The following is a 144,179-nucleotide window of genomic DNA, read 5'->3' as shown; positions in this document are numbered from 1 at the left end:
AGCAGGTGGACACTGAGTAGCTGCCCTCTACCTCAAAGATCTGTTTCATTCCAGAATGTGGCCAGTCCACATCAACTTCATCCCAGGGACAAAACATGCACCCTCTGCCCAGGCTCCCTCCTGAGGGGGAAGGTCTAACCCATTGCACCCCAAACTTTCTCTGTCAGTTTCTTAGAAGTGATCAAAAGAGCCTGGTTGAGCCAATATTGCTAGATATTCAGGGAGAAATTACCTGACAGATTTTTCATTCAAAAAACTTTATAAATTTTTAAATCTCACTCTTTCAAAATGAGCCATAAATGGGTCAAATGATACAGAACAGTAAAATGGATGTGATATGAATTCTTTATAATTATGGAAATGATGCCTTCCTTATTGGTCACATGAGTCATGTAACATGTAATTTCTTGTCTTGAGTTATTAATAATGGATACAGAGTTATCAAATTGTTCTAATGAACACTTCTAAAATACTTTCTGTCACTGGAAGCAAATATTTTAGTGCAGACAGATATGCTTGCAAGACTGAATTGGAATATCCCATCATCGCTACTTCTTATTTAGGGTAAATGCTGTCAAAACGTGACAAAGAGCAATAAAGCTAACTACCAAAGAGTGTGTATATGCTCACATGTGGAATTACACACAAGAGTGTTATTTTTACTATCTCCAAAATGAACACTCCTTTGTGATCTCTACACAGTCCACTGTACACAAACAGGAAGTTTGGGATCGTGTCTCTGAAGAAGAGTGCCCAAGTGTTGGGCACAGAATGTCAAGTTGGCCAACTCCGTAGAAAATGTAACTTTCTTGCTCAAAAGGCAAGGTTTCACTCTCAGCTGTTGCATTACATTCCTTGACTTACTAAACTCAATAGGAATAAATAAGAGAAGCCAGTATTACTATTGCAAAATAAACAGTTTTGAACATTTCAGAAAGAGGCGCATATTGAAAAGAGTTAAGAACATTGAGAGATCAAACCATCTGGTCTTGCAATCCTTGGGACTGGACTTGATATCTGGTGTGAACATACTGCTGGAGTCAGGAGTACCTCCCAATGCCAGAGAGAAACACCTGAGCCAGGATTCCCACCTGCCAAGAGGAGGGAATCTTCGAGGCTCCCACCATTGGCTCTGCTTTTGATGGATATATGGAGAAATAGCTGGGAATTGTGCCCCCAACCACCCCTGGGGAAAGAAAGATCTAAAATTTTGTTTTGTTTTGTTTTTACCACCGAAGCCCCATGTGAGCAACAAAAATATCATACCAGAACACCTGCTTGCTGAAACAAAGGCTCAAATTGCCCAGCAGAAGTACTATCTGCTTCCACCATCCAGCTGGGCTAGAGGACTGTCCTGGCAGCTCTACAGAGAAACAAAGGAACATCACACCAGCACCAAGTGGTGACTTCTGCCTCTGGCACAGTCATAACTGAGACAGTTAGGGGACCTGTCTCAGAATTGGAGTCAGAGAGCAGAATCCACGTTTTACTTTACACCATCTATCTAAGTGACTTGTGTCCCCTCAGACGGCCCTCCCAGGAGAACCATTCACCCCATTCCTCTTAGAGCCTTATACAGCCTTCTGTTAGTGCGCTGTGACCCCACCCAGTCACAAGCTGATTCAGGATTGGGCACGTTCTCTGCACTGGGCAAATAAGAGTCCTTCCTTGATATCTTGAATCTGGAACTGAGAGAGATAAGGCTGTTTTTCATGATATGGCCAAAATTGAGACTATGTACACTCGGAAAGTGTTGACAACGCATAGGTAATTTTTTCTTGAACCTAGAAAGTAGTCAGAGAAGATAACAAAACAGATGTTGTGGTATAAATGTGAATCCAAGAGAAAGGTCTGATAGTGATTTGAGTCCTTGGATCCAGGTGTTCTATGGGCCCCAATCCCATTCATAAGGCATCCCAGGGTCCTTATAATAAACTCCTTATTTTGCTTGAAAATCTTGTAACATGTAACCCAAGAGACATGAATAAATGGTCAGGAAAAGGAGGGCCTCATTCTACAGCTGTGCCAATAAGAAATTTTAACCACAAAGCATTTGTAAGAATTGCAAACTGCTTACCAAGCTAGAAGATCCAATGTGAGCCTACAATAATTTCTCTCCCATCCTTTCTCACCCCATCCCACCTGGGCCACATACTAGGGCTTCCTACATCTCTTTTCTTTGGAACTGAATAAATTATATGTGAAAGGCTTTCGAAGGGATAAGTATAAACAAATCAACCTGAATTCTATGAAAACATAGGAAAGGCTCCAAATGTTCTTAATCTAGAGTTGGAAGAAGAGGCATGGAGAAGTGGTTCACTTTGTGTCCACATCACTTTGGATGCTCCCAGATCATAGATCACTGGCTTCCTCTGTCAGTGAGTGACAGTTCTGTATAGCATGGTTCATCAGCCAAGGCCCACCGTTCTAAAGATTTTCTGAGTCATTCACATCTGGATTTGTAAGAGACTCTTGTCCAAAAAGCTGGCTGTGTACCTAAATATGCTCTAAACTAAAGCCTTTCCAAACTTTATCTGTTTTCTTTCTATTACACCCTCTCAAGTGGGAAATATCCACTCTCTAGGATTCGCCAATCTAAAATCTAGTAAGTTTTAAAACCCAGTATGGAATTAAACCCATTAGGTATTTAATGGGGATTATATTAACATTTATTTAGTTCATTTAACCTCAGTTAACACAAAAACTTCCAGTCTAGATCCAGAAGATTGTCAGAAAAAAAAAAATCTCTTTTAATTAAATTTATGCCCAGAGTCACAGTATACTTTGGATGTGCTAAGTGCACATCCAAAGTCAATAGTGACAATTTGGTTGAAGGTTTTTCTGGGGTTTTGATCATTTCTTTGTTTGAAATTGGCATTTTATTCATTTATCATGGAATTGCCTGACTTTCAACCAACAGATCTGCCATGTTGTAGCTCCTGGCTGCATCATGGACTTATTTTACAAGACTAACATTGAAGGGGTCTGTAATATCTTCCTCAATGATGAAGTCTAACCACTATGACTCAAGTGACTGCAGCGGCTACTGGCCGTGAGGTTCCCATGGGATCCTACAGGCAGAGCATAGAATCGGGTGGGATTACCAAAACCCAAGGTCTGATAGAGTCAAAGCTCCCAAGTGTCGGCCCAACAGTGGTCAAAGCCAGGTCAAAGCCTCTGACAGAGCTGAACAAGCATGGCTGCTGGGGACCTCACCCAGAAGCACAGGAGCAATAGGACCCTACTAGCAAGAAAAATCCAGTCCTAGCATATTCCAACATGTCGTCCAGAGGAAAGAGCATCTATGAGATCCACATTAGTCATGATGCCCCTCCAAATCAGCTACACATCTGCCCCTACATTCATGTCTGTTTGAGATGGGGACCAGCTGTGCTTGCAGACCTCCTCTGCAGCTCACATCAATGTAGGTTTAAACAACAAATTCTCTTCTCAGAGACAGCCTGGAGAAGGCAGTCAGGGAGGGTACCCTAAGGCTTAGGCTAGGTCTTGGCTACACTTGTCAAAGCCTCAGATTTTTATTAAAGCAAATGATTACTTTAATGGCACATTCTACATTTAGAGCAGAACACTTCTAAGGACCACAAGAACAAATAAAACCAAATGACTTGGATAAGGGCTAGCAAAATGGTTCAGTGGTTAGAAGCGCCTGTTTCACTAACCTGAACACCTCAGTTTGATCCCCAGAACTCCAGTAGGAAGGAGAGAACCAACCCCTAGAAGTTGTCCTCTGACCTCCACACATATACTGTGGCATGTAAATACACACACACACACACACACACACACACACACATATTAAGTTACATTATTCTGCTCAAGTTGAATATTGAGAAGACTGCTTGCTTATCTTTTAAAATATATCAAAAGCAAAACAGGACAAAAATAATTCTAGTACAATTTCTATTTCCTACATTTGTGTAATACTATGTGTTATTTTAACTAAGCATCTGGTCTTTGTCCCTCATGTAAAAAAATCTTGAGTCTTTGGCAAGAGGTACCAAAACCCCATGCCAAGCCAGTAAAAATCACACATTCTTCCCAAGAGGAAAAAAAATGTCAATAAAAGGAAGCATTGGAAATATGTAAAAGCTCAAGTAAAGGAGCTATAATAACAATGTCCTAATCAGCCTTGCAAATTGTTTTACATTTTTTAAATTCCACTACTTGGAAGATCTAATACTGGAGGTTTATTCAATATATTGCTCTTTAAAAAAAAAAAAAAACCTCCTTCCAACATGAGGATTCACTCTCCTAGAATAAATCTTATGAATTAATTTTTATAAATATTTAATGTCTATTCTTGCATTGTACAAATTGATTCTTTAGGTTACTTCCACTAGAATTGAATTTCCACATCTCTCCCTGCACGGAGAAATCACCTTTGTCTCACATTTGCTTCAGCACCTTCCCAGACCTAGCTCTGTCAACTGTCATGGAGAAAGCTGAGACGTAAACACAGTCTTACAATCAAATGTGACAAGTTCGTTATAACAAGAAACTCATAACTCTTGAAGCAAAGGAACTATCGTTACATTTTTTAAACAATAATTTTATACAGTTTGTATATGGTGCTTTTACTTGGAACAAAGACAGGTCTCTCTGCCATACATAATAGTGCAATTAATTATACCATAATACCACCTCCTATCCCACTCTAAAAGGGCCAAAAGTTAACAGATGGTTTCAAAATACTTTGGAAACATAAAGCACGAAGTAAGCGTCTAATGCCCATTAAATTCTTCCGTGTAACTCAGCAATTGGATTGCGCTTAGGTGAGAAGAAGATTGGAAAAGGCAAATGGCCCAGAACTAAATGGCTGGTTTGGGAGTTAGAAACAGGGCTCCATAACCAAGGATCCTTTGGACATTAAAATTGGCCACCCTAGTAGACCTCTCCCATAGCTTCAGTGAGCATGCATCCATGAGCTAAGTGAGATACCCCCTCGACATAGGGTTTGAAAACATATGCAGTCCCTGGTACACAAACAATCTCATAGTTTAAGTACTTTGCCAGATAGATCAGCTCCTTTGAACTTGGGTCCCTACCATTCCTCATTGGTAGAAATGATTTGTTCCCCATGATTATTATTTGCCAGAGAGCAGAAAGTATCTAGTAGGCATAGAAAGATAACAAACAAAGAGCCTTGCACCCAAGTCTGCTGCTCTGAGGGAGAGACTATGGCACTGTCAGGAAGCCCTCCCTGGGGCTGGGCAGTGCCCTTTTGTTTGAACACAAGAGATTCCTGTCAACTCAGCAAGATCCATTGGAGCCCACTGATCTTCTGCAGGTGTGATTAACTGCAACAGAGCAGGGGCTGGAGTATAGATAGCTAAGTGGCAGAGTGTTTGCCTAGAATGAATAAAGCATTGGATTCAGCGCTCCCCAGTGCTGAAAAGAAAATCTATCATATACCTGATCTCATACCTGATTGAAGGGAAGAATCTCCTACGAGATAAGCCTCAGTCTGAGAGTCTTACTGTCCGACATGGAGACTATTAACACTTTCCAATTTCGAGAAAAGTCACACTAGAGCTTTAGTAAAGAACTTCCTCTTTCGTAGTCAAGAAGAAATTCCGAACAAACAGCAAAAGCTGGAAGGCAGACCACTCCAGTTTTAACACCTACTTTCAATACTAATGAAAAATTATTCATTCGTTTTGAACTAAAATGTTCCTGAGTATCGTTGCAATAGACCATATGCTCTGATCCACACTGGTATGGTCCTACCATGCTATCTGAGTCTACAGAACATTGGGGGGTGGAGGGAATTGTGGCAAGACAGACTGGTAAGGGCAGAGGTAAGTGGATGCAAACAAGCTGTCACTTGAAACTGCACACAAAGAGCGACGTTTCACAGCGTTTGACACCTCCACTGAGACCCAACACTTACTATGCGTAAGAAAGAGACAGACAAGTAGACAGAAACTCTGTCCTCCAGCATGTCATGGACACTGGGGGGGGGGGGGGGGCGGGGCAAGAGAAAGTACAACCATTTGGAGGAAAGGGTTCTTATGAAGCAGAGACAGGGGAAGAGTTAAGCCAGAGAAAGAAACAGAAGACAGGTTGGAACGGGTAGGCTTTCTTGGTGATTCTGAGGTAAGTGGGAAGCCATTGGAGGGCATTAGGAAGGTCATAAATGATTGCATTGTGGAAAAGTATCAAAGAAGAAAAAAGGGAGGGGCTGCAGAGAAGACTCGGTGATTAAGAGCACTGGCTGCTCTAGCAGAGGTTCGGTTCCTAAGACCTCCACGGTAGCGCACAACTGTCTTTAACTCCAGTTCCAGAGGATCTGATAGTTCCTCTGGCCTCTGTTGTCACCAGCACATACTTGCATGTAAAGTAAGTAAATGTTCTAGGCAAGAGGACATAATGACTGCAAAGGAGATGGAGAAAAACTAGCAAACTTAAAAACTGCTTAGACATTAGAAGAGACCAGACCTCACTAGAATAATCAGTAAGAGTCCACACCTGAGTTCCAATCCTGGTTCTGAAACCTACACAAATAACTCAGTTTCCTTTCTGAAGCTTAGTTGTTATTCACACAAAATAGAATACACATAGTTTGTGCTGGTGAAATTATTGAGAAAGTAAATTCACAAAGTACTTAGAACAGTTCTTGGTATGTGATGAGTGTTTTAAAACATTGCCTACTATTGAGTATCATGTTCAAATCTAGAAACAACATAATGAGCTTTAGAGTGGGATGTGGGGCCAAATGGAAGATTCTGGCTTGGATAACTAGATGGATGGTAGTGATGGTACAAGTTACTGATTGTGCCTCAGCTCCAAATCTACCTTTCAGCACAGGATGTAAGGCCACGAAGCTGGCCTGGTAAGCCTCTCTCTTTTGAAGGAGGCACCTTGTGCTAGAGAAGCCTCTGGCTTCAGGGTCACTGCTTCCTTGTTCTCTCATCCATAGCTGCCATTGGTGCATGTGAGGAATACTATGGTACTCACCTCATCAAATCCCAGGGGGAAATTCCCAGAGTGTCACAGATATCCCAGCTTCTCACCCATAATCAGACTAGTCTCACACTTGTGGTGTGGATAACCCTGACCTGGAGACAGTGGCAAATGTCTCTGTCATCCATATCTTCTCCAATATGATCTGAATCCTGGACAGTTTGCTTTCTCCCTAGACATTCTACTTCATCTCTAGTGTGTGCCCTTTCCCCTCTAAAATTAATCCTCAGGGGTGGGGAAATGGGTCAGTGGGTACAGCACTGGCCACCAAGTCTGACAACCTGAGTTAATTCCCCGGGACCTAGACGGGAGAAGGGAAGGACTGACTTCAGCCAAGCTGTCCTCTGACTTCCACACATGCACCATGGCATGAGCACACACACGATGTATTTTTCATCTTTAAACAGTACTTAAAAGTAAAGCATGCACATGAATAGCACAAGCCAGCAAGAAACATAAATAAATTGTGTATGTCTGTATATCTCACCAAGAAGTGCCCGACTTCTAAATTCATATGCATATATGTATGCAGTGGCACATTTCACCAAAGATGTGTGGTGGTTTCATGCTGTGTATATCCTACAGTGTGGTTCTCTATTCGTTAAACTTCTCAATGCTAAAACAAAAATATGGTTGAAAACTGTCAATTTCCATTTTAATAGGATTATTATCATTGCATTCTAAACATGGAAACTGAACTTGGTAGAGCAGGAGGGTAGTTAGTCACAGGGGTCCCTCTAGATGTTGACTGTAAAGACCTCTAACTGATGTTTCAATACCATCAGCACCACTGAAACCAGTGACCTGCTTAGAAGCTCCACATTCTTTGAAAAGGATTAGATACCCTGGTTAGGAGCCTCCCACTTTTTCCAGGGTGTGAACTTGGTCAAAAAAAAAAAAAAAGTGTCCTTTGCTTCATCCATGTCTCAAAAGTTTGGATCCACTGACCACAAAAAGGGAAGTTCCATCAGCAGTTTACAAAAGAACAATTTGGAAGAGAAGTATATGAAATCCTAAGGGAAATTAAACCCAAATAATCCACTAACAGCATTACAAAATTAACCCAGGACTATGAATTGAATTAATTGCCTCCTACTGTGGGGATCCTTGGCTACCAAAACAAATGAAGCCTCCAAAGTCAACTGCCTTGAGAGGTCACAGGCCAGTGTGGCAGCAAGGCCATGGGGGGTTACTGCTGCTTTCAACTCTCTGGCTTACTGTGGAGACCTTCAGGATGGAGAAGACTTCACTTCTGCCATCCCACGGCCTCAAGTTATGTATGGGAGAGAGACAGAGAGAGAGAGAGAGAGAGAGAGAGAGAGAGAGAGAGAGAGAGAGAGAGCGAGCAGTGATGGACGTTTCCATCAAGTCGCTCTGAGTCCTCTGGAAGTGGATGGGTCTCCATGTGAGGTATAGTTCTCTAGGAGGACAAGTCTGATGGGACCCATGGTGGCTTCTCTAGAGCAGTGCATCTGATGATAAGGCAAGTCTTTAAGAATACCAGTCAGCTACTCCAAAAGGGACTCATTGTGGCATTTCGGTAAATACACATTTATTTCTATAAATTCTCTTTTAATGCCATGATGTCAGTACGCCTATGGCAAAGTGAGATTACCTAAATAATATGGGCCCTGGGAGCAACAAACTGAGCATGTGTGTGACTAACTCATCCCCTGCTAGATTCCTTAACTTAAGGATTTTGAGCAGGAAGGTAGGATGTAGCATCTTTATAGAAATAAAAATCCTGGTGATTTATACACATTTGCCAAATTATACCCTTAGGGCAGATAACGAAGTGGCTGAATGGCCACCCGGAACGCCTACTGAACATTTTCTCTGCTGCTCATCCTCCACATGACAGCTGACATTTACTCTTGGAGCTTTGTAATAACTGAGCAACATTTTACAAAAATAATTAATTCATGGCATTTTATTGGGGTACTATGTGACTTACAACTTTTCTCATATTCTTAATTTTGTTTGACATTTTGAAAATATTATGCCAAACTCTTTTGTCTGGATTTTTGAAAACACAGCTAGTATGTATTGAATCCTTTTCTTTTTTCTTTTTTCTTTTTACACTTCCCTCAAAAACTAACAAAGGCACCAAAAACAAAAGATTCCTTGTTTAAGCACAGAGAAATAAAACATCCTGTTTGTTTGGAATCCTAATGACTGTTGTCCAATCTTACCTAATTAGGAGAGCCTTCTTAATGAGGAAAATTCTTTTCAAAGTCAATGGATTTGCAAACACAAACATTGCTGTCCCCTCCAGAATGAAATAAGCACATTCCTTACATGCATATTTTAGTTACACACTCTAATTAATATTACTAATTAAAATGTGTGGAATTCATCTGTTACAGTATAAAAACACTGTGAGTTCCCTTCTCACAGGCTTATAGACACCAGGCTGAACATATTAACTCAATTTTGGATTTAGACAAAATGGAAATTATTTCATCAAAACAATTCATTTTGTTGATTTTAGCCACTTCAAGCTTACTAACATCAAACATCTTTTGTTCAGATGAATTAATGATGCCCCATTTTCACAGCAAAGAAAATGATGACAAATATTCCCAGGTAAGTCTTAAAAATCTACCTAATACAATGGACATTCTGTACATACACACTAATATAATTGACATTCTATATGTACACACTAATGTAACTGACATTCTCTACATACACACTAATATAACTGACATTCTATACGTACACACTAATATAACTGACATTCTATATGTACACACTAATGTAACTGACATTCTATATGTACACACTAATGTAACTGACATTCTCTACATACACACTAATATAACTGACATTCTATACATACACACTAATATAACTGACATTCTATATGTACACACTAATGTAACTGATATTCTATACATACACACTAATATAACTGACATTCTATATGTACACACTAATGTACCTGACATTTTGTACATACACACTAATATAACTGACATTCTATATGTACACACTAACATAACTGATATTCTGTACATATGTACACGGACACACTATTTGTCCTAAATCTAATGCTTTTTCAAAGAGTAAGTAATAAATAAGTTTATGATTTGTTTTATTTTTTAATTTTGGTTTTCTGTCACACTTCAGCTTTTCTCTGACAATATATGATATCACTTTGTAAAATTTAGTACAATAGCAATCAACCTGGTCTCTCTAGTGACAAGTGTACTGCCCTTAGTGTGTGATATTTAGCAAGGAAAAGGTGAATTGATATCTATAAATTGACTCAGAGGTGCATGCTTGTAATAAAGAGACATAGAAATAAGATCTGGATGCATTTCAGCCAGAAGCTTGCATGACAAGCACAGAATTTGTATTTTCTCATTGGCAATTGCAAGCTGGTGAGTTTGTGGTATCTTTAAATATAGGTAAACTGTTCATCCCTACATCAGAGAACTGTGAGCTATGTTTATTCTTAGTGTTTACATACTCTGCAACGTTTCTGGTTAGCATTATCACTCGGGTTACAATCAAGAAGAATTATTTAAAAATTTTTAATGGAGTCCAACGTACAAGGTAGAACCAAATCTAACTAAACATTGCCTGCACTTTATGTGGTTCCAATAAGTAGGTTTGCTGGAGGTCCGGTAACTCACAAACAAACTTTGGCTCTTCACTAACAATGTCTTTTGTAGTCTAATTAAAGTGCAACTCACTTTTTGAAATATGGTTTTAGATTGGAGCTTGGACTCTGACAGAAAGAAGCTCGGTGGGACTGCCCAGAACCAACCCTGAGCAGGCTAGACCCAATTCCGTGTGCCGCTTTCCTTTCAAGGGGGGAGGCAAAACACAAGACCTGCAGAGGGAATGGGGATTTCTCTAAAGTCATAATACAAACATATAAAAATATCCCATAAACAATATGAATCAAAGCCTGAAAGAGAATAACTGCAATAAACTTTTGCCTCGTTTCAATACTTCATTATATTCCTGCTGCTTGAACATACTGCTGCACTCACTATATATATTTTTATTAATATTTTATAGTTGTCTTATAATAATCAAGGGACAGAGGAACTAGATTGCTTTAAGAAGCTTAATACAAATTATTTATTTAAAAATTCTGCATATAGGAACACAAACTTTGTTTATAGCTAGAGCAAGCCTGCAGATTAAAGTCTGGATTTAAGTTAATTTAGGGTTTAATCTATGGCTTGTAATAATAATAAATTATTTTAATTGCCGTTTCTAATTATAGCCTAAAGGAACCCCAGAAGTGGAAAAGGAAAGAAGTGTCAGTTTTCAAGAACTAAAAGATTGGGGGGCAAAGAATGTTATTAAGATGAGTCCCGCCCCTGCCAACAAAGTGCCCCACTCAACAGCCAACCTGCCCCTGAGATTCGGGAGGACCACAGAAGAAAGGAGTCCCAGAGCATGGGCCAACATGGAGGCAGGGACCCTGAGCCATGTTCCCAGCCTGCCCCAAAGGTTTGGGAGAACAATAGCCAGAAGCATCCCCAAGACACTGAGTCCTTTGCTACAGAGATCCTTGCACTCACTGGGCGCCAGTGAGCTGCTCTACGCCATGACTTGCCAGCATCAAGAAGTCCAGAGTCATGGAGGGAAGCAACCAAGGTAAGTGTAGGAAAGCTGGTCAGCTACATAGCCAGAGATGCATGTGTGTCCCATACTGTCTAAAGGGACTGCTAAGAAAGCTAGCTTCTCAGAAGGACAAGGACAACATGCCAAGGAAATGAACACCTGTACATCCTGAGCTCTTCAAGGACAGGTGTCATAATGCCAAGCCACATGTGGCCATGAGGCTGACAATTCTGTAAGCCGCACACTAGGTCCATGCAATGACAAGCTTGCAAATTTAAGTTATGACCTCTTGTTCAATCTCTCTAAAATAAAAGTCCCATGTGAGGGAATTGTTTCCCAATCCAGAAGACACCACCATCTCAATCAGATGGCAAATACAGGAATTTTTCCCCCAATAACATTCTTTGGGATGGTGTGGGAGATGGAATTCGGGCCTTATGCATGCTAGGCAGGTGCCCTGCCACCGAGCTGCCACCATTCTTGTCCAGATTTTAATCAAACTTTTCTTCGTTTTCTACATCTTGTTTTATACATGAATCCTCCTACAACTGTTCTTTATATTAACTAACAAACATTTATTGTCCACTACACATAAATCAGAGTGTCAGGTACTAAATAAGATTAGAAAATGTTATTTCTAATAGAGACTATATATATATATTTGGTTTTTCGAGACAGGGTTACTCTGTGTAGCTTTGTGCCTTTTTCCTGGAACTCACTTGGTAGCCCAGGCCGGCCTCGAACTCACAGAGATCCGCCTGGCTCTGCCTCCTGAGTGCTGGGATTAAAGGCATGCACCACCACCGCCAGGCGAGACTATATATATATATATATATATATATATATATATATATATATATATTTGAAAGTCTTTTGATATGGGGTAAAATTCAAGACTTTCACTAAGGGCTGAAGGGGGTGGGATGGCAGACTCTGTCACCTCATCAGGGAAGCTGTCTCAGAACACACCTCGTTTACTGGTTCCAACTTACCCCCTTCTGACTTGTGTGTTTAGGATCAGCTGCCTTTAACAGACTTTCATTTCCAGAATTCCCATCATTTTATCTACTGCCATATTCCTAGGGCCGAGACCTGTGACTGCCCCCTAGTAAGTCCTGGGCGTTCAAGAGAATGAATGAGTGTTATAGGAGAGGTACTATGGAGAGTGCATCTGTGGGCGGGAACCGGTGGTTCCCACTTGAGGGCAGCTGGACTCTGAGCACACAGAGACTGTGGGGAGGAGAGGGGTCACTTCCAGACTAAAGGCTGAGGGTGAGCAAAAGCACTGAAGCTGGGCCAGCTGTGGGGAGCTGGGAACCCTTGTGCAGGACCAGGAGCAAGTTAAGAGGTTGGAACAAGGGCGAAGGGTGAGCAAAATGCAGACATGGGTGGGGGCCTCAGTCATCCAGAGATGGAGGACTGCTGTCATTTTTGCTGAGGCCCTGGGTTATAATACAAGAAAGACTTGAGCAACCAAGTCAATGGTAAGTACCCATCACAAATTCAAAATCCACCAGGATCTCCTTCATTTCAACTGCAGCCCAATACAGCTAAAGTATAACTAAGCAATCACAAGATGATATTTTTTTTTTGAGACATCATCCCACTGTGTAGATTTGACAGGCCTCGAATTGACTATAGACCAAGTTGGGCTTAAACTCACAGAGCTCCTCCTGCCTCTGCCTCCTGACACTAGCGTGGCTCCACACCCAGCATGGGTTGTGTCTTTAGGTACTTTGCCTGCTGGTGTGCTGATAGATGAGAACACTCTGTCCTGTTCCGTTAAAGGAGACAAGCACTCTCGGAAGCAGATGATGCCGACCGGAAACATGAAAAACAGGAAACCTGGATCCTCGAAGATTCTGCGAAGCTGAGACCTGTTGTCTAAGCAGACCTGTGGTGTTGACAAGGAAAAGCACCAGTTTTTCCTGTCACTATAGGCTACGTTGGCGGTTATTAAAGGTCAAGAATACTTGCAAAATTGAAGTAACTTTCATCAAAATAAAACAATGTTGTAAATAAAGAAGCCTCTGTCTAATGAGAGGGAGGGAGGGAGGGAGGGAGGGAGGGAGGGAGGAGGAGGGGAGAAGAGAGGGAGGGGGAGAAGAGAAAGAGGGAGGGAGGGAAGAGAAGAGAATGAGAGAGAGAAAGGGAGAGACGGAAGCTACATGACTACACACTGTAAAATCATGAACATGCCCCCTCCTCCCCAGGCCCCTTCTCCTCCAGGCTCCCTCTTCTCCATTACCTTCCTTCCCAGGCCCCTTCCTCCCATGCCCCGTCCTCCCCAGGCCACTTCCTCCCCAGTACCTACCTCCCCAGGCCCCCTCCTCCCAGGACCCCTCCTCCCCAGACCCCTTTCTCCCATGCCCCCTTCTCCCCAGGCCCCCATCCAGCATTGAGCACTCCCTGCCTCAGTCTCTCTAGGTCTGTGGGAACCTGCTGCGCCCAGCCCAGCATTTACTCTCCAGCACCCACCTCCAGCTCCAGCTCAGTCATCCAGCTGTTGAGAAAATGGGTATGGAGCTGGGGGTTGGGGGACTTTTCTATATTTATCTGAAGAACCCCCCCCCCAAGGGTGCAGAGATACAGTGAGCCTTGGCTCCTAGCCAGCTCCTGTTCTCCCATGAAGCTATGAGGACTGGCTAGGACACACCTGGGCAGAGCCCCTGCCCAGCTCCTTGGGTCTGTTTCTGCATCCCCTCCTTTCAGCATAATTCCCTCAGGTCTGCAGAGCCCCATCAGACCATCTGGTGCCCTCTGAGGTCAGCCCTGGGTTGCATTTCCAGAGATGCAGATGAGAGAAAATTTTATTGTTTAAAAAAAAAAAAAAGAAAGAAAAAAATCACAGAAAGTCTGTATAAAGATATATCTTGGTACTACATGGGGATTCTTCCTGCATGTTACAATGAAATTTCCTAATTAAACACATACACCAAAAAAATAAAAATAAAAAATCATGTGCACAATTACACTTGTTAAAAAATTAAATACAAGGGTCTCCTGACAGACAATTTGGTGCAAGCTGATGATTGACAAGTGAGTGGACCCAGGTAACAAGTCACTTGTGAACATGTTTTAAAATGAGTTCTCTTCTCTGCGTCACTGTTAGTGAATCTGTGACAGACTGGAATTTAAAACCAGACACCTCTCTCTCACAACTTAGAAACGCAGTGGAACTAAACACAAATGCACGGGATCCGACCTTAGTCCGAAGAATATGAAGCCCTTCATCAGCTGTAACAGGCTTCCTGAACAGCCTCGGCTCCACAGGGGACCCACAGGAAATGATTTTCTTTTTTCTCCCATCAGCCTCAGCTGGGCCTTGAGACTCTCCCACTCCTGCTGGGTAGAGATCCATTAACGACACCCTGGGCAGATGCCATAACTTCTTTGGTCACTTCTTGATATTAAAAAACTCTGTCAAGTCTGGGTGCACTCACCAACCTCATATCCAAGGCAAACTGTTGCCTCCCTCAACACTGGCTGGCCTGTGGGCCAGGGAGATGCTCAGGGAGAATGGGACGCCTGCCCTCACCACCTCAGTGGTGGTGTGTGGCCGGAGGGAAAATGGGAATCTCTGTCCCCTTCCCCAGAGTGTCCGAGTGCACAGAGAGTGAAGGGAACTCAGGCTACGGGATGCGTGTACAGTCTGTGTGGAGTTGCCGCCTCTCCGGGTGATTATTCAGACAGCTGCACCAGGCTTTCCCACTGCCTGCCTGGTTGACCTGGGGGCCCAGATGCTGAAGAGATCAAAGGTCACCGTTCTCCTGTCTGCTACACAGCACCACGTGAAATCTGAGAGCCAGATGATCTGAGTTACCTTTTAATCCATTGTGCCAGCTGTTCCCTCCAGACGTGTTCTTTACCTCCTCTTCCTGCGTTTAACGTCTACTCTCCCATATGGCTCAGGACGACTTTACTTGTTTGCCTATCCCACTTCTCAGGGCAGGTCTTAGGGCAGGTCTCCTCGAATTCATTGAGTTTTCCCAATAGCCATGCTCTCATGTGCCCGCACCCCTACAGCGCCATCTTCCTTGAGGCCTCACCAGTACTGAGCAGATTACAGCATTGTGCTCCTGAACCTCCAAAACTGTGGGTTTAATCATCACTTTTTAAAATAAGGCACCTAGTTTGAAGCATTTTGTTATAGCAATAGGAAATGAGACCTGCCCCTTCCAAAGGTCATGACCCCTGTTATCTTCTACAACACTCCAAAACCAGTGCCAAAAATCCAGCCCATAAACAAGCCAAGGCACTTGGCTTCCAGGCAAAGGGAGCTACAGCAGGGGCCCTCCAGGTGCCTCACCTGCTGGCCTTTGTTGCTCACCCCAGAGTGGCTTCCTGGACCTGTGACCTGTGCAGTCTCACGGGGGCCCCAGGCTTGGTGCTAAAGTTTGGAAATGATTTGAACATGACCCTCAAGGGTTCATGTGTTGGAGGCTTGGTCCCCATTGTGAGTGTGTGGAGATGTAAGCCTAGGGGAGGGTCATAGGTCACTGGAGTACCACATTCAAAGAGCATTAGGATTCATGGAACTTCTGGGTGAGTTTTCATGACTGTAGGTCACACAGACCCAAGACTTCTTATTGCCTCTTTGGCTTTCTGCCTCACAAGTCCATCACTCCTGCACTGACAGGCTCTCACCGTTGTATGTCATTATGATTATATATGAAATATGCTCCCAAACTCATGCTTGAGCAGTGACTGGATCCTGGGGGTCCTAATGTCGTCAGTGAATTAATCCATTGTGCTGGATAGTTTTGTGTCAACTTGACACAAGCTAGAGTCGTCTGAGAGGAGGGAGCCTCAGTTAAGAAAATGCCTCCGTAAGATCTGGCATTTTCTTAATTAGTGATTGTTGTGGGACGAGCCAGTCCACGGTGGGTACTGCCACGCCTGGGATTCTGTCACCACCTGATTCTATAAGAAAGCAGGCTGAGCAAGCCTTGAGGAGCAAGCCAGTAAGCAGCACCCCTCCATGGCCTCTGCATCAGCTCCTGCCTCCAGGTTCCTGCCCTGTTTGAGTTCCTGTCCTGACTTCCTTCAGTGATGAACAGTGATATGGAAGTGTAAGTCAAACAAACCTTTTCCTCCCCAACTCGCTTTTTGGTCATGGTGTTTCATCATAGCAACAGTAACCCTCACTAAGACATCCATTAATGGGTTCATAGCCTGGGGGCCATTAGGAAGTGAGGTCCAGTTTATCTTGATGCTGTGTCTTGGAAGGGTGTGTCTTACCTCCAGCCCCTTCCTCTCACTCTGTTTCACAGCCCCCAGGTGGTGGGACTGAAATGAATGGAGCCAGCTCTGAACCAGCTAAACCCTCTGAATCCATAAGCCAAAATAAAGCCTTTCCTCCCTTTACACTGTTACTCCCAAGTAATTCTGTCACGGAGACCGAAGGCTGACTAATGCACATGTTATCCACCACGTGGTCCTCACCAGAGCCGAGCTTACAACAGTTAACCTCCAGAACTGTGGCCACTTCTACTCATGAAGTAGCCAGCCTCGGAGAATCGTTACAGGAAATAGCTTAATACAGAAACTTTGTGCTGAGGAACAGAGTCATTCCTATAACTATACTTGAAAATATGGAGGCAGACTAAGAATCAAAAGCAAGTCAAGGACTCTGTTGAAAAAACTTAACAAACCCTTTCTGTCTCTTTGTGAGGAAGGGATCCATACTCGGTATAACTAGTTTCCAACCATGTCTTACAGTTGGTTACCTGTGTTGGGAATTTTCAACTATTAGATTTTAGTCTTTCAGCAAAGCCTTCGCTTCTGACCTCCTGCAGCATGGAGGGATTTCTCCTAGGAAGGACCACTGGGAGCTGCTGAGTGGGTATTTGCTCTGAAGCCTTAGCCAGGCCGAGAGTTTCCTGGAGAGTTTGGAGTTCTGGGGAAGATTCACAGAGATCTTTTCATTTTAAGCATGAGTGTGTTTTGGTTGTGTGATGTATGTGCGCCATGTGCATCCCTGGTGCCCAGTGGAGGTCAGAGGAACTCAGACCTGCAAGAGGAACTGCTCTTAGCCACTGCACCGTCTCTCCAGCCCTGTCAGGAGAGATTCTGTTACCAAAAAGAATCGTGGAAACAGATTTCTTCTAGCATAATTTTTTTTTCCAGAGCTGAGGACCGAACCCAGGGCCTTGCGCTTGCTAGGCAAGTGCTCTACCACTGAGCTAAATCCCCAACCCTTCTAGCATAATTTTAAGTGAGCATCTGATTCAATTTATAGATGATTGATGTTTGTGAAGACAATTCCTAAAAAACAATAAGAGTCTCTCAAGTGATTCACCCTGGATTTCCTCAAAACATTGGCTTTTTACAGCAGAAAAAAAAAAAAAACATAGAAAGGTCGGTCTCTCTCTCTCTCTCTCTCTCTCTCTCTCTCTCTCTCTCTCTCACTCACACACACACACACACACACACACACACACACACACACACACACACCTCTCCCAGCACTTCCCTTTCCCAGGGAATCTACCTGGATTGGTGCCACCCTACATCCCAGCCAGCCTGGGAAGGGGCAGAGCCTTCAGGGAAAGCTGGGATTAGACCAGTCTGATATAGCAATGATCTTCATGGAAGTGATTTCTACGTGGTCTCAGCACCATGTTCCATACATCATGCTATGACAATGACCTTGGAAAATACACAAAAAAGGAAAAAATGTCCTGACTCCGGGGCAATTTCTCATGAGAGAAATGAAAGGCCAGTGCTCACCTAACTGTAACTGAGGAAATGGAGTAGACCAGAAGGTGGGTGTCTTGTGCTCTTTTTTCCTTGTTAAAGATCTGCTTGGGACATCACATGGTACCCCTCCTTTAGAAGAAAGTTATCACACTGCATAATGAGTGAACCAAGCTGTATGCTGTTTCCTGAAAACCCTGGCTTCTGTACCTGTGTCTACGTACATTTCTTATCAGGAAAACCTGTTTCCTACCAATCAAAATTCCTAAAGACAAGTCAAATTTGGATGCAGGTGCATGCAACAGAAAACCGAAGTAATACTGTTGTGACCAAGAAAGACTTATTTCTCCTCACATAAAAATGTATGAAAAAAAAGGAGTCCTGAGCTGGTGTGAGAACTCCACACGGTCAACAGGGAACCCAACCCCTGGCCATCTTTCCCTCCACTGGGCCTCAGCAAGCTCCTATGCTGCTTTCTGAGGAGCACAAACAGAGCCATGGCAAAGGAATTCTCAATTTCAGAAAGACTTTCTTCAAGCACTACCCAGTGATTTCTTCTTTTGTGCAAACTACAATTCTCACCTGCAAATAGGAATAATGCAGTCTTTCTACTCCGGGATGTGGCCCCAACCATTATTACTGTGAAGCTAAAAGGCCAGAGTGTGGCAACCTCTACAAGCTCACTTCCTTGCTACATAAAACATGTATCACATTTGAATTGTCTCATTCACTAGACAGCAGTGAGCCCCCGAGTCTGGGCTGGGGACTATTTGAGCATCACGGGTTGGTTGGCAGTACCTGTAGTTTCTATCTATAGTGTCACCTGTTACATGCCAATGGGACCACTCTACAACTGCGACAACCCAAAATGTCTCTAGACACTGCCAAATGCTCCCTGGAGGTCCAAATAATCCTTCTTAGGAACCACTTCATTAAATTGTTCCTTCTTAAAACTTGTGACTATTTACTGCTATAGTGATTATGTCAGTACTAACATTTAGTGCTGTTCCGTTAACACTAATGTCTATACATGGAGATGGGCCTTAGAAAGAATTGTCTGACAAAACAGGAGGCAACAAATTGCTTCGACTGATATCAACCTGCCGTAAAGGTCACACTCTTTCCTCCATGCACTGCCCTGTCCACCAGCGTTCCACGGCATGCCCTCCAGCTCTCTAACATATTAAGCATGCAGAAAACATCTGCTGAATTAAGTTCAATGAAAAAATATAGGCACCCAGGACTAAATCCTTAGTCATTTGTTGATGGATTTTTTTAATTAATTAATTTATTACATACAGTGTTCCACCTGCATGTATGTCTGCAGGCCAGAAGAGGGCGCCAGATCTCATTATAGATGGTTGTGAGCCACTATGTGGTTGCTGACAATTGAACCTGGATCCTCTGAAAGCTCAGCTGGTTCTCTTAACTGCTGAGCCATCTCTCCAACCCCATCCTTAGTGTTTTATAACACCACACAGATGTGGAAGGGAGGAAGAGATGGGGGAGAGGAAGGAAGGGAAGGAGCGGAGGAGGAGGGAGGAAGGGAGGGGATGGACTGCAGATTCTGGGAAATCGTTGCTTTATCTCTTCCCTGAGGCATCTAACTGTAGAGCAGGAAAGGAGTACCCCCCTCATCAGGAACAAGAGGCAAGGGGTGCTGAATCACAGAAGCAAGAGGGGACCAGTGTCATCTTAGGCAATCAAGGAGCAACTAATACTTTTTCCTCTCCAGCAGACAAAGTGTGTGGGGGTACATGTCTATCTGTACACAACACACACTCACTCATGTGTGTGCACGTACAGGTATGCATGCATGTGTACATGCACATATACATGTAAAGGCCTTCAGTGCTGTTTTTTGTTTGTTTTTCTTTTCTCTTTTCTTTCTTAAGAAACTCATCAAGTAGGTTAAGCCCCAGTGATCCACCTGCTGCTCCATCCTCAGCACCAAGATGACAAGTGGGCCACCATAAAACTCAAGTCCTGCAAGGCAAGCACTTTACCAACTAAGCTATCTCCCTAGCTCCCAAAGAGTTATTGTTAATAAAGTTCAACTTCCCAGAGAGGTACAGGAAATCTCAGTGATGATTGACAGATGGAACTGGGGAGCAGTGACTGACAGGTGGAATTGGGGAGTGGTGACTGACAGGTGGAACTGGGGAGCAGTGACTGACAGGTGGAATCAGGAAGCAGAGACTGACTGACAGGTGGGATCAGGGAGCAGTGACCAGAGGTGCATTCTTCCTACAGAGATCTCACGCTCCTCGGGTGATTTGCAGTCTGTTACAGATCTTATTCAGGAAATGGAACAAGATTAAAGCAATTCAAATAAACCAGCCATGTGCCCTGACCCACCAGCAGGAAGTGTAGTAGACACCCCCACACTGTCCCATAGAGAGCCGGCTGTAGCTCTATGTTCAGCAGGATTCAGTTAGGAAATATTACCCAGAAAGCATCAGTCCCTCCTCACTATTCCCAGTCTATGTAAACTTCCATTTATTAATGGACTCGGTGTCTGGAATGTTTATCAGATGATAAACAGTCATTCACTGTTGTCTTTTAATTGGGGGCATTTTGCTTACCTTTTGAAATAAATCCATATAACATAATATTTATCATCTTAACCTCCTATAAGTTTACAACTCAACAAATTAAGTACATTTCACTAATCTTTTTCTGGAATCTGATTCTATTCTTTATATGCATGCTGATATAATGTAAGCATATGCAAAAAAAAATCCCATGAAAACAACAAAAATCCCATGAAAACAACAAAGCTGATGGTTTTCAAGAGGCCTGGACTCTATTACCTTACATCATCCAGACATGTTAAAACTTTTCACCTAGATATTTTTCTTCTATACTGTCTTTAAGCATGTCTCAATGGAGGCTACGCTGCCAATCATTGTCTTCTCCCCTTTCATTCACCCATGGCTCTTAACATACTGGGCTGGCCTGGGTCCCAAGTTCACTGATGGCTGGAAATACCTGGGAGAGGACAGCTTTCTGTGAGCAGTCGGATGTGAGGAGACATTTCAGAATGGTTATGAAAATGAGGCGTCAGATTAGTTTACTTCTCTTAAGAAATGAAAAGCCACAATTGCCCGTGTGCTGTTTTGCAACACTGTCCCTTGAACTTGAGAACTCACTCATATTCTTCCCAACAGCTCATTATGTTACTTCCCATCTGTTTTGTATTAAAGTAAATTAAAATGAAACACTTTGCACTTGATGTCTGAGAATCTACATTAGCAACTAGCCCAAAATATGTCCGAAGATAACTAAGGAGAAGGTCCTTATGGAATGCATCATGGCATTTTCCTCTCACAACACAAAATGAATGAGACGCATGTAACCCTAAATGCAGCTAAGGAAATAAGAATTATTACCCATATCCTCATCCTCAATCTAGGAACTAAATTATGAAAGGTGCCAAACAGGAAAATCACTATTAGAATCAGGAATGGAAGTAAATTATAACTAGATTGATGTCAAATTAACATTCTCTTTGTGGAAATAGAAAAATATTATTTTAATCCTGAAGGAAAAATATCACAAAATTGATTTTACTTCTTGCCCAGATTTCTAGGCACTAGTATATTGTGGTTAATAAAGCAGAATTTATTGTTCCTTTTTTGTAAAATATGCAATAAAAGTAATTAGCTATGGCAAAGCATCACATAATTTTCACACTTTCAAAAATAATTGTGTCTTTTCCCTTTGTAATTTAAAACATTAAGTGAAGCCAACATTGCAAAATTACTTTTAACCACTCGGGGGCAGAAAATGTTTCACAGTTGTATGTTACCAACTTTAAATTCTGAAGCTAAAAGGACAGGCCCCACTACAACAACAAAAGGTCTTCAGGTCTTTCTGTGTGCTGTATAACACACTGCACACATAATGCTCAGCTGACAGCCTTAAGGGTTTTTAAACCTAAGTCAGAAGCTCATTTTTTAGTAAAAGGGGGGGACCTGTAGGTCTCTGGCCCCCGTTTTGGGTAACTGTTGCCTTGCTTGCTGACCTTGACCTTGATATCCTCCCTATGCTAATTCCCTTCGAGATTCCACCCTCCTGAATGCTTAAGGGAAGCTCTTTGTCTGTGAATCCAGCTTATTGGGTGTTAACTTCTTAGATGCAAGACTGTAAAACATCAGGAGGGGAGTGGGGGGGTTAGAGGGGGTCAAGAACATGGTGGGGAAACCCACAGAGACAGCTGACCGGTGCTAGTTGGAGATCACTGAATCTAGACTGACAGCTCAGGAACCTGCATGGGACCGAACTAGGCCTGCTGAATGGGGGTGACAGCTATGTGGCTCGATCTGTTTGTGGGGTCCCTGGCAGCAGGACCAGGACTTATCCCAGATACATGAACTGACTTTTGGAGCCCATTCCCTGTGGTGGGATACCTTGCTCAGCCTTGATACAATGGAGAGGGGCTGGGCTCTCCTTCAACTTGGTATGCCAGACTTTGTTGACTACCCTGGGAGGCCTTACCCACTCTGAGGAGTGGATGGGGGCAGAGTGGGAGGGAGGTGAGGAGGCGGGAGAAAGGGAGGGAGGGGGAACTGGGGTTGATATGTAAAATGGAAAAAATTTTAATAAATAAGCATATTTAATAATAATAAAAAACAAACAAAAAAAGAAATGGAAAAAAAAACAGACTAGTAGAAGGTCTCCTCCATTCAACAGTTGAGAGGAGGTAAAAGTAAACATCCCTTTGAGTCTAGCATATCCTCCAGAAAAGCCAGGGTGCTTGAAGCAAGCTAGCACCCCCCTGAGCACAAGCAAGGTTCTTTCTATGTTCAAATAGCAGCAATGTGCTAGACTATGGGAGCCTTTGCTCCCAGCACTCAGGAGGCAGAGGCAGGTGGATCTCTGAGTTCAAGGCCAGCCTGGTCTACAGAGTAAATTCCAGGACAGTCAGGGCTGCAAAGAGAAACCTTGTCACAAAAAAAAAAAAAAAAAAAAAAAAAAAAAAAAAAAAAAAAAAAAATCTGCAATACGAGGTAAAGATGGTATTTATCCTAGACCTGGATTGTCCCTGAATTCAGAGCTATGAATGCTCAGCTGTTGATACTGGAATCATTGTTATATGAACTTTCTTTATCACAAGCTAACAATAGCTCTAATGTGGTAGACACGTTCTTAGTTTCTTCTTAATGTATCTTGGTGAGCTAATTAACATTTGTTTCCCTCCCAATGAAGCCATTTGTGTTTTAGTAACTAAGGTGTTACTTTGATTACCAAGCACGACCTCTTCACGTTCTCTCTCTCCTTAACTAAAACGTGTCATGGTAAATTACCCATTTGAATTTCCGTCTGAGCCAGTAACATTTTAACTACTGGCCCTTTCTCCTCCCTTCCTTGTCAGTCTTGGCCATGTCCTACATCCCCAGGGAAGCGAGAGCGCGATGGTGGCAGGCTGGTGGAGAGATGGGGCTGGCCGGGAATCGGAAACTACCCATCACTGAAGTCGGTGACTTCTCTGATGCGTGAGGTTCTCACTTGCCAGTCAAACCTCATACAGCTTTTACCTTGTGTGGCGCTACTCACCACCCTAAATCACTCCAGTTCTCAAGTGCTGTTTCCTAACTTAAACAATTCTTCTCCCGCCACTTCCCAGGTCTGTGCCCCACACTCACTAATAAACTCAGAGCAGTGGCATGGCAAAGCTCGGAGAGGGACAGGGTGGCAGTCTGCTTCTGAAAGCAGGGCTTTTGGACTAACACGAAGCATAGAAAGGAGGTGCAAGGACATGCTCAGAGTATGTATGCATTTGAAAATGTCATCTTTCAGGCCCACTATTTGTACCGTTAACTTATGCTAATAACAACAAGGAGAGGGCCCGTCAAAATGGCTGGGGGTAAAAGTAGCTACTATCAAGCCTGGCAGCCTGAGTTTGACCCCGGGGAGTCACATAGTGGAAGGAGAGAACCAAGTCCTGTACATTGATCTTTGCCCTCCACATGAACACCGTGACACATATGCATGTGTGTGCACGCACGCACGCACGCACTCACTCACAGGCACACAAGCACACACGCACTCATACACTAAATAAATAAATGTTTTTCAAAAGAAGAGAAAGATAGTATTTTGTATCAGGCTTTTTCTTTTGGACCACCAACCAGCTCCCTAATCATGACACAGAGACTTCTTATTAGTTATGAATGCTCGGCCTGGCTTAGGCTCCTTTCTGGCTAGCTCTTTTAATTTAAATTAACCTGTTTCTCTTTATTTACCTCTTGCCTCGGGGCTTTTAACTTTTTTTTCCTTCTGTGTATCTTACTTTCACTGCTTCTCCTGGCTGCCTGGCCGGTGGCTGCCTGGCTGGAGATTTCTGACTGGAGGCTGCCTGGCTTCTTGCCCCAGGTGTGTCCCTCTTTTTCCCTTGTTCTCTTTGTCTTTTCCTTTGTGAGCTTAGACATCATCTCCTATTTATTCTCTCTGCCCACCAGCCCCGCCCATCCTTTCTCTGCCTAGCTATTGGCCATTCAGTTCTTTATTAGACCAATCAGGTGCCTTAGGCAGGCACAGTGAAACAAATGCAACACATCTTTACATAATTCAACAAATCAAAACAACTCAGAGATACCACCTCACTACTGTTAAGATGGCTTTCACCAAAAAGTGAAAGAGAATACAGGCTGGCAAAGGTGTGGGGAAAAGTGAACATGTGTACGCTATGGGGAGATGTAGAATATCTATATTCCTACGTTCTCTGCATATATCTATATACACAATATACACAGTTGATTAATTTATATTGTTGATATATATATTGTGCGAGTGTGGGATATATATTGTATTGTGCATATAATATAATAAATATATATTAATATAGCATATTAATATATGGTTAATATATATTGTACATGTGCAATGAAATACATATATAATACATATAGCCCACACTCACACACATACCACAAGCTATACATATATTTATATCAGTGAAATAAATTAATCAGTCATGGTATATATATGTGTATATACATATATATAGCAAAAAATTACTCATTCCTAAAAAAGAGAGAGAGAGAGATCTTCTTACAAGCCAAAATATGGATAAGCATCAAAGATACTGTGGTAAATAAAACCAGCCAGACACAGAAAAAAAAAAAATTGCATGATCTCTTACATATGGAATCTAAATTGGGTTCTTTCTATTCTTTAAATATTAGCCAGTCAGCTGGGCATAGTGGCACCCCTTTAATCCCAGCACTCAGAAAGCAGAGGCACGTACATCTCTGTGAATCTGAGGCCAGTCTGCTCTACATGGAGAGCTCCAGGACAGCCAAGACTGCAAAGAGAGACTATGTCTCAAAACTAAATGAACAAATAAACAGAAACTAGCCAGTCTGTTATATTCAGATACAATAACAAAAAAACAGGCTAAGACAAGGACTCGAGAGAAAACAATTATTAAGTCATTCAAAGGGGCCCATGAGGCCACACTGCTCCCCGAGAGACTGCTGGCAGTGGGTGGCTGCTGGGAGAGGGGCTGTCACTTTCTTCAGTGGCCTCGGCACTGACGAGTTGCCCATGTTCCAGTAAATAACCCCCGGGTCTCGATCATGCAGACACCTCTAATTAAACTCAGTGGGCCACACAGAGAAGGAGGATGTGAAAGCAGAAGGAAGGCTTGGTGGGGAGAAGCACGGAGTGGATGAGAGAGGGGAATGGAGGTGAGGATGGCGAAAAGTCAATGAATAGCTGTGGTGGTGTTGGGTTCCCCGAAATATTGTGTGTTCCCCAAAATAAACTTATCTGGGGTCAGAGACAGAACAGCCACAATATTAAACATGAAGATAGGCAGTGGTGGCACACGCCTTTAATCCCAGCACTGGGGAGGCAGAGCCAGGCGGATCTCTGAGTTCAAGGCCACATTGGAAACAGCCAGGCATGGTGACTCACGCCTTTAATCCCAGGGAGTGATGGCAGAAAGAGAAAGATAGATAAGGCGTGGAGACTAGAAACTAGAAGCATTTAGCTGGTTAAGCATTCAGGCTTTGGAGCAACACAGTTCAGATGAGATTCATGTGGATGAAGACTGAGAAGCTTGCAGTCTGAGGAAACAAGACCAGCGGAGGAACTGGCGAGGTGAGGAAACTGTGGCTTGTTCTGCTTCTCTGATCTTCCAGCATTCACCCCAATACCTGGCCTCGGGTTTTATTTTATTAATAAGACCTTCTAACAATTCTGCTACAAATAGCAAATGGAGGGGAAAGTCATTTAACCCGCTGCCAGTGTGATTTTCAAAGCAGAATGTGTGTGCACACTAGTTGTCTTCCTAGTGAATAGATACACACCCTAAGACCAGCGAGGTATAAAATTTCATGTTTTTAAATGTAAATTTTTAAAAAGCACTGACAGGGACTTTCCATCTTCTAGGCAAGGAATAAGATCCAGTTTTTCTTCATTTAAGAAATAGTCTTACCTGCCAAAAAGTTCCCTCAAAAACTTAATTCATTTCTCAAATGCCACTTTGTTAAAGGTCTCTATAAGATTTAAAAGAAAGGTTATAGACTATAATTTAATCTTTAAATTATTATATATGTCCTGCAAATTCTTTAAGTGAAGATAAATGGTCTCATTGTGATCTGAAATTTTTGCCAACCCAGATACAATATTCTAGACTGATTTCTTTTCATTCCTAAATTTTACCTTCCATGTATAAAGAACTGCCAGGATAGGGAAATTAGCAAGGATCAAACTTCCCAATGTAGAAAGGTGATGTGAGGGTGTCAAGGACATACATCCATAAGCAGGTCACCTGTGTTGATGTAGGACACACACACACACACACACACACACACACACACACACACACACTACCTGTTAGCTGAAGCACATGAGTTCAACCCCCAAGTGCTAGGGATCAAGTGTGCTGGTCTAACATGTAGAGTGAATCCTGACATTGTCTGTGAGGGCTTTGCAGAGGAGAGGCATTTCCAAAGAACAGCTGTTTTGAAAAGATAAGACTGTGTTGCTCTCCTCCACATTTTAGCTGAAAAACTCAATGGTAAAAATAATTACACCCTTTACACTCACTTGAATTAAAATAAAATTTAAATACACTACAGCTTGGAGGTTATAGCCATATTGCTAGAGGCCTGACCCTTTAAGACAATGGTTGCTCTTACGAGGACAGATCTCTCAGGTGGGGAGGAAGGGAAATCAGATCATGACCCCCTGCCATTCCAACAGAGAGTGAAGAGCTGTACTGTGTTGCGTTTTTACAGCTCATAATTTATAGTCCTAACCCGTATCTGGCTATCCCGTGCTCACTGTCACATTGTGGTGTTGACCTAAGTCACGTGATATAAAACATCCAGCTTCCCTGACAGGCTGTAGAAGTTGGGTATCTCCTTTGCTGGGGATTTCTCTAGAGACTGCCCTGGCCTGTGCCTGTCCACTCACACCCACACAGTCCTCTTCTGGCTGGTTGCTTTCTTCCCTCCTGCCTTTTGTTCTCACTAATGAAGCTCCCCTCCAACTTTTAAAGTGAAGTTTCCCCTTCCATTTAAGACCCTGATAGATTCTTTCTAAAGTTCTCCCAGCTCGAGACCCCAGCATGGCCTCGAGGCTCTTTTCTCCTAGTGAACCTTCTCCTTCATTCTTGGAAGGCAATGATAGGCCAGCTTCCTTTCTGAACCAACTATGCATTATTTTCCCCTTATAAAATTATATTTGACATACATTCAACCTAGAGTTGCCACAGCCTACCTACTGTTTTCACTGTCCACAGACACGGACCAACGGTGACTCTTCATCAAATGTACCTCACTCAACTATCAGGCTCAGTGTCTTCCCAGGAACACTCAAGCCATGACTAAATGGGACCAAAGCCCAACACAGAGAAGCTTAGTATAGAAAGTACTAGAAGGCTGGTGTTAGGATGTCAGTGTGCAATGACCCCCAACAGGCCATGTTTCTGAATGTTTGATCCTCAGATGGGGGCACTGTTTGGGGACATTCTGTAACCTTTGGGACATGGGGCCTAGCTGGTAAATGCAGACCATCGAGGGCAGGCCTTGCAGGTTGATAACTCAGCCCTGTGCTGGGTCCTGTTCTTTGCTTGCTGATCCAACTGGAGATGTGAACAAGCTGCCCACAAGCTCTCACCACCTCCAACAGAACATCCGGCCACTGTCTTCCCCTGGAGGAAGCGTTCCTCTGAAACCAGCAGGCATTTTGTTACAGCAATGGCGAAGTGTAATCTAGATGGGGACACAGAATGAGCTGGTCAGACAGGGAGTTACATGGGAGGTCCTACACAGAGGAGCTGCAAAATGCCAAAAGATTAGGACGGCCTTCCATCAGAAACTGAAAAATCAAAGCGATGGGGACCTGTCAAAGCCACCTTTCCTTCGCCAGCAGGGTCTAGTCTTCAGGCTCAGGGGTGGTCACACAGTACTGTTCTATTGTTGCGAAGAGACACCGTGACCAAGGCAGCTTAAGAAAGAAAGCATTTGGGGATTTAGCTCAGTGGTAGAGCGCTTGCCTAGCAAGTGCAAGGCCCTGGGTTCGACCCTCAGCTCAAAAAAAAAAAAAAAAAAAGCATTTAATTGGGGGTTTGCTTATAGTTTCTGAAGAATTCATTCTTGCCTCATTTTTCGTTCCTGTTACCCAAATGGCACCTTTCTGCGTCTAGTTTCTTTCAGGTTGTTCTTCAATGGCACAAACTCAGAAACCAAAGTCTGGCTGGCATCTTTATTCTGACCCCCCCCCACACACACACACACACTTCTCTTTCTTTGCACAGGGTCACATTAATGTAGTCCAGGTCAGCTTCAACGTCACTGAAGCTGAGGATGACCTTGAACTTTCTGAGACTCATGGTCCATCTTCTAAGTGCCGGGATTACAGGAGTGCACCACCTCTCCAGTTTTGTTTGTTTTAGTTTCTGTCAAGGTTGCAGCCAGAACTGAGGAAATGCGGGAGGGACCATGCCTTTGGGACAGACAGATAAACTGTTTCCACACTCCACAATCCCATTTGTCCCAAGGTCAGGGAAAGATGAGCTTGTAGAATCCCACGGACCCCACCTTGGAGCTCAGCAGCGCTGGAAATAAAAATAAATTCAAAAGACTAGTGAAAACAAAGGACTTTTTAATACTCAGTTCTGCAAAAAGTAATGCCGGCATTGAGAAAAGCCAAACACGGCTGGCGTACTAATTTGAAGCAAGACGGGACGCTTTTTAAATTCCTCTAATGTCGAGAAATTCCATCCACTCTTCCATCGGCCAGAACTTGCCCCCTCCCCAAACTCCCCATCCTGTTGGTTTAGGACAAGAGCTTTATCCATAGCTTGGGCCTTGAGACTGGCTGCCCCATTCTCTGATGTAGCGCTCAGCAGGCTACCAGGAGCTCTCCAACTCTTCTTCAGCTGTGAGACAGGCTGGGGGCGCCGCCAGCTAGGAGAGGGGTACTTAGCGCCTCGGGCTTCTCTGTCACTCTGACGAACTTAAAGCGCACCTCATACTGCAAATGGACTAATGCAATGTTTCTTACACCAAGACCTCCCGGCTCTCCTCCCCCAGGGCCAGAGCTTTTGCTCAGCTCAGACCTTGAGAAAGCATACTCAGCACTAGCCCAGGGTCCAGGAAGGAAAGGAGGATTGCCAGGCAGGCGCCACCAGAGGGCGCCTCGAGTCAGCCTAAGGCCCGGCGAGAGGGAGACGGGGCGGGGTGGGGCGGGGCCTAGGGCCGGGTTGGTACCCGTAGGAGGCGGGAGATGGGAGAGGGAGGGCCTTGGAAGCAGAGGAGGGGTTGAGGATGAGGCCTGAAGGAGGCAAGGCCCAGGGGCGGTGGCGAGACAGGCGTGTAGGGAGGGACCTGGCTGAAGCCCGAAAAGGGCGATGGATGCGCCAGGGCCGTGTCGGCACCAGAGGGTGCGAGGCTCCAGCCCTAGCAGAGAGGGCGGGGCTGGGGCGGGGCCTGAGGCTGGGGCGGGACCTGATGTGGGCGTGGCCTGAGGCTTAGGGGCAGGGCCTGAGGCTGGGGGCGGGGCCTGAGACTTGAAGGCTTGGACCCCGGGGCGGAGGGTGGGGTCGAGGGCGGAAAAGCCCTTGTGCCTCCTTCTCCCTGGCCGCAAAGCCCTCTCGCCGCACTTCCGGCCCCGCTCCCAACCCTTGGTGGCCCGGGATCTCCTGAGGGTCTTCCTACACAACCTGAGTGAGCTTCCCGCCGCTCATCGGCCTGCGCTCCGGGCCCGCCACCGGGTGCCCCACCCTCAGGATGTGTTACCTAAGTGCGCGGTCACCGTCGCCGTCACAGGCAGCCCCAACCCCACCCCCGGCCAGCTCGCGTCCCTCCGGCCTTCCTCCCCCGCACCTGCCCGCACGCTCCCGGGGCCCGCAGGTGCGGAAGACCGCGAAATCTCACGCCCCGCGGAGACCCGCCAGCTCCCGTGACAAGAAGGGGAGGCGCGGTCGGGCGGAGCTCCCGGGCAGATGTGCCAGGTGCGTGCGACCCCTGGTGGCAGTGGGCGGGCGCGACGGCCCTGCGGTCTCCGGGTCCTCCCACCAGAGGGCGTCTCTCCAGTGCTGTGGGGAACCCAGTGTCCCCAGCTGGGGCCAGAGGTGCCTGACCACCTAGTTTAGCTGTCTAAAGATCCGAATACCTTTAGAGCAGTGGTTCTCAGCCTTCTTAATGCTGCGCGCGCGACCCTTTAACACAGCCCCTCCTGTTGTGGTGACCCCTGACCATAACACAGTTTTGCTGCTGTTATGAATCATAATGTAAACATCTGTTTTCTGATGGTCTTAGGTGACCCCTGTGAAAGGGTTGTTCAACCCCAACAGGTTTAGAACTGCTGCTTGAGAGGAAGGCTCTTGGCCTGTTAATGAGTCAGTCTCCCTGCTTCTTGAAGCCAGCTGATTGTTCTTGAATAGTGCTAAATTGGAGGCAAGACGTGATCGCAGGAGGGGGCTTGTTCGTTACAGGTTCTCCATGAGTTCGTTTCAACTTCTCAGATTTGCTTCAGCTGAAGCGGTTCCCACAGAAGTTTACTTTTATTACAGAAGTTGCTGCTTATTACAGGTTTGACAGGGTCCACAGACCCTCACAGGCAGTTAAGAAAGTAGCCTCTGACTTTTGTGCATGGATGAGCTGAATTCTGGCAGCAGAAAATGTTTCCTTTCCTACCTAAGGCAAAGTCATTGTAACACTAACCAACACAGTTTCCAAAACCAGATGCGCCTTCATCTTTCATTTATCTATTTACTCTCCAGGCTGCCTGCATTTAGGCAAGAAGCATGGAGGTAATTCATGGGAGGGCCTACTGTTGCAGGGAGCTTGAAGGAGCTGACATCCTGTCAAACACCTTTTACTCAAATCAAGTGCACACCCCGTTCGAAACAGCTACTCGCCCAACTGCTTCAGAAGATAGGTAAAAGAAAAATTAGAAAAATGAAAAAAAAAAAAGGTTTCATGATGTTAGTGACTTTCTCTATCACACACACAAACACTTCAGCTCTCCCATGACTAAACTTTGCGTGGTTAATCTGTTAACGCTGGAAAAGAACATTGGTGTATCCCGTAAAAAAAAAAAAAAAAAAGACATCAAATTCTACTACATTCTAGAAGTGTGTGTGTGTGTGTGTGTGTGTGTGTGTGTGTGTGTGTGTGTTTTGTGGGGATTGAACCCAGACCTTGTGCCTGCTGGGCAAACACTGCACCACCAAGCTACACCTCCAGCTCTGTTCTAGAACTCTAGAATGGCCCCGTCTTTGGCTTGGAGATCCATCTGTTTACTGTGGTATCCACTAATAGTGCATTTACCAACACCCCTGCCCAGAAATACTCCCAGAGTCTGTTGCTGTCACTGTTCCTGTGTAAGCCCTGCCCCGGATGTGTGGATGTAACGCTTTCACTGTTCCTAACAGCCATGTCTGTGAGCCCTGTTACCCTCTGTGATGTATAGGGCACAGACAAATACTTTGCCGAAATCTCTGCCTCGGCTTCTTTCTGCTTGATGTCCTCAAACCGTTTTGAGAGGACTAAGTTTGTTTTTAAGTTCCTTGTATAGTTGTGTTCTTTTTTGTGTGTTTCTAACTTCACTTGACCAAGTCCCAGAAAGTACTCTGTAAGAGGACAGGTGATCACTCCGCTGCTGAAGTGCTGACCACACAAGCATGAAGATGAGTTTGATCCCCAGCATCTACATAAAAAGCCATGTGTGGCAGTGTGAACCTGTTACCCCAGTGCTGATGAGGCAGAGACAGGGGGGTCCCTAAGGCTCAATAACCAGACAGTCTAGTAAGACCAGTAAGCACCAGGTTCAGTGAGAAATCCTGTCTCAACAGTAAAGTGGAGAGTGATCGAAGAAGGCAGTTAAGGTCGCTTTCTGGCCTCACACATCTGTATAGCAACACATACACAAACATTTTTTAAAAATTAATTTTAGGAAACTAAACAGGAAGCCACCTTACCTCAGTTTAAACACTTCCAGGGTGGTGCTAGGAAGACAGCTCAGCAGTTAAGAGCACTTGCTGCTCCTTCAGAGGACCTAAGTTTGGTTCTAAGAAGCCAGGTTTGGCTCCCATCTCTTCATCAGACTGCTCACAACCACCAGTAACTCTAGTTCCTGAAGATCCAGCGCCCTCTTCTGGCCTCCAAGGGCACATGCACACACATGGAGTGTATATACACACTCATAAAGCAATAAATAAGTTGTCAAAACAAAAACCTTCCGAAGTAGTTCATTGCTACATGCAGGCAGTCAATTCCACTTTTTGACTGCCCTTGCTTGCTGAATCATTTTCTTTGAGATGTTCCTAAGAACACTTTTTTCTTCCTTGTAACTTCTACCGGCTGGTGCTGGTCTTTAGTCTGAAAACATATAAAGTCTTAAGTCATTATTCCCAGGCCAGGAGCCCTTCAGGGTTTAAAGTGTCCTCAGTCTCCCTTAGGGTCTCTTTCTCAGCCCCAACGATAGTTCGATGGTTCTTCCAGACTCCGCTCTTACATCTAGACTCTTGTGGCTTGCTGTCTTGATCCGCCTTCATGGATCTATTTCAATTTACAAACATGCACTTTGCAAAAGAAAAACATTTGCGGGGAGGCAGGGAGGTACTGGAGAGATGTCTTGAGGTTAAGAGCATTTGCAGCTCTTACAGAAGACCCAGGTTCAGATACTGGCTCACAGCCTTCTGTATCTCTGGTTGCCTGGAGTCTGCTGCCCCATTCTGACCTCTTCAAATACCAGGCACACACGTGGTGCACATACATGCAGGCAGATGTACTCTTATTTATAGTAAATATGTAAATAAATGTTTGACATTATCAGTGTTCTCTAAAGCACACACATTTGAGAAAATTAAGTGTCCATATGGTCAGCTATCCATAAAATATAAGAGACGATTTAAGCATTGTCTAGGAACGACCAACCTTGGCGTCTAACACTAAACCCTGCTTTCCCTTTTCTTTCATGTGAGCTTTTTTATTGTAGTCTCCAGACAGAAAGCCAGATGACCATGTGCACTTACAACCCTTCCTGTCAACTCCTTCCTAAGAAGCCCCAGGCAACTTAGAGAAGATGTTCTTTCCCTCGAGGTTCTGAGATGCTCTGGAAAGTGTCACCAGGACAACAGCAGCATCTCCACTCTGTCATACCTGAAGCTTTCTTCCAAACAAAATTCTGGGTCCATGGCTCTCAACTCAAACGCAAAGCAAAACAATAGGAAGCAGGAAGCCCCCACATTCCAGGGAATCACTCTTCCTGATGGTAAAGATGAGTCAATGTCCTTGACATCTACTTGCTTTCAGAAGCTTAGTTTTCTAAGCAGAGATAGGCATACCCTTGTCAAGTGGGACAGATTGAGTCAATGTGGCAATTTTAATGACAGTACACAAATACTTCCTTACACCAGCCTACTTTATTCTTCTCATGGTGGGCAAGGCAGTCAGACAGAATACATTAAAATCACCTAAGGATGATCATATCAGCTTATCCCTGTAATTCAAGCACTTAGGAGGCTAAGACAGAAGAACTATTCAACTAAGAACTATTGCTATGAGTTTCAGAACAGCCTGGGCTATATAGTTAGTTCCAAGCCAACCTGGGCTACCAAGTAAGAACCTGACTCAAAAAAAATCACCTGATAGCTTCATAAAACTATACATTTTCAGGCTTAGCTTGTACAAGTCTGGCACACTATGTTGGAGTAGGGGCAGAAGAGCCTGGGGGAGACTGGGTTAGCAGAAAGCACTGTAAGGAGTAAGAGAAGCAGAAATAGGGTTCCGGCTTACCCAGTGATCCAAGTACAAGATGATCTTTGTTTGTACTTCAACTACTTTATTCACTTATAGAACAATTATAGTAGCTGCTATTTTATAACAGTCTCGTTTGTTCTCCGTTGAGAATGTTAAGCCGGGCGGTGGTGGCACACCACCTTTAATCCCAGCACTCGGGGAGGCAGAGACAGGCGGATCTCTGTGAATTCGAGGCCAGCCTGGTCTACAGATTGAGTTCCAAGACAGGCTCCAAAGCTACACAGAGAAACCCTGTCTCGAAAAACCAGAAAGAGAGAGAGAGAGAGAGAGAGAGAGAGAGAGAGAGAGAGAGAGAGAATGTTAAGTAAATTAATAGACACTGTACTCTTTTGTATTTTTTTCCCATTGAAAGTTCAGAAACTAAGAACAGTTCAGTGGCAGAGTTCTTGCCAGCCTTTAAGAGGCTCTAGGTTCAATTTACAGTTTGTGTGCATGCGTATAGGCTTCCATTTTGCTTCTAGATTCACGTCATTGCTTTCTGATTCTTGAAACACACACACACACACACACACACACACACACACACACACACACACACACACACACAGAGAGAGAGAGAGAGAGAGAGAGAGAGAGAGAGAGAGAGAGAGAGAGAGAGAGAAGAGAGTTCTTAGTTCTCTTCCATCTTAAAAAAAAAATGAGAGATTTGTGTGAGCTTTCTTGTAACCACGCCTTCTAGTCATTACTAGTCAAATTGAGCCCTCTAATTTTGGGATTGATACTCAAGATTCTACAGTGATTTAATAGGTTTTGGTCCATCCATAACCTTCCCTAAAACAAAGTAAATAATTTTCTGTGGCTACAGATTGAAGCACCAATAATTTCATGATTATTCTCTTTGTTAAGTAAAAGTGTTCTATTTGAAAAAAATAATTTCATCCTAAAACCTCAACTTACATTTTAAGCAGTTCCTTCTATACAATTTTATGAGTATTAATACTACAGGAGGAGGGCTGAATAGACTTGAGTATTTAAAATAAAAAGAAACATGCTGAGTGTGGTAGTTCACACCTGTTAATCTCAGCATTGGGTAAACTAAGGCAGTTGAATTGTCAGGTTCCCCTCTAGCTGGGGCAGAGAGAAAGATTGCAAGGGGTTGAGAAGGTCAAGGGTGGTTTAGGCATTACCTCTCATTTTAATTTTTTTTTTTTTCAATTTGGTAGCTTTACTAGGTGCCGGTACACATGATTGATTAACATTTTTTTTTGGGGGGCTCATCTTCTGGGACAATGTAATTTACTGGGGTCAGATATTGAGAAATTGACTCATTTATTATTTAAATATAACTTTAGAAACTTAAAACTTAAAGCTTAGCTTGTCATTAATCACAAATGTTTAATTTTTTTTCACTTGTCATGTCTCCTAAACTATGTGTGTTGATCATAGTCAGAACTGGGAGACTGGGAGAGGGGGAAAGATCCGAAAGCTATTTGCCAGGACCCCAAAGCAACAGTCACCAAGCTTCCCTAAACTGGTCAATGCAGAGCTTAGGACATGTTCTCTTTAACGAGACAGAGAAAATATTTTGTGTTGTAAAGTTTCATCAGAAATACTCAATTCTGCTGTTATAGGGTGAAGGCAGCACAGACTAGTCATACATAAATGAAAGGCAATATTCCAGTAAAATACTGTTTGCAAAACAGGTAGTAGGTTGATGGCTTAGTAATAGTTTATCTAGCAATTTCATATGATATTCAGTTCCATCTGTAAGACAGTCTTGAGTGTTAGTTCTCCACTGTATTTAGGAGTTACTTGGGGAGGGGTCCTCGAAGGCATGGACTGCACTGACAGACAGAGAGACAGACGTGCCCAGCAGCTCCTGCCTCTCCGACTGTCTCCTTGACTCTGACTGCCTCCCCTCTACTCACAGGACAGTCCACAGGGCTCAGGAGCCCAGAGAGGATGGTTCTGCTTTCTCCCATACTTTACTTCTCACCATGGCCCTCTTTCACCATGCCCACAAATTCCTGACCTTTATACCAGCTCTAAAAATAGAGATGTAAAACCATTTTTATGGTCTATGCAGCCAACTAAGTTCTACTCAAGTCTTTACCAATCTCCCAAACATACCCAGATACCCAAGTTAGAATGGGGTGGCACTCTAAGCCTCTGACTTGGGACTTAGACTGTGTCTGTTTATCAGTACATGGACCTACAGAGAGAAGGCAATTCCTCAATTCCTCTGGTCATTACTTACTAAGTTCCCTCCAGAGGCTACACAGCGTTTGTTAACCTAGGGAACCTCACTGAACAGTGGGAAGCAAGTAATGCCTTGACAGTATTGGTACTATTCCTTTACATTTGTTCAGTCTCTTAAACAGATGATGCCAGGAAGATCCAAATACAAAGGAGCAAGTTTGACCCTTACCTCATACCATACATAAAATATACTCATAATGATTCAGAGGCATAGGTGTAAAAGCAAGAACTAAAACTCTAAGACTCATGGAGGGGAAAACAGAAGTAAACCTTTGATTTTGGAGTTGCAGTGTATTTATATGTGACATCCTAATCCAATCAACAAAAGTAAAAATAAATTGAGCTGCATCAAAATTAGAAACTTTGATATGTCTTTTTTAAAACTTTATTGATTTCAATTTATTTCTGTTTTCCTTCTTAAATTCACCCAAGCCTGTTTAAGTTGATGTTTTATTTTAATACTTTTTAAAAGACTTTTGAAACTTTGGTATTGCAAAAGATACTCTCAAGTAAGTGAGAAGAAAGTTTACAGACTGTGAGGGCATATTTGCATAGTGTAGCTGATGAGAGACTTACTTGTGTCTGGGACTTAAAAAGAACTTGTAACTAAGAAATAAAACAAATTAAAAAATACAAAATCAAATAGACATTTTCCAAAGAAATAACAAAAGGTGCTGCTGTCATTAAGAAAGTGCAAAACAAAAGTGCAGCGACATACTCCTTTATTTCCGTGGAAGTGGCTGCAATTCTTTTTCAAACACACACAACAAGTATTAAACCTTTATTCCATGCTTTTAGGAGTGGAAAATGAATCGTCTGCTATAGACTAGCCCAGAAGTTTCCCAACAAATTAAGTTCAAATTAACACACGATCCAGCCATGTATTTCATTCTTTGGTAGTGTTCCCTGGAAAATTAAATCAAGTACTCAAACAAAAATACTAATAGTATAAGAATATTAATGAAAGCCAAGTTTCTTATCAACTAATGAATGGTTATATCCATTGGTAGACTGTTATGCAGTCATTAGTGGGAATGAAGTCCTGGTTCATGGCACATCGTGCATCAACTTTGAAAGCATTGTGTTAAATCATAGACAGCAACACAAAGACTACAGAGTATATGGTTCTGTTTATATGAAGTGTCCAAACAGACAAGTCTATAAAGAAGGTGGGTGCTTGGGGTGAAGTAAATGTGGATTCCTTAGTAGAGGACTAGCCAGAGAACACAGGGCTTCTTTTGGAGGTCAGGAAATTATTATAAAATTGACTCTGGTGGCTGCTGTACACACTTGTGGGTCAACTAGAACTGTTGAATTCTATGGCATGTGAATTATATCTCGATGAAGCTGTTTTTACAAAATAAACACAAATTTGTGGGTGATAGCTAACCTCATCCCTTTAGCAGAATGTATCATAATCTTAGAATTCTGTATTCTGAAAAACATGACCTAAACTCTAATAAGTGAAAGGGATTTAAGGTACAGCTGAGCGTATCAGCAGTCTGTCATTTCCCACAGGTATCGGGAGCTGAGGGCATCAGTGCCACAATGCAGGCTGCCATGGGGCGCCGAAAGGGAGTATGGTGGCATTATCCCAGTTGCTCTTCCTGAAGAACACAGGCCTAAATGTGAGCCTCCCCGAGTCATGGGCAAAGGACACCAGCATTATGGATTTGGTGGAGAGATCTGGCCAAAGTAAGAGAAATTCCCAACGTTCATATGGTCCTCATGAACCATTTCTTGTTTTTAGTGTTAGTTCTTATTACGTATCTGCTTCTGGACTTGTTTTTTTTTTTTTTTTTTGAGCTGAGGATTGAACCCAGGGCCTTGTGCTTGCTAGGCACGTGCTCTACCACTGAGCTAAATCCCCAACCCACTTCTGGACTTCTTTGACTGTTTATGAAAAGACAGAAAAACTAATTCTGTGCTTCCCACTTGTGAAGTCAATGGTAAGTCTGTACGTCTTGTTTTATGTTGCTGCCATTTGAGATATTAAAGTTCTGTGATTAAAAATCATGATTAATTCCTCGCTTATCTAAAACCAAATGAGGGCTAGAGCCATGTCTCAGCAGTTAAGAGCACTGGCTGCTCTTCCAGAGGACCTGGGTTCAGTTCCCAGCACCCACAAGGCAGCTCACAACCATCTGTAACTCCAGTTCTGGGAGATCTGACTCCCTCTTCTGGACTACACAGGTACTATACATGCATGACATGTGACCTATGTGCAATCACATACAGCTATACACATAAAATAAAAATTAAAACTACTAAGTGTGATGAAAGATAGAACAAGTTAAAAATGTTCTTGCTTGAGCAAACAGCTCACCCCAATTTGTACAGATGTTCAGGTCTGCTACTGTTTTCTAGTTCGTTCTTAAGTATTTGAACCTGCAGGGCACTATTTCCAGGCTGATTGTTTCTTCCCGTGTGTGTCTGGGATGGGGTGCATGGAGGTCAGAGGAGAACCTTGAAAGTTGGTTCTCTTCTTCTACTATGCAACTGTGTGGGTTCCAGGAATTTGTCAGGCTTGGCAGCAGGCACCTTTACCCACTGAATAACTGGCCAGTCCATATTTTCAAGTAAAAAACTATAGTCATTTCTTCAGCAAGAATATTCAAAACACAAAAGTAAAGGAGCCTATGCCTGGTGGCAGGGCGTGTAATCCAAACTGCCTAAGAGGCCGAGGCAGGAGGATCAGAAATCCAAGGCCTGGGCAACTTGGTAAGAAAGACCCTGTTTCAAAACAGAACATAGGGTTGGGGATTTAGCTCAGTGGTAGAGCACTTGCCTAGCAAGCACAAGGCCCTGGGTTCAATCCTCAGCTAAAGAAAAAAAAAAGATTAAAAAAAAACAACAACAACATAAAAGAAAGAAAAAAAGGATTCAGGATATAGTTCAATGTTTAGTGGTGAAAAACATACCTAGCATGCACAAGGCCCTAGGTTTAAAAAAAGAAAAGAAAGAAAAGAAAGCAAGCAAGCAAGAAAGCAAGCAAGCAAGCAAGAAAGAAAGGAAGGCAGGCAGCAAATTAAATTAAATGCCTCATTATTTGCTAAATAATGGAATCCATAAAACCATGGTACAGATCCCACTTTCTTTCCTGCCTTATCTAACACTCCCAGTTGCCTGGTTTAACAGTCTAGGTAACTAGTTTCTTGCTATTCTAAAGCATGTAAAAGAAATAAATTAGGAAAGATAAGCCACAGCTAGGCAATGAAATGTTAATAACAGGGCCATGTGCAGCCAGTGACCTTCTCTAAGTATCAACAGATAACAAGGCCCAGCAGAGACCAAGTGGAAGATCCAGATATCAACACACATTACAGACAGTGAGGACCTCCAGTTGGAACACTGTTCACCAGACTTTCTTTAAGACTCCACTTGGAGTAGACCCTTGATTAACCCTGCTGCAGCTGTAGTTGGTTAACCCTGCTGCAGCTGTAGTTGGTTAACCCTGCTGCAGCTGTAGTTGGTTAACTCTGCCGCAGCTGTAGTTGGTTAACTCTGCTGCAGCTGTAGTTGGTTAACCCTGCTGCAGCTGTAGTTGGTTAACTCTGCTGCAGCTGTAGTTGGTTAACCCTGCTGCAGCTGTAGTTGGTTAACTCTGCTGTAGTTGTAGTTGGTTAACTCTGCTGTAGTTGTAGTTGGTTAACTCTGCTGTGCTGTAGTTGGTTAACTCTGCTGTAGTTGGTTAACTCTGCTGTAGTGGTAGTTGGTTAACTCTGCTACAGTGTAGTTGGTTATGCCTTTGTAAATTCCAGCTGTCCTTCTTCCCTTGAGCTAGACATTGCAAATCTGCAGAAGAGGGATTTGACCCCAGGTTTGTTTGCTGCTAAAGCCCCAAGTACTTCCACATGTTCATTTTACTGATTCACCCATTTATTCCCTGTCTGTTCCATAACTTGAACATTGTAAACTTTGGCTCAGCAACCAGATTGTAACTCTTTGAGGAATGCACAGCTGTGGCCCCCAACATTTGTATGTTAGAAGTGCACAATATGTTATGTGCATGTTATGCCAGACGCAGTGGCTCACACCTTTAATTCCAACCCTCAGGAGGCAGAGGCAGACAGATCTCTGTGAGTTCAAGGCCTGCCTGGTCTACAAATCAAGTTTCAGGACAGCCAGGGCTGTCACACAGAGAAACCCTGGAGGCGTTCATACAGAACTCCAGGGTGTGAAGGGGAGCCAGAAAGACTAGTTTTAAACATCCAGAGAAGTCCAGTTTCGATGATAAGTTTCCCTGTTGTGACTGGACACATCCCCCAAGCCCCTGGAGATGGAGCACTATCGGTTAGTAATGTCACTCTTCCCTGACCCAGAGCCTGGGTTAATGTATCTCTTTTCTTGTGACCTTTCATGTCAGTGTTGTCATTTTGGCATACTTTTCTCCTGAAAACATCTTGCTGGCAGTCTTCTAGCATACTGCAAATAGCTTGGCAAACAACTGTCGAATAATGATTTATCTTCTGCCAATAACAAAGACTGTCTCTTCTTACTGTACTTTTCTTTCTCTCTAAAAGAGCCTTTTGTACAAAACATTTTCTGGTTCTTTGATGGATCAAGCCTCACTTATTTCATAAAAAGATTGCTCTTGAAACCAAATATCACCTTCCCTGGGTGGGGAGGGCATTTCATTGGGGTTCTGTGGTGCCACAATTCAGCTACTCCTTGTGGGGATTTGTGCTGGCTATTCTTTGTCAACTTAATGTCTGTGAGAGGGGAACTCCAATTAAGGAATTGTTTCTATGCAGTTGGCCTGTGAGTATGTGTGTGGGCATTTTTTTTATGAGTGATTGATGTGGGATGGCCCAACCCACTGGGTAGTGTTACCCTAGGCAGGTTGTCCTGGGTTGTATAAGAAAGCAAGCTGAGTGTGAGTCAGGGGGAGCAAGCCAGTGAGCAGTACCCCCATGTGTTCTCTGCTTCAGTTCCTCCCTCTAGGTTCTTGCTTGAGTCCTCCCTGGCTTCCCTCAATGGTGGACTCTAACCTGTGAGATGTAATAAACCCTTCTTCCCTAAGCAGGATTTGGTCAGTGTTTATCCCAGCACCAGACAGCAGACTAGGCCAGGGTGGGCTCCTTCTTTCCTCACTAACTCCACAGTGCCTGCCCCTTAGGGAAATGGCATGGTGAGGTTACCTGAGGCGAAGAAACAGAAAGAGCAGAACTAAAGGAAGGTAACTGTCTACAGAGCAAGTCATGTGTGGGAGACACCATTGCTCTCCCAGCCCTCCTTGACATGACTCGATCTAGGGAACAATATTCTCAACCATAGTGTGGAAGCTTCAGAAATTCTAAGTGGGGTCAGTTATCTCCCATTTCATCCATTCGCTAAAGGAATGAAATCAACAGAGTAATGAAAAAGGTATGGTTTTGTTTTCACTCTCATGTATGAGTTTACTTATTTATAAGTGTAGGGGCTGGGTATTTAGCTCAGTGGTAGAGCGCTTGCCTAGCAAGCACAAGGCCCTGGGTTCGAGCCTCAGCTCTGGGAAAAAAAAAGGTAAGTGTAGACAAGTAGCAAAACTGTTGATTTCTCTATTAAAAAAAATAAGATTCTTCACTAAACTACTGTCAAATGATAAAAATCTGTTAAGTAGATATATAGTGAATTTTTCCTTGATGGTTTTTCTTTAATGGTAATGGTGGTGGTACTTAAAAGTTAATGTGACTACATGAAATAAAGCTTCTAAAGTCTAAAAGATAAAACAGATGCAAAATTTATCACCAGACAAGAACAAAACAATAAGAATAATTAAAAAAAAAACTTATGCTATTAATAGGAGCCAACCAAGGAAAGAAAATCCTATGTAATTTTTTCCAGGCTCTAACTTAATGTTGTCTTCCAGGAAGCATTTGGAGCCAAGCAGTTCTTTGTCCCACAGACTGCAAGATGCTTAGCTTCCCTGGCTCTTCACCTCTAAACAGCCATTAGCTGTGACAAGTGGAATAAAGCCACCACTATTCACTCCCATGCTTTTCCCAAAAGAGCTGGAGACCAAGGCAGGGTGGGGAGGTGGATATTGGATGAGTTATATCCAATCCAAACCCTACATTCCAGATACACCTGAGCCAGGGCGAGCCCACGAAAGCTGCAGTTCTCCAGTCTGAAGAGACAAGAGCAGAAATCATATTAGCAAGGGAAAAACCTAGAGAGGTCAGAGGGCTAGCAGTCAGTGACTCCTGTAGAGTCCAACAGACATCTGAACAGATTTGGTGCTCACAAAACCCCTTTCAGTTCCGCCCTCTCAAAGAGGGCTGCACATGGGTAACATGAGTATGGTGTCGAGGTGTGTGAGCTACAGGACCTTCATTTTGCTTACTTCCCACTTTTGGAACTTGCCCTGTGGCAAGATAAAATGCAGGATGCCGATGCGTATCCTAAGTTCCACCAGTCACTAGACTTTGATTTGCCAGGTGAGTAACTATGGTTGACGAGATGGCTGGAGAAATTAGGGGTGGGCTCAGATACTGGGTGACTACAGTGAGCCCTGAGCTCATAGAGGAGCATTCCCCAGGAGGCCCAGACTCCCTTGACCACACCCCTGCAGCCCACTCCCCTTCTTAGAGGAAGCACCACCTCCATATGAGAGCCTCCTTCCACACCTTTTACTCCTTGGTTCCTAATAACAATCTTGGTGTGCCCATGAAAACATATGGTGGGTTTTTATTAATGTATGGACCCATACGGTCATAGTATTAAACAACTGGGATTTTTTCTTCTTCTTTACAATCCAGATAGTAAACAGATCTACTTTATTTTAATCTCAATATCCACAATACATATGAGTCAGAGATGAGACACTCAGATATTCTTTTACTTTAACTGTACCATAATGAACTAACTGCCTTATATAGGGCTTTGTCAGCTCATCATGAATGTTCATGTTTCTCTAGAACAAATACTAAGTGGAAGTTCTGGGTCATGACATCTGAGTGTTTTTAATTTAGTATGTGTGACCCAAATGATTTCTCTTCTTGTTTTTTGTTTGTTTGTTTGTTTGTTTTTCTTTTTGAGACAGGGTTTGTCTGTGTTGTTTTGATGCCTATCCTGGATCTCACTCTGTAGACCAGGCTGGCCTCAAACTCACAGAAACTCTCCTGGCTCTGCCTCCTGAGTGCTGGGATTAAAGGCATGCGCCACCACCGCCCGATTTCTCTTCTTGTAATAGTGTCTAAAAGCATCCATTTTCTTCTGCCTTTGCCTCTGTACTATGTTTTCCAGCTAAACAGTTTTGTCCATTCTATGAGTCAATCCATTCTCATGATTCTGAGTTTTGATTACTAGTTATCTGGATACGTTTTTGTTTATGTAACAGCTTCTGTATTTGTTTTTCAGTTCTTATCCTTTATTTATTTGGTTTTTATTTCACTTATAGTTTCTTTTTGTTCTTTATAGTCAAAAATTCAAATATCAAAACTCTATGGTAGGGACACGCCTCAGTAGTTAAAGCATTTGCCACACAGGTAAGAGGCCATGGGTTCCGTCTCCCGAAGCAGACACAGTGGTGTGCATCTGACATCCCAGCACTACTGTGGCAAGGGAGGAGGCAGAAAGGGGAGGATCCTTGGACACTCATGGCCAGCTATCCTGCTGTTCTCAGCAGTTCAGGGATCTGTCTCAGACATACATAAACATGCACACACAAACCCTCCAAAACAAAACCTATTTACTGATGGAAAATTTTAAACATTTGTATAGATTTGCTCCCTTTTTGGGTGTTGAGGGAGAGGGTATTTTCCTCTTTTTTTTTTAATTTTTATTTTTTTAGTTTTTTTAGACAAGATTTTCCCTGTGTAGCTCTGGCTGTCCTGGATACTCTGTAGACCAGGCTGTCCTCAAACTCACAGAGATCCACCTGCCTCTGCCTCTGCCTCCCGAGTGCTGGGATTAAAGGCGTGTACCACCACTGCCCAGCTGGTGTTTTCCTTTTTAAATTATGTATATGTGGGGGTTGGGGATTTAGCTCAGTGGTAGAGTGCTTGCCTAACAAGCGTAAGGCCCTGGGTTCAGTCCTCAGCTCTGGCAAAACAAACAAAGCCGGGCGGTGGTGGTGCATACCTTTAATCCCAGCACTCAGGAGGCAGAGCCAGGTGGATCTCTGTGAGTTTGAGGCCAGCCTGGGCTACCAAGTGAGTTCCAGGAAAGGCACAAAGCTACACAGGGAAACCCTGTCTCAAAAAATTTAAAAAAAAATATGTATATGGTGCATGTCTGTTTGTAGATATGTGCACATGAACGCAGCTGTTCACAGAGGTCAAAGGTATTGTGAGCCACCTTGAGTGCTGGGAACTAAGCGCTGGTCCTTTGCAAGAGCAGTGCACATTCCTAACTGTTGATCCACATCCCTATCCCTCTTTCTTATTTTTAGTTTTTTAAACGAGGAATGTGTATGTAACCCAAGCTGAACTTGCTGTCTTCTACCTCAGCATTCTGCTTGTGAATTTGCAGGTATCTGCCACCATTCCTTGGCTGTTTGGGTGTTACTGAAAGTATCTCCTTTAAAGTGCTAGGTTGAGATGGCTACATTTTCCCATCCTGTCTACTGAAAATTTCTTACTTTTCAACTCATTTAAAGCACCACCTTTTATATATTCTCTATAGAATTTCTATATATTCATGTCTACATTCATCTATTTGTCCTTAACTATCTCAAGGATATGCTGTATTATGTAAAAATATGTTCAATTTAATTTGCTCTCTCTTCAGAAAGCTTCCTATTGAACAGTTCTACTATTTGACACCAAACAAGAAAAGTGATGTCTATGGAAACGATTCTTTGTAAGTCCTGGGCAGGGGCTGTTTTATGTGAGATCACAGTATTTTAAGTAAAAATGAATTAGGTGAGAAATGTAGAAGCCCTTTTATAGAAACAAGGCTTCCCTTCATATTAAAGATCACCCACACCAGAAATCAGCACTAAGGACATGGAAACAAATGAATCAAACAGGTATGTGTGGTTTTTAAACAAACCTGTGAAAACTAAGGACTACTGGAGAGCAAAGCAGGTCACCTTGGACCACGTCCCTGCCTTCTCCTACTCAGTCTAGTAAGGGTCTGTTAGATGCTTTTAAAGAGTCACTGAAAATGTCAATGGCCCTCAACAAAATTGAGATTTTGTGAGGACAGAGGTTATTATAATTGCCTACTCTTGATAAAATCACTGTCTCTTTATGGATAAAGAGTATTTATTAACTCACCATCATTTAAGGTAATGTCTTCTATCATATTAAATTGTTGTTTTAAAGTGGCTTCTTATGTACACTGAAAAATCATGCCTTTATTTTCAAATAAAAATGCCATGATCTTAGCTCCACGTACAATGAACATATAGCACATTACAGAAACCCTGAAGGAACACTGAACCATAAGAGTCTTCCAAGAAGCTAATGCAATAGAGGATTGAGCCACTAGAGGGAGCCAAAATTTGTGTTTGCCCAAGCTTTTCCCACTTGCGTTTCATTAACTCAACTCAAACATGGCAAAATTAATGGATTGATGTCAAGAAAATAGTGTCTCTGGACATCTGGTAACTTGATTTGTATCTTTTTAAGTTTTTTAAAATACTTCCTTTTATCTATTTTTTTTTTTCATTTTGAATCAAGGCCATTTTAGTCATGAAATATAGCAAATTTTGTGACATGAGACATTTTAGATGCCAATTTGTGTTTTATTTATATATAACAGTCAGTCTAGCAACACTACATCCTCTGGATTCACATATTCACCACTTCCCGCACACCCATATCTCTGCCTCTGCAGCATGGCTGGAAGACAGGAAATGACTTCTTTTTTTCAGTTCACATCCACAGAACCCACATAAAGATTTATAAAAAGTTATGGTTCACGTGAATTGTGTGTTTATAATACACTACAGGGTAATACAATTATATGGTCTGCTGCTTTCTTGTGACTATATCCAGCATGGAAAATATGTAAAACACTTCACAGTATAGTCAGTTTTTCTAATTTATTTTATTGTGAGATGATAACATTCTGATTATTTTCCACACCTGAACTCTTTGTCATATGAGCACAGGCTGAAATAATTGCTGGTATCAAATGTCAATGGATAACTATCCCTCTGCAGGGGGCTTGTTTCCAGGACTACGGTATTATCTCTTGGCCTGTGGGTTCTGAGTAGTTTGTAAGTGCACCCCATCAGAATGAACTGGTTCAGAAAATCCATGCCTCTGGGAAGTTACCCAGTTTTATTCTTTACCCTCTGATGATTGCACAATATTACTGTCACGAGAGACCAGCAGCTGTGGGCAAAGGGACAAAACACACCCAGTATTTATATATCCTCCCCAGCAAGGCCACACAGGTCGCTTTAGGACACATAATTGCATCACACGTGATGTCAGGCTCTCAGGACTCTCTGGCTACATGGCAGAGGAGGTAAGAACAGGAGCCCTCAGCCCCTGAACCTTCCCTGCAAATAAAAAATGCAAAGGTTTGCTGACCAGGGCTAAGTTAGAATCAAAGGGAAAATCGATCAGTAGACAACTGAAATTTGAAAATACTATGTGTGTGTCTTATCACTGTGCAAGGCAATAAAAATTTGCCTACATGTGAAGGTGGTTTAAACACAGAATGCATCTTAATATTCTTAAGTTTCTAACAGGAATTCAAGCCTTTAAAAGGCCCAACTAAAGTTGGGACTTTTGTCCTGTTTTCATTCTAGGTTACCCAAACCACCTAATTCAGCAGTAGGGTAAGTACGTGCTTTATATTTTCCTCTCCATTAGAATGAAAAAGGATGTTGTTGCTTATGACTTAGATGGGATAAGCGCAGTGAAACTTTTCTAAAAGCTGCATTTTAACTGTTGGAGGACAGTCTGGTGCAAGACCAAGACATTGATATTTTTATTTCTCTTCATTTATATCCAGCCAGTCTTTTAAAATGCAATTTTATTTTAGGATAGTTTTAGGCTTACATATGTATTCGAAGTGAAAACAGCGATTTCCTCGCATACCCCCTCCTCTCCCTGCTGAGCCTCTTATGTTCATGCAGCATGCTTTTTATAGCAAATGAACCAAGAACGATGCACCATAGTAAGTCCACACTTCAGATCTGTTCCAGGACTGCATCTAGAACACCATACTGCATTTAGTGGCATGTCTCTTCAGGAGCCTCTCAGCTAGGATAGATCCTTAGTCTTTACTTGTCTTGATATTCCTTTTTTTTTTTTTTTTTTTTTAAGATTTATTATGTATACAGAGGGCACCAGAGCTCATTACAGATGGTTGTGAGCCATCATGTGGTTGCTGGGAATCGAACTCAGGACCTCTGGAAGAACAGTCAGTGCTCTTAACCTCTGAGCCATCTCCCCAGCTCTGTCTTGATATTCTTAACAGTTTTGAGCATTAGAGAATACTTGTAGAATAGCCCCAAATGGAATTGGGCTAGTATTGGTGAAATTATTAAGGCCGCTCCACGTAGTTAAAAGGGAGGTTTATTTTGTGGGGTACTTACAAATGAGGGGGTAGGTTACAGGGTCTGGTAAGGGTATAGTGCAGTCCGGCCGTGTTCTCTGGAGAACTCTGCTCGGTCCACCTCCAGCGTCCAGAGTCTGGGAACCAAGAGAGTGACCTCTTCCCGATCCTCGGTTTTCCGCTCCCTCCTCTGCCCTGCCTTGTGGGCGTGACCATTACCGAAGCCTCAATGCGGGTTGGAACTTCCAGGCCAATGCTGGGATGGCTATCCACTACAGGCTAGTTTTATTTTTTTGTGGTAAGACTGGAGTGGGGTGTTTTGGGAAGACCACAGAGAGAAGTGCTGTTTATCCGCTACCGCACTCCACTCAGTTTATTGCGATATGACCCTTGATCACTGGGCTCCGGAATGTTCACGGATGTCCCCTCTGCAGTCACTCTTCTTGTCCTTCCTTCCACTGTGTGCTCTAAGAAGAAAGCAGGTGTGTGCGTAAGGCATCTGGAATTCTGCACCGCCTTCCAAGAGCAAAGCACCTGCACACATTATTTAGGGCTGGGATGGAGTTCAGCACTTGCCTAGTATGCTCAAGGCCCTGGTTTGATTCCTAGCACATGCCTATAAGCCCAGAACTCTGGAGGTAGAGGCAGGAAGATCATGAGTTTAAGGTCATCCTCAGCTATATAATGAGTTTGAGGCCAGCCTGGGCTACTTTAGTCTCTGTATAAAACATTCTTTTTGGCTGGGTGATGGTGGTGCACGCCTTTAATCCCAGCACTTGGGAGGCAGAGGCAGAAAGATCTCTGTGAGTTCGAGACCAGCCTGGTCTACAGAGCGAGATCCAGGACAGCCAAAACTACACAAAGAAACACTGTCTCAGAAAAAAAAACAAAAACAAAAAAACCCAGTATTCTGCATGAGAGTTTTACATACTCTTTTTTTTTGTGGGGGGGGGGGATTGTCGAGACAGGATTTCTCTATGTAGCTAGCAATTTTGTTTCATTTCTAAATAGTGTGTGTATATATTTTATTGATTGCTCAAAGAAACAAGCAGCCAGGCGGTGGTGGCGCACGCCTTTAATCCCAGCACTCAGGAGGCAGAGCCAGACGGATCTCTGTGAGTTCGAGGCCAGCCTGGTCTCCAAAGCGAGTTCCAGGAAAGGCGCAAAGCTACACAGAGAAACCCTGTCTCGAAAAACCAAACAAACAAACAAAATGAAACAAGCAGCCTGTGTTGGAAGTCCAGTCCGAGATGCTGCATTACTAGACCAAATGCACAAAATGATTCCATAAAATAAAATATATGGATCTTCTTAAAACATAAAGTGGAAGTTAAAAGCACCAAAGTCTTCCTATACTTCCTATAAACTGTAAAATTAAAACATTGTCTGCTTTATATTAGCCATTTAGGAAAACTACTCACTGATAATTAGGTATGATATTTTAATTAAATTAGTTTTGATTTATCTGGCAAAATTAAGATTCTACAGGGCTGGAGAGATGGCTCAGAGGTTAAGAGCACTGACTGCTCTTCCAGAGGTCCTGAGTTCAATTCCCAGCAATCACCTGGTGGTTCACAACCATCTGTAATGAGATCTGGTGCCCTCTTCTGGCCTGCAGGCAGAACACTGTATACATAATAAATAAATAAATCTTTGAAAAAAAAAAAGATTCTACAGAATCTGAGCTGTCTGAGTATAGGAATGGTCTGGGCCATCCCCACAGTGAACAGAGCAGCAACTGCCACAGCAAATGATCCCAGTAAATATTGGATGGTTTTTCATTGTATTTCTTTCTCTTCTGATTTACTCAATAAATCTTAGAGAAATCTGCTCAGTGTATCCAATTGAACATCCCTACCATACACACATAAGCCGCGGCGCCATGTTTCCGACCTTCACATCACCTAAGGACCTCTACAACGGCATCAAAGCCCGCACCCAGCAGCCTTTTCCTCCTACAGTGCCAACCAAGGCCTATGATACAACGGTTCTGAAGACAAGAGGTAAAATGTGACTTGAAATCAAAACTGTATGACTTCTTATTGGCATGAGTTCAGTAGTCAAATCAAAGAAGGCACAGAGAGCAGAGGATGTAGTGAGCTATGGGCACTGTTAGGAAAGGTGCCTCAGCCTGCCATCAGCTGAGAGCTCACTACTTTGCAATCACTCTTTGCAGACACTCATGGCTGCACCCCTTCCTGGTCTTATGTCTTACTCTACCCATAGGTCTGGATTGCTCTGATCTCTTCAGAATAACTACTCTTGTTTCAATTTTCAGGTAACCCTTACAGATATGAACTGCTTGATTTTCCCATGGATTCAAAGAAAAAAGCATTGACTTGGCCAGGTCAGGGTGTATATTATGATGTAAGTATCTTTCGAAATTAATATACGTTTACCTACTACACTTATAAACTATGCACAATGGGGTCTGGGGAGATGGCTCAGGGTATAAAGTATTTACTGTGCAAGCATGAGGACCTGAGTTCAGATTTCCAGTGCCTGCATAGAAACTCGGGATGATGCAAGGTGAAGTGGCCAGCAAGCCTAGCTGAATCAGTGAGCTCCAAACTTAGTGAGAGACACTAGCCTACAATTCTAGCATGGACAATGATAGAGGAAGCCACCCAGTGTTAACCTTGGGCCTCCACAGGGATGCATGTACACGCCCCTTCACATACACATGCCCACTGACCGCCACACACATGTATATACACAATGCATATGTCAAACATATAAAAGTGCACATGGAGCACTGGGGATTTAGCTCAGTGGTAGAGCACTTGCCTAGCAAGCACAAGACCCTGGGTTTGATCCTCAGCTCAAAAAAAAAAAAAAAAAAGTGCATATGGTAGACTCTTTATATTTCTATGAAAAGTGTGCAATTTTAACTTTCACATTTTTAAAATTTTATTAACTGATTTTGTATACTTGTGATAGATATGGCACATTTCCAGAATAATAAGACAAAAAGTTATGTGTGTCTTTCAAACTATGGTGGAGAAGCACTGCATTTCACATACTTTGCATTCTCTAACTTCATCCTCATGATTCATAATAGATTAAGTAATTTAAGTAATTCCACCTATGCATAGAAGTAATAGGAGACTTTTTTCAAAGTTCATAAGCCATTTTCATTCTAGTCATTATTAACACATTTGTATCAAAGTCTAAAAGAAAACATGATAGGTTAAATTGCTGCACACAAACCACTTTGAGATACTTCATTTAACTCTTAATTTTCCACTATTACTACCACCAAGCCCGTTGTATAGATGGGAACACTGAGACTCAGTTTATGACTATGCATGCAATGGTTAGAGTTCAGGTTTGTGAGGCTTGTCTCTGCTCTTCACCTCTGTACCAGAACTCCACATGGATAAAAGGGAAACTTTCAATCATGAGATAACATATCTAGGCATTTGAAAATAATAGTAGCTGCCATGTATTGGCCAAATGGTTTCTGAGAAACAGTACGAGGTCCTTCCATAGTAGCTCTTGCACCCAAGAAGTTGTGAGCTAGGTAACCAATTAATAATGGAAGGTTGGAAACATCTGAGTTTTACCTGGAAAACCACTGTGGCAGGCCACCTGTCAATAAAGTAAACAATTTCTGTTGTGTTTTGAAGTATGTCTAAAGGAACCCTTTAACAATCATTTTAACTGGATCTCTGATTTTTTCTCTCTTTTACAATTATTTACTTAAAAAATAAACTATTATTTTAAAAAGTCATGCAAATTAATAAAAGCATCAAGGGTCTCTCTGATTCTTTCAGGTAAAATCTATTACCTAAGTAACAAATATGAGAGGTTATTCTTGCAACTGCCCCTGTTACTTCATGTTCTAGTAGTCGGAGTCTCTTCATGTCGCTCCTCTTTGGCTTCCTCTTTGCCCAAGTGGAAGTGTAGTGAGTTAGGAAGGTCTTCTGGAAGCAACCTTACTTCTTCCCCTCATCTGCTATTCCCTGCGTAGATTCAAGCCGTGGGAATGTCCTTTTCTTTTTAAGATGTATTTATTTATTTTATATATATGAGTGTTCTATTCTGCATGTGCCAGAAGGGGGCATCAGAGCTGGCTATAGATGGCTGTGAGCCACCATGTGGTTGCTGGGAACTGAACTCAGGACCTCTGGAAGAACAGCCAGTGCTCTTAACCGCTGAGCCATCTCTCTAGCCCTGCTTCCATGGCCTTTCTGCCTATCTAAAGTTTGCTCATTTTCCATGCCTCAGCTAAACAATGTTTCTATTGAAACATAGCTGGAGCCGGGCAGTGGTGACGCACACCTGTAATCCCAGCACTCAGGAGGCAAAGGCAGGCGGATCTTTGTGAGTTCGAGGCCAGCCTGGTCTCCAAAGCGAGTTCCTGTAGTTGGAGAACTTCTCTTCAGGTGCCACCAAGCCCTGTTAGTCCAACAACCCACTTGTAAAATAAACACACAGACATTTATATTATTTAAACTGCTTGGCCATTAGCTCTTACTCTTATATTTAGCCCATTTCTATTAATCTATACTTTGCCACATGGCTCATGGCTTACCAGTACCTTATCTCTTTTTTGTCATGGCATTGGCTCACAGTATCTCCCTCCCCAGCCTTCACTTTCCCGAATTCTCCTCTTCCTTGTCCCACCTCCCCTACCCTTCCTGCCTGGCTACTGGCCAATCAGCACTTTATTTATTTTAACCAATCATATCAATACATTTGACATACAGAACATCCCACAGTACTTCCCCTTTTCTTTTTTTCAAAAAGCAAGGTTTTAACTTTTATATAGTAAAATTTCAGATAACAAAACAATTATCAAGCAAGAATTAGTTGCAATATTAAAGAAAATATCCTATCTATCTTATATTTGTGAGTCTAAGGTTTTATTTCTAACTTATCTTTTATCATAATTGAGGAAATTATAATTATCTAGTCTTCAACCACATCAAAGACCTCAGAAGGATATAATATTACCTGAGAACCGGGAGAAGGATGCAAGCAACTTTTGGGAGTCTTGTAGGGTAGACAGAGACACCTGGCAGCCTGGATAGTCACCTAATGTTCTTTTGTAAAGTTGGGGCATTTGTCTTCAGCCCACAGGGCTAGAGTCTCTTGGTCACCTTTTTTAGTGTCCTGTAGAATGTCTGGCAGTTTCCTCTGCGAAGCAGGAACCTGAAGGACCATTTTGTCAAGCAAAGTTCAGTGGTCACCTTTTTATGGGTCCTGCATGTCCAGTTGATAAAGCAGTCCAGGCAAGAACAGTTTCTTCCCCAAATGGCTATTTTTGCCAAGGTGAAGATAAGATATCAAGTTTCTTCAATGTCCATCCTCCTTTCTAAAGTAAATTGGTGTTGCCAGAAGCAGACATGTCTCACTGTCCAGAAAGTCTAAATTTTAAAAATAAAATTTTAAATTTAAAATTTTAAATGCCATAATCTGTAGGTCTTTGAAGTATTTGAAGATTATCTATCTATCTGAAACATCTCTATGTATACCTAGAAGACTTAACTAACATGGCTACAAGTATGATTATCATGGATGACTAATTATTAATCTATTTTTAATTATCCATTACAATTTCAAATGAGCTATACAAACATAATACCTTAAACATGAGTAGAAATATACACACAGTATAACAAAATTAACTTTAAGTTCGTATCAACAGACTAAAATCTATACCAATGTAAGACATTTTAAACGAGTTGTTGCTCTTTAAAAGTAAGTTCATTAATCTACCCTTTCATCCTATTATATCCATATCATATCCCCTTTTCTTCTTTAGAAAGAGATCACATTTATAAACAACCTGATTTAAATAAAAATATTGGTTTTTCTCTCTGTCCCACATCAGGGCCGTGCCTCTCACCGTCTCCTGCACATTTGAAACACTCGTCTTTCTCTGGGGTTGGCTCCATAGCGGGAAGGCCTGTTCAAGGACTCATGACTCATACATACCATAGAATGTCCAACCAGATGCCAGAAAAATCTGCCATTTTATTTGCTCCCATCTGTGTCTTTTTCATTCCATATGTAAATAATCAAAGTTCACAATCTTATTTATTAGTGTGATAGTGTAATTAGATGAAATAGGATGCAATAAAGAAATAGTGTCTGAAAATGCTAAAGTCCTTCCAGAGGATGACGTCGTATCTGCAATAAGCCTGTCTTGCTCCCTTGCTAAACTGAGTAAGCCCTATCATTCTACACTAAAGCACAACCAAAGGAAAAGGTTTTAAAATTTCCTTTAGTATATCACCACTGTATGATTTACTAATGTTTTAATGGAGATTTATGGAGTTTGGGTGCCCAGTACAGAGCCCTCAGAACTTTGCATGTAATTCTATATTTAATAAGTCATGACTTGATACGTGTTTATTAAAACTTATTGAGCTATGGCCCTGGGAAGATGGCTAAATGGATAAGAGCACTTGCTGTACAAGCATGAGGACTTCAGTTCATATCCCAGCACTCACATCAGGAGCCAGATGTGGTCTGCACAAGCCTGCATCCCTGGGCAGAGAATGGGACAGAGGTAGGAAGGTGAGTTACTACGGCGCTAGCTGCTGGTCTGGCTCCAGGCTCAGTGAGAGGTTCCGTCTCGAGGGCGACAGTAGGACACCTGGCCTCCACTGGCCACACAAATTACTAAGCTACACATATTCCGTGGGCTCTACTGAAAACATAACATCGCTCTTGTAAACTGGAGCGTCTTCCTAGAAAGAAATGTGCCAGCAACTGGAAGTCCTTCCTGCCTGTGCTTACCTTTGCTGGGTACATGTCCTATGCTGCAGGTACCCTTCCCCTCCTGTCGTAACTGCCATCAGCCCCTCAGCACAGCATCACCTTAGCAGACTCCCCACTCAAATGTTTCCTGGTTATTAAACCCCTGCCACAATGTCACAGATAACACTAAATCTTGCATTTCCTATTTAATTTCTTGTGTCCTAGACTGCATTTCAGCAGGTGATGATTAGTTCAACCAGTATAAAGTACATTAGCCTAGCCTCTTCGGACAGTATTTGAAGAAAGTCCATGCTTTATCAATAATGAAAAGGAAACACAGAGGGCTTTGTTTCCCAGCATCTGTAAATGCCTGTAACTCTAGTTCCAGGTGATCCAACACCCACTTCTGGCTTCTGTGGGCTCCTACACAGAGGTGGTATACATAAACTCACACAGGCACACACATAAAATTTAATAGTTAAATAAATACTTAAAAATATTTTTAAAGGGGCTTTCTTTACCCTGTGAATAAGCAAGCCATAGATTAATTAATGGTATATTAAGGTACTTATTTGATATTTCTTCTTTTTCCTTTTTTTTTTTTTTTTTTTTTTTTTGTTGTTGTTGTTTGGAGCTGAGGACTGAACCCAGGGCCTTGTGATTGCTAGGCAAGTGCTCTACCACTGAGCTAAATACCCAACCCCCGATATTTCTTTTTTTATAGATTTATTTATTATGTTTACAGTGTTCTAGCTGCATGTTTCCTGCATGCCAGAAGAGGGCACCAGATCTCATTATAGATGTTGTGAGCCACCATGTGGTTTCTGGGGCTTGAACTCAGGACCTCTGGAAGAACAACCAGTGCTCTTAACCTCTGAGCCACCTCTCCAGCCCCTATTTAATATTTCTTTTGTTTGTTTGTTTGTGTGGGGTTTTTTTGTTTGGTTTTTGGTTTTTGGTTTTTTTGGTTTTTTGGGGGGTTTTTTTTGGTTTTTTTGTTTTTTGTTTTTTGTTTTTTTGAGGCAGGGTTTCTCTGTGTAGTTTTGGTGCCTGTCCTGCATTTCGCTCTATAGACCAGGCTGGCCTTTAACTCACAGAGATCCGCCTGGCTCTGCCTCCCAAGTGCTGGGATTAAAGGCGTGCGCCGCCGCCGCCGCCGCCGCCACCCGCCACCACCACCACCACCACCACCAGGCTTACAAGTGCTTTTTACATGACGTCTCTTACCTAAAATGAGAATGTTGTGGAATATTAGTTTAAGGTATGTTACATTTGTTTATGTTGTGGAATATTTGTTTAATGATGCAAAAATGTGTTGCATTCTTTTATACTGCATTTCTTTATCTCTGTAAAGCTATGTTACTTTGCCTGCCTAAAACACCTAATTGGTGTATAATAAAGAGGCCAATAGCTAGGCAAGAAGGAGTAGGTGGGGCTGTCAGGCAGAGAGAATAAATAGGAGGAGAAATCTACACATGAAAGAGTGAGGAGTGAGAAAAGGAGGACGCCAGGGATCAGCCACACAGCCACACAGATAGCCACAAAGTAAGCAGGAAAGAAAGATATATAGAATAAAGAAAGGTAAAAAGCCCAGAGGCAAAGGGTAGACCGGATAATTTAAGAAAAGTTGGCTAGAAACAAGCCAAACTAAGGCCAGGCATTCATAAGTAAAAATAAGTCTCTATGTGTTTGTTTGGGAGCTGGGTGGCAGGCCCCCAAACAGTTAAAAAAAAAATTGGCATACCAACATGAGGATCAAATATCTACTTAGGGCCTGAGAACGCTGGGGGGAAAAGCAAGCAAAAAAAAAAAGGACAGGGCTCCTTTAAGAGGCACTGCTGTTCAGCAGGCAGCACTAAATAGGAACAGTAAAGGAAATAAAAACACCTGCCACGGTGCAGGGCACTGGGTTCCAAAGCTGGGAGGTGGATGCTACCTCCCTCCTACCAGCCTGCAAGCTTTAGGCTTGGCTCCCAAAGACCTGAGAAGCAGGCAGAGCCTGCTGCCAAAGCTGCAGTGGAGATCCTAGCCAAGCCACTTAGCAGTTTAAAGGGTCTTGAAGTCAGAAAAGGATAGAAAGGATAGATACACAGTAACGACAGATCCAGACAGAAAAAACTCTAAACAGGTTAGCTTGTGTTTAACAATGTGTGTAGGCTTCAGAAAGGAAATAAAGGGGTATAGACAGTCATAGAAAGAAATAGTTTAAAAATAATAAAGCAAAGTCTTTAAAGAGAGTAGCAAAGCAATGAAAAAAAGAGCAAGAAGAAGCCATGTGGAGATGAGAAAGACACAGGGAATCTGGATCCTGTATGTTTTATTAATTTTGAATTTTTGGATTGCTGATAAGCAAAGGAAACTGCTAAGAGACATGGGATTGAAAGAGGGACAGCTAAAATAAACCAGCCTAGATATTTTAAGAATGCTTTAACTTTAAAATGGAAGTCAAAAAATGTATTTGTTAAATGGAAGTAAAAAATGCTTTTGGGCCAGGCGGTGGTGGTGCACGCCTTTAATCCCAGCACTCAGGAGGCAGAGGCAGGCGGATCTTTGTGAGTTCGAAGCCAGCCTGGGCTACCAAGTGAGTTCCAGGAAAGGCACAAAACTACACAGAGAAACCCTGTCTCAAAAAACCAAAAAATAAAAAATAAAAAAAATAAAATAAAAATAAAAAATAAAAAAAATAAAAATAAAATTAAAAAAAAATGCTTTGGGGATGAGACTATGCTTTTGTTTCCATGGAAACAAAAGGCTGTGGATTCATTCCAGGTTAAGATGGATCAGGTTTGATCATGGGAGACCTCCTGAATCTTTTTTTGTTTGTTTGGTTGGTTGTTTTGTTTTGTTGGTTTTTCAAGACAGGGTGTAGTTTTGCCTGTCTTGGATCTTACTCTGTAGAACAGGCTGTGGCCTTGAACTCACAGAGATCCTCCTGGCTCTGCCTCCCAAGTGCTGGGATTAAAGGCGTGTGCCATGACCACCTGGCCCTCCTGAATCTTGTCAGGTGATATATATCAACAAAGTTTTCAGTTGCTCTTCCCAGGACTTGACCATTATTTCAATTTTCTCAGGGAACCCTAATGATGCCTTTGTCTACAGACAATAGGAAGCAGTCTAGAAAAGTCAACACCCACATTTCCAAGAGGTGGGGTGGGTGGTTATCAGTTAGTTAGTGGGTTATGGGTGTTTGTTATCGTTTAGGGGAATATAGGAATATAGGATAAAAAGACAAGTATTAATCTCAAATATTTTACGTTGGTATGGATGTTGGTATATTGATTTAAAATTATTTTTGTTATACTGTATGTGTGTTTCTATACTTGTTTGGGGTATCTGCTTATGCAGCTCATTTAAAAATGCAATGTAAAATTAAGAAATGAGGTTAGTAGTTACTCTATAATAATAAAACTTGTAGTCATATTAGGTATACTTTCAAGGCTAAGCAGGTATAATTTAGACAGATGATTTTCAAACATATCAAAGGCCTACAGAATATGGCATTTAAGGTGTTTATTTTTTATTTTTTAAAATTATTTATTTAAATTTTTATTTTATGTACATTGGTGTAGAAGGTGTTAGATCCTGGAGCTATAGACAGTTGTGAGCTGCCATGTGGGTGCTGGGAATTGAACCCAGGTCCCTGAAGAGTAGCCAGTGCTCTTAACCACTGAGCTATCTCTCCAGCCCTTAAGGTGTTTAATAACACAAGGTTTTTCATGACAGTGAGATACATCTATCTGCTCTTGGCAGCACCAATTTACTTCATCAAAAGATGATGGGCATCAAAGAAACTCAATATGGAGTTTTCTTTCAATGTGGCAAGGCTAGCCATTTGGGAAAGAAACTGCACTTACCTTGACTGCTGACAGTATGCTGTACCAAGCATGACATAGGAAAACTACTGTTGACATTTGCCAAGACAAGGCAGGACAATCCTTCAAATTTCCTGCTCCACTGAAAAGTCTGCCAGATATTCTAGGCCTTTAGGCCAAAGATGGATGCCCCAACATTGCAGAGGAACTTTGGGTGACTATCCAGATGTCTCTGTTGTTAGGTAATATTACATTCTTCTGGGGTCTTTGATGGAGTTAAAGTTGTTTTGTAGTTATAGTTTTTCTTAGTTTTAATAGAAAGTAAATTAGATATACAACTTTGGAATCATTAAGGTAAGATAGATAATGGAGTATTTTCTCTGAATTTGCTAAATACAAATGAACTGAATATTGTAAATGTAATTCTTAATTGATAACTGTTTTGTTGTATATATTTCACTATGTTAAAGTTAAAAACTTTCATTTTTATTTAGACAAAAAGAGAGAGATGTTGTGGAATATTAGTTTAAGAGCTGTTGCATTTGTCTATGCTATTGAATATTTGTTTAATGATGCAAAGATGTGTTGCATTCTTTTATGTTGCATTTAACTCTGTAAAGCTGTGTTACTTTGCCTGCCTAAAACACTTAATTGATATAATAAGGAGCTGAAAGTCCAATAGCTAGGCAGGAGAAAGGATAGGCGGCTAACAGTCAGAGAGAATAAGTAGAAGAAGAAATCTAAGCTTAAAAGAAGAGTGAGAAGCGAGAAAAAGAGAAGAGGAGGACACCAGGGGCCAAAACACAGCCAGCCATGGAGTAAGAAGGAAAGAAAGATATATAGAATAAAGAAAGGTAAAAAGCCCACAGGTAAAACATGTTAAAAGAAATGGGATATTTTAAGTTAGAGAAGCAGGCTAGAAACAAGCCAAGCTAAAGCTGGGCATTCAGAAGTAAGAATAAGTCTCTGTATATTTATTTGGGAGCTGGGTGGCAGGCCTCCAAACAGGTTAAAAAAAAAAAGAGAGAGAGAGAGAGAGAGAGAGAGAGAGAGAGAGAGAGAGAGAGAGAGAGAGTTGCTTCAACCTTATAAGAATGCTAGCAACAGTATCACCCCTGGGCCTAGAACTTGCCCTTCCTCTGCTGTGGTCCTTCCTGTGGGGCTGGGACTTTACAGAGTAAGGAGGCTGTATCCATCTGCAAACCTGTTCTTGTTCCCACTCCACACCAGTCTAGTCTTTGTATCCATCTTTAAAAGTTAATATATCCCCAGCTGTATACAGCCCTAGGGTAAAGGGCTAGTCTGAGATGACTACTGGGTGGAATGGAAGTGATGGGGAGATGGAGCAAGGAGAAGGGAGCACTACAAGGACCTAAGGCTAAGTACAGCATCTGGATCTTCCTGAGCCACCACCACGCCTTGGTGCAAAACTGGTAACAGGCTAGCAAGTCTTAAACTGGAACTGCTTTTCCAGGTTGTTAAAATGGTACCTCAAAGTAGATAGTAGTTTATTTATTGATTTCCACTGAACTGTTTAGACAAATGGTAGGTTTCTATCTGTACTTTAAGCCCCAGACACTCCAAACATTAAAGGTGGGCTTGGCTTGCAGGCAACACATGGCATCATGTTCATAATGTTCCATATTATCCACCTCCTCCACCCTACCTCTGCTTCTGCAGGTTTTTGTCTCCATTATTTCTGCCTAGTTGCTGTGGCATGACATAACATGACCCCTCTCTCACCTCCCTCCTTCCCATCCTGCTCCTGGCCTCACTTCTCCATTCAACTAGAACATCCAGTGAACTTCCTAGCAGTTTTGTCTTAACCTTTTTAAAACAGCTGTCTGTAGTCATTTGCCTTTACCCCTTCTTTCTTGTGCTGGCCAGTGTGCTCCTGGACCATGTTTGCCTTTGGTGATCCTTCTTTCCTGCCACAAATATGTATATCCAGGCACTGACTAAACAGAGCCACACTAAAACGCATCCAGCCACATGTACATGCACATCCCTTTAGAGAATACAAAATAAAACTACAGTTATATATAAAGAATGACCATTCTAGTTAAATTTGAGTGTCTTAAGCCTTTGTGAGAAAGCCAGAGCCAACATCATGAAGGTTCCTTTGAAGGACAGAAGACAGAAGCAGCCACTTTGAGTCGAGTCCACCAGCAGTGCACAGAACCCTCTGTAGGTCTGATGAAATCGTACTGGAAGTAGGAAGTAGAATATCCAGGGACAAACTCCAACCTAAGTTCTCAGAGACTTTTAGAAGAGATGTTAGCATCCCCTTGATAAATGTGGTTACAGTTACAGCCGCCATCCCTGGCTCAAATATGGTAATTAATAAAGGAAGTGACCTCAACTGCTTGCCAGCTGGGACAGTGAACCAGCCCTTATTGAGGTAGATACAATTAATAAAAACAACCTTTATGTTCATATTCTAGTTTCCTAAATGTGTTGAGAAAAACAAGCCAGTATTCTACCCAAAACCTCCTAAAACCTTTGCTCCTAACCCATCTTTGAATCCATGGGATGCTGTGAACTCTGCAAAGGAAGCCAATATACAAAGAAATCTTGAGCGGTCCCACTGGATCACTTCATATACTAATGATTTTACAGGTATGTGTTCACACTAGTACAAGTAATGAGAACAAAAAAGGGACGCTCAACAAATGCTGTCTATCACAGTCTTCCATCTTCTGGTGTTCTGCCCTGTTACTCATTATAAAAACTAATCCAAATTAGTGGGAGAGCTCAGTTTCTCTCTTAAGTGGGTAGCAGGGAGGTAGGGCTGGTTTCTATTGTATTGGTTCTAATTTGACGATAAAGAGAACTGGTAGGTTTTCCTACTTAAAGTGTAGTTTAATAATCATTCTTCATTCACTCTACCAAAATAATAAGACAATGTTTCCATTAAGGTCTAGGGCCCATGAGCCCCCTTGAGCTGGATGATTACCATGAAAAGGAGGTAGCAGAGCTAACTGGACAGATAGGATTTGACCCACAGCCTGTAAGTCAGCTCTCAGTTATTTGAAGGAGACTTGTCTCCTTACTTTTCACATGTTATGTGTCTTGATCATTGGTGGCCACCTAAACAAAAAGAAAATCTAATTGGTTTTGAAAGATAACTCTGAATTTATTGGAATTGATTTGGGTACCCTTGTCACTGTTTGGAAAAACTAAACTTCACAGTACTTTTTTTTAAAACATTTTTTTTCCTATCATGCTACTGTTGGTAAAATAATTCACAAAAGAATTTGCTTATGATGAGTAAAGCTTAACTAGTAATTTCATGATTTCTAATAAATTTTGGATCTTTGCAGAGTTGTGTATCTTACACATTCCATTACTTTTGAAGAAATTAATGACTTCTTCCTGTTAATCATAATAATTGAGAGTTGGCTGAATTACAATCAAAAGCCAATAAGTTTTTTGACTATATTAATAGAGAATTGATTAAATAAATGGCTTGAAAGAAATTATCAATCCCTGTAATAAAAAATATAATCTGTTAGATCAATTATATAAAGAATGTGAAATTACTTAATACTCATGTGTTGGTTTATCCTGTATAAATATAAATTTTGAAAACATAATTTTCCAAGCTATAAATTGTGAAAATATATATAAAACTATAGGCATATGAAAATATGGGTTATTTTCAGATCACACCAAGAACTTTAATTTCATATTTGTTTAAGCGTTTGTCAAAAGGAAACCAAATCAAACACCTGAACTGGGTCCATAATCTGTGCTTTATCAGCTACCATAGGGCTTTTCATTGTTTTCATTTTGCACTTGCAATGAGCACTCTCTGCTGGATTAGATATGTGCTCTGACACTGGTGGGGCTCAGCATGCATGACCAACTCCAGGAAAGCATATTTTAGCGGTGATAAAAATCCCTGTGAGTCTTTTTTCTGAATGAAATACAAGTACTAGAGCTAGAGATGTTGTTCAGTTGGTAGTGTCCTACCTTAGCATGCACGAAATCCTGGTTAGATTTCTCAGCACCTTATAATCTAGGCATGGTAGCACATGCCTATAATTCCAGAACTTGAAAAGAGGAGGTGAAAGGTTCAGGAGTTGAAGGTCATGGTCAGTTGCATACCAAGTTGAAAGGCAGCCTGTGATACATCAAAAGAAAAAGTACTAAAGGCTGTTGCTCACATAGCAGACACTATTAAAAATCTGATATCCTTTTCTTTAATGACAGATGTAGTAAACCTATCAGAAAGTTGGGGTCTTTCTTCGCTTCATAATATATTTACTAAAATTTGATTAGCTAAAGGTTACAACTATTATCCGGTATAGAAATTCCTCCAACTAGGATAATCCAAAGGGATGGTCCAAAGTCCCTTATTCTTTTTTTTATTTTTTAAGATTTATTTATTTATTATGTACACAGAAGAGGGCGTCAGATCTTATTACAGATGGTTGTGAGCCACCATGTGGTTGCTGGGAATTGAACTCAGGACCTCTGGAAGAGCAGTCAGTGCTCTTAACCTCTGAGCCATCTCTCCAGCCCCGTCCCTTATTCTTTAGGTCCATTATACTCTTACTATTTTCCTTCCTTCCTTCCTTCCTTCCTTCCTTCCTTCCTTCCTTCCTCCCTTCCTTCCTTCCTTCCTTTCTTTCTTTTTCTATTTATTTATTTATGGGGGGGGGGGGTGAGACAGGGTTTTTTGAGACAGGGTTTCTCTGTATAGCTTTGGAGCCTGTCCTGGAACTTGCTTTGGAGACCAGGCTGGCCTCGAACTCACAGAGATCCACCTGCCTCTGCCCAGGATACTGTTACTATTTTAACCACCACTTTTCTTTTTAAACATTGGCTGTCATGTAGCCCAGGCTGGCCTCAGACTTTCTATGTAGCTTAGGATGACCTTGAACTCCCAATCTTGTGTCTATTCCCCTAATGCTTGAGTTACATACTCTTGTCACTATGTCCAGTTTTAAGAGGTACTACATACTGAATCCAAGATTCTAAGTAAGTATTCAACCAACTGAACTACATCCCTGCCCCTCCCCCCCCCACACTCATCATCATTACTTTTCTCCTGATATTGAAATGTATATACTGCTTTTTGGTGTTTTCTTTAGCATATTATTAAAAAAAAATTCAAACATATAGAAATAATTTTCATTTAAGACCTGTATACTCACCAGTTATAGTTTATCATCAATACTTTATTATACTTAATCTTTTGTGTAATCTATTCCCTCTAACCATCCACCAATATTTTTATTATTTTTACTCATTTTAGAGTGAAGTACAGACCTTAGTATAGCTTTATCCCTTAAGATTTGACATGCATACCATTTACCAGAGTTAAACTTTTTTTCTGTTTTTTGTTCAATGTAAAGTATACATTCAATAAAATTGTACAAATCATAAATGTATATTTGTCAAAACAAAGGCATCATTCAAGCCTCTGGCACAATATAGGAGACATGTTACCATCCATGCCCTTACCGGCCACCTCTTCCTTCTACCCACATAGCTCCAGTAAGGTATCCTGAATATACTTCCTATCTTTGCCCTATCTTTGCAGTTGCTAAGCCTTATTGAAACTATACTTTAAAAACAGCTCAAAAGGAAACACAGATGGGGCAGTGGGCACAGCTCAGTGGCAGAGCATGTGCTTGGCATGTGCAAGGCCCTGTGCTCAGTCCCTAGAACCAGTAAGCAGCCCAGTAAAACTGAACACCTCAGACAATGCTTCTCAAAGCATTTACCACGCCACCAGCCTTAGCAGCACCTGAGACACTTGTTAGAATGAATGTTCCTGAGTTGGGAGGATAACTCCGAGTGCACAGGTTTGTTCCCTCTTACACACCCTCCCAGAACAAGGAGATTCCAGAACCCACTGTAGACCTTGAAAGTCCTAGTCTTAGAACTAAAGCTTAAGAACTCCACTCTGCCAGCTCTGAAGGTGATTCCAATTCAACCTAGGCTTAAGAACGCTTGCGTTGCCTACATGATTTAAATAACTGCACAGGACAATTACTGCAGTCCTGATTTCATAAGTTTTAGTGAGTCCTTTTGTATCTTTGAAATTTTGAAAGCTGAGAATTCGTACACAATAAAGCTTGCCTATAGCCAAATAAAGCATATATACTTTCCATTTTACTGAAATCTAGTAAAAGAGAAAAATGTATTTATTTGGACCCAAATTTCAATGTATTCAAATAAATACCAAAGAATCTTAGTGTATAAACTTCCACCTCTCTCCGACTTACTGATAGTGAAAATGGGTATGGAATTGGCCTGCTATTTATTATTGATTTTTTTCTCCTCTTTATTCCACTGGTATAGCAAGAAAAATTCCATCCTGCCTTAAAACCTCCCAAACCTTTGGAAGGTCGGATTGCCCGACTTATTCATAACCAACGACCTCTGGAGGCCATGGTACAAGGCCCACCTTCCTGCCCAGACTGTACCCCTAGAGCGTTGTGTGCTTTCCATACATTCATACCCAGTTCCACAGAAATGATGGCAATGAACGATAACCTCCTGCCTGGAATTACCCATAAAAACCAGGATATTGAAGAGAAGATTAAGGAAGAACAAGGCTTGATGTCTACCTATACACTCCCAACTTGTTATCCAACAAAAGATCTGACTAATCTTTATGACCTAAAATCATTTCCAAAGATCACAGACACCAAAAAGACAGATGACTTATACTGGAGACAGCTGGCAATGAAACCCCTACCCATAACCTGCTCTAAGTCAAACCATTACATTGACTACGAACCACTTAAATCTGCCTTCCGTGACCCATATACTATGTGCCAGAACCCTGTTCGCCTCAGTAAGTCTAATATTCTGCATAACAGAACAGATATGGATGATTTCACTTTTAACCACTTTTTAAGTAAACCAGAATTTTTGGACCCGGACATGGAAAGCAATGAAGAAACAAGACCTATTTGGGCGTGGGTTCCTAGAGCTGGAGTGCCCAAACCTCAGACCAACCTGCTAGACCTTAGGAACTCCTTTTCAAAGTCCATGGCACAGAAGCGTTTGCATGATTCCATCCAAGAAGAACAGAAGGACCTCAGGGATAAGATACACTCCGGGATGAGACATCATTTCTATGGCCACAATAGCCATTATTTCTATAATTGAGATATTCTCTCCTCCCTTCAAAACCAAGCCTCTTGCAAGAAAATAAAATATGTCACAGAGTGCCCTGCATTTGGCTGGATTCTGTTTCTGTATTGAGCCATAATGACATTAATGAGGTTTGTGTTTTTAAGAATTTAAGTTAGGATCTGGTCAGAGGGACCAAAATAACGTCCTGACTTTTCAAAACATTTAACAGTTTGTCAACAAAATATCAGAGCCAGAAAAAAAAAATTAGTCTTTAGTCTCATCTTCAAATTATACTCTGAAGAAGTTTTCCAAAATCAGGAAAGTCAATGTGCAGATGGATTTACACCATCATTTTGCGAGAAATGAAAAGCTGAAAAAATTCAAATATTGAAGATTTGACAGACAACTATAGAATGTATCATGCCTTAATAAAATTAATATGTCAACAATCTCTTTTTGTAAATGTTTTCACAAAATAATGGGTAAAAAAAAAAAAAGGTAAAATTCATCTCTACCAGTTCAAGGCCAGACTGGTATACATAGTAAGTTCCAGGAGAGCCAGGTCTATGTAGAGACCCTGTCTCAAAAGGGGCGGGGGGGGGGGTGTAGAATTTAAATCCACAGACAATATAGTTCTCCAAACTATAGAACTTCAATAAAACATTGTCAAGTCTGTGGGAAGATGAATCCTGAGTGTTCTGAGTGCACACATTATAGGTTACATGTGTAAGTCCGTGGGAAGATGAATCCTGAGTGTTCTGAGTGCACACATATAGGTTACATGTCTAAGTCCGTGGGAAGATGAATCCTGAGTGTTCTGAGTGCACACACACAGGTTACATGTGTAAGTCCGTGGGAAGATGAACCCTGGGTGTTCTGAGTGCACACATTACAGGTTACATGTGTAAGTCCGTGGGAAGATGAACCCTGGGTGTTCTGAGTGCACACATACAGGTTACATGTGTAAGTCCGTGGGAAGATGAATCCTGAGTGTTCTGAGTGCACACATTACAGGTTACATGTGTTTCCTTCCCCATAGCCTTCTGATAGAAAACAGATAAAATTATTTTGTTACAATCCAGACCACTTATTAGATTTCCAATTTTGGAAAGATAGTGTGTGGCTTGCTGCCAGTTATTCTAGAGCCCTACATCTTCATTTTTGAAGTGTTTGCCCGCTGTGTCGTAACTCCCATATGCGTGTCAACACGTAAGTGTGCCAAGAGGTACGTTTTTAAAGTTCTCTTTTACTCTGTGTGTTTGGGTGGCCATCGAAGCCCCAGGTGTGTGTGGGGGGCAGGGGGTGTCAGAGATCAACCTTCATGAGTCTTCTTCCACTGTGGGTTCCAGGGATCCAGCTCAGGTCAAGCTTGCATGGCAAGTGGTTTAACCTGCTGAGGCATCTCACTAGCCCCAGAGGTACATGGTAAAAACAATTTACCGTGGCAAGTTGAGTACCATGAAGAAATCACGAGAAAAGCTGAGTTGCTTACAAGGCACTCAGAGGAGGCCAGCTGCCCCAGAGAAAACAGACCGGCCAAGCTATATTTAAAAGGGGGATCAGTTGAGCTGCCTAGAAGAGCCTCCGGCATGATGAGCTACACCAAGTTGTACAAGCCCCAAGTTACCAGCCTTTGTGAACTGTCCCCGGTGCTGGGACAGGCTATGAAGAACCTGGCTTTGAGTCATTTCTGTCCCTGTAAGTAACCCTTTACCTATATTCCTATAAGTAATACCAGTAAAACTCATTGGTTCACACAATATAGTTACATGTTTTGAATTATTTCTGTCCTTATAATTAATGTGTACATTTCTTAAACCTATTCTGAGCTAAAACTGTTTTCCAATTTTTATTTTATACAGCGCTAGTAGGTAGGTTTTAAAGAAAGCAAAAATGTCCATATTGAAATACTGTCATGTGTATCATAATCACATGACAATTCCTAAATCATAGTCTTTATAGAATACTTGGCTGGAATGTATAGCACAGTGGTATAGTCCTTTGCTAGTTTGCCTGGGTTTAGTCTCTAACACTAAAACATTTATAATACAGGTTCTGGGGAGAGAACCCAACCAGGAAAAGCACTTGCTCTCCAACCATAGGGACCCACATAAGCCATCCAGGGTCCCAGCCATGCCTATAAACAGGAGTGCTCAGTGGGGGCATACAGAAGGATCACTAGGGCTTGCTGGCTTCCAGCCCACCTGAAAAACACAGGCTCCACATTCAAGGAAAGACCTTGCCTTGAAGGAATAAGGTAGAGAATGACAGGAAACCATCTCAGTGTGCACACCCATGAAGCATGATCCTAAAAGTTTTAACAATAAAAACCCACAGTCAGATATTGAGGGTGAGAGCTGAAAGATCAGAGAAGCAGAACAGCAGCCACTAGAAACTTCTTACCTCTACGAATCTTCAGACCACATGGGAGCTGAGATCCTGCCACCACCTTATATTCCTGCCTCCACCTCCCTAGTGCTGGGATTAAAGGTGTGTACCACCATCACCAGGCTCTGTTTCTCTTTTAGACTGGTTCAATCTCAAGGAGCCCAGGGTGGCCTTGAACTCCTAATCTTCCTGCTTCCTCTTCCCAAGTGCCAGGCGTGTGTGCCACCACTGCCCAGCCCCTATGGTTGATTAGTGGCTAGCTCCACCCTCTAATCTCCAGGCAAGCTTTATTTGTCAGAACACAAAATATCACACAACACACACACATACACCCAACAGGCCTGATGATAATGGCATTCCCACACCTACACTTACACAAAATAAAAAAAATTAAAAATGTTTAAATGCCTTTTAAAAAGTCAATGGGGCCAGGTGGTGGTGGCGCACACCTGTAACCCCAGCATTTGGGAGGCAGAGGCAGGTGGATCTCTGTGAGTTTGAGGCCAGCCTGGTCTACAAAGTGAGTTCCAGGACAGCCTCCAAAGCTACAGAGAAACCCTGTCTCGAAACCCTGCCCCCCCCCCCAAAAAAGCATAAAAAGTCAATGGGATGTCCAAGTTGATGGGCAATACAGTGAATATATTGAAGTAATTTGATCCTTTTATTATCTAGTCATAGAACATGCCATGGGACTGGACTTCTAAAGAACAAATGTTGGAAGATGCAACTCCACAGTATAGGAACTCAGAGTTTCACCTTTTTTCTTTTTATAGTTGTGTGACACACATAAACACAGCATAATGTACATGTGGAAGTCAGAGGACAGCTTCCATCATGTGGATCCTCTGGATCGAACTCAGGCTATCAGACTTTGCAGCAAGCACCTTTACCCACTGAGCCATCTCACAGGCCCAGGAACTTGAAGTTTCGTTTTGTAACTTTCTTTTTTATTTATTCTTTGTGTCTTTCACATCATGCATCTCGATCTTATCCATTTTCCCTCCCTGTGTATCTTCCCTCTGTCCTTGCAACACCCACCCCATAAAATTTAAGAGAAAAAGGAAAAAATAAAATAAAAAGAGGGGAAATCTGGTCATGGAAGCTGCAGTGTAACACAGTGAGTCACACAGTAAACCCCTTTGTCTATATATCTTTACTTGCCAGTGTTCATTGTGAAGAGTCGTTGGTCTGGTTTGAAGCCTCTGGTTTCTGCTACACTACCTGTGCTGGGCTCTCAACTGAAACTCTTCTTGGTTATTCTGCTGTTGCCCTGGGTTGTGGAAATCCTGCAGCTTTGGGTCTACAGAACCGGTCCCTTCACATGCTCCAGCGGATCACAGATGGGGTGAATATTGGGGTGGGCTGACCCATAACCTGGTTCTGGTCCCATTCTACTATGGCTGAAATGAAAGGCTCTGGTCTTTAGTGAGAGAATACCTATACTCCACATAGCTAATTAAAAAGTTCAATGGCGACAGTTTGTAATGGGGGATTCCAGGTTGAAGTAACTATCCAATTTCTTTTTTTTTAATTTAAATATATTATTTATTAAATTTTTTATTTTACATATCAACCCCAGTTACCCCTCCGTCCCCTTCTCCTGCCTCCTCACCTCCCTCCCACTCTACCCCCATCCACTCCTCAGAGTGGGTAAGGCCTCCCATGGTAGTCAACAAAGTCTGGCATACCAAGTTGAAGGAGAGCCTAGCCCCTCCCCATTGTATCAAGGCTGAGCACGGTATCCCACCACAGGGAATGGGGTATCCAATTTCACTTACTCTTTAAATATGACCAAAAACATCTAGTGAGATGATCATGTGGGGTTTTTTTCTTTCAATTTGTTTATATGGTGTATTACATTGACAGACTTTCGTATGTTGAAGCAGCCTTGCATCCCTGGGATAAAGCCTACTTGATCATGGTGGATAATTGTTTTGATGTGTTCTTGGAGTCTGTTTGCCAATATTTTATTGAGTATTTTTGCATCGATGTTCATGAGGGAGATTGGTCTGTAATTCTCTTTCTTTGTTGCATCTTTGTTTGGCTTGGAAATCAGGGTAATTGTAACTTCATAGAAGGAGTTTGGTAATGTTCTTCTGCTTCTATTGTGTAGAACAATTTAAAGAGTATTGGTATTATCTCTTCTTTGAAGATCTGGTAGAATTCTGCACTGAAACCATCTGGCCCTGGGCTTTTTTTGGTTGGGAGACTTTTAATGACTGTTTCTATTTCCTTAGGGGTTATTGGACTATTTAAATAGTTTATTTGGTCTTGATTTAACTTAGGTATGTGGTATCTATCCATAAAAGTATCCATTTCTTTGAGATTTTCCAGTTTTGTGGAGTACAGGTTTTTGAAATATGACCTGATGGTTCTCTTGATTTCCTCACTGTCTGTTATATCTCCCTTTTCATTTCTGATTTTGCTAATTTGGATGCTTTCTCTCTGCCTTGTTGTTAGTTTGGATAAGGGCTTGTCTACCTTGTTGATTTTCTCAAAGAACCAACTCTTTGTTTCGTTGATTCTTTGTATTGTTCTCTTTGTTTCTATTTTATTGATTTCAGCTCTCAATTTGATTATTTCCTGGTTTCTATTCCTCCTGGGTGACTTTGCTTCTTCTTGTTCTAGGGCTTTCAGGTGTGCTGTTAAGTCCCGAGTGTGAGATTTCTCCAACTCTTATGTGGGCATTTAGTGCTATGAATTTTCCTTTTAGCACTGCTTTCATAGTGTTCCATAAGTTTGGTGTGCGGTATATTCATTTTCATTGATCTCTAGGAAGTCTTTAATTTCTTTATTTCTTCCTTGACTCATTGGTGATTCAGTTGAGCATTATTAAGTTTCCATGAGATTGTAGGCTTTCTGTAATTTTCATTGTTGTTGAAATCTAACTTTATACAATGGTGGTCTGACAGAACACAGGAGGTTATTCCAATTTTTTTTATCTATTGAGATTTGCTTTGTGGCCAAGTATGTGGTCAATTTTAGAGAAGGTTCCCTGGGGTGCTGAGAAGGTATATTCTTTTTTGTGAGGATAGAATATTCTGTAGATATCGATTAAGTCCATTTGAATCATAACATCAGTTAAGTCCCTTATTTCTCTGTTAAGTTTCGATTTTGTAGATCTGTCCAGTGGTGAAAGTGGGGTATTGAAGTCTCCCACTATTAATGTGTGGGGTTTTATGTGTGATTTAAGCTTTAGTAGTGTTTCTTTCACATATGTGGGTGCCCTTGTGTTTGGGACATAAATGTTCAGAATTGAAACTTCATCTTGGTAGATCTTTCCTGTGATGAGTATGTAATGTCCTTCTTGATCTCTTTTGATTGATTTTAGTTTGAAGTCTATTTTGTTGGATATTAGGATGACTACACCAGCTTGCTTCTTAAGACCATTTGATTGGAAAGACTTTTCCCAGCCTTTTATTCTGAGGTAGTGTCTATCTTTGAAATTGAGGTGTTTATTGTATACAGCAGAAAGATGGGTCCTGTTTTCATATCCATTCTGTTAGCCTGTGTCTTTTTATAGGTGAATTAAGTCCATTGATATTAAGGGATATTGGTGGCCAGTGATTGTTAGTTCCTGTTATCTTTTGGTGGTAGTGTGTGTGTACTTCTCTTCTTTGGGGTTTACTGCTGTGGGGTTATCTATGGCCTGTGTTTTCGTGGGTATATCTGACTTCCTTAGGTTGGAATTTTCCTTCTAGTGCTTTCTGTAGGGTTGGATTTATGGATAGGTATTGTTTAAATCTGGGTTTGTCTTGGAATGTCTTGTTTACTACATCTATGATGATTGAAAGTTTTGCTGGATATATTAGTCTAGGCTGGCATCTATGGTCTCTTAGTGTCTGCATTACATCTGTCCAGGTCCTTCTGGCTTTCAAAGTCTCCACTGAGAAGTGAGACAGTTGATTATCTTGAACTGTTTGGGAGGCCCCAGGCAGTGGAGCCAGGACCTGTCCTTGGTGCATGGGCTGACTTTTTGGAGCCTGGGGCCTATGCTGAGACAGTTTGCTCAGCCTTGGTGTAGGGAGGAGGGGACTGGACCTGCCTTGGCTGAGTCTGCCAGGCTGGGCTGACTCCCCAGGGGATTGGGGGGGGGTTGTGGGGGAGGGCTGGGGGGTGGGAGGAGGGAGGATGGGGGAATCTGTGGCTGATATGTGAAATTAAGTTAATTATAAAATAAAAAATACTATAAATAGGGCTGGAGAGATGGCTCAGAGGGTAAGAGCACTGACTGCTCTTCCAGAGATCCTGAGTTCAATTCCCAGCACCCATATAGTGGCTCACAACCATCTGTAATGAGATTTGGCGCCCTCCTCTGTGTACATAATAAATAAATAAATCTTTTTAAAAATACTATAAATAAAATAAAATGATCAAAAATGCTGCCTGGTGGTAGTGGTGCACACCTTTGATCCCAGCACTCAGGAGGCAAAGGCAGGCAGATCTCAGAATTCAAGGCCAGGACAGCCAGGAATACATGAAGAAACCCTGTAAAGATCAAAGACACATTAACACTTTGTATTTTGGTTGTTAGGTTGTGTCTTATGCTACAAGCATATAATACACATACACACACGTACACGAAAAGGCATAAATCAGCCAGGTCAATGGGGAGACATCAGAACATCTTAGAAATAAGAAGATGCTTTCTAACCATCCAAACACATAACACGGAAGGTGGAGGAAACCCCAATACTACACAGCAGAATCCTCAAAAGGCTCAGACTTAGCACCAGCAGCCTTTGGGTCTGACAGCCAGCGGGTAGGGGGCTGGAGTAACAGAGGGCAGGAAGCAGGCACTCGGCTGCCTAGGTGCTCTTTTCTCACCATCCACTCCACAGTGCAGGACAAGTGAGGAGAACAAAATTTCTGTCATGAAACAGACATGGCTGAGGACTGGATACTGTCCTGAAAATGAGAAACCCAGTCTCCTCATGAAGGTCCTGGAAAACAGACCTCCAAAGGACCTTATTGAAAGAAGTGTAGCTGAGAGCTGGTCACAAAGATATGGGTAGAGAAAGGGAACTGCCAGGGGCTAGTGAGGCTCCAGGGAACGCAGAACAGCAGGAAGCATTATCCTAGACCTTCCAAAGTTTCCAGGGCCTCCCACTGGCCCAACCCAAGCAAAGAGGGAGCCAGGGGCATCAGGGGTAAGGGAATGCCAAGAGATCACCAGATGAAGGCAAAGAAAGGTCGGTCAGGAGTGGGTCGTCATAGACAGTAAGTGCTAAGAGCATGAAACTGAATTATCTTCTCTCCGTCTCCTGGATAACTAGCTGCAGATTTAAACCAGCACTGGCTGCCTCACCTTGCAAGTTCCTATTAATAAAGAAGTCTTCCCCTAAATTCATGCAGCACCTCTGCTAACTTGAGACTAGCCTGAAGCTCCCTCACCTCTCAGTACTCATAAACTTGAAGACTTATGAGCTACAGTGGATTAGGCTTGGTTTAAGAGAATTACTCTAGCTCACTAAACTGCCTCGGTGGCAGGGGTAATGTGTTTCACTTCCTTGTATTTGCTGGAGCAGTTTTTAGTTTCTTTCCTTCAGTAGTGTTCCTTTTCTGGAAAGACCAGAGAAGTGGGTAGCATGGCTAACTCCACACGCAGAGAGCCCCCGACCAGGGAATCTAATACTACAATTCTGCCTGAGAACTGAGGGTTACTGGGGAAAGTTCCAAAGGCCAGAATGTTAATATTCTGATCCCACCCTGAACCCTGATGTAGAAGCCTCTTCTTAAGGAAAAACTCTGCCCCTTTCTCTCTCTCCTTCCACTTTTCCTCCCACAAGGTGAGCACCCCTCGCTCTCTCCCTCCCTCTCTGTCTCTCTGTCTTTCTGCCTCTTCATCTCTCCATTATAACAAACTCTCCACGTGGATGCATCGTCTGGGTTATGTATCTATCACTGGCTGCCATCACCATGCCCTGCCTGGCATGCATCTGCCCAGCATGTTTCCCTGCACACTCGGGATACCTACCCCCCCCCACCCCCTCACCCTTGTAATAAATCGTAACACAGAGAACATAAAATACTTGTCCCATAGCCAAGAAAGGAGCTCTGGCTCATGGAGAGACAGCAGGAGTGCTCTGCTCCTTTGTTTCTTCTGGACCCTCAACCATTGTATATGCCCACCCATTTGGGATGAAAGAGAATCTGCCTTACTTGATCCACTGACTGAAATGCCAGTCTCTTGGAATTACTTTACTGACATACCTAGAAATAGTACTGGCTACCTGAATATTACAGAATTCGGTCAAGCTGACAAAGTTACCCAAGTTGAGAACAGGTTATGAAATTTCAGGTTTGCAAAATGAGAGAGTTCCATCCACAGATGTTGGTCAGCTGCATAATATGCTTATACTAGATACTGGAGAGGCCTAACAACATGAGTGCAGCTATCATAGGCTGTAGACTAACAATACTGGAACTAGACCTCACCCTTACAATAACCAGGAAAAGCCACAAACGATCCCCTGTGGGAAACCAATCAGAAGTGAGACAAGTACTAGATGCTCCAGAACATTAAGGATAACTTACATCACTCATATATACGTTGCCAATTTCCTTGCAGCAACACCAGTACCAATCCCTCTTTGACAAGGCTTCTGTTGCTCCACCCTTGCCCAATCAGGAGTTCAATCCCCATCTGAATCTGGAATTCTCCTACCACCTCCATCCTTTACTCCTTAAAAACCCTGCCATAACTGAGCTCAGGGCTCTCCCTGATCCAACCACTATGTTGGAATGGACAGAGAGCCCAAGCTCGAGCTTGCAATAAAGGCTCTTTGCTTTTGCATACTAATTCAGACTCCTCCTGGTGGTCTCTGGGAGGCTCATGACATGGGCATAACAAACGCCACCAAACAAAATATAACAAACTCTATGTGATGTGTTTTACAATTAAAGGAGGAAATTAAACAGTAAATCTAATTAGCAAAACCTGTATCTACTTGACATTCTTCTTATTCTACTCCCTGGCCTGCCTTCAGAATTACAGTAGCTGGCATTTTGTACATTACTTTGTACATACAGGCTTACTAAACACACACACACACACACACACACACACACACACACACACACAGCTTCTGGTGTGAGCCTCATAGCAAATAGTACCATATGGTGGAGAACACAGGAAAGAAGTCTCATGGCAAAGAAGGAAGCAAGAGGGATCAGGTTTGCTCCTTCATAACTGGCTCTCTCAGGAACTAATCCACTGATGACAGCATTAATGTGCCCCTTACAACTAGTGCCCAGATAGCTCTTCATGGAGAACTGTTAATTCCAAAATTCATGAGAAAGGACCAAGTCCATGACTGTCCAAATTAAAGCAAGCTGTATTTGGGGTACCCAGCTGGCAACCATCAATCTCCGATAATCAGTGTTTTTGAGAGTAGCCCCCACTGGCTTCTCCAAGTCCCTATTATAGGAGAGATAAGGTATTCACAGAGGTGAGGGGAGTTATCGTTAAAAGGATACAACAAAAGGGACCAGTTTAGGACCAGGACAATCAGGCCAGGAATTTAAGAGCTCACAAATAGAAGACTTAATTAGCAGGGACTTGACATAGGAATTACCTCTTAGCTAGGAACAGACAGGAACTGTTCTGACTATAAACAGAACTCTTTTCCTTTTTTTTCTTGTTTTTTCAAGACAAGGTTTCTCTGTGTAGCTTTGCACCTTTCCTGGAACTCACTCTGTAGACCAGGCTGGCCTCAAACTCACAGAGGTCCGCCTGCCTCTGCCTCCCGAGTGCTGGGATTACAGGCGTGCACCACCTCCGCCCGGCTATAAACAGAACTCTTAGCCTGCAAGGTATATTCTTGGTTTCAGTTCCCCACAAACCTGTTTGGTATATTTCCAGTTTCCATTTTATGGAACCAAGGTTCAAGGGATCTGGTTAAGAAGTCATGCTCCTTCCATTAGGCCCTGCCCTCCAATACTGCCAGCCACAGAGAAACTTCCAGTATGTGAACCTCTGAAAGAGAAGCTACACGGACACCGTGGCCAAATCCTAGCAGAGAGTCGCTTGTTTCATTGGCTGCTAAGGAAAACTAAGATGGTTTTGTTTATTTTTCATATTCCTCAGAAACAAACTGTTCCAACCACATCAAATTCCCCATGAGACAAAACCTATCTTCTTAATGTTCCTATTTCAATTGGAAGAATTTAGACCTTCTGAGGGATTAATTCACATTCCAAAGGTAAGAGTGGGAATTGGGCCCTTTAGTTTTTCTTAAAATGTATGTGCCCACACACATACAGTAAGTAAGTTTAAGAACAAATAAAGCTAACACACAAGCACACATACACTCATTCAGTAACATGACTGCTTACATGGGGATACTAAGTCTCTTGTAAGACTTGTATCACACCTAATAACTAGAAACACCTATATCCCTTTAGGGTTGAATTTTATCCTTTGTTGCTTTTCATTGGCATCTCAGGCTTGGAATTTCCCAAGATCCTGGGAATCCTCCAAGACCTAGGTTGAGACATTCCTCTGGATATTCAAGAGTCCTTCTACCAGACATAAAGATGCACTTGTCCATTCACAACTACTCTGCTCATTTTTTTCAGAAAGACTTTTCTTAGACTACGCAGATACAATAAAATCAAATCTTGAACCTGCATGAAGGTAACATGAAGCTATGACTTTTTATGGAAAATTGTCTTTTTTCTCTTTATTTATTTACTGAAAATAGATGTTTTTCTTATAACATAGTCTGATCTTGGTTTCCCCTCCCTCATAGTCTCTCAGATCCTCCCCACTCCCCCATCCTTCCAACTCCATGCCTTCTCTCCTTTTAGAAAACAGAAAAATAAACACACACACACACACACACACACACACACACACACACACAGAGAAAATCCATAAAAACACAAAATCGGATGCTGTATCATAGAAGCAGAAGACCAATAAAGTAAAAACTGCCCAGACAAAGCCTTGTGAGACAAAATTCCCCAAAAGGAGTTGGTTTTGAGTTTTCCATCTACTGTTGGGCATGGGGCCTGGCCTCAAGTGTGGCTGGTATACCCAGTGAGACTCTGCTGCCACCATGGGAAAAAACCAACTTTTCCTTTGCAAATGGTTTCCATTTGGAGATAGCTCTTGGTTAGGGATGGGAGATCATGTCCACTTCTCCCTCAATGCTAGGACTCCATCTTGCTTGGACTGCGCAGGCCCTGTGCACACTGCCACAGTCTCTGTGAGTTCGTACGTGGTCAGTTGTGTGGCATCTGGAAAGTATAGTTCCTTGGTGTTTTCTATCCCCACTGGTTCTTCCCCCCACCCCACCCTCACCCCCTGTAGTTGAAGACCGAACTCAGGGCCTTGTGCTTGCTAGGCAAGCACTCTACCACTGAGCTAAATCCCCACTCACCTACCCTCACTGGTTCTTGATCATTCCACCTCCTCTTCCTCAAAGTTGAGGGAAATGTTTTCATCCCAGGTGTTACTAAATCCAAGGCAGACAAGGCTAATCCGCTTCTTTGCTCTGCCAGTCAATAACGGCATTTGGTGCTTTAGGGTAGCAGCATTACCTAGGCATTTCTGCCCACGCTGCTCCAGCCCCTCCTCACCCCCTTCTCTGAGCCATACTTCTGAGCCTGAGCTGCTAGGAACAGCCTGAGATTCTTTCTTTTCAGCACAAGCCCATAAGCCAACCCCAGAGTCAGCATGGACTGACTGAGCACGTTATCTGCCTCTGACCAGTGGATTTCGTGTGGCTTCAGTTAGATACTTTGATTGAGGAGGGGGGATTTTAACAGATATCTTTCATATTTTTAAAGATATGTAATCCATTATACTGTTAGAGAGAGAGGCATCTGCTTTAAGACGGTTACAACTCTCAGCAGCCTCCATCCTTCCTAAGGGCTAAGAGAGCAGATAGAGCAATAGAAATAAGACAATATGCAGTTTCTTTCTCCTACTCAAATAATTCAAGTATGTTGGCTTTTTGTTGCTGTTGTTTAAGTTTTATGTGTGCGGGGGTGGTGGGGTGGTTTGGTATTTTGAGATAGCGTTTCTTATATCTCAATGGCTCTTGAATTTCCTACGAAGTCCAGGATGATCTCCAACTGATCCTTCCACCTTTCCCTCCCCAAAGCTTCCTGATGCTAGGCGAGCACCGCCTAAGCTACACACCCAGTCTTCTCATGAGCATACTGAGTAAACAGTAAAGGCTGACTCTCTTCAGAGCTTTAAAGGAGCAACACTATGGCGGGTGCAGAATCTGTGGCACCTTCTTTACCACAGGAAGGAGAGATACTGTTTTTTTGTTGTTGTTGTTGATTTTTGTTTTTGTTTTCCAGAGCTGAGGATTGAACCCAGGGCCTTGTGCTTGCTAGGCAAGCGCTCTACCACTGAGCTCAATCCCCAACACCCCCCCTTTTTTTTTGCTCCCACCCCCTAGACAGGATTTCTCTGTGTAGCCCTGGCTGTCCTGGAACTCACTCTGAAGACCAGTCTGGCCCTGAACTCTGATTGTCCCGCCTCTGCCTCCTGAGTGCTGTTTTTCCCTTATCTCTCCACAATTTTCAGAAACAAGACTCTTTATCTACAATTTCCTCAGCTAGAGAAATACTGAATTGTCTGTTTTCTATCCTCTTCCTTGTGGGAATAAATTTATTTGTTTGAGACAAGGTCTCCTTATTCCACCCAGCCTGGCCTTGAACGAGCCAAGGATGACTGGTCTCATTCTCCTGTCTCCTTCTTCCCAGTGCCAGGGTCACTGGTGTGCACCCTCCACCCCATTATGCAGTGTTATGGAATAAAATGTAAGGTGTCAGTCCATTTGCTTGGTCAACTGAGTCACTGGTGTACAAACCCTGCAGCAGGACGATCCTACTGGAAATCTGTGGTCAGCCACCTCCTGTATAAACTAAAAACAGTAACTTCTGATGCACAAAGGAGAGATATGGGAGAGGGAGACCTCAGTACAGACGACACTCTTTGGAGGAACCTGGAAGGCAGCGTCAGGACTTGGTTTAAGGACATAGTGAATGTCTATGTTTTCACTAAGGCAGGCCTTTAAAAAAAAAACTTGGAGAGTTTGCCAAATAAGCCTAGATACGGATAATTTAAATAAGCCTATGTAAGGACTATATCTGAATGCTCAGTGAGTTCCCCTGAAAGCTACAAAAAGTCTTGAATATGTTCTGAGTTCTAACTGTTATATAGTAAGATGTGGCAGTTCAGTGTTGTGTCAGAGAAAGAGGAATTAAAAGAATGACTTTGGAGATTCTGTCATTTTTCCCTAAGTGACATTATTTGTATTTGGCATGTTATAATCTAGAGATGATATAAATGTTGGGGAAACTCTGTAGATTGTATGCAAATATTACACCATTTCATGAGAGGGACTTGAGCACCAATGGGATTCTGTATAGATGATGGGGACTGTTCTGGAGTCAACTGCCCCTAGAGATAACTAAGAATTCTGTATTCATACAGACTGATGTATTCCCTAGAGCAGATCATAGGACCAGTGGCTTGAAAGGGATCTAAGGCGATCTAGACCAGCCTCCTAAGAACTAGTGTTACTCTGACGGTGGAAGGAAAGATGGTAGAATCTAAATAAACTCCACCATATTTTGTGGGTTCACTCTGGATACCAAGAGCCTGCCAAGCACCAGGTATGTGTAAACACTTGCTAGACAGAACATAGAAAAGGACCGACGTTCATCAGAATTTGGGGTAGGCCCTGGGTTCGATCCTCACCTTAAAAAAAAAAAAAAAAAAAAAGTAATAAAGCAAACTTGCAGTGGCCGAACTTAGCGTGTCGGAGAGTTCGTTTTTGAAGTGCAACTTTCGTGTGCTAACAAAACTTCCATCCCCAGTATGGTCAGAAAGGACAAGTACAGTGGACTCCAAAGATCAAGTCAAATCCTGCTTTTCTTCCTAAAAGCTTGCCAGCACACCCTCCTTGTTTTTCTACAAACACCAGGGGAAGGGGACAGGGACTGCGGGCGACGATCCTGTCTGCCCCAAGTAGCGTGGCGCTCGGTCACTGGGAGAGTGGGAAGAAGATGGTTCAACAGAGTGAAGGTCACCAGCAGGCGTCCACGCGGAGGCCGGTGCAGTTTGCGCCAGCCAGGGAGTCTTGACCAAGCCTGGGTAAAGGTCGCCAAGGTCGCCAGCGGACCGGGCAGCAGTCCCGCGGGCGGCGGCCGAAGGAGTCTTCGGAACAAACTGATAAGATACCTGAGCCACGCTGCGCCGCCCTGGATCCCGGAGGAGTCGCCGCCCCGCCTCCCACACCCGCAAGCTCAGGGAGCCGAGGGTGACATCATCCACGTCCACGCCTTACGTCCGAGGGCCTGTCGCAAGTGCCGGGCAAACCGAGGCCTTTAGAGGAAGGGCGCCCTCTGGGCACACCCTAACCTGCTAGCCCGCATGCGCGCGCACCTCGCTGGCGCGGTCCCGATGCGGAAGCCAATGAGGCGCGGCTACGTCACGTCGCAGCAGCCGACGCTGCCGTAGGTCGGGCCGCGGGCGGGCAGAACAAGTGCGGTTGCACCGACACCGGTACATAGGCGCGGGCCGGTGTGTCCTTGGGCTAGAGAGCGGGACGTCCGTCTTCAAGTCGTAATGCTCGTGGTTTTGATCACCCGGGAGAGCGGTGAGCGCGTGACGGGGACACGGGGCGGGAAGGGCGCGAGGAGGCCGGAGCGGGCCTGACTTAGTGGGGCGGGCAGGGCTGCGGCAGGGCTGGAGGTGGCGTGGGCGCAGGGCCGGGGCCCCGAGTTCTAGAGACGGCTCGCCCACCACCCTTTTTAGAGAGCAGAGGCTGCTGCTTCTCGGGACCTGGCCGGTTCTTTTCCAGATCAGGCATCTGGAAGGGTGGGTTTCTTCATTCTCCTTGAGACCGGCTTGGGATGGGTGACCTCGTGCTCACCCCCGGGGATCTCAGGACTCGAGAAGCAGAAGGCTCCTGCCCCAGCCCTCCCTGGCTTTCCGGTGTCAGACTAATGCAAGAGAGATCGACTTAACCTCCAAATGAAACCAGAGCTGGTGGAAGCACTTAGGACACTCCCTTCCCCCATCGCTGTGTTTTGTCTTATCTTTGGAAATGTCCTTAATTGGCCGCACAGGCAGCAGTTAAGCGTCCCGAAACGTTAGAATTGCAGTGGTTTTGGTTTAATGGAATTGTAGTCCAGTTTCATATTTGTGACTTTTTGACCTTGCCTTCTTCTGAAACTGAGGTTTGAGTTGAGTTCCCACTTCCCTTCATTGGGCACCGACCTATCATGAATATGGGGGGGGGGGTCCTCCTAATTAGTGTGCTCTCTGTTGGAGAGTATTGCAAGTGGACTGAGTAAGGTAGCATAGCATCATCTGGCCTGGTGATAAGGACGTAAGAATAGCACTGGGATGGTTGGTAGTTAGGTGATTCAGATGGCCATTAGGATCCGTTGTATGTGTTCCATGGGCAAGTTATTTGAACTGCTGGGTCTTTTCATTTTTAGAAATAAAAATGGGTGATGTTGAGAAAGGCAAGAAGATTTTTGTTCAGAAGTGTGCCCACTGCCACACTGTGGAAAAGGGAGGCAAGCATAAGACTGGACCAAATCTCCATGGTCTGTTTGGGAGGAAGACTGGTCAGGCCGCTGGATTCTCGTACACAGATGCCAACAAGAACAAAGGTAAGTGGGGACTGTTAAATCCCAGCACAGATTGCATGGGTGTAACCAATGGCAGGCTTATCAGGAGTGTAAGACACTTAACCACTGCATCCTTTTCTGTTTAGGCATCACCTGGGGAGAGGACACCCTGATGGAGTATTTGGAGAATCCCAAAAAGTACATCCCTGGAATGAAAATGATCTTCGCTGGAATTAAGAAGAAGGGAGAAAGGGCAGACCTAACAGCTTACCTTAAAAAGGCTACTAATGAGTAATTCTACTGCCTTAATTATTACAAAACAGATGTCTCATGGCTTTTAATGTGTACCATAATTTAATTCATACATCAAAATTCAGATCATGAATGGCTAACAATGTTTTTGTTGGGACGGTCCTTATTTAAGTAAAACTGACTTGTAGTAAAGTGGATATGATCTTTTTTAAAAATAATAATTCCAGTCACATTCTATCACAGTTCCCCCTTTCTCAAGATCAGATTGGGCTTATTAAAGTTCTACTTTCCACAAAGATGGGGTGTCACCTCAAACCTATTGAATGGTTTTATACTTAAATTTATATAACTAGGCATATGAATATGTTTGAACACTGGGAAAAATCAGTCACTTTCTCAGAAACAGGAAGACTCACCTGTGTTTCAGTTTGTGTTCACTGGCCTGTTCCAGGCAATGGAGTGTCGGGAAGCCACTGTCTACTCTTGACTTGATGATGGCATTTTCATTAGAATTCCCTGTCAAAGGATGCTGCCTTTACCATTGAAAGGCACTTACTGTGATCTATGTATATTATCAAATAAAGAGTATTTAGCACTTGTTTATAGCTGATCTATTAACTTAAAATACTTTTAGAAACCAGCAACTTAGCCCTTACTTTCTAATTCTTTATTATCTAAGACTAAGTTGTAATTCAGAATTGTCCTTAAACACCCATTCAGAACCCAGAACTGGAACTTCTGCATCCGTGCAATTGGTAGTGGCACTCTCTGCCAACTTATTGGATGGGAAGATTAAAGAGATAGTTTGTAAGTTTCCAACAGTAAAAATTAGCAACAACCATGGGTGGTGACCTTTCCACTCTGCTTTTTTTTTTTTAAAGACAGTCTTTCTCTGTGTAGCTTTTGAGCCTGTCCTGGAACTCACTCTGTAGCCCAGGCTGGCCTTGAACTCACAGAGATCTGCCTGCCTCTGCCTAAAGGCGTGTGCTATTACTGCCCAGCTCGATTCTGCTTTGTTAAATGACTGTTGACAGAGTTTTAGCTGTTAAAGCATGCCCTAATGTAAAGCTGTGGTCTAGTGAAGGCACTGAATGGTGTAACCTTGGGCTCTGGGACAACTCAAACTGGAGCAACATGGCACCCTTCATTCTTCGGCCAGAATGTGATGTATAAGGGGGAATAGTTATGCACTCACTGAGTGGTCCTAAATTTTATAGGAAGTGGTAGGGAACTAAAGGTGATAGTGGTGTCTTGGACAGTAAAAAGTCTGGGAAAAGGTCCTCATTAATGATTTCAAAAATGGAGAAGATTAAGTAGGCCTCTAAAGTCTGACAAAGCACTTCGGGACATAAATCTTATTTCACAGGAGAAATAGAAAGTTATCTCTGAGAACAGATTTGGAATTTAAACTGATAGAGCTGGGGTATTTGTTGTTTGTTTTGTTTTCTTAGGGATTTATATAAAATACTATGGATGTTTTGTCTGCATGTGTCTGTGCACTACACATGTGCAGTACCCCCTAGAGGCCAGATGAGGGTGTTGGATCCCCTGGGTCTGGTTAGAGGAGGGATCTACAGTGTGGGTGCTAGGAATCCAAGCTGGTCCTCTGAAGAGCAGCCAGTGCTCCTGACCACTTGAGTTATATCCAGCCATGATAGGTTTCTGACTGAGTCGTTCAAAGGCTGAGCCTTTGTGAAAGGGTTTGTTGACTGTTAAGTTTTAGTAACAGCTTTCAAAGGACACTTTTTAACCTGTGTGCAAAAAGTCCTGGAGTTTTCTTCTTGCATCCTGGGAATGATAGAAAAAAAAAAAATGAGCCATTAAGATGACAAAACATTTGGTTTAATATTTTATAATATGAGGCTCTCATTATAAATTCAAAGGACTTCATTAGTACAACAGGTAGTGTGTTAGTCTTACAGTGTATAAATTCAGATACTTTATCCTTGAACTTAGAAATGATGTTCTGATGACAAATGGCTGGTTACCTCGGGGTGTACATTTTGTGAGATTGTGAGTAAAGCATCCCTATTGATTAGTCATAACTTTGATTTATTTCTGTAGCTAGTACATCATCTAAGGCCTATGCTGCACAGATGGTACCTCCTGTGCTCTAAGGCTAGCTAGACTCAAGTGAAATAGCTAATGATGCAGAAGGTGAAGCCTATGAGTGTCTTAGCTGTAGAGGGCACATTCTGAGAAAGAAGAAAATGGGCAAAAAGCTCGCACTCTTAACTCATCTGCCTGTTGTTATTGTAGGTGGCTGGTTAGTGGTATAAAGGAAGTCAGATGAATTCCTTCCCAGGGCCACCTGTATTCTGAATGTTTAGAAAGACTGCTCGGGAGGCAGAGCCAGGCGGATCTCTGAGTTCAAGGCCAGCCTGGTCTACAAAGCGAGTTCCAGGAAAGGTACAAAGCTACACAGAAACCCTGTCTCGAAAAACCAAAAAGAAAGAAAGAAAGACTCTGCCCAACAGAACCTCCTGTAAGGATGGATCTTTTAGATGTGTTCATTTTCCACACGTGACTGTAAAACCCATGAAGTTTACATAGGGTGACTGCAGAACTGAGTTTTTATTAAACTAAATTTCTATAGCCACAATAGTTAGTGGCTGCTGTATTTATTTTTATTTTCTTTTTCTTTTTTTTTTTTTTTTGTTTTTTTTGGTTTTTGAGACAGGGTTTCTGCATGTAGTTCTGGTACCTGTCCTGGATCTCGCTCTGTAGACCAGGCTGGCCTCGAACTCAAGAGATTCACCTGGCTCTGCCTCCCAAATGCTGGGATTAAAGGCATGTGCCACCACCGCCCTGCTGGCTGCTGTCTTTATGGCATGGACCTAGAACTAGAACCAGCCAGTGTGAGCACTTGCCTTCTGTAAAATAGAGTTTATGCACAAGAATGCCTTTCTGAACACTGATAATAATTCCTTTGTCTAAATCTCCTGCTTTTCTTCCGATTTGACCATGCTTCGCCTGTTTAAGTTGGTGTTTTAGGTGGCTAGAGATGCACCTTTTGTCTTGTGGTGCACTTCTGTTACAGACATTCGGTTCTGTTCATTCACTTAACCACTGGAGATTGCTGTAACTATAGAGGACGTGTTGGAGTGCACACTGGCTGTCTAGGGAGAAAGCCTCAACAGAGACTAGCTTTCCACAGCTACAGAGTCTTAGACTACTTCCTATTGGTCAAACTCAGAAGTCTGCTAAAAACCTCATCATTTCCAGAGATACTTATTTGAGCTTCCTTTGTTAGAACATTTGAGAAGCCACAGATGTTGCTGGGCGCTGAATGAGAGCTGCATAGATCATCCAGGTGTACTCAGGCATGCAAATGCACCCGGAGCTCCTGTTCCCTGATAATCTCCAGAGTACTACTAAGATACATGCTGGCCTTTAGCTCTATACATTTGCTTAATAAAAGACAGAGGATCACGTTTAGACTTAATAATTGGATTCTAGATTATTTTGGTTGGGAATTTAGTGTGTTTGAAAAACTAGGCGTATCCTAAGCCGTCCTCCTCACAGGAAACTTAGGTAGGTTTACCATATGCATGTCTTGTCAAAGAATAAATGTTCTGGTTGATAATCTCCCTGTCTGTCAACAGCATACAGCGCATCATTCTAAAAAATACACATTGGCAGGGATCAATGTGTAATGATTGGTAATGCCATTCAGATTTTTAAAATGGGCTGACTTGAATTACTAGAGTTTTGTTTAAATGATTAAACAAAAATAAACTAATTAAATAATGTGATTTTTTTTTTTAAATCACATTATGGACATCTCAATATGTTGGTGATTGGGAAGATTTTAAGAGATGTTTTGCGTTCCAACTGACATTTTGCAGGTGAAGTTAACTGAGCCAGACATGTGTATCTCAAGAGCAACATGGATGAAACTAGAACCAAGAAACCTTTGCTGTGGCTCAGTCTTAGTCGGGACCTGAGTTCAGTCGGGACCTGAGGGTCCATATAGTTGAAGCAGAGAACTGACTGGGCATATTGCCCTCTGACCACACATGCTACAGCGTGCAATAAGATTCTCAGTAATGAACTTTCTGTTTCCTGTCGCCAGAAATCCACACTGGATTCGTATTTAGTAAGTATCTACACAGACATTTAAACATCGAGTTAGTATTTTTAACGTTTCATTTTAGATAAGTCTACAGCTTGAGTAAACTTGGAGGGAAAACTACCAAACTACATCATTGTATTGTCTGAGGTGTAATGTAGAAAATGGTGGGCTGGGGCTAAAACTATATAGAGGACTATATCAATATGTATCACATAGGCCCAACCCAGCCTCACCCCTAAATAGGAAGTGAACCCTACTAGAACTGTCACTTGTTCATTGGTGTGTTGTCTAGGGCCGGTTTCATGGTATGTCAGGACTTGGTAGTGACAATTGGATGTGGTGGGACATGGAAGAGTTTGAGTTCTAGGTCAGCCTGAGCTGCACAGCGATGCCCTGTCTCAAATTAATAACAGTTGCAGAAAGAAATTGTGTCCCCAAGACTTTAAATCTTCTATGTGACACTTTAGGAAAGTTTCAACAGGCTTGGGGCTGGCTGTAGCTCAGTTGGTAAGAACGTTCAGCGTGTGTTTTGATACCTAGCATTCCAGGCATGGCTGTGCGTTCTTGTGATCCCAGTACTTCTGAAGTGGAGACCAGAGGATCAGAAGTTCTAGGTCATCCTCGGCTATATAGTGAATTTGAGGTCAGACTGGACACATAAGACCCTGTCTGAATAGCTGGGTGGTGGTGGCACACACCTTTAATCCCAGCACTTGAGGCAGAAACTGGAAGATCTCTGTGAGTTCAAGGCCAGCCTGGTCTACAAAGTGAGTTCCAGGACAGGCTCCAAAGCTACAGAGAGAAACCCTGTCTCGGAGAAAAGAAAAGAAAAAAAGAAAAAAAGTCTGAAAAATACAAACAGTAAGTTTCACTGGTTCAGAGCATTGCCAAATGGCAAAGCTTAAAGGTCACTTAGATGAAATACCTTGCTAACTGTCATACAGGCTGACCCCTGCACTTTTCGAGGATAACTTACAAGCTTCAGATGAAATGAGTTATCTCATTTTAAAGATTTATTAGCTGGATGTGGTGGTGCACACCTTTAATCCCAGCACTAGGAGGCAGAGGCAGGAGGATCTCTAAGTTGAAGGCCTGCCTGGTCTACAGAGAGATCCTGGACAACCAGGACTATACAGGGAAACCCTGTCCGAAAATAGTAATAAAGATTTATTTATGTTTTATGTGTATGAGTGTTTTACCTGCATCTATGTGTGAGAACCATGTGTGCCTGGTGTCCACAGAGACTAGAAGTGGGTATCAGATCTGGAACGAGTTACAGATGGAGCCTTGGTCCTCTGTAAGATCAGCAAGTATTCTTAACTATTCAGTTATCTTCTAATAGATACTTGCTTTGTTTAATAGAAACTGGGTTTGCTCCAGGCCTGTGCTCCTGTAGGCCTCACAAATGGAGCCTACTCGGTCTCCACATTGTCCACAACAGAAGCCTCATGACTATGGTATCTTCCAGATCATTCCTGGCACAGACAGCTGCTAGTGGGATCTCATGTGCATGAACCTGTTATCTCTACTGCCCATCATCACAGCCACTAAACACTTGGGCTGGCTTAGGCTCTCTGACCCCACCCCCCCTCTTAATCATCTACACATCAGTGAATGTCTGTTGTATCTACTTGGACTAACCAAACCCCCAGGCCCCTGTGACCACTTGTGACCTCTGTCCTTAGCCAGCCTCTTGGGCTTTCTTCTCGGTCTCTGAATTCCCCATATCCTCTACCTTGGTCATTTGTGCTTCTTTTTGGATCTGCTCTGGAAACTCGGCCATCTGCTTTCTCCATTCTCATGCCTGACTTGAGTCTTGGAGGAAAATCCCTGGTTTCTGTGGTCAGCCCCCCTGTAATCAGATCAACTCTTAAGTCCACTGAATCAGTGGACACCCTAGCAGATTTCTCTATTGAGTCTCCCAGTTCTGCAGCCATTGGCACGCTCCTTGACCATCTTAGTCCTTCCTACCCTCTCAGAGCAAATGGCCCTCCCATTTCCAACACGAATTCTTTACCTCCTGGGTACAAGAAAGATCGTCCACCTTGCTGTCTGCCTTGAGCAATGCTGTTCCTAATCTAGAGATGGCTCAGAATGTTCAGTCACGCCATCAGTAGCTCTACATGATACAAATACCTCAGATCCAACCCCCTCAGCCTCCCTCTCCCACAGAAGGTGGAATACTGGATGCCTGCTTGTTTTTTGGTTCAGGACCTCTCCATGGGCGGCGGCACCATGATACAAACATGCTGTGTGTATACATTCTTAAGCAGTACCTTTACTTATTCAGCATGAGTACTTTGTAGCTGGGCCTACCTGAAAAAGGTCTTTATCAGTCCAGACTAGATATGCCATACCTTTCTAGCTAGAGTTACAGGAGAAACTTAGAGACTTTCCAAGTCACGTACACAGAGTTTGTACATATAATAAAGTATGGCTTTTGTAGCTTTTACTGGTGAAGTTTGGAGGAGAACAGGCTCCAAAGAGTTTGAGCCTTCTGTTGACAGTGCCCAACGGAGTCAAGCACACTAACCTCTCTGGACCTTGGATTCCCATCTGTAGACGGACCTTGTGTTATCCCTTAGAGTTGTGGAGATTTCAGAAATTGTATGTGGCTTTGGGGGGGGGGGTGTTTTTTCAAGACAGGGTTTCTCTATGTAGCTTTGGAGCCTGTCCTGGAACTCACAGATCTGCCTGGCTCTGCCTCCTGAGTGCTGGGATTAAAGGCAGGTGCCAGGACTATCTGGCTTTTTTTTGGTTTTTTTTTTTTTTTTTTTTTTTTTTAAAGAAAGGAGCTGGGCCCAGCATTTGTGAGGCAGAGGCAGGCGGATCTTTGTGAGTTCAAGGCCAGCCTGGTCTATAGAGCGAGATCCAGGAAAGGCGCAAAGCTACACAGAGAAACCCTGTCTTGAAAAGCCAAGAAAAAAAGAAAGAAAGAAAGAAAGAAGCTGGGCATGGTGAAGCACACCTTTATTTATTTATTTATTTACTTACTTATTTACTTATTTATTTATTTTTGAAGATTTATTTATTACGTACAGTGTTCTGCCTGCAAGTATGCCTGCAGGCCAGAAGAGGGCACCAGATCTCATTACAGATGGTTGTGAGCCACCATATGGTTGCTGGGAATTGAACTCCGGACCCCTGGAAGAACAGCCAGTGCTCTTAACTGTAGTTAGAGTTTTCCTGCCTGGCCCAGTCAGGACAAATCTCTCTTACCCGCCAGTCCCACAGTCACTCAGACCCAACCAAGTAAACACACAGAAACTTATATTGCTTACAAACTGTATGACCGTGGCAGGCTTCTTGTTATCTACTTCTTCTATCTTAAATTAACCTATTTCTGTTAGTCTATACTTTGCCACATGGCTTGTGGCTTACCAGTGTCTTTACATGTTGCTTCTCATGGCAGCGGCTGGCAGTGTCTCTCCCTCTGCCTTCCTGTTCCCAGAATTCTCTTCCTTGTCCCACCTACCCTATCCTTCCTGCCTGGCTACTGGCCAATCAGCACTTTATTTATACAGAATGATATCCACAGCACTTAACCCCTAAGCCATCTCTCCAGCCCCTAAAAGTATATTTTTTTAATTGGGTTGCAAAATAGGTTTCCATATGGCTTTTTCATGTTACAACCTACACTTTGGTTTATCCTCCACCCCTCAGCTCTTTGCGCCTCCCATCCCCCAACTGCTCTCCCTGCTTAAACCTTGCCTTGCAAGGTTTTTGTTTGTTTGTTTTTCCGGAGCTGAGGACCGAACCCAGGGTCTTCCGATTGCTAGGCAAGCGCTCTACTACTGAGCTAAATCCCCAACCCTGAGATTTTTTTTTTTTTCCAAGATAGGGTTTCTCTGTGTAGCTTTGCACCTTTCCTGGAACTGGCTTTGTAGACCAGGCTGGCCTTGAACTCACAGAGATCCACCTGCCTCTACCTCCCAAGTGCTGGGATTAAAGGTGTGCACCACCACTGCCTAGCCTGTTTGTTTGTTTTTTAAGATAGAGTTTCTCTGTGTAGCTCTGACTGTCCTGGAACTTGCTCAGTAGACCAGGCTGGCCTTGAACTCAGAGATCCTCCTTCCCCTGACTCCCACCTTTTGGGATTAAAGGTGTGTGCCACCATGCCCGGCATAAGGTTTTTTTATTTTTCGTTTTTTAGATCTGAGATTGTATCACATGCACTCAGGAGGCTGAGGTGAAAGGATTTCAATTTCAACCTGGGCTGCATAGTAAAGGTCCTGCCTCGGAGCAGGAGAGAATGAGAATTAAAACAAGAAGCTCCTGACTCAATCAAGAGGCCTGCCTTGCCCTTACCCTCTCATCCCAGGAGCCTGAAGAGATGACTGCTGAGCAGCCTTGTTGGTCTGTGGTACCTGAAGATGACAGCTGAGCACCTGAGGATGACGGAGTGGGAAGATGAGGACCTGTCCTGTTGACGGTGTAATGAAACTGACATCACAGCCCAGACTACTTCACCGTTTTAGGAGAGTTCTCTCTTACTTAAACTACCCCGTTTCAGCATCTATCAAATGCAGCAATTATTCTGATACACCCACCCATGTAATAATGTTTCTTAACATAAAGCCTTTGATAGTTTTCCTACCATTTCCCCCCTCAGGAATAGCCATATCCATAAGCATCTAAAATGCCAATGACCTTATGTCATTTAGACCTAATCTCTCAAACCCAAAGCTATACATTCGGCTGCATTTTAGACACCTTTGATACTCCCATACATAGGGATGAGGGCGCTCCAATATGTCTATATCTTGACCCCTGAAACCTTCAAAGTTATACTGAAGGGCAAAAGAGACTTTACAAATGTGATCAAGTTAAAGATTTTGACATGGGGGGGGGGGCTTTACCCTGGTTTATTCTTGTGTTACTGAGCCACTCCTAAAAATACAGGAGTCGGAGTTGGAAAGGACGATGTGATAAAGGAAGCAGAGGTTGGAGTGATGTGACCACAAGCTGAGGAATGCTGCCAGTCTCTGAAGCTGGAGGGCACAGTTTCAATGTCAGGGGTCGGCTCTGCTAACAGCTGCGTTCTGCCTACTGAGAAAGAACCACGTCAGACCTCTGTCTTCTAAGACTGTAAGGAAAATACACTTTGCAGTAATTTATGTGGTTAGTTACAAAGCTAACATCTCCACAGAAAATTCTTAACTTTACCCCCAAATCCAACCCTGTTTTTTTTTTTTTCTTTATCATTAAATCCTCCAAACCAGAAACTTCCTGTGTGCCTTGGGTTGTCCTGCTCCTTCATCTTCCACTCATTGCTGGTTACTTCTAGTTCTACAAATGAGCTACTCAAATCAGTTTTTTCATTATCTTCTGCCCAAAGGTTTTTTTGTTTTTTGGTTTTTTTTTTCCTCTCTGTTTTTTTTGAGACAGGGTTTCTCTGTGTAGCTTTGTGCCTTTCCTGGATCTCCTTCTGTAGCCCAGGCTGGCCTCGAACTCACAGAGATCTTTCTGACTCTGCCTCCCAAGTGCTGGGATTAAAGGTGTGTGCCACCACCGCCCAGCCCAAAGGTTTTTGTTTGTTTGTTTGCTTGGGTTGTTTTTGTTTGTTTGTTTTCGAGACAGGGTTTCTCTGTGTAGCTTTGGAGCCTGTCCTGGCTCTCACTTTGTAGACCAGGCTGGACTCAAACTCACAAAGATTCACCTGGCTCTGCCTCCCAAGTGCTGGGATTAAAGGTGGGCGCCACCGCCAGCTGGCCCAAAGGTTCTAAATGGGGATGAACTCACCACTCAGAACACAGACAATGGCTAGGACTGCTTTTGTTTGTCACCACTGTTGATGAAGGTCCACTGGGTAGCATCTAGTAAGTAAAGACCAAGGATGCTGCAGAGCATACCCAGTGCCCCAAACAGCCCACAACCAAGGATGCTGCAGAGCATACCCAGTGCCCCAAACAGCCCACAACCAAGGATGCTGCAGTGCATGCCAGTGCCCCAAACAGCCATCAGTGCCCTAAGAAACCTCTGGAATGTCAGCTGAGTCCCCGACTCCCATGGTAAGGCACCAGTCACAATCATCACAGGCTCCTGTTCCCTGGTGAGCCTCTATCTTTTCTGTTTGCTCTAGCAGAAGGGCTCTGCTCCAGCCGCTTCGTCTTTAGCACTTTGTTACAAAGAGGGGTGAGGGTCCTTGAGATGGCACAGTCGGTAAAGGCGCTTGCTGCCTGATACACACATAAAGGTGGAGAGAGAGAAATGACTCCACAAAGCCATCCTCCAACCACCACATGTGTGCTGCGGCGTGTACACCCCCATCGCTCACACACAGAATTCTTTCACAAAAGGGAGATGGGAGAAGGTTAGAGAGGCGGCTTGGTGGTCGGATGCTTTCTGCTCTACTAGGAGATCCAAGTTAAGTTCCCAGAACCCATAGCTGCCTTTGTTTTCAGCTGCAGGGGATCAGAAATCCCCAGGCACGCACGCGCACACACACACACACACACACACACACACACACACACACACACACACACACATCTTGACAAAAATGTTTTGGTGGGGGCATCAGACTGCTCCATCCCACTACCCAGCCCCTTTATCCTGGATCCTGCCAGCATTGCAAGCATGTACCGCCACACCCAGTTCTTTGAGGTGCTGGTAATCAAACCTAGAGTTTCAGGCCTGCTAGCAAACACCCCACCAGCTAAACATCCCCAACCCCCAGAACACCTCTCTTAGCCGCTGACTAGCATCATAGTCCTGCTTTTTCCCAGTCTCAGTGCCCACCAGGTCATAGTGACAGCACTCGGGCTTTCTCCGGCTTGTTGAAAAGGACAATAGGCTGCTTTCTCGGCCCTGCAACTGTGTAGTGATTGCTGCCACTATCCTGAATCTTCTAGAGGAAAATGTTCTGTCAGTCCCCAGTCATTCATGAAAGAGAGCTCAGTTGAGCATCCATAGATACTGTCCTCACTTCATTCTGATAAAACACCCCAAGCAAATTTAGTTTGGGGAAGGAAAGGATTTATGTTGCTCACACTTCTATGGCTAGCATTGAGGGGAGTCAGGGTAGGAACCCAAGTAGGGACTGAAGCAGAAACCATGGAGGAGTGCAGTTTTCTGGCTCACTCATTGGTTCCTCACAGCTCATGCTCAGCTAGCTTTCTTATGCAGCCCAGAACCATTTGCCTAAGGATAGTGCTGCCCACAGTGGGCTGGACCTTCATACATCAACTAATCGGGACAGTACTCTATAGATGTGTCCATAGGCCAGTCTGATGAAGACAATTCTTCAATCAAGCCTTTCCTCTCAGATGACTTTAGCTAGGCTTTGCCACACTGATAATTAAAGCTAACTCACACCGGTGTATTGCAGTCTTCCATTTGTGCCACCACTATTGCCGCACACACCCCAAAACAAAACTGGAGTGGCTCTCTTGTAGGGTGTATTCTCTGCTATGGACTGTAAACTAGTCAGAATTGTTCCTATCTTGCTAAGTCAAGTCAAAGGGCCATATTAAAACAACTGAGGTACCTATTGTATAACCACAATATTGTATAGCCACAATATTATATAGCGACAATATTTTGCACTCTAATTGCATGGCTACTGGGTGTCCATCCTTTCTGCCTGGTTTCATTTAATACTCAACAATTCTCTGGCTGGCAGGGCTGAGTGGGACTTATTAAGTGGTTCTACCTAACTCTTTAAACGTAGCCATTGGATCCCACAGAGCCCATGGTAATAGTGAGTATTAAAACCCAACGGCCTTTACTACAGGACTGACAAAACTCCGTTAGAACTGAAGCTGGGCATGCTAATTAACAAGTGAGCTGTAGAACTAAGATCCAAAAGACTCTCACTTCTAAAACCCTTGATCTTTCAAACATAGCTGTGCCTCCTGCATCTACAGTTTCAAACTCTGGTTAGTCTTGCCAACGAGAAGGTGAATATCTCATAATGGTCCATCATCACCTTGACCAGTTAAATGGCATTGTTAGAGGCTGGGAAGAAAGCTTCAGACCGTGATGCTCTCCATCAACAGATGGAGGGATATGGAATGTGAGATCTACATGAGAACCTGAGTTCACACCTTCTAATCCCAGTTCTGGGGACGCAAAGCCAAGCAGAATGGGGATCTTGCTGGCCAGATAGTCCAGCTTAATCAGTAAACTCCAGGCCAATAAGGGACCCTGCTGAGAGATGGGCGGACAGAGGGAGGAAGGAAAGAAAGAGGAAAAAAAAGGTGGACAAGGGCTGAGGAGAAACATCCAGGGTTATCCCCTGGCCTCCAAGCGAGCACACAAACCTCTCTCTGACAAACCTGGAGGCAAAGCAGAAGAGGACGAGCACAGAAAGACTAAACCTAAAGAAGTCAAACTCACTTTTTAAAAAATTTATTTATTTATTTATTTATTTATTTATTTATTTATTTATTTATCTTGAGACAGGGTTTCTCTGTGTAGCTTTGTGCCTTTCTGGAAACTCTCTTTGGAGACCAGGATGGACTCGAACTCACAGAGATCCACCTGGCTCTGCCTCCCGAGTGCTGGGATTAAAGGTGTGTGCCACCACCGCCCAGGCAAAGCAATTGTTTTTTGTTTGTTTGTTTGTTTGTTTTGTTTTTATTTTATTTTTTTTGTTTTTTTGTTTTTGTTTTTGTTTTTTTTTTTTTGGAGCTGAGGATCGAACCCAGGGACTTGTGCTTGCTAGGCAAGCGCTCTACCACTGAGCTAAATCCCCAACCCCTGATTCACTTTCTATCCTAACTTATATTACTAACAGAACTATCTTATAAACGTCTTTCAAATTTATACACTTACTCTTTAGTGATCAAACTCACTTTTTAAAAAGGAACATTAGGGGGCTGGAGAGATGGCTCAGAGGTTACAAGCACCAACTGTTCTTCCAGAGGTCCTGAGTTCAATTCCCAGCAACCACATGGTGGCTCCCAACCATCTGTAATGAGATCTGGCGCCCTCTTCTGTATACATAAAAATTTTTTTTAAAAAGAGGAATATTAGTTACTCAAGGTTCACAGGAGGCTGGGGATGGGCTGGTATGGGGAAGAGATTTTTGGAGAGCTGTGGCACAGCAGGGAGACTGTAGTCAACATCTAATTCAATGTTTCTGAAAGATTTTAAATGATTAAGCAGTAGCTAATTGATGTTAACAGCTTTGATCTTTCTGCAGTGTGCACATATATTAAAACATCACACTGAGCTCCACAAATATATACAAGTATTGCGTTTAAATACTAGGTAGTGACTGAGAACATGGAAACCGCTGGGACCTCAAATAACTTGTCTCTGCAAAGGAAAGTAGATTTCCGGAACAGCCACTGGTAATATGCCAGTGGGGTCTAGACTGTAGACTCGCTGTGACACAAACATGAAATATCCCCCACAAGCTCGCATGTGGAATGCTCTGTCCCCAGGCAGTAGCTGTACTTTAGAAGGTGCTGGGAAGTTAAGCAAGCATGGCCTAGCTGGAGGAAGTAGATCACTGTGGGCATGCTTTTGGAAGTTCTGTTTGTTCTCTGGTCCACTTCTCTGTCTGCTTTATGTCTGCATTAGATAAGCAGCCTCTGCTGTGCACACACACACACACACACACACACACACACACACACACACACACCCCGCCACTTCCCTCTGCCCTGTCCTGTGCTACCATGTTATTCTGCCTCATCATATGAACACAGTTATGAACTATGGAAAGCTTCAACTAAAGACTTTGTTTCCTCTTAAGGTGTTCTCCCAGATGATTTGGTTACAGTAATGGAAAGCTAACTAGCCCACAAAACTGGTGCCTAAGAAGTAGAGCCATTGATGTGACTAAATCTGACCGTGTTGTTATTAAACATTTGGAACTGTTGTGGGAAGACCCAAGAAATTTTTAGAGAAAGCCTGAAGTGCTATCAGAGAAGTTAAAGGGCAACTCTGATGAAACTCAGAAGACCCACCATGCTGCTGGAAATGTAGATGTGAAGACTGTGAGGTTTCAGATGGGAACCAGGATGTTTCTCACATGTGGACCAGAGGCCATGCGTACCATGTTCTGGTAAAGACCTTGTCTACAGTGTGTCAGCATTGTGGTACTTTGTGGGAGGCTGAGCTTAAAGGCGATCAGTTAATCCTGTGGAGGACACTGAAGGCATCCCAGGATTCAGGACATAGCATGGGTATCACTGGCCATTTTTAGCCAGGTTTGTATTGGGAATCAGAAGCAAAAAACAGAGTAGAAAGACTTGGAAAACTTACAGTTTAGTTTTAAAAAGCCTGTGTAAAGTTGTCCTGGTTAGCATTTCTAGTGCTATGATAAAACACTGTTGGTTAAATCGGCACTGCTAGTGGCTGGCTGCCGCCCGAGGCAGCCATGCTGATGGAGGAGCGTGCTGGAGGAAAGTCACGAGCCACATGAGCCATGGTTACCTTTCTAGAGCTTTATTGGGAGAGAAAGGGGGAGAGGGAAAGAGAAAGGGAGAGACAGAGAGAGAGAGAGAGAGAGAGACAGAGAGACTGTGCGGAGGGAAGAGAGCGGAAAGAGAAAAGGGAAAACATACAGAGGGCCAGCCCGCCTTTAGGCTGGGCCATCGTCCCAGGCTGATGACGTAATTAAGGACAGAATCCTTACATCCCAGACTTTAACTTATTTAAAAAGTAGGTAGATGGGAATAGGGGCATCATTCCTCTAAAAAACTGCTTCCAGCTGATTTGGGGGCATTGGTTGGCTCTTGGGGGAATGGAGAAGGGGAGTCTTCCGAGGTAGACAGGTGTTGTGGGATGTTGTCTGTCCTCCATTGTTCTGGAGATGTGTATCCCTTTTGGCTGTGGCTGGGAACCTTCTGTCTGACAAGATGCTGGTGACATAGAAAAAAGCTTAAAGAGAAAACAATCATTGTTGTTTTATGTTGGTAGATCCAGCCAGTCCAGATGGATTTTGAAACATGTTAAGCTTTATCAGAGACAGATTATTTTAAGGCACCTATTTCCTTTACTAGTTCGGCATCCAGGAGACAGGTGATCAATTGTTAAAAGCATCTCACAGTAATAGATGTTTACATCAAAGTTGTTTTTTTGTTTGTTTGTTTGTTTGTTTGTTTGTTTGTTTTGTTTTTTTTTTTGTAGCACCCAGATGCTTTTGGGTCTGGGAGTGTGAATACCTTTTAGCTGTTACAATTCCTTACTTGCTGATCTTTGGACTCCGGTTCTGTGGTGGTCCTGTGTCATTGGCTGAATAGTGAGTTAGAACAGGGAACTAGGAAGAGCTTAAGGTACATGAGAATTTATTTTTTTGGAATTAAGGGCAAGGCAAAGATCATGGCCCTGTCTGTATGCACATGATAAACACAGGCGGTAACTTTAAAGTGAGACAATGAGATCTTATCTTAGTTAGAAATCTTTTTTCATTAAGTAACTCTGAAAGTGCAATTAAATCTGGTGAGGTAAGTAAGGCTGCCCTCTGTACCCGACAATAGAAAAGAGAAGTGACATCCTAAAACTCCCAGGACTGAGTCAGTGGCTCTGGTGTCCAGAAGAAATGGATTGCTTCCCTGCTGCGTTCTGGGTTCCCTGCCATGTCTGTAGCCAAGCCTAGGTTTGTTGGAGGTCTTAGCTTAGTTATACCCATGCGTCTTGACACCTGGGGGCAGTCAGCTAACTGGTTGTCTTTCTAGGCAGCACCTTTAACAAGGCTGTTGATGGTCTGGCAGGGCATTTGCTAGCTCATGGCCTTTTTCTCACTTAAAACAGAGACCCAACAGCTTTTGGGAGTCAGCTAGTGCCAGCACTTGGCAATTTTGTTTTCGGGCTTTTATCTCTTCCCTGGCACACCTCAAATGCCACAGATGACTCTTTTGCCCATGGGGTCAGGAGCCTTGCTCTCCAGATGCTTAAGTTTTAGTGGGGGAGGTCTGGGGAACAAGAGACGGATTTTACTCTGTATCCTAGATTTTTTTTTTTTTTCTTGATGATTGGTGGCTTAAGGATGGCTTTTGGAAGATCTGCCGGTAGGCAGACTGTAAACTGATCCTTTTAGAAGACTTGTGTGAGGCTATAAGCTGATTTTTTTTTTTTTTTTTTTTTTTTTTTTTTTTTTGGCTTAGGAGCCATCCTGACTATTGTAAACTTATTTGTATGGATCTCAGCCACTTTCAGACCCTTCTGTGCTTCTCAAGGCAGTTGAAGCCACCCAAGCCTGCCCATTTGAGCCCACCCACTGCCAGCAGAAGTCAGACAGAAAAGGTTTCACATGACTGACACAGAAGTGGGGAAGGAGAAGGGTTTAGAGCTTTAACAGAAAGCTTGGGGATAAAGTAACTCTTATTTGACCGTTTGCTGGCAGAAGTTCCCGTGATGCTGTTATGTGGCCAGGTTTACCAGTGCCCGCCCCTATCCGCCAATGTAGGTGGTAAATGTATCTGCCCCTTTGTCTCATGGCTGTAGCCGAGAGAAATATAAAAAATTAAAATAACAAACCGGGAGCAAACACCAATCTTGGGCGTCCCCAAAGAGTGAAGAAAGATCTAAGAATCAACTCAAATTCACCATCCTCTTCATCAAGGGATGGGAAGGGCTTCAGTTGCACTACAGTTGGTCTACCTGGTAGACTCAAGACGACATTTTTCTCCTTGTCAGGGGCAAAAATGTGCCTGCTGTTGCCAGCACAACCTGAGGACAACCCCCGGGGTGTCCGTTGCAAAGAATATAGCTCAGACTACAGCAGTGAGAACGGCAGACTCACTGTGAAGAATCCTGGCAGTAGCTGTATAGGGGTCCAGTGGAGGCAAGGGATGCACATGCGGTCTTGCTGGACAGGGGAAGAGGCAGCAAGCGGCAGCAGTCAGTAGGTCCTCGAAGGTCTATCCTGGGTTTCAGCACCAAATGTTGGTTAAATCAGCGCTGCTGGTGGCTGGCTGCCACCCGAGATGGCCATGCCGATGGAGGAGCATGCTGGAGGAAGGTCACGAGCCGAAGAATCATGAGCCATGGTTACCTTTCTAGAGCTTTATTGGGAGAGAAAGGGGGAGAGAGGGGGAGAGGGAAAGAGGAAGGGAGGGGAAGAGAGAGAGACAGAGAGACTGTGTGGAGGGAAGAGAGTGGGAAGAGAAAAGGGAAGGTCACAGAGGGCCCACCCACTTTTTAGGCTGGGACTCGTCCCAGGCTGATGACGTAATTAAGGACAGAATCCTTACACACACCATGACCAAAAGCAACTTGGGGAGAAAGGGTTATTTTAGCTCACAACTCTCAGGTCACACTCCATTACTGATGCATGTCAGGGCAGGAACTCAAGCAGGGCAGTGGCCTCTAAGCAGGAGCTGACACAGATGTCATGGAGGAGTGCTGCTTACTGGCTTGCTCCCCAAGGCTTGCTCAGCTTGCACCTGCTACCTTACAGAACTCAAGACTACCAACCTCAGGGTGGCACAACCCACAATGGGCTGGGTTGGTAGTTAATAATTAATTAACTATCCCACATTAATCATCAATTAAGAAAATGCACCACCAGCCAATTGTGCAGGGACATTTTCTCAGTTGAGGTTCTCTCTTCCCAATTAACTCTAGCTTGTGTCAAGTTGACACAAAACTAGCAGCACATTGAGGCTAAGGAAGAAACGGCCTGTGAAGAGATGAGCCAAATGCTTTGCATGGAGCTAACAGGAATGATTCCTTGAGGACATCTCAGGAATTGGCCAGATGCCACTCATCCTCACAAACTCAAAGATATGAAACAGTAAATTTATTTGGAAGACTGTCCCTTTGAAGAGGGTCCTGATCCCACAGAGCCACCCAAGAAGTTATTACTTTAGGATTCATCTCACTAGGCTCAGGTGCCCGGGCATTCTCAGCTGCCACTTTCATGGATGATGGTAAAAGATACAGACTCCCAGTCAGAAATGAAGATCCATTTTTTTTCCTAAAGAATTTATTTAATGCATATCAGTGTTTTTGCCTACATGTATGTCTGTGCACCAGTTGTGTGCATGGTACCTGAGGAGACCAGAAGAGGGTGTTCGATCCCTTAGAACTGGAGTTGCTTGTGGCCCACCATGTAGTTGCTGAGACTTGAACCCTGGTCCTCTGGAGCAGCAGCCAGTGTTCTTAACCACTGAGCCATCTTTCCAACCCTCAAAGGGTAATCTTAACTGCAACAATGTCAGATGCCAGAGTATCATTTTGTGTTACTTTCTCATCTCTTGATTCCCACAGCATGGTACCCTAACACAAGGAGCATAGGGTGTGGAGAATTCAAAGAGTATCTAAAGGATCTTTATCTCTCTGCCTGTCATTCCTGTGTGTGTGTGTGTGTGTGTGTGTGTGTGTGTGTGTGTGTGTGTAGATGATGCTGTCTTCTGTTCACAGGTTAGAGGACAGATAAGTGACTTCATGGAGAATTGTCTTCCCACATACCCTTGGAATATCATGAAACTCCAAGAATGTGACTGGACCTGAGTACAGAGCCAGAAGATGGCAGGAATTTGGAAATCCTTAACTCTAGATAAATTATTTGATTTGTTGTTGTTGTTATTTTTGTTTTTTCAAGACAGGGTTTCTCTGTGTAGCCTTGGCCATTCTGGAACTCTGTAGACCAGGCTGGCCTTGAACTCAGATCTCTCCCTCCCTAGTGTTGGGATTAAAGGCAAGCACCACCATCGCCCAGCTTTCTAGGTCAATTATTATTGGAATTCATCAACAACTCATACCGGTGTGCCTCGCTGCAAACTTAAAAATCTCTTTACCTATTTGTTTTTGTTGTTTATTGGGTTTTCTTTTTTTCTTCCAGTGAAAATATAATTGTCCCAGCTCTTAAAAGCAAAACAAAAGCCTCCCACCTACCAGTCATGCATTGTCTACTAGTGTGTATTTAAACTGAGCATTGACCGTCTAGACCACAGTGGTTGGAGGACATGTCCAACTTACTGAAAAAGTTAATCATGAACCAGGTAGTCCTAGCAAGTGAACCCGAGATGTGAGACTAAGCTCCTATGGGGGACAATGCTGGTGGTATACTTGGGTCTTAAATGCCCCCCAAACTCCTGTGCAGTGTTCAGAGACAGGCCTTTAAGGGTAATTGAATCACAGGGCTGTGATTGCATTTGTGGATTAATCCACTGATGGGATCATAACTTAATGAGATATTGAGAGGTGGGAGAAACTTCTGGAGGTGGGCCAAATTGGAGAAAGCGGGTCATTGGGACATGTCCTGGAAAGGGGATAGCATGTTCCTGCTTATTTCTCTCTTGCTGCCACTGCTTCTGGACAGCCATGAGCAGATGGCTCCACTACACGCTCCCCACCTCAAGGTGTTTTGCTTCACACAGACCAGAATCAAGAGCCATGTAACCTGGATCTGAAGCTGTGAAACAAAATAATCCTTCTCCCTTTACGTTGACTTACCTCAGAATTTCACAATGACAGAAGCTGAGGAACAGTGTTTAACAGTTAGCACATCTGTTTCTCAGGCTTCAACCATCCAAAAGGAGGAAGAAGGTTTAAATCACTTCCCAATTTCAGTCTTAAATTCAGAAAGTGGAAAGCAAGGGACTGGAAAATAGCCATGAATTTTATTAGCCGAGTTTCTTCCACATGGATGGAAACAGTGTACCAGATTCTTTTGCAATAGTAAGAATAAACAATTGGGGGTTGGTAATATCTTCAGTCCCTTCCCTCCTCCTCCCTCACAGTATGGCCCCTTCCACTCACTGGTCCTCGGGGGGTCTCAGAGGACACAGCTTATGTTCTTCTCTTCATAGCCCTAGTACTCGACACCCTTCTTAGCAGTAAGAACTAATTAAGATCTCATGAACCAATTATGTGTGATCTTCCCAACTATAACTTAGCTCTGTGGTGGTGGACATTTCCTTTATTTTTTATTCCCCATTCCGCTATTAATTAATCTTAATTACATGAAGCAGTGATCTTAGATTCCCTCAAGAAATGGGGGCTTACTAAGAATAGCCACTTTCACACTTGAAGTCAGTTTTAGGGGACAGATTAAAGGGTTTGCCCTTTCCACAGGGATTCTTGGATCTTTACTCTCTTATGCTACCACTCACCTGACTCCCCTTTCTTCTCTTCACCTGCTGTTGACTAGCAGACTTCCCTCCATTCAAAGGGGGAAATCCACTTGACCTTGTTATCTCTCCCTGACAGGAAGAGGGTTTTGAACCAAATCACTTCCCAGGGAGCCATGTAATGAGTCTTTCTCTGTCCTGCCAGCTCCCAAATAAGACACATAGACTTATCATTAATTATGAAATCTCAGCCTTAGCTTAGGCTTGTTTCTAACTAGCTCTTATAACTTATATTAACCCATTTCTCCTTTTTTTTTTTTTTTTCCGAGACAGGATTTCCCCATAGCTTTGGAGCCTGTCCTGGACTAGCTCTGTAGACCAGGCTGGCCTCGAACTCATAGAGCTCCACCTGCCTCTGCCTCCTGAGTGCTGGGATTACAGGCGTGCGCCACCACCGCCCAAACATTAATCCATTTCTATTAATCTACATGTTGCCATGTGGCTTATGGCTTTTACCTCTCCTCCTGCATGTCCTGCTTCCTCTGTGTTTGGCTGGAAATTCCTCCATTCTTCTTCCCAGAGCTTTCTCTGTCTGGAAGTTCTGGCTATACTTCCTACCTAGCTATTGGCCATTTAGCTTGTTATTAGACCGATCACAGTGACATATCTTTACACAGTGGAATCAAATATCTCGTAACATTTTCTCCTTTCTGTCTAAATAAAAAGGAGGGGGTTTTAACTCTAACATAGTAAAACTATATACAATAAGAACAATTATCAGGTAAGAATTACATTTAAAATATCCAGTCCATTTTATTTGGTAAATTTGGAGAAATTACTCTATTATCTATCTTACCTTGATGAGTTCAAAGTTCTATACCTAAATCATTTTTTATTGTAAGTTGTATTAAACAACCCCAAACTATCTTTTTAGACCTCAAAATAAAATATTTTCCTAGATAAACAATTTAAGCTTTTTTTTTTTTTTTTTTTTTAGCTGAGGATCGAACCTCAGGCCTTGTGCTTGCTAGGCAAGTGCTCTGCCACTGAGCTAAATCCCCAACCCCCAATTTAAGCTTTTATGTCTCTCAACCTTACACATTTTTTACCTCTTTTGTGAGTTTCTTTTCTGAATTTGGTAACAAGGAAATTTGTAACTATAACTGCTGTGGATATCACCCTGTATAAATAAAGTGCTGATTGGCCAGTAGCCAGACAGGAAGAATAGGGTAGGAGGGACAGGGAAGAAGAGAAGGCTGGGAACAGGAAGGTTGGAAGGGGATATACTGCCAGCCGCGGCCATGACAAGATATTAAGGTACTGGTAAGCCACAAGCCACGTAGCAAAGTATAGATTAATAGAAATGGGCTAAATATAAGAGTAAGAGCTAGACAATGGTAGGCCTGAGCTAATGGCCAAACAGTTTAAATAATATAAATGTCTATATGATTATTTTATACATCAGTTGTGGGACAGCGGGGGCTTGGTGGAACCTGGAGAGAAGCTCTCCAACTACATATAACTATTTCATCTTCAACTCCATCAGAGACCTTAGAGGGATATATGTTACCTGAGTAAACAGGAAGTGTACAGCAAACAACTTCCAAAACTATAGAAACAACAGAGACAGTTGGATGCCTGGACAGTTACCCAAGGTTCCTCTGCAACATTGGGGCATCCACCTTCGGCCCACAGGCCTAGAATATTTAACAGACTATTCTGTAACGCAGAAAAAAATTTTTTTCTTTTTTTCAAGACAGGGTTTCTCTGTGTAGCCTTATGCCTTTCCTGGAACTCACTTGGTAGCCCAGGCTGGCCTCGAACTCACAGAGATCTACCTGGCTCTGCCTCCCGAGTGCTGGGACTAAAGGCGTGCACTGCCACCACCGTCCGGCAGTAAAGCAGAAAATGTGAAGGACTGTCCTCCCTTGTCTTGGCAAAGTTTGACCATCACTTTCTTTTGTGTCCTGCTTGTCCCATTGAACAACATGCTATCAGCAGTCAAGGCAAGGGCAGTTTCTTGCCCAGTGGCTAACTTTTGTCACAAAGAAAGAAAACTCCATGTGGAGGTTCTTTGACGCCCTTCATCCCTTTATAAGTAAATTGGTGCTGCCAGGAGCAGATGTGTCTCACTGTCATGAAAAGTTTTATGTTATTTATATTTATATTATGTAGGTCTTTGAAGTGTTTGAAGATTACCTATCTATTTAAAATATATCTGTGTATGACCTTGGATACATACCCTAACATGACTACAAGTTTGATTGCTATTGATGACTACTAACCTGTATTTCTTTATTATCCTAAATAGCTTTCAAGGACTAAAACTTTACATTACATTGTTAAATGAGGTTCATAGGCACAATACCTTAAACAAGAGTAAAAATATATATACATTATAACAAAAATAACACCAATGTAAAATATTTGAGACTAGCAGTGAAAGACCCCAGACCCCTGGGATACTTTCGTCTTCGAGAGCCCCCCCCCCCCCCAGAAACCAAGATTCCAAACCAGCAGATGCAACACACAAGGGGAATGTATTCAGCACTGGCGCAAGTGGTCTCTCTGTCCTGGTCAGTCAGAGAGCCCTGAGCAGCGGTTACAAGCATTTTTAAAGGCAGAAACTACAAAATTAGCATAAGAGACCAGGTGCCCCGGGTTTGGCCCAATTTAAAAATCATCATATATTTCAGCAATCATTTTGTTACGCGAGAAATCTTGTAACACTTGTTGTAAACTGGTTGGCTCAGGGGAGATCTAGGGGGAGAGGTTACTCTGGAGGGGAGTTCTCATAGTTACAGGCTTGTGATTGGCTGACATTTGACCTAGTTTGCTGGACTCACCAGATGGTCCTTATCTTGGGTCCCATTTGGGGAATTTTTAAACAGAGACTTATTATTATTTTAATCTATAATTACAGACCTTGTCCCAAGGCCGACGGCTGGACTCTGAAACTTTTTACTTATTTCCAGGGAGAGGATGGGTCAGTGTCTAACGCAAGCAAGTTTACAGAAGCAAAGTCAGCAATTTGCAATTGTAAAATGTATCTCTAATTTTTTTCCCTCAGTAGTAGTTTAAAAGTAGACTCAACAGTCTCTCCTTTTGCCCCATCATTCCTGTATTATTTCCCCCTTTTCTGTTCAGAAGATCCCAGAATCTAATCTCCTTTGTTCAGCATTTTTTCTGACCATGACTTGTAACCAACTTGTAATCAATCTCACTAAATGATGACAAACATCCATAACCCACCAGATGACCAAAACCACCCAATCCCATCTCTTGGGAATGTGGGTGTCATATTCTCTAGACTGCTTCCTGTTATCTGGGGGTAATGGCATCTTTAGGGGACTTTGAGAAAATTGGGATAATAGTCAAGACCTGGGAGAGTTAGCTGTATCATTTCTTGTCCAGTCTGTGTAATGGGAAAGTGCAGGGCTTATCTGAAGTCCTGGTGAGAGCAGTCTGTGAGGCTGGACCATCTCAGCTAGCAGCTTTGAAGATGTTCTGGATGCAGAATTTTGAGGAAGCTGCAACAGAGGCATTCTGAGAGGCTGGATCGCCTGGACTACTTGTCTTTATTTGTATCTGGTTCTTTTTTTTCTGAACACACACACACTTTTAAAGGTAACAGATATATCTGTATTAACACAAGTATGGGATGTGCAGTGTGAACAAGTCAGTTAAAGATTATTTTTTTTGTTTTATGTTTGAGCCGGTAAAGGCACCTGTTAACTTTATAAGTTTGTTTGGACTGTAGAAAAAACTGTATTAATAAATCTTTATCCATGCCATATGAAAAATGGCATGTAATAATAAGTCATGAGGACTCTGCAGCCAACAAGATTTATCATGTCTCATCCATTCTCAGAACTGTTCCCATGTCAAAGGATCAGGTTATATATCACCTGTCTTGTTCCTTTTTTATGTTTGTAGTCAAGATTTTCAGGAGGTCTCCTCCAGTCAAATCCAATCTCGATTAACTTTGAAGGAATACATAACTTTTAGTTTCCTGTGGGAACAAAAGCACAACCTCTCCCTTAACATAACACATTTTTTTACTTCCACTCTGAAGTCAAGACGTATCTAAAGTGTATAGGCTGCTTAATTCAGCAGTTCTTTTAAAACCCATCTCTCTCAGCAGCTGCCATTTGCTCATCAGCATTCAAAAACTTCAAAGTCAACAAAACACCATACACGATCCAGATTCCCTGTGTATTTACCATCCTTAGGTGGCTTTTATTTTAATTACTTTACTCTTTCTTTAAAGACTTTCACTTTATTATTTTTAAACTATTTTTCCCTATGACTGTCTATATCCATTTTCTTCTTCCTTTTTCTTTAGCATCTAAGCACATCTTAAAACATTCTTGGGTTGGGGATTTAGCTCAGTGGTAGAGTGCTTGCCTAGCAAGAGCAAGGCCCTGGGTTCGATGCTCAGCTCAAAAACAAACAAACAAACAAGCAAGCAAGCAAACAAACAAACAAACAAAAAACATTCTGTACCTACTTAGAGTTTTTTTTCTGGCCTGGACCTGGCTTTACTAAGTACCTACAGTATTTTCTGACAGTGTGAGCTCTGCTGCTGGGCTCTGGCAGCTGACTTTGCCCCTGAGTTCCCTGAGAGCCCAGCCTCATGTAGGTGGGTATGGGTGGGAGCTGCATTTACTGCCCCACCTCTGGGAAGTTGCTGATCCCACTTTCCGTGGTTCCAAGAGTGCCAGCCGGTCACTGTGAGTGCTTGAGGAGAGGCCCATGCAGTGACTGAGGTGCACCAGCTGGTGTGACTTCTCTGTCTGCGTGGTTGTGCCACACATTGCAGTGCCAAATGTAACAAGTCTTTCTCTGTTCCATCAGTTCCCAAATAATGACACATAGACTTATTATAAATTATAAAAGCTCAGCCTTAGCTTAGGCTTGTTTCTAACTAGCTCTTATAGCTTAGATTAACCCATTTCTATCAATCTATGTGTTGCCATGTGGCTCATGGCTTTTACCTCTCCTCCTGCATGTCCTGCTTCCTCTGCATCTGGCTGATGATCCTCCCTTTCTTCTTCCCAGAGCTTTCTCTGCCTGGAAGTTCTGCCTATACCTCCTGCCTAGCTATTGGCTATTTAGCTTGTTATTAAACCAATCACAGTGACATATCTTTACACAGTGTAATCAAATATCTCACAACAGAGCCAAGTCCATATACCCATTCTAATTAGTAGCTATCTCTTATTCCAAAACCAGTCTACAGCCCACTTCCATTGGCCAGGGCTCTTGGTGCTCTTTCCACAGGAGCAGGCCCCCATGAGTGGCACCATCAATAAAGGCTTTCCTGAAAGTTCAAGCTACGTGTTTATTCATGCTATCTGAAGGGAGAGCTGAAAGAATTGCATGATTGTGTATAATCTAGAATCCTTCTCAGTAAATCCTGGATATTTGTTGGAAACTTAACATTGAGCAAACATATACATATTGTGAGGCCTACTCATTTCTCTGTGGGAGGCCCTCCCACATTTTCCCCAGGGTACTCTTGAGGAGAGGTGAGGGGGAAATACTTAGAAAGATAGAGGGGAGAGTAACAGATGGAAACACGGGACAGCCTCGGGAGGGCCTGGATCATTATCCACCGGCCCCTTCCGTCTCTTCCAAAGGGTCTTTTATAGGAATGCCAAGGGGTGGAGCAAAGGACCTCCCCCTTGCACAGCCAAGTGCAGACCCTTCCAATCCCCTGGTAACCATGCACATGGTCAAGCAATCCTCCAATCAGCCCTGCTGGGCGAAGCAAGCTCAGATCTCAGTAACAAAGCTTTGTGGGCTTCCACAGCATGTCCTGTTTTTGATTGTCAACTGTCATTGCCATTTTGAGATTGGTGAGGTTTGTGAACCTGTTTCTCTTTTCACAGTCAGTTCCTGCCTTTGACTGAAAGCCCCGCCTGTGTTGTTTCCCAATGTTGTCTAAAACTGTGGCAGCTTGGTTTTAAATGATCACTCACTAGAATGCATGCTCCTTTCTCTCAGAATCATTCATGGCCACACTTTTACATAAATAAATGGTTCATGTCATCCTGATTTATCCTGTATGTGTTATATTTGCCTTACATCTTTCTAAAACACTCAACATGGATTCAAAAAAAAAAAACACTATACATGGAATATTTTACACAAATTATCTCATTTAGTCCTCCTAACGGCCCCAATCAAGTAGGTATTAATACTGTTTTACAGAGTGGAGATTAGACCTTGTGAAGTTGAACAAGTTGGCCAAGTTAGTACAATTGAGGCTCAAAATGGATACCGATGTCCATGGTAGTGGGACCCATCTGTGCTGAGTCATTTCCGGTGAATCATTTGGGGGAGCGCATAGAAGTAAAATGATGCCTAGCTCCCACCTGCTCACCACTCTGCCTCCTGCAGTGCCTACCTTGTCTGAGGCAAGTAGGTTCCATAGTCCACCTACATCCACAACTTACTTTTTTTTTTCTACCTCAGAGCTGAGGAACGAACCCAGGGCCTTGCGCTCTACCACTGAGCTAAATCCCCAACCCCCACAACTTACTTTTAAAGATGTATTTTGTATCTTAAATTATGTGTACATTGCATACTGGGGGTGAAGGCAGGGGTTCCACATGACTGCAGGTGCCCCTGGAGGCCAAACGCATTGGATCCTCTGGAGCTGGAGTTGCAGGTGGTTGGGAGCTGCTGCCCAGCATGGTTGCTGGCAACAGAACTCTGCAGAACGACTGAGCCACCTCTGCAGGCCCCTGTATGATGTATTTTTAATGTATAACGTATGAAAACACTCCTTGGAAATCTAAAAAGCATATTTAAACTTAGTTATTATAATGCATTATAGAGCCAAATAAAGATTACAGAACTCCCGGAGAAATAGACAGAGAAAAGTCAAGTGTTGGAGAGGGTAGGGTGAAAGAGAAAAGAGAGAGTTTTGTGGGTTTGGTCAGCTGGAAGCTGGATATTTGAATACATGTTTCTGAGAGTGACAGCCACTTTTGAAAACTGAAGACCAAATCCCGACCCTTGCAGTAACAGCTGGCGTTCTTGGTTTCTGAGATCCTACAGAGTTAAGACAGAGGTGTGCAACTTCATGCCCTACTACGGTCTTTGAAAAATAACCGGAATTTTAAAAAATAACAATAAAGCAAAAATGAAAACTGAAATCTGAAAACCGCTTGGAAACCATGGAAAACCCCTGTGCTTGTCCTCATAGTGAACACAAGAGGGCGCCTGGCTCACGTGAGTCAAAGGCTGCGGGGCGCACATCAAATAGCATTCTGCCCATGTAATTTGAGAGGCATTTCTTAAAAGTCACCGTGCTTCTCAGTTACGGCCACTTCTTGTTTAGTAAATATCATCTCGGTTAATTTTATGGATCTCGAAGATTTGCCTATTCATAATATATCTTAAAAAAACCCAAACAAACCCAGAAGTTTGGTCAGGCACCAGGACCGGAAAGAAAGGTTCTAAAGGCACTGGTGGGGACCAACGAAGGCGTCTTGGTGAGGACTTCAATGCTAGAATCCTGTGGGACACACGCTGTCTGAGCTGGAGACTGTTTACGCTTCTAACTCCTATACTCACAGAGCAAGCTCCCATAATTCCTCAGCTTCTCACCGGCAAGTGCCAATCAATGTCAAGGAGCACTCAAGAAAAAAAAAATCTAACCAAAATTTGTTTGTTTATTTATCTATTTATTTTTGTGGTAAAACAAAGGAGGAAATCGGATAAATAAACATTGTAGGTGTTATTTGGGGGCAGCTATAATTCTTGTTTTGTGAAGGTTGATAGACCCGGGGAAGTTAAATACCACTAAGATTTTACCTCAGTGCCTGGAGAAGCCATCAAAAGGAAAAGGACAGAGTTGGGGAACAATGGGAACTAAGGCTTTTGTCATGGGTTTGAGGTGGAGGTTGTTTGTAGAGGTGGACATTGTCAACAGGCAATTGGAAATGAGGGATACGATGGCCTGCATTGTCCCATAGGACTAGCAGAGATGAAGATACAGGGTTAGGACCCGCTGGCATGGAGGACTGTGACATGGACGGAGTCACTAAGAATGATGTATTAGTGCCCTTCTATGCTATGACAAAATACCTTACAAAAGCAGTTTAACGAAGGCAGGGTTTCTCTTGGTTGTCGGTTTGATGGCCCAGTCCGTCGCCACAGCAGGAGCATGGTGAGGCAGTTAGCTGTGTTACATCTGCAGTCAGGACGCAGAGGTGGGTGCTGATGCTCAACTTGTTCTCTCCTTTTTTTTTCAGTCCAGGCCCCCAACCCATGGAAGAATGACATGCACACCTAGGAAGGGTCTTCCCTCCTCAGCTAGCCCCATCTAGAAACTTCCTCACAGGCATACCCAGGGTTTTGTCTCTTAAGTGACTCTAGGTCATGCCAAGTTGACAATGAATATTAATGATCAGATGATGTCAGTGTAGAGAAAGAAGGTGTTTTGTCACCATGACCAAAAGGTAAGTTGGGGAGGAAAGAGTTTATTTGGCTTACACTTCCATAATGCTGTTCATCACTGAAGGAAGTCAAGACAGGAACTCAAACAGGGCAGGAAGCTGGAGGCAGGTGCTGATGCAGAGGCCATGGATGGGAGCTGCTTACTGGCTTGCTCCCCAGGGCTTGCTCAGCCTGCTTTCTTATAGAACCCAGGACCACCAGCCCAGGGATGGCATCACCCACCATGGACTGGATCCTCCCCCATTGATCACTAATTAAGAAAATGCCTTACAGCTGGATCTCATGGAGATATTTTCTCAGCTGAGGCTCCTTCCTCTGATGACTCTAGCTTATGTCATATTGACACATATAATCAGCCAGCACAGAAGGTATGGGGCCCAAGGACAGCCTTAGGGGCCTAGGAAGTAACAAGGGCAACAATATCAGATACTGTGCTACTGTCTAGGGAAGAGATCAGCCCTGGTGTTAGATGCTGAAGACCGAAAGTTTTAACCTGAGAAACCTCTGACCGCATTCAAAAGACATGTTCCAGCAGAGAATTAGTAGTGCTCTAGTGGGTGGACAGGAATACCTTGTCATAGCAGAAGCAAGGACCTCAGGCCAGAAGCCAGCTTGACAAAAATCAACACGGCACTAACTGTTCCTTTTCTACCGCTGCTAGCAAATTATCACAACTTAGTGACTTCAAAAAATCAAATTTGGGCTCTATACAAGGCCACCACAAGTCTCAGCAATCCAAGTGTCCATAGTATTTTTAAAACGATGGCTAATAGATCTGATAGCTGTATTCTAAGACAGAGCCTCTGGCTGCAACCTAAAGTTTACAGGAAATACAGAGGTCAAAGGAACACAAAAAGTCCCCGGAGGGTGTGATGAGCAAAGCCTGGACAGAGAAGGCTGCCCTAACTGGGTGGTGGTGGCACACGCCTTTAATCGCAGCACTCGGGAGGCAGAGACAGGCGGATCTCTGTGAGTTCGAGGCCAACCTGGGCTACAGAGCGAGTTCCAGGAAAGGCTAAAAGATATACAGAGAAACCCTGTCTCGAAAAAACAAAACAAACAAACAAACAACAACAAAAACCTGCACTAATGACTCACTTCTCCAAACACTGTCAGAACAAAAATGAGCAAACCACCGTTGGGAGTGTTAGAAATACATCGATGAATCACAATGTATGAATCTGGTCTAGAATCTTAATTCAAACAAACTTAAAAATGCATAAGGCAATTAGGGAAATTGAAGCAGTGGCTGAATGCTTGATGATATTAAGAATGGGTTGATTGCCTTGGGTATTACAATGAGATAGTTACAGATTAAGGCACATGGTGTCTGGGATTTGTATTAGAATCACCTAGCGGCAAGGCCAGGGTTTGGTGGGGCAAGAGAAGGACTGGATTGACCAAACTATAGTGTGGCAGCCAGGTGATGGAGACTTAGATACTCCTTAGTCCCCTTCGGCTTCTGCAGATGTTTTCAGTTTTCTAAAATTGAAAGAAATATCATAAAAAGGTGGTTTAGGCAGTTTGCACACACACACACACACACACACACACACACACACACACATACATATTTTTTTTTTTAAAAAAAAAAATAAGGTTTCATGTTTCCCAGGCTGGCCACGAACTTCCTATGTAGCTGAGGATGGTCTTGAAATGGATCCTTTGCCTCCCCTCCCCCAGCCTCCCCTCCCCCAGCCTCCCCTCCCCCAGTGCTTGGATTACAAGTGTGCACCACCCAGTTCATCCTTCCTTCTTCCTTTCTGAACAATTGGGTAAAAATACAGAGGAAAAAAAAAGCTAAAATTATGTGTCACTAAAATAAGCTTTAATTATCCACCACATTAACAAGAAATGCAAATAAATGTAGAAAAGGAAGAAAACATTGTTGATGCATTTTCTTTTTTGAATGTTCTTCATAGCAACAATAACAATTAGAAAGTGTCACTTAGCCCACTCATAACACACGATGGGTAAGTGTTTTTCTAAACACTTTAAAATATTGCTCAACAGCCGGGTCAGTAGAACACCGCACACTCCCAATCAGATATTATTCTGCTTCACAGAAGAAGAGATTAGTTACTCCTCCTGTTGCAAGAAAATATCCCACAAGAGCAACTCCAGGAAAGGGTTACTCTAGTTCACTGCTCCAGGAAAGGGTTACTCTAGTTCACTGCTCCAGGAAAGGGTTACTCTAGTTCACTGCTCCAGGAAAGGGTTACTCTAGTTCACTGCTCCAGGAAAGGGTTACTCTAGTTCACTGCTCCAGGAAAGGGTTACTCTAATTCACTGCTCCAGGGGTGCCCCGGAGCATCCCCACAGGGAAGAAACCGTGGTGGGAGCAGGAAGTGGCTGGTCACATTGTGTCCAAAACAGGAAGCATAGAGCATGGATACCGCCTTCCTCCTTCTAATCGGTCCAGGACTCTAGCCCATGAGATGAACCCCTTACACTTACGGGAGTCTTCTACCTCAATGAATCTAGTTTAGAAAATCCCACACAAACGTGCCCAAAGGCTTGTATCCTTGCTAATTCTGGGTCCTGCCAAATTGACAATATCAACCATCAGAGAAGGAAACTCTAAAACCTGGGCACAACACTGGTGAACCTTGAACATGTTATTCTAAATGAAATAAGCCAGGCACAGAGACAACTTTTGTGTGGTGATTCCACTTACACTCAGTACGTAAGAGCCGTCAAGTTCACAGAATGAGAAAGTAGAACAGAGGTTGCCCCAGGCAAGCAGGAGGAGAGGACAGGAGGATCACTGTCCGGAAAGATGAAAGCCAGTTGGAAACACCATCAGTAATATTGCGTGGATGTCTGCGATGTCACTGCGCTGCGCACTTAACAAGAGACTAAAATGCTAAGATTTTCACATATGTTTTATCACACATGCACAAAAAACCTCATTCAAACTTTTTAGTTGTCTTTTAGGATAGATTAAACTGCTAATAGATGAGTGTGACCTAAAAATATACTTGACTAGAGAGGCCATGATTTTTGTCTGGACTGCCTGCAGCTCCAGCACATAGTCTATAAATCACAGTATGGTGTTGTTTGTGTTCGTAATTTCACAAGTAGTTTCCTTCTAATACATGTTGTCATTATCTGTGATAGGTACATGATCTATCAGTGAATGGGCATAGCGCTATTTACTGACCACCTCAGTGTTGTCTTTTTTGTTAGAGATCTCCTGTGGTATAAAAACACTACTGCAAACTTATTTTCCCATGCAGCTTAGATTTTTAAAAAATTCACATTAACTTTTACAGAAAGATCCAAATTTCATGGAGTAGACAGACGAGTCTGGAAAATGGAGGGAGAAAGAGACTGGCTGCGGGTTACAAGAAAGTCTGGAATGAGATGCGGGAAGGAGGGGAGGGGTCATCAGGAATATATCTGGGAAAGGAGATGGCACCTTCCTAGAGAAGTGAGAAGGCCAAAAGCGTTGGGGAGAATGGGCCGACTGTGGAGTTGGAGTTGGGGACAGGGGACTGAGAGGAAGGACACCAGGTGGTATCCCCGGTCACAGAGAGGTAACTGATGAGAGTCCCGGGAATGCCAAAGGTATGGAATTCTGGGAATCAGGTAGCAAGTGGAGAGGAGTCTAAGCCTGGAGGGCAGCGGTGGTGACACATTTGATGTCACAATGTGCACTGGAAGACACCAGTCAGCAAGCATCTGGGACCTGCATCCCTCGTCATCCCGGAAGAGGGATGGGAAAGCGGGCCAAAGGGATGGCCACGGGCTGGGGACAAGCCTGACGGGCTCTGAGGGAAGCAACATCCCACTTCCGCTCCCCTCCCTAGAGCTGCCCAGCCGATACCTAAGCAATGTCGCTGCCATCCTGATGGCCTTGCCATGGGTTAAACACGGGTAAATGTCACACGTCACCTCCACTGTCACCACCACCCACCCTGGGAAACCATCCTTGCCAGTGCACGGTGTCCCAAGTAGTATTTTAAATGCTCCCAGGTTCCCAGCAGCTCTCACGGGCCTTGGCCTTGTTGGCTGGTGAGCAGATGAAAGGCTCAAGGGTGCACTGTCCCGAGGTTACACAGAGAGGTCACACCTCTGTGCCCTGGGTCACACTACTCCTTCAGAAATCTGTACCCTGGGGTGGCCCTCCAACTCCTAGCCCCCAGCCTCCTTGGGCAGCTTATTTCAACCTGAGCAACACATCCCAACTCCTTGGGGTGTTTTATTCCTCTATCATTACACAAGAAAGCCGAACTGTGTAGCCTTCAGTTTCCTCTCTAGTTTTAGGGAAAGGATGGGAAATTGAGAAGCTAGAATCCAGTGGGGGTAGAAAACAAAGTCTGAGAGCTGGTAGGGAAAGGGGGACGTGGGCGTCAGGAGGAATTGCCAGCTAAGATGGGAGCAAAGAAGCTCTTGAGGTCCTGGATTCTCCCCTTTGGAGAAGGTGCAGGATGAGCCACCTGCTGCATTATATTCTGTGTCCAGCAGGTGGCAGTGTCCTCATTAATGCCACAGGCCATCTTCAGCCTCCCAGTTAGACGAGTTAATTTTCAAATTCGTATTTGGTAACTTTGTATTTAACAATTAAAAGAGTTACATACATAATAAATGTTTTCCAAAGCAGTTTCTTAGGTTTGTAATCCCACCAGCCACTAGAAATTCTCATCTCTCCACAATCTCACCACTAAATGTCTTTCCATTTTTCCCTTCCCCCAACTCTTCCCAGATCTTGCCCACCTTCCCACCACCCTACTCCACACTTTCCTTCTCAGTCTTAGAAACAAACAGTAAGAAAAAGCAAACAAACAATAATTTTTTTTAAGATTTATTTTATTTATTACATATACAGTGTTCTGTCTGCTTGTATGCTTGCAGGCCAGAAGAGAGCATCAGGTCTCTTCATAGACAGTTGTAAGCCACCGTGTGGTGCTGGAAATTGAACTCAGGACCTCTGGAAGAGCAGTCAATGCTCTTAACCTCTGAGCCATCTCTCCAGCCCCACAAACCAGAATTTGAAAAAGAAAAATAACAGAGAAAGCACGAGGAACACACACACACACACACACACACACACACACACACACACACACCAAAAACCATAAAACATAAAATCGGAAGTCATAATATACAATCAAAAAATCAGTAAGACCAAAAAAAAAAAAAAAAAAAAAGTCCCAACAAAGCAATCTGAGACAAAAAGTCTCCAAAAGCACCACTGAGTTCCTTTACTGTTGACCATTTTTTGTTGGCCATGGAGCCTACCCACCCTTAAGTGCGGTTAATATACCCCATGAGACTCCACGGGAGAAAATGATTTTTTCCTTTGCAGGTGAATGCCAGCTAGAGACAGCTTCTTGGCGGGGGTGGGGGGAGGTGGGGGTAGGGGGGTGGGGAGTGGGAGCTCTCGTCCATCCCCCCCTCATTGCTGGGACCCTGGATGGCTTGAACCTGTGCAGGACTGTACATGCTGCTCTGTGAGTTCATATGTTCTCCGGAGTCTTCTATCCTCTCTCACTCTTAGGCTCTTCCTACTGCCTCTTCTGTATAACTTCCTGATCCCTGAGAGGAAGGGTTTTTAATTATTTTATATTGTATTTTAATTTCACAATTTTATTGTTATTATTTTAATGTTAAGTTTCCCTTTTATTGAAAATAGATTTTTTTTCTCATATAATGTATCCTGATTTATAATTTCCCCTCCCATCCAGATTCACCTCCTCTCTGTCTCTCAGTAGAAAACAAACAGGTTTCTGTGGGAGAATAATGAATGAATATAATAAGACCAAACAAAAACTAATGTCAGAACAGGACACAAGAAACAAACAAGAAAATACACAAGAAACATATAGATGCAGTGACCCACTCATTCTTACACTCAGAAATCCCATAAAAAAACTAAACTAGAAGCCATAATACATACACAAAGCACCTGTAGTGTAAAGAGAGAGAGAGAGAGAGAGAGAGAGAGAGAGAGAGAGAGAGAGAGAGAAAGCACATGAAAAATAAGATTTAAAAAAAAAAAAAATTCTCACCGGGCGGTGGTGTCGCACGCCTTTAATCCCAGCACTCGGGAGGCAGAGCCAGGTGGATCTGTGTGAGTTGGAGGCCAGCCTGGGCTACCAAGTGAGTCCCAGGAAAGGCACAAAGCTATACAGAGAAACCCTGTCTTGAAAAACAAACAAACAAACAAAATCTCCGACATGACATTACGAGACAAGGAACCTCCAAAGACGTTATTGTGTTAGTTTTCTGTTGGCCATCTGCTGCTGTGCACGCAGCCCGCCCTTCAGAGTAGCTGTTTCCCCAGTGAGACACCCTTGGCGGAAACTAAGTTTTTGTTTTCAAGTGTTATCAGGTAGAGATAGCTTCTGAGTTAAGGATGTGGGCATGTGTCCACTTCTCCTTTCGGCTCTAGGACTTTATCTGGTGCAGACCCGCGCCGACCCAGGGAATGCGGCCTCAGTGTCTGTGGGTTGTCATATGGGCATTGGTCCTGTTGATTTAAAGAGCCTTCCTTCCTCCATCCCCTCCGACTCTTACCCCTTTCCTGCCTCCTCTTCTGCAGGGTTTCCTGAGCCCTGAGGGAGAGAGTTGATGGAGACACCCTGTTTAGAGCTGACACATCCCACTTAGGAACTCCCCAGGAAGGCAATAACCTTGTCCTTTGTTCTCATCACCAGAGATGCTAAGGCAGATGGCGCAGGGGCTGTGGCATTCTGCCCTCCCTGGCCCAATCAGTTGCCTCCCCCTGTCCTCCCTCTGTCTCCCGTGGAGCTGCCGAGTCTCCATGACTGGGAGAGATGCAGAAAGTTCAGGAGAGGAAATGGAGCCGCTCTTTGCTTCCTTCCCAAGTTCAAGCAGAAACGTTTTCATCTTTTAGTGTTTTGACTAGTACCTGGGATTCAATTTTAGTTAGTGGCTTGGCCCTGGAGAATGAATTACCCAGGGGGAAGCTGATGCCGAGGCAGCCCACACTAGTATTGCTGGACCAGTCACTACAATACAGGAGTTTTCATGTGCTCTTTGGTAAACAGGCTCCTTGGTACCTCTGAATGGCCCAGCTGCCATGACCCTTTGGAACTCTCTACAGTTCCCACAATGCAACAGGAAGTAATTCCTGACCCAGCAGAAGCTGTTGGTTCCAGGGCAGTTGCAGTTGTTTGGGGCTGCAGCCAGACCAACGTATTGTCACTAATTCAATAACGCACCCATGTAAGACTGGCCAGGAAGCGGGAGGACCTGAACAGATTTGGTCTGGGAGCAGAGACGGAGCCATTCCACAGAGTGGTTTTTGTTGTTGTTGTTGTTGTTGTTGCTGTTGTTTTTTGTTTTGGAGCTGAGGATCGAACCCAGGGCCTTGCGCTTGCTAGGCAAGCACTCTACTACTGAGCTAAATCCCCAACCCCTCAGAGTGTGTTTAAATACGTGGTGTGGGGAGGGGATGGCCTTAGAGTATCTGTTGCGTTATTATGAGTATGATTTCAACATGAACTTTATAATAATGCAATGAAAAAGTGAGTCAAGATCACAGGCCGGAGAGATCCACACAAATCAATGCTATGCTGGCTTAAAACATAACACAAGTTCTACTTACAACAAAGGAAAAGAAACACACACACACAAATTGTTTCAGAAAGGAGATTTTGTCAAAGAAGTAATTTTTAAATTCCAGGAAAAGAAAAATAAAAGCAAGACGTGGCTGCAAATGGAAAATGGAGATCTGCTTAAGACACTCAGAACAGGGAGATCGGCACCATCTTTACGTGAGACATGCGTGTGCTTCACCTCATCTAAGTCATTAAGAAGGCCATGTGGGAACTCCTATGTTCCTAGGGACCCGCTGACTGGGCCTCATTCTCACAGTGCCCCCCCCCCCCGGTGACCAGGCCTCACTCCTACAGTGTTTCCCCCATTGACCAGGCCTCACTCCTACAGTGTTTCCCCCACTGACTAGGCTTCACTCTCACATGACCCCACTAGCTGGCCTCCCTACCGAAGGGACCCCCTTGGCTGGGTCACTCACCAGCACTTAGCACCAAAGAATGAAACGGAAAAAATGGAGTAGTAGGGTGCTTGAGGTCCCAGAGTCCCCACGTGGTGGCGCTGGTGTCAAAACGCTGCTCTGCTTGACACCAAAGCTATCTTGCCACCGGACAAGGCTGTCTGCCAATTAAGATAATGCCGCTAAATATGAGCGTCTAAGGGATAACGAGCTATATAAAAATGCTGATTATTAAGAACTTTGTGCTAGCTGGGCGGTGGTGGCGCACGCCTTTAATCCCAGCACTCGGGAGGCAGAGCCAGGCGGATCTCTGTGAGTTCGAGGCCAGCCTGGGCTACAGAGTGAGTTCCAGGAAAGGCGCAAAGCTACTCAGAGAAACCCTGTCTCGAAAAAACAAAAAACTAAACAAAACAAAACAAAACGAAAAAAGAACGGTGTGCTCCCTCGTGTTCTCCCTTCCTTAAGATTTAGATGCTGGAGAGAAGATACTAGCCTGATTTGTCTGCATCACGGCAGCAAATGCAGAGTGAGGCCCTGTGCTCAACTAAAGCCTCCGTGCCAGATGGAAAAGGAAATCGACGTACTTAAAGCAGAGACAGAGTGAACATGGCAGTCTACCGAGCTCAGGAGCTGGCTTCTTCTCAGACAAGCCTGTTGCATACCTGATGTCACCCCTTTAACACTTTACTGGCCCCTCCCTGCACCCCAGCAAAGCAGAGATGATAGGAGAAACTCCACTTTGGTAGCACATCAGGTGGCAGAATTTAATCCCCTGGGGAAAACCGCTGGAACTGGATGAGGCCAGCTGTGGGGCGATGCTGAGTTACCTCACTCCAATCTCTCTCAAGTCAGTTGTTAGCCGGCATAATAACAAACCGTTGGATGTATATATTTAATGCTATATCTCCACTAAAAAACACGGTTCAGGATACAAAGACAGGCAGATGTCTGAATTCCAGTACCAACGGGAATAATAACACAAGGAGACCCAAGGAAGGGGAAGGTGGAGCATGGTAACATACGCCTTTAATTCTAGCATTGGAGACAGAAGCAAGGACCTCTCCATGAGTTCAAAGCCTGCCTACCCTATATAGTTTCACCACAATAAGAAGGCTCAGTAACAAAAGAAAAGTTCTGAAGAAAACAAAGTGGAAGAGAATAAAACTTACATAAAAAGTAAGGAGACAGAAGATTTATAAAAGCTCTCTTTTTAATACAGTCAGATGTCCCCCCGAAGGGGTGCACCATTCCTGGAGGTACTGCAATACCAGGCTGATGCGTGGAGTGGACGGAGCAAGCCCCTATCCCAACTCCTAGGTCCAAAAATCCATTTAATATATTGTCCTCGGATAGAGGACGTATCAGATATTAAACTGATAAGAACAGATACTACACTTGATCTTAGCCAAAAGGCCGAGAAGCGATGCTGAGCCGACCGCCCATATCGATGCCGTCCTCGTATCGTCCCTCTTGAACTCGTGGTGAGCTTCGTGCGGGGCTCTGTCTCCCTTCTGTGGCCCCCCACCTCTCCCGTGATCACCATTGGACTCTGTTACAAATTTCTTATGGCCCTCAGGTTTCATAAGAAACTTTGCATGCGTGAGAGACCCCCGCATTTCTCCCTAAGAGAAGTATGATCTCCGAGAGATTTGCATGCTCCGCCCTGCCGCGGAGGGGCGTGGCCACCGAGGGCCGACTCCACCCCGGAGTTGTCCAAGGATCCCTGTGTGAGGCTGGAGACTTCCTCTTAGGTTGCAAGTGAAGGATGGGGCAGAAGATGACCAGATGGGCTGCAAAGCAGTTGAAGGGAGGGAGCTCTTGGAGGCCAGCGGTCGCTCTTTGTCGAAGACAACATGATGACGTACAACACACACAAGAAAAGCCCAGGCTTTAGTATACTTAGTTAATTAAGTAGCTAATTAGTTTATAAACAAGATTTCACAACATAGCCCTGCCTGGCTTCAAATTTGTGCTTCTTCTGCCTTGGTCTCCCAGGTCCTGGGGGATTGTAGGTATGGCGTCTAAAAGCTCTTCATATGTTGAGATATTTTGATGACTCGTTTCTTGAGTTCTTTATATACTTTGAGGATCAGTCCTCTGTCAGACGTGGGGTTGGTGAAGGTCTTTTCCCATTCTGTAGGCGGTCTTTTTGTCCTATTGACCGTGTCTTTTGCTCTACAAAAGCTTCTCAGTTTCAGGAGGTCCCATTTATTAATTGTCGCTCTCAGTGTTTTGTGCTGTTGGTGTTATATTTAGGAAGTGATCTCCGGTGCTTATGCGTTCAAGAATACTTCCTACTTTTTCTTCTAACAAGTTCAGTGTAACTGGATTTATGTTGAGGTCTTTGATCCACTTGGACTTGAGTTTTGTGCATGGCGACAGATATGGATCTATTTGTAATCTTTTACATATTGACATCCAGTTATGCCAGAACCATTTGTTGAAGATACTTTCTCTTTTCCATTGTATAGTTTTGGCTTCTTTGTCAAAAATCAGGTGTTCATATGTGCGTGGATTAATGTCAGGGTCTTCAATTCGATTCCATTGGTCCACATGTCGGTTTTTATGCCAGTACCAAGCTGTTTTTATTACTGTAGCTCTATAGTAGAGCTTGAGGTCAGGGATGGTGATGCCTCCAGAGGTTGCTTTATTGTACAGGATTCTTTTAGCTATCTTGGGTCTTTTGTTTTTCCATATGAGGTTGAGTATTGTTCTTTCTAAGTCTGTGAGGAATTATCTTGGGATTTTGATGGGGATTGCATTGAATCTGTAGATTGTATAAGCAGGTTTTGATATTTCAGTCCTTCCCTGTGGCATGGAGACAGAAAAGGCTTTCTAGGAGATGGCAAATCCCCTTGGATTCTTGGTGCTTTTATTTTCCTTCTTCCACAGCCTAGTTTTGCAGTTTTAAACTTTTTTTTTTTTTTTTTTAAGACTAGCTTTGGCGGCTGTTCTGGAACTTTGTAGACCAGGCTGGCCTCGAACTCATAGAGATCCACCTGCCTCTGCCTCCCGAGTGCTGGGATTACAGGCATGCGCCACTGCCCGGCTTTAAACTAATTTTAAAGATAAATGGAGAATTATTGGGTTTCCCGAAGGCCTTTTCACTCAGCTATGTCATTACACCTGGCACTTCAAAGGTCAGAAACAATCTGGTAGGTAAACAACAGCTACCGATGATAACAGGCCACACGGTGGCGACTCTCCTGCTCCTAAAACCAGGATGGAGCTGATATCAGGACACAGGTGCAGAACCTTAGGATATGACCTAGAAAGATCTTCACTGCCTGGCAGAACCAACAGAATGTGAGCAATGAGAAAGGGACTCATGGATCTGGGTTACAATGAGTGTACAGTCAGTACTTGCAGGATGGAGCAGAAAAATGGAGAAATGGGGGGCACCTCCTGGTATCAAAATATCTGTGTCCCAACGCGTCTGGAATACCCTGATCCAAGAGGCAGATATGAACATGCTTCCTGTCTCATGGTCTACGGATAGGTCTGTAATACAGATTTTTCTTTTTGTCAAATAAAAGCAGAATCAACACCAAATGCTTTCCCGTTGGCTCTTATGCATGTTGGATAGCCAGCCCTTCCAAAGTCACCGCCATCCGATCAACAGTGCATTCAAAACAGCTGACGAAGGGAATCAGTATGATTAGCCACGTAGAGTGCTCAAGAGAACTTTGCTCTGGCCTTAGTTAACTCTTGGAAGCAACAGAACAGAGAAGGCAGAGGAAGTTTACCTCCTCAAGAGTGTTAAGCAGGACCAATGATTGTATCTTTAATATTACACATTTAAAACAACTAACGTTTAAAGGGAAAAACACTTGATCCTCCCTTTCCTAATTCTACAATTTTCCGCCTTTGTTCTTTATTCTGGTCTTGATCTATAACATTGCATAGCCACCTGGAACAGCTTAGAGGCTTGGACAGTCTTGTGGCCCATTTCAGGGATATGAGCCATTGGCCTTCAGTTGGGCAGTCAGCCATGGTTATACACAGAACTTGAGTTAGATCTAAGTCTGCTAAATCGGGATTGCCCTGAGGCGTGTGAGGAGACCAAGGTTCCGGCTATTCAATCACACTCTGACTCTCCGAGACTGTTAATAAAGTTAACCTTGAATGAGGGGGCAGAGTCAGAAACTAGCTGACCAGAATTAACCATAAAGAAGCCAGGAATAAGGATAGGGAAGAGGACAGGAAGGAGAAGGGAGAGACTTGGCATTGGCGTGCTCTTTTCAATCTGGGAAGTGAGGAGACGGGGTCAGCTGGCTGTTCTTCCATTGCTTTCTTGATCTATCAGGTTTTTACCCTGATTTTGGACTCCCACGTTTCTATTAATAATAGAGCATTTTAGATAAACGATTCAACCAAGAAGGATAGCCCACTTTTCAGGGCCTCTCTCTGATCATAGATAAATGATTAAAACAAGGGTGAATTCTTATGCTATTAGATTTAAGGCGCTCGTATCATTTCCAGTCTCCCGGGGACCATTAAGAACGAGCCATTGCATGGAGAGCACTTGCCAGGCTCCGGGGGAAAGGCTCTTACCAAAGAGAAGATTGCGGTATTTAATGGACACACTATGCATATTCTGAAGGGTTTGGTGTGAGGCAGAAGCATACTGAATGTGCTCATGTGCGTATATTATGGTGTAGAATGGTTACCACTGCTGGCTTTTCATCTGCAGAAGCTGAGTGAGGGGCGTATACAGTCACCATTGGAAACGGCTGGGTCCTGTGACAGTGAGAAAATAAGGCACTAGGGTGTTTGGATGTTAGTGACGGTGACAGGTGAGATCTGTCAAAGCCTGGGTGGATAAAGAGAGCCTTAAACGTGGTCAGATAAGTCAGGCAGTGTCTGGCACACTCAGGAAGGGTGTTGTCCCATCCCATGAAGGATGAGAGTGTACTGTTGCTGCTTAGCACACAGCAATTCAGGCTTGCTCTTCTGCACACATATGGGTGGTCTCTGAACTCCACCAGGATTAGGTTAAGACTTCACCATTGCAGCTTTCCCATGTTGAATTCTGGAACAATTTAGCATCTTCACCTTTGCCTTGATACAAGGTTTTTGCCCTTGTTCTGTTGTGAGGTAAACCCTACCAGAGACCACCTCATGAACAATTTTATAGCTTAAAAAAGAGTCTTTATTGTCAGCAGGCAGCTGCATGGAGAACTTTCCCAAATCATTCAGGCCAGAGCCTTCCAGCCCTTCATCTTTTATGCAAAAAGTCCACATCCTGGCTGGCACACTTCAGTTAGCAAGAAGTGGAACTGCAGAAGCCAAAAGTCAAGGTTAGTCCATAGAGGGACTTTCCTGGATCCTAGAACTATGGACTAGGTTTTTGATGGACTAGGTCTTTATTCTCATTTCAGCAGGTGCTGGGGACCGGTACACTGGTTTTTAAGATCAAAATGGGGGGCCTGGAGAGATGGCTCAGAGGTTAAGAGCACTGACTGCTCTTTTAGAGGTCCTGAGTTCAATTCCCAGCACCCACATGGTGGCCCACAACCATCTGTAATGAGATCTGGCACCCTTTTCTGTGTACATAATAAATAAATAAATAAATCTTTAAAAAACAAAACAAAACAAAAAGATCAAAATGGTACCTCCAACGTGGCGTCTCTGCTGTGAGAGAGTCTTGGAACCTGTTACAGTTCTGGTCCGGTGGGGGCTTGCTACCGCTCCTCCAGAGGCACCCTGGATCAAAGGCACAAAGCTCTTGGACTTTTGTGAGCCTCGTGTCCTTATAAGGAGAATGGTAATGGTACCTGCTTCCTGTGGCTGTCACAAGAACTGTGGAACCATGGTGATTTCTTTCCTTACTTTTGGGGTACTAGATATTAAACCTGGACCACTAAGTTACATATCCAGTCCTATTTTTGTGTGTTTTAAAAAGACAACTAGGTAGACATGGCCTTGAAAATCCCTTATTAGTCTTTGGTCTTCAGACCCGGAGGAGCTATGAGTTCAAGGAGTTCTTATTTATTTTGGAAAAAATGGCTAGAAGAGAAAATTTTATTTTTTTTTCCGAACAGGAAAATCTCCAGCATAAGTACAAATAAAATTTCATATACCACCGCATTCACTCGCCCAACATAGGATAAGTTCTGTTTATTTTACTTAACAGGAAGTATTTACACAACCTTTGTGTGGAGCAGACAGGGGACTCGTGCTTTGTGAATAGGGGACCACATGAAGAACTCCATCTTTATAAGAGCCCATAGTATGTGGAAAGTAAAGTCACTATTGGTCATACGAGAGCAGGATCCCCACCGAGGGGCTCTAGCATCAGAACCCAGGTATTTGTCACTGTGCCATTCCCCAGCAGCTGGCTGTAGTGACTGGTCTGTTTCCCACTGTGTTGTGTCTTCTGCCTAGGGCAGTGCCCGGTCTGCACAGGCATTCAAATATGGGTTGAGCCTGACTGCCTGTCACTGTCTGAAAACCTCTCAACAAACTGTAACACACAGCTTCTGCTAACCGACTGAGCATATCATTCATCACCCAAATGAGGGCACTATTACTCCTTACGGTGGGAAAACAAGTTTAATCCAGGACATCTTGGGTGAAGCAGAATGTATGGTGACCTGTGTTGTAACTGTCATACAGGAAGGAGATGGAATCAAGGCACAGGAGGTTCGATAACCGGTTAAGATCACATACTGGTGAGCTGTGCCAAGAGGGCTGGAAATCATGTCACTACAGAGGCTTCAGTGGTGGCATGCTGCCACAGGGGCGGGGGCGGGGCGGGGGCGGGGCGGGGGTGGGGCGGGGGTGGGGCGGGACGGGGCGGGGGTGGGGCGGGGGTAAAACCTGCAGCACTGCACAGCCGTTTATCCTCCTACCCCACACTGCACCCACGATGCCCACCTCCCTTCTAAGACGTGCACCAAAGAGAGCATCAGTGTACCTCATTTGTCCCCCAAGTCATCTTTGAAGAAAGGTCTCCTCAGGGAATGGACACACACACATGGGGATGTGCTTGCTGAAAACATTCCGAAAATATCCCAGCAATATTTATTAAATGTTAACTCAAAATATCTGGGGTAGTACACTCACACACACACACACACACACACACAGAGAGAGAGAGAGAGAGAGAGAGAGAGAGAGAGAGAGAGAGAGAGAGAGAGAGAGTTGATTTTTCAAGACAGGGTCTCACTATGTAGACCAGGCTGGCTTCAGACTCACAGCTCACACCTGCCTCTGCCTCCCAAGGGCTGGGCTCAAAGGTGTACGCCACTATGCCTGGTGTATCTTTCTGTAATTGATTTCTAGGTAAATTCTTTTATAGTCTGAGAACACTCTTTGCCATATTTCTATTCTCCTTTTACATTTTATTAAATTTATTGATTTATCTGGGTGCCCATAGATGTTTGGGTGCTGTGTGTATGAAGGTCAGAAGACAACTTACAGGATTCTCTTCTCTACGCCCATCGTCCAGGGTCCTGGGATTGAATTTAGGTTTCAGGTTTGGCAGCAAGCACCTTAACCTGATGAGCCATCTTGTAGCCCCCAAACCCCAGACTGCTATTCTTTTTAAAATTTTATTATTATTATTATTATTGTTGTTGTTGTTGTTGTTGTTATTATTATTAGAGACAGGGTTTCTCTGTGTAGTTTTGGTGCCTGTCCTGGATCTCACTCTGTAGACCAGGTTGGCCTTGAACTCACAAGATCCACCTGGCTCTGCCTCCCAAGTGCTGCGATTAAAGGTGTGTGCTTCCGCCGCCGCCTGGCTCAGACAGCTCTTCTTTTATACACACACACACACACACACACACACACACACACACACACACACCATTAAGATTATTTTCTGGCACCTTCTTGGTGCTCCATAGCCATCACACACTCCAATACTGTGCAATCTGTTGGACTCAGTGGAGACTTCTACAAATGGTGGTGTGATACCATGGGCTAGTATTGTACAGGTCTTCTGGTTTGTTTTGTTTGGGTTTGGTTTGGTTTGGGTTTTGCCTCTTCTGACTGTGCATCCTCACAGCTCCCGAGAGACGTTTTGAAGTCAGTTATAACTTAATTTCGTCTCTCTTTAATGTTGACCTGTCTGGTTTGACTTCAGGCACTTGGTGCCTTCACAATTATGATAGTTATGTTGTCTCGCAGAATTAACCTTTTATCATTTATACAGTAGCACTCTTCTCCCTGCTAACAGACCTTGCTCTAAAATCTGCTTTGCTATAAGTATGACTTTTAAATTCTTTTCTTTGTTTTATGTGTATGGGTGTTTCACCAGTATGCATGTCTGCATACTATATGCATGCCTGGTTTTTGCAGAATCCAGAAGAGGGCATCAGATCTCCTGGAACTGGAGTTACAGACAATTGTGACCCACTGCACGGATGCTGGGAATTGAACCAAGGACCCCCGGAAGAGTAGCTAGATCTCCTAACTGCTGAGCCAACTCTCTGATCCAGTACACTTTCTTTTGGTTAATGTTTATATAGTATTTTATTATCCATTCTTTACTTGGTATCTGCATTCAAACTTTACATGGGTTTTCAAAAACATATAATTGAGCCTGTCTTAGTTAGGGTTACTGTTCCTGTCTGAAACACTGTGACCAAAAGCAAGTTGAGTAACAAAGACTATTGGGGTCCAGCCTCTAATAGCCTTTTCCCAGGGTCCATGGAAGAATCTAACAACGAGCTGAGGAACTAATCTTAACAATATCAAATGAATCTACACTCACAAAACTCTTTAGTCCGTTCACTTCATTCTTGAGTCAGTTCTCTCTCTACACAGCTTCTATTCTGCTCTTTCCTTAGCTCCTTTCTTGCCTGATTCTCTCTACATTTATATGCTGTTCCCTCTAAGTGCCATCTTAATTCCTTCATCTAGTTCAGCCCCATCTAGGTTCTCACCCATCTAGTTCTTCCCATCTTAGCCCCTTTCTTTATTCTTCTAAGTTCTCTCTCTCCTGTTCTTCCCATCTCCTTCCTTCTCGTCTAGTTCTTCCTCATTTTGTTCTTCTCCATCGTCCGTGCGGTTCTTTGAGTACTCTTTCTCTTCTCTCTTCTTCTCTCCCCAGTCCAGTTTAAATACACATACAATCCGCAGTACTCTGGTTCAACCGCTTTCTGATCGGGCGGGGCAAGTCTGCTCGGTAGCTAGGCAACCTGTGTCACAGCTAGATGTACCTGGTCAGTAAAAGCCCTTTAGTTCTGGATTAATTGTCAAAGGGAGATCTAGAATTAGAAACAACACTTGGAGGAGAGGAGGGTTAAGCTTAATTAGCATATTCACCAGGCCTTCAATAACAGGCTGGATGCTTATCTGTCTGCAGTCAGTTCTTAGGAAGTCTGAGAAGTATCTCAGACAAGATACTTTTGTCCAGAGAAGGTGCTAGCTGGATGTTGCTAATGATAATTACAGAAAGGCCTGAAATTAGGGATCTGGCTGTGTGGCTGCTTTTAGCACAGTTGGGAGATGTGTATCCAAATACTTTAATTGTAGAGGGGAAAGTATGCCCAATGAGTGATCAAACACTGTTCTAGGAATGGAAAAGCTGCAATAGCACACCAGAAATTCATAGCAGGAAATGGCTAGTATTCAAAAGCCAATAGCACCAGGACTCCTTAAGCCTTGGCTTTATCCTCTGGAAAGGCCCTTGGCTTCTTCCTGGTGTAGCTTTGTCATGGTCAGCTGAATTCCTGCTTCATATTTCTATGTCCCGCAGCAGTTGAGGAGGAAAAGGTTTATTTCACTCATAGTTTCACATAGCAGTTCTTCATCAAAAGCAGTGAGGGCAGGAATTCATGCAGGGCAGGAACCTGGAGGACTGCACTGATACAGAAGCTGAAAGGATCAAGTAGATGTCACAACAGGCTGCTCAGTCTTCTCTCAGAGGTCAGACCTCAATTTCAGTTTCCTGAGACTTTAACAAGCAGTTTCTGGGAGGGCTGTGAACAAAAGACACAGTCCTTATAGTAGCTCCCTTTCTGCATGTACTCTGACCACTCAAGGTTCAGCCAGTTGTTTACTGTCTGGGACCCCTCACCAACTTACAGCTACATGTATGGGTCAATGTGAATGTGCAAGGCCACCCAGCCACCATGGCAGCTCAAGGACAGAGCCTGGGACTTGTCAGGCCTGCCCAAAAATGATAACTGTAACCCCCAACCAGTAAATGCAAAGGTTGCACACCCTCACCCAATCACATGATGCAAAGGCTTGTACCACACTGCTTTGTGGTTTTTCCCTTTAAAAACTCCTCATTCTGGGAGCTTAGGGCCGTCCTCCTCCACCCACTGTGTTGGAGTGTTGGACACCAGCCAAGCCGGGCTTGCTTGTTATCAATAAACCCCTGAGTGTTTTGCAACAGATATCAGCTCTTGGTGTCTGCATGTATGTCTGTGTGAGGATGTCTGCATGTATGTCTTTTTAGGATGTCTGCATGTCTGTCTGTGTGAAAACTCCCTGGGAGCTGGAGTTACAGACAGTTGTGTGCAACCATGTGGATGCTAGGACTTGAACCTGGGTTCAACTTGAAGAGCAACGAGTGCTTTTAATCACTGAGCCATCTCTCCAGCCCATGGGAGTATCTTCTTAACTGAGGTTCCCTCCTCTCAGATGACTTTGGCTTGTGTCAAGTTGCCACAAAACTATGCAGCACAGAACCTTATTTTTATTTAATCGGACAACATTTGCCTTTTACTTAGCATATTTGGATAGTGTATTCAACTATTCATGGGTCTGGATTCTGGTCTATATAGCTTTACTATTTTGCTATTTGCTTTTGACTTTTATGGGGTTTGTTGTTGTTAATTTGTTTTTGTTTTTTTCGAGACAGGGTTTCTCTGTGTTACTGCTTTGGCTGTCCTAGAACTCACTCTGTAGACCAGGCTGACCTTGAACTCAGAGATCTGCCTGCCTCTGCCTCCCAAGTGCTGGGATTAAAGGTGTGTGCCGCCAATGCTGCTTGTTCTTGTTCTTGTTTTGTTTTGTTTTTTCTATTTCCCCTTGTTAGGCCTTCTTTGGGAATTTTTTAAAATTCCATTTTACTTGTGTTTTGGACTTGGGGCTATATCTCTTTGTACATGTTTTTCTTTAGTGACAGCTCTAGGGATTATATGCACATTTTCCAACTACTGTAGTTCAGTGTTAACTCTGTACCAGTCCATGTAAAATGTAGAAGCTTTGCAATTGCATATACTCTCTATAACCTTCTGCAACTCCCCATATCTGCCATGTATGTTACATATATGTACACATTTTGCTTTCCACAGTTGCATAGATAATTAACAGCTTAAGAAGATAAGATTCCTTTCTGCAACGATGTCAACAGGCAGTTAGCATTTCTAGTGCCTTTGTCCATACTTGGAGAACAAACACTTCCTGGGGTCAGTTCCCTTGTAAAGCAGGCCAGCTACCAGATTGAGAACAGATCATCTGTAGACAAATTCCTGAAGTTTCCTCCTTCAGAAACTCGATTTCACCTTCATTCTTGGAAGTTCTTTCTCAGTCTACAGTTAATAGAAAATCCTGGGTTGAATCCTTTCCTTTAACCCTTTTGAAGTGTGTTCTTGTTCCTGTGTCTTTTAGACTCTGTGGTTTCTGATAAAAAAAAATCTGTGATGGTTTCTCTGTATCAAATATATTATTATTTACTAGTTGACCTTAAGACTCTTTCTGTGTGTGGTTTCAGATATTTAGTTATAAAGTGTCTAGGAACTTTAAAATATACTTGTTTTGATTGGGAATGCTGAGTATCTTAAATCTATACACATAGGTTTTTCAGCAAATTTGCCAAGTTTTCACCATTGTTTCTTTAAATTCCTTTTCTTCTCAATTTTTTCTTAGTCTTGGATTCTAATTGTATGTATATTTGACCTTGATCTTTTGGTAGTCTTTTCAGTCAGAGTTCAACAGAGAAACAGAACAATAGGATCAATCAGTCTATCTATCCATCCATCCATCCATCCATCCATCCATCCATCCTTCCTTCCTTCCTTCCTTCCTTCCTTCCTTCCTTCCATCCATCATCCATCTATCTATCTATCTATCTATCTATCTATCTATCTATCTATCTATCTATCTATCATCTGTCAGTCTATCTATTTAAACCACCTGTCTATCTGAGAGAACAGCTTAAGGGAGGAAGGTCCGTCTGGCTCACAATTTGGAGCCTTCAGCTCATGGGAGTTTCCTCCATTGCTTCTCAGCCTATGGTGAGGTAGTGCATCATCTTGGAAAGTCATGGTGGAGCACAGCTATTCAACTCTTCCCAGCTAGGAAGCAGAGCTGGAACACAAAGGGGCCAGAGCAAGAGACAGCCCTCAGAGACACACTGCCAGTTCCTTTCTTCCTCCACTGAGGTCTCACTTCCACCACCTTCCAACAGTTCATTCAAACTTTGAATCCAGCAGTGAATTGAACCATTAATTAGGTCAGAGCCCTGGTGATCTTTGGAAAAATCCACAGACATACCCCAAGTGGTGCTTTACTGATTTCTTAAGAAATATCCACCTAGTCATTGACAATGATGACTAACCATCACTCAAGGGAACCGCTGGAAGGACTTACTTAGAATCCATTGCCCCAAGAACCACAAGCCATGCCTGGAAGCCATGCCTAGAAGCAGAATATGAATGTCCAGCTTAATAGGATGCCCCTGGGGAGCTTTGTTTTTCTGCAGTGCAATGGATCAAGCCCAAAGCCTTGGCACATAACAGACAAGCACTCTATTACCTGGTTACACTTCCCACCCATCAAACAGGAAGCAAATTTGCCCTTCTATATTTTTGTTCTCTGTAGTGCCTCGGTGGGTTGAATGGGATGCACCCAATTGGCCAGGGTGATCTTTGCACCTTCTTCTGACTCAAATGCTTTCTCTTCCAGAATCACACCTCCATAGACACACTCAGGAATATTCCAGCAGGTCTTCTGGATGATGCATCTTTCTTCGGAGCGTTGTTGGTGCCTGTGAGTTTCTTCCCAGAACACAGAACAGTGTTGTGATATTTGCAATGTTCCTGTAAAAAGTATGATGCTGCTTAATTTTCAGTATTTCTACTGAAGGAAAAGAATCCTACCATCATTGTGTCAGAGGGTTATGACTGGATGTCTATTTTAGCTTACGTTTTCTGCCTCAAATAGAACATTAAAAAGAATCACAATATTTCCTAGTCTTTGGAACAGTCACTTGCTCACATTGGCAGAAGTCGGGTGCCTGGGTCAGAGACATCCACACCCTTGCCACCTGGCCCTGAAGCTTGGCTTTTGGTGCTCTGGTCTCTTCTGTCTCATTTCATAAATAATAATGACAGTGATGGTGGTGGTGGTGGCAGTGGGGGTGGGTAGGTAGTGGGGTTTGATCAAAGCTCTATCCTGAGAATAGGCAGCTTCTTTAGCTCTGGCAGGTCATAGAATAGAGTCCAGGACGACATAGAGGCTTCAGTTTTCTACTCAGTTAATTTTATCTATTTTCTACAGATGCAGTCATGCCTAAGAAAAGATTATGATGGAAAATAATGACAAAATATTTATATAACTGGTCCTTGACAAGTAAGGCTTCTTTTTACCAATACTTTTTGGATTGAGAAATACCTTTGTTGCCAGCATTTTAAGGACGTTTTGTAGGAAGATCATTTATGATATCAAGCCATAAATTTCTCCTCCTGTACCAGGCCCCCAGACCTTAGCACCACTGACTCCATGGTAGAAGTGTTACTCAGGCTATAAAACTCAGCATGTAGACAGCACCATCTGCCAAAATGAAAATTCTCAAAGTCCATAGTTCTGGAAAAGTCTCTCAATACTAACCTTGCTTTTGGCTTCTGTAGTTCTGCTCCTGTCTACACTGGGATTTCAAATACCCAGTGTAGTTGCCAGTCTGTGATTAGGTGGAAGCCTCACCCCTCTCTCGCCCCAGACCCCAACCCTAAGAAAGCCTGCCAAGAGTCAGCCCCTCCTGGAGCTGCTCAAGACCATACCTACAGGCTACTTAAGACCTACTTACCATGTCTGCCATGTGCTCTCTCCCTGCCTTCCCGAGAGTCACCTAGAGTTCCTTCACTCTGTTTATTAAACCTGGACTTAATTTGGCCTGATCTGACTTATTACATTGGTGCATTACTCACTGTCGGGGGGATTAAACTTTTCAGTCTGCTAATAAAGACTTTTTATTGGCTTAAACCCACGTCCAAGTAGTCTTCTCTGGTGGATACCCCACAAAACTCCTTGATCTAAAAGTCTGAAATGCAGTGAACATAAACCATACTATCTTAAAGCCTCATGAGAAATGCCCTGTGTTTATACACATTGTATTCTATAGAAAATACCAAGAAGGGTTTATCAGGCAGAGAGGGAGTACAGGGCTTCCTTAAAAAATGGCAGATCCTGGAGTGGCTCAGTCAAACGACCTTCTCTCTTTGCTTTGGAAGTCTCCATGGCCTTAGCAGACAGACATCTTTCCTATGTTCCTCCCCGGGGCTTTGCCTTTGTTCCCTGCTGGCTCAGTGCTGCTCAGGGTTTCTTACTGACCCCTGTTTCTTCCTTCTGTTTTGTTTTGAGACAGGCTTTCTCTGTGTAGCCCTGGCTGTCCTGGAACTAGCTCTGGAGACCAGGCTATTTTTGAACTCAGACATCTGTCTACCTCTGCCTCCCAAATGCTGAGATTAAAGGCTTGCACCACCACTGCCTGCCAACTGACCCCTGTTTCTTATCCCAATCCTTAAGATCCCCTCTCTCCATTGTCCTAAACCCTTCCCATATGCCAATTTACCTCTCCTGTCTGGCTGATGTTTCACGTGAATGAATTTGAATGGAATGGATGAATGATGTGGTTTAAATACGGGCTGAAACTCATGTAGAAATGTCATCTGCACTGTGAGTCATAATCAGGTAGAACCTTAATTTGATGTATTTATGGGGTGAATGGAATTAAAATCTTCAGGGCAGAGCATCCATGATTAAGTATGGACGACTTCATCAAAGTAGAAGAGGCCTGGATGCTGACATTGACCCCTGTCTCTCACCAAGAGGTGGCCTGTCCTGGTTTGGAACTCTGCCAGCAAGGAGACCATTACCAGATATAGTCTTCTGACTTTGGCCCAGGTAACCCTCTTCCCTTTATAACATACCCCGTGTATGACATTATGTCTTCAGCAATAGAAAACAGGCTCAGGCAATGAACAGCATCTAACTCTATTAACTGAGGATTTTTCTCTTGCTCCATTCCATGTGCCCCGCCCTGTGCTTCTACACACCCAGTAGGTATTCTCATAGAATGATCATCCTAACGCAGAACGTCAAAAGCACACCAGTACATCTCCATTCATGTTGATTTCATTTTCTCAATGCCCACATATCCTTCCTGTCTTCTCCATTTCCTTGCCTACCACCCAGTCCAGGCCTTCTACCCATGTCCCGGTGCCTGGTTTCCTGTGTCTCCCTTCTCCCTTGCCCTTAATTCTTGACTACAGACATTAACCATCACACACGCGGCTACCCTTCCTTAACCATTCCTTCTTCTTTAGCAAGTGCTGTTTCAGGAACCCAGAAACTAGAAAAAGAAGGTTCTGGGCCCTGAAGGCCCTCATGGACAGATGATGATCCAATCTGGAATGAGCAGCTTGGCTGCCACCCCTGCCCAGATTTGGCACTTCCAGTTGGTCCTCCCCGACATCTGGGCATTGCAATGCCACTTCAATGAACTACTATCCAAAGGTGACGGGGGAGATATGGAGAAATAGAGCAGCACACACATGGTGGAGAGAAGCAGAACTAGGGATGCATGGCAGTGACTGGTGTGGAAGGAGGATACGATGAGCAGGGGAGCATCTCTTTGAGGACCAGGGCCCACGGGGTGATGTGCAGCAGCCTGGAGCAAGCATAAGCTCTGCCCCAAAATGTGTTGCCCAGCCACTCGAATGCCCTGGCTCAGAACAGTGACAGGAGGATGTCCGAGACAGAGAATGGTCCATTTTCTGGATTGAGCCTCTTTGAAATCCCTCCACAGTCCATGATCTCATGGAGGCCATGTTGGTATCCATGATCTACATTACAGCCCATGGCTCCTTCTGTCGCTCCAAGCTGTATTGATGCCTGAGATCTATGCAGATGATCATGATCTGTACATCAGAGGCCATGTCAATGTCCATGGCCCATGATGCAGCTAAAGGTCAAGTTGGCATCTGTGGTCCTGCTGTGGCCAGGAGCCATGTTGATGTCCATGGCCAATGTTGTCACCAAAGGCCATGGGCATGTCTATGGTCTGTGTTGCTGCCAAAGGCCATGATGGCATCCATGGTCTGCGCTGCAGCTGGAGGCCATGTGAATGTCTGTAGTTGGTGCTCTCACTGGAGGCCAAGTTGATGTCCGTGGTTATGTTACCACCTGAGGCCATGTTCATGTGTATAGTCTGCCCTGCTGCCATGGACCATGTCAGAGTATGTGGTCCGTGTTGCTGCCAGAGACCATGTTGATGTTCCTGACCCTGCTGTGGCTGGGGGCTGTGTGATGTCTGTGGCCCATGATACTAGCAAAGGCCATGGGGATATCCGTGGTCCACGCTGCCACTTGAAGCCATAATGATGTCTGTGATCTGTGCTGCCGCTGAGTGCCATGTTGGTCTCTATGGTATGGCTTTGGCTGGGGGCCATGAGGATGTCTGTGGCTGGTGTTACCACTGAAGGCCAAGCAGATGCCCGTGGTCTGAGCTGACACCTGAAGTTGTGTTGATGATGTTCATGGGGTGTGCTGTTACCAGGGGCCGTGTTCGTGTGTGTGGCCTGGGCTGCTGCCTGAGGCCATGTTGATGTCTGTGGGTGTGCTCTAGCCAGAAACCATGTGGAAGTCCATGATCCATGCTGCTGCTGACGATAAAGCTTCTTCTGCAGTGGCATGGATGGCTACAGACTCACAATTAAGAATGTGAGACATAGAAGGCTTCTGTGATAACCTCTCTCCCACACTCCCTACCCCCAAGAAGAAACCAGTCTAGACAGGAAGCCATTGAAGAGAACTCTTAAAACTTGTGCTAAAGATGCTGAAATGTGGCTCTTCACAGCTGATGACTTCTGGTGAGGGTGGGGTGGAGAAGGACTCAGTTTTCTTTTAGGGACTGCCCACTGGGAGTTTAACCATGCTCCAGTGAGTATATGGGCAACACTAATTGGGCTTGGTATTTTTTTTTTTTAAATTTCTTCTTCTTTTGTTTTGGGGAGCTCACAAAGGTGGGGGGTGGAACTGGGAGGACTGGAAAATGAAGGTGATCAGGGTGCATTATGTAAAGTTTCCAAATAATCCATAAGAATATTATATTTAAAACAAAGAAGAAAATGAAGGGTCAGGCTTACACAGCTCATCACCCATTCCCAGTGTAAGAGCCAGAGCCCTCAAAAGCACCCAGTATCTGCTTCATAGGTGTCCAACTCCACGTTAGAGTGCATTTCCTCGCCATTTGTCCCCCAGGGCCTCTTTCCTTGCAGAAATAAAAGGAACTGCCCACCCCAGTTCTATACAAGGATTCTCTTCTTGGTAGAAAACATCGGGGCCAGATTTTCACTTCCACACTACAGAGAAGAGCAGTGTTGGGAGAAGAGTAAGCCAGGAAGCCGGGCCATGGGTGCTAAGCACTCAGCAGGGAGGTGGACAGGCTTCTCTTCCTCCTTCTAGCCATTCAGGGATGGGATGCAGCCATGGCATGGTCCACTCACCTCCCAGTCAGTCTTTTCCTCAGTTCATCCACTCCAGAATACTCCCATAACAACAGGGGGTTGTTGTTATGTCTTATGTGCCTCATTCTCCTGATGGACTCTAAAGCCAGTCAAGCCAACAATGGAAATCAAATGTCACAGTCACTTTGCTTTTCTCCTTGTTTATTTTTAGTAACAGGCAGCATAAGAATTACAAGAAATCGTATTACTGGCTTTCTTTTGAAAAATGTATTCAGAAGAAGGATTTGTAGTTTCCAATCTTGACAGTAGGAAGCAGGTCAGCCCATGCTCTGTAACCAATTGGAGCAGTTTCCAAATCTGCCTTGCTCCAAATTGTGAACAAACTGGTGGGAACCCCGATGGCAAACTCAGATAGGCCGTCTTCTGACTGTGATATGGCCACAGCGCTGCCCTTTCCTGGGCCATCAGACCCTCTCATGGAGCTCCGGCTTTGTAACTGTTTTCCTTCATCATACTTCAGGAGATTTAAGACCACTTAAAAGCTATATAAAAGCAAAGGCAATATAAAACAGGAGTAGTCGGTGAGAGCTTTTCAAAGATGGAAGCAGGCCCGGAGAAATGGCTGGCTAGCCTTCCAAGCTCAGTGACCCGAGTTAGGATTCCCCAGAACCCAAGAAGAAGCCAGAGGCCATAAGGAGCGTGTGGATTTCCAGCGCTTCCACCTGGGTTAGGAGGTGGAGACAGGGGACTGGCTCAGGAACGTGTGGGCCAGCTCGTCTGAAACAGGCTGAACAGGCAGAAACAAGAAGAAACACCTCCCCTCAAAATGAGGTGGGAGAAAAAGACCAGCTCCTAAGGGTTGCCCTCTGACAGGGGGCATGTTCCTCCTCTTTCTTCCTCCTCTGACGCTCTTTTTCTTGCTCAGACTTCTTTTTTAAACCCAAAGCAATGATAATTTTCAAAAAGATAATTTTCAAAGTAATTATTAAAATTATTTTTTAAGGATAATTTTCAAAATACAGTGTAATCATCTATGTCTAAATACAGATATACAAATGAAAATATATTCAGGGTGTTATTAATAAGGAAAGCAGTAAGGGTCCTACAATCAGCGTAGTGGAGAGGCTGAGGGTATTCATAGCTGCTGGGGTAGAAGCAAAGCCGGCCTCTGTGAAGGAAGGAAGGCGGGAACCCTGAAGGCAGCACAGATCCTTACGGCTGTGGGCAAAAAACTGTTTTCTCTCAGTGACTAGGTTCTTTCCGTTATGAAATGGCTTTCCTGGCACTTGAAAGAGATCCCCCTAGAGGGGCTGTCTGAGGGTCTAGACAATGCAGTTTCCAACAAAACACAAATTTGTCTCTATATCTGAAGCTGGCTGAGATGACGCTAATATAAAAATCGAAACCAGCCTGGGACAGGATGACAAACATTCTTTCACAAAGATCTTGAAGGTCCGCATCCTGACACTCTGACTCATGTTTATTTGTCTCAGAATCCAACTGGGAGGCTGATTTGCAAGTCCAACCCATGAATTTTATTTATCTCCCAATCCCTTCATAGTCCCATATGTACCATGACCTTTTCTGATATTTTGGTTATTACTTCGGTGCAGAAACATTATTTCAGCTACTCAAATTTCCCCTCTTATTATTTTGAATATTTTCATCTATTTACACAATTAATTCTTTTCAGTATTTTTTTTTTTAAGATTGGGAACACAATGCGTCCTTGACACCCAATGAAACTGTATGAGTTACTGCATCCAGGGATCCCCAGGGACCTCAAAACCTTCTGTAGCATCAAGCTATTGAAAGAAAAAAAAAATGAAATTTAAAGGTGCCTTTAAAATGGACCACAGCTCTCTCTATGGTGCTCAAGAGAGGTTGTAAATTAAAAGACAACTCAAATTTCTGGGACCAAGTGCTTTTTCCTATTGTTTGAATCCAAGTGAGACGTGGACCACTTCCCATTCTGAACCTTGCCTGACTTTACATAGCAGCATAATTGTGACAGCCTGAGTTCAGAAATTCAAGGGAGAATTTAAATTACCTTTCAAACTGCCAGAAGAGCAATTAAACTCTGCAGGTGAATAAAGCAGTTTTTGTTTATATTCAAATTAAATTGTGACTGAGGGCCCACTCACTCTCCCCATTGAAAAATGTTACTCTTGCCTGCATGAAGAGATGCTCCCTCCCACCCAGTGTCCCTAGGAACCTTTAAGGATGTGTATTTATTCGAAAGGGGTCAGCCTGGGCTCTATGGGGTAGAGGCATTGGGGAAATGTGCTGTCCAAAAAATTTATCAGCTAGTGTCATTCACATCACTACCACTAGGTGTCGCTGTTGAATTCTAGTAATCCCTTCTGCCTAGTATCTTTCCATCCTTTGCCTGCTGTAGATTTTTTATTTTATTTTTATTTATTTATTTAATTTTTTTTTGGGGGGGGTTGAGACAGGGTTTCTCTGTAGCTTTGGAGGCTGTCCTGGAACGCGCTTTGTAGACCAGGCTGGCCTTGAACTCACAGAGATCCACCTGCCTCTGCCTCCCGAGTTGCTGGGATTACGGGGCGTGCACCACCACCGCCCGGCCTAGATTTTTTATTTTTAAGGGATGGATTGAAGAATAAAAATTAAATTCAAAATTCTGTCGCCAAATGTCATGATATAATAGGTCATAGTTCACAGGAGAAACTGAAGCACCGAATTGTTGATACCCGGCTGTCCTCAATCTGGACTGTGCCAAGAGCGTTCACGCTCCAGGTGCTCTGGCACATGGACACCAGCACGCGTCCTAAATCCCAAGAACGCTGACACATTGGGATGTTTGTTTTGGGATGTGCATCCTCTTGCACCATCGCTTCTTTCTGTTTTAGAGAATCATTCTTAGCCCCATCCATGCCGCCTTACGCCTCACCTGTCTCACTTCTAGATCTGTCTGATTTCTCTACCCTACTTACTGCAAACATTGGGTTGACTATATCACTGTCTCCACTTCCTTGCCTCCATTTTCTTCCCAATCAGTCTTTTCGTCCACACAGTCCCTGCAAACACTGATCGCCAGACCCTGGGCTCCGCTGATCACTGCCCTTATCCACCCGTTTTGTAACCGACACCTTCTCACAGGGTGAAACACACTCATCTTCCAGGTGCACTCTTCTGATGTTACCTCTGCCCTTCCTGGCCTTTGAGTTTTGGGTGGATCCCCTCACATTTGTGGCTGACACGTCAGCATCCTCTCTAGGCATGTCCACTCCAGTTGTGCTTAGCTTTAATTGTCAAATCAATACACCCTAGAGTCACCAGGGAAGAGAGGGTCTCAATAAGCGACTGTCTGCATTGGCCTGTGGGCATGTCTGTGGGCGGCAGGGTGTGTGTGTGTGTGTGTGTGTGTGTGTGTGTGTGTGTGTGTGTGTTAATTGAAGACACAGCCCATGTGGGTGGCAGCATTCCCTAGGGAGGCAAGCAGAGCAGCATGTGTGCATTCATTGCTCTGCTTTTGATGTGGGTGTGGTGCGACCCACTGTCTCAAGTCCCTGCCACTGTGGCTTCACTGCAGTGATGCTCTGTGACCTGGAACTGTGAGCTAAAGCAACCTCCTTGACCCCTGAGTCACTTTTTGTCAGGGTATTTTATCACAGCCACAAGAACAGTTCCCAAGGTAATTTCACATGGCCCTACCACCTTCTACACTGCCTACACACACTGACTCCCAAATTAGGATTTCCCCCTCTGAACTCTTCCCTCTAGTCCAGCCTCCACATCCAACATCCTTTGGCATCTCCCCCCTCTGCCTTGCTCATCAAAGATGTGTCTCAGCCTTCACACATCAGCACCCCAAATCTTAGTTTTCCCTTCACACTCTATTCAACTCCGACCCACTTCAGTCTGGTATTTTTCATTCACCCAGTTGCTGAGGTCAGAACCTGAGGAACCATCATAGATTTATTTCTTTCAGAATCCACCCACAGATCCAGTCTGTTGGCTCCAGTTCAGCCTCCTGAGTGCTGGGATCACATCCAAATGTGTCATTAGAACGTTTCTCTATCTCCATGATCACACCTTGTATGAATATAGTTTTCATGGCTATAATGAAACATCAGAGGTGGGCTAGTTATGAAGAAAAAGAGATTCATTTAGCCCAAATCCAGATGGCACAGCATCGTGGTGCACTTTCTGGACCGGGTCCCCTTGGCAGCATGATGCTATAGTCTGCGGGAATGTGTGAGGGCAGAACTCATCCTTTGGAACAAGAAGCCAGAGAGATGGGGGTGGGGGGAGGTTCAGCAGGCTATTGTAACAGCCCTCTTTAAAGAACTACTCAGCATTTCAGGAGAAATATCCAATCCCTTCTAAGTTCCTGCCCCCTGTTGACCTAAGGGCCTCCCTAGACCCTAGCTCCCAAAGTCTCCATCTCAGGGACCAAGTCCTGATGTGGGGAACAAGCCACATCTGAACCACAGCACACTTCCACAGCACAGGCCAGCAAGGTCTTAGCCACTGAGGCTGGCCCACTGCTTTGACCCTGGACCACCCTTTGCAATCTATTCTTCACATACTAAACAAAGTGGACTTTTACAAGTCACATCAAGTCCCCTGCTCCAAATACTCCGTTGGCTTCGCTTCTGCATCCTAAAGATGCTATCCAAATGGCTGGCTAAGACCTGCCCAGCCTTACAAACCTCCTTCTCTGTGCCCTCTCCTACTTGGCACTCTAACCTACCCACTCCACTTCTTCCAACAGCCACTTCCCCCCTTCTGGAATCCTCCCCTCTTCTGAGCCTGGCACTCACTCTTCTTTATTTTTCTTTATTGTACCCACCACCATCTGACATTAGGTCATCAACATATTAATTATTTGGTTTTTGTTCTGCTACAAACCCAAGTTCCACTAGGGCCGTGAGTTTCTGTGAGTACAACCCCTAGTTCTCAAACAACAGCTGGGATATAATGGACAAGGCAGGGCACGTTTACTGAATGAGAGAATGAAAGTGGAAAGGAGTGTCTCTCTTGAAAACAAGGACAGATCACTAGAAGACTTTGTCAGAACATTTTGACCTGTGTTGGTGTTTCAGAGTGTTAAATAGTGTATCACATGGTAGTGATCAGTCTTGTTCCTGGGTCTCGATAGCCAGTCATTTTCATGTGTTTCCTGAGAAATCCCTTAGCACCAATATACAAATTCTCTCTTGTGGTTTGGCTTTTAAATGTTTCCCAGGTTGCCCATATGCTGAAGACTTGGTCCCCATTCTGTAGCCCAACTGGGAGGTGGTGGGACCTTTAGAAAGTGGGGCCCAGGGGGAGGATGGTGGGTCATTGGGAGCTTTTCCTTAAAGAGAATATTGGAACCATGCCCTCTTCTGTAGCTGGAGTTTTCTCCAGTTCTGCCTGGGCCCACAGCCACTCAGACCCGCATAAACACACACACAGGCTAATATTATTTAAAACTGCTTGGCCATTAGCTCAGGCCTACCACTGGCTAGCTCTTACACTTAAATTCAGCCCATTTCTGTTAATCTATATGTTATCACATGTTCCATGGCTTTACCTGTGTGCCTGTTACATGCTGCTCCCTGGATGGTGAGCTGGTGTCTCCTGACTCAGCCTTCCTCTTCCCAGAATTCTCTTCTTTGCTTGTCCCGCCTATACTATACTTCCTGCCTGGCTACTGGCCAATCAGTGTTTTATTTATCAATCAATCAGAGCAACACATTCACAGCATACAGAACATCTCACAGCATTTCCCCTTTCTCTCTCTTTGTTTCTTGGCCACGGTGAGATGAAGAGCTTTGCTTTGTTTTGCCCCAAATTCCCACATGTGCCATGCTGCCACAGGCCCCAAAGTAACAGGGTCAAATGACCGTGAACTGGTGGCTATGAAGCCATGAGCCCTAACAAGCCTGTCCTCTTTCGTTAATTTTCTCGGGCATTTTGTCACAATGACAGAAGGATGACGACAGGGTTTCTAACATTTCAGTCTTCTCATGGGCTGACACTACCAATGGCAAATGGGCAGCAGAGGCAGTGACCAACAATGCAAATAAAGCAATGGCATTTCAATTTTCAGTTTTTCTTAGGAGTTTGTGGCAGAATTCTTACTATTTCCAAACTTAGTGGGAAATTTCGCTGAACTATCCCTCCAAGTTCCAAGTTCCTAAGATGCTTTCTGAGAACAAATTGATCCAGTAAGAGACTGTCACCATCCCTCAAAGGGCACCATGCAGCCAATTGTATTATAGGCCATCTGGTACTTTCTATGTACCCTTGACACAAGGTCTGTGGTGACCTAGGAATAAGTCACATGATGGTGGATGGTAATCCTTAGTCTAATAAGATCTCTGCTTGTCCACATAAAAGGCTTCAGTGGTCATAGATCACTTAGCTCAGTCCCTGGCTCATCACTGGTCATTCTGAGAAAGGAAACTGTCCCTTTACTCTAGTATAGGTATGCCTGCCCTTCTGTGACATAACTGTAAATCCATGTAAACATAGTCATTTCCCCCAAGATAACCCCTCAAGGATGAGACAATTGGATCCACTGAAGTGTTCTAGGATAACTTGAGGAAGTCGTATCTCCTTCTTGACTACCCATTATTGAATCAAAAGTGGGGGACCCTTATTGTTCTTCTCTTTCTTAAGAATGACCCCATTTTCTATAAAAAGTTGTGGTAGTCTTTGGGAGAGAAGGACTGTATCATATAATCATGAGGTTTTCAGGTCACATCAAGTAAGTGAAAACAAATGGACGAGTCTGCTCTTAAGGACAAAGCATTGACCACTGACTTACAATTCCCAGTCAACTGACAAGCAGCTGGAAGGAACTACCCAGCCTGGCTTGGTCCTTTGGAAAAGGAGTAGCTTGGAACAAGGGTGGCCATCAACCTTTTGGATTGTGTGCTGATAATCAGATTCGTTAAATGAATATGTGTAGTCAGATTTTTCTTTGGACTGCCAACTCACAAATAATGACACAGAGGCTTCTTATTAATTATGAAAGCTTGGCCTTAGCTTAGGCTTGTCCCACTAGCTCTTATAACTTAACCTGCTTTTATTAAACTGTGCTTACCATGTGGCTTTTAACCTTGCTTTCGTTCTGAATGTCAAACTCCCTCCATGTCTTGTTGGTGTCTCCTCCGTGCCTCCATCATCTCCTCCTCCTCCCACTCTCTGCCTGGACGTCCTGCCTATTCCTCCTGTTTAGCTATTAGCTGTGCAACTCTTTATTAAACCAGCCAAAGCAATATGTCTTCACACAGTGTACAAATATCCCAAGCATTTCCCCCTTATTGTCTAAATAACAAGGAAAGATTTGAACTCTAACATAGTAAAACTATACACAATAAGGACAATTATTAGGTAAGAATTACATTCACAATGTTCAGTCCATTTGTATTTGGCAGATTTAGAGAAAATACTTTATTATCTATCTTATCTTGACAAATTTAAAGTTTTATACCTGCACCATTTTCTATCATAACTTGTATTACCATCCTAAAATTATCTTTTTAGATCTCAAAACATTTTCCTAGATAAACAATTTAAGCTTTTATGTCTCTTACCGTTATACACTTTATACCTTTTATAAAAAATTTGGTAACAAGGAAAATTGTAACTATAACTATCTCATCTTCAACTCCATCAGAGACCCAAGAAGGATATAATAGTACCTGAGTAAACAGGAAGTGCAGAGCAAACATCCTCCAAAGCTATAGAAATCACAGAGACATCTGGGTGCCTGGACAGTCACCCAGGGTTCCTCTGAAACATTGGGGCATCAATCTTGGGCCTACAGGCCTAGAATGTCTCATCAGGCCTTTCTGTGAAGCAAGAATTTTGAAGGACTGTCCTATCTTGTCTTGGCAAAGTTCAATAGTTGCTTTATTTTGTGTCCTGTCCTTGTCCAATTTGGACAGCATACTGTCAGTAGTTGAGGCAAGGACAGTTTCTCATCCAGTGGCTA

At 43.5% G+C, this 144,179-nt stretch overlaps 3 protein-coding genes and 1 non-coding gene across 4 annotated transcripts; 3 read left to right on the top strand and 1 right to left on the bottom strand.

The window, feature by feature from the left end:
- The first annotated feature begins 9,385 nt into the window (after positions 1 to 9,385).
- Npvf (neuropeptide VF precursor) lies at positions 9,386 to 13,459 on the top strand. Its single transcript, XM_036180792.1, has 3 exons — positions 9,386 to 9,570; positions 11,228 to 11,604; positions 13,360 to 13,459. Exons 1-3 carry the CDS (start codon positions 9,433 to 9,435, stop codon positions 13,457 to 13,459), a joined length of 615 nt encoding a protein of 204 aa, XP_036036685.1. The 5' UTR covers positions 9,386 to 9,432.
- A 16,919-nt stretch (positions 13,460 to 30,378) lies between these two features.
- Positions 30,379 to 65,984, top strand: C3H7orf31 (chromosome 3 C7orf31 homolog). Its single transcript, XM_036182714.1, has 10 exons — positions 30,379 to 30,742; positions 31,514 to 31,671; positions 38,274 to 38,450; positions 45,468 to 45,539; positions 47,446 to 47,475; positions 50,019 to 50,200; positions 50,476 to 50,564; positions 61,165 to 61,339; positions 61,639 to 61,730; positions 65,036 to 65,984. Exons 2-10 carry the CDS (start codon positions 31,538 to 31,540, stop codon positions 65,849 to 65,851), a joined length of 1,767 nt encoding a protein of 588 aa, XP_036038607.1. The 5' UTR covers positions 30,379 to 30,742; positions 31,514 to 31,537; the 3' UTR covers positions 65,852 to 65,984.
- Positions 65,985 to 80,809: 14,825 nt separating this feature from the next.
- Positions 80,810 to 82,303, top strand: LOC118579703 (cytochrome c, somatic). The gene is made up of 3 exons (XM_036181264.1): positions 80,810 to 80,832; positions 81,680 to 81,856; positions 81,961 to 82,303. The coding sequence occupies exons 2-3, from the start codon at positions 81,688 to 81,690 to the stop codon at positions 82,107 to 82,109; spliced, it is 318 nt and encodes a 105-aa protein (XP_036037157.1). The 5' UTR covers positions 80,810 to 80,832; positions 81,680 to 81,687; the 3' UTR covers positions 82,110 to 82,303.
- A 37,502-nt stretch (positions 82,304 to 119,805) lies between these two features.
- LOC118580995 lies at positions 119,806 to 119,996 on the bottom strand. Its single transcript, XR_004944639.1, has one exon. It is a non-coding gene; the product is annotated as a U2 spliceosomal RNA (small nuclear RNA).
- Positions 119,997 to 144,179: the final 24,183 nt, after the last annotated feature.

The sequence above is a fragment of the Onychomys torridus genome, chromosome 3 (genome assembly GCF_903995425.1).
Source record: "Onychomys torridus chromosome 3, mOncTor1.1, whole genome shotgun sequence".
Taxonomy (NCBI): Eukaryota; Metazoa; Chordata; class Mammalia; order Rodentia; family Cricetidae; genus Onychomys; species Onychomys torridus.
This window is presented reverse-complemented; position numbering and strand designations above follow the sequence as displayed.

Excerpts from the sequence above, each read along its gene's own strand:
- Npvf (XM_036180792.1), top strand. The coding sequence starts at position 9,433 with ATGGAAATTATTTCATCAAAACAATTCATTTTGTTGATTTTAGCCACT. Across the intron at positions 9,571-11,227 it reads ATGATGACAAATATTCCCAG|CCTAAAGGAACCCCAGAAGT; the intron begins GTAAGTCTTAAA and ends TTCTAATTATAG. Across the intron at positions 11,605-13,359 it reads CATGGAGGGAAGCAACCAAG|GAGACAAGCACTCTCGGAAG; the intron begins GTAAGTGTAGGA and ends GTTCCGTTAAAG.
- C3H7orf31 (XM_036182714.1), top strand. The coding sequence starts at position 31,538 with ATGGAGGTAATTCATGGGAGGGCCTACTGTTGCAGGGAGCTTGAAGGA. Across the intron at positions 31,672-38,273 it reads CCAACTGCTTCAGAAGATAG|GTATCGGGAGCTGAGGGCAT; the intron begins GTAAAAGAAAAA and ends CATTTCCCACAG. Across the intron at positions 45,540-47,445 it reads GTCTATGGAAACGATTCTTT|GTTACCCAAACCACCTAATT; the intron begins GTAAGTCCTGGG and ends TTTTCATTCTAG.
- LOC118579703 (XM_036181264.1), top strand. The coding sequence starts at position 81,688 with ATGGGTGATGTTGAGAAAGGCAAGAAGATTTTTGTTCAGAAGTGTGCC. Across the intron at positions 81,857-81,960 it reads AGATGCCAACAAGAACAAAG|GCATCACCTGGGGAGAGGAC; the intron begins GTAAGTGGGGAC and ends TTTTCTGTTTAG.